This window comes from Aethalodelphis obliquidens, unplaced genomic scaffold (assembly GCF_003676395.1).
Source record: "Aethalodelphis obliquidens isolate GAN/ISIS:26980383/991018 unplaced genomic scaffold, ASM367639v1 scaffold90, whole genome shotgun sequence".
Lineage (NCBI taxonomy): Eukaryota > Metazoa > Chordata > Mammalia > Artiodactyla > Delphinidae > Aethalodelphis > Aethalodelphis obliquidens.
Window position 1 is genome coordinate 5,296,111 of NW_020838034.1, and position 141,626 is coordinate 5,437,736.

General features: G+C 45.5%; 5 protein-coding genes and 1 non-coding gene across 11 annotated transcripts in view; 3 read left to right on the top strand and 3 right to left on the bottom strand.

Moving 5' to 3' along the window:
- Positions 1-13,341: 13,341 nt before the first annotated feature.
- On the bottom strand, positions 13,342-18,897 carry PEX19 (peroxisomal biogenesis factor 19). 2 transcript variants are annotated; one of them, XM_027095126.1, is made up of 8 exons: positions 18,781-18,897; positions 17,276-17,385; positions 16,678-16,843; positions 16,155-16,240; positions 15,780-15,941; positions 14,878-15,054; positions 14,667-14,711; positions 13,342-14,498 (listed from the first exon to the last, which is right to left on the bottom strand). In XM_027095126.1, the coding sequence occupies exons 1-8, from the start codon at positions 18,848-18,850 to the stop codon at positions 14,415-14,417; spliced, it is 900 nt and encodes a 299-aa protein (XP_026950927.1). In that variant the 5' UTR covers positions 18,851-18,897; the 3' UTR covers positions 13,342-14,414. The 2 variants fall into 2 exon arrangements, with proteins under 2 accessions (XP_026950927.1, XP_026950928.1); XM_027095127.1 differs by lacking the exon at positions 18,781-18,897 and adding an exon at positions 18,052-18,747.
- Positions 18,898-22,012: 3,115 nt separating this feature from the next.
- On the bottom strand, positions 22,013-72,632 carry COPA (coat protein complex I subunit alpha). 2 transcript variants are annotated; one of them, XM_027095319.1, is made up of 33 exons: positions 72,500-72,632; positions 69,318-69,431; positions 69,056-69,129; positions 65,247-65,327; positions 63,372-63,448; positions 62,534-62,643; positions 57,222-57,331; positions 55,773-55,872; positions 55,037-55,172; positions 54,272-54,354; positions 42,254-42,404; positions 41,251-41,317; positions 40,229-40,304; positions 38,254-38,336; positions 37,294-37,433; positions 36,644-36,729; positions 36,390-36,528; positions 30,577-30,739; positions 30,328-30,474; positions 29,369-29,558; positions 29,151-29,246; positions 27,909-27,997; positions 27,592-27,715; positions 26,633-26,722; positions 26,343-26,452; positions 25,862-25,939; positions 25,630-25,698; positions 24,932-25,068; positions 24,484-24,670; positions 24,275-24,385; positions 23,795-23,956; positions 22,939-23,133; positions 22,013-22,675 (listed from the first exon to the last, which is right to left on the bottom strand). In XM_027095319.1, the coding sequence occupies exons 1-33, from the start codon at positions 72,537-72,539 to the stop codon at positions 22,616-22,618; spliced, it is 3,675 nt and encodes a 1,224-aa protein (XP_026951120.1). In that variant the 5' UTR covers positions 72,540-72,632; the 3' UTR covers positions 22,013-22,615. The 2 variants fall into 2 exon arrangements, with proteins under 2 accessions (XP_026951120.1, XP_026951119.1); XM_027095318.1 differs by having other exon boundaries at positions 36,390-36,555.
- A 22-nt stretch (positions 72,633-72,654) lies between these two features.
- NCSTN (nicastrin) lies at positions 72,655-87,685 on the top strand. Of its 3 annotated transcripts, none has more exons than XM_027095320.1 (17): positions 72,655-72,849; positions 74,087-74,191; positions 78,161-78,284; positions 78,716-78,837; positions 79,262-79,407; positions 80,159-80,309; positions 80,604-80,713; positions 80,973-81,125; positions 81,798-81,902; positions 82,086-82,163; positions 83,031-83,203; positions 84,676-84,778; positions 84,893-84,988; positions 85,295-85,382; positions 85,648-85,802; positions 86,042-86,254; positions 86,883-87,685. In XM_027095320.1, exons 1-17 carry the CDS (start codon positions 72,765-72,767, stop codon positions 87,003-87,005), a joined length of 2,130 nt encoding a protein of 709 aa, XP_026951121.1. In that variant the 5' UTR covers positions 72,655-72,764; the 3' UTR covers positions 87,006-87,685. The 3 variants fall into 3 exon arrangements, with proteins under 3 accessions (XP_026951121.1, XP_026951122.1, XP_026951123.1); XM_027095321.1 differs by lacking the exon at positions 86,883-87,685 and adding an exon at positions 86,365-86,697; XM_027095322.1 differs by lacking the exons at positions 72,655-72,849; positions 78,161-78,284 and having other exon boundaries at positions 74,084-74,191; positions 86,883-87,316.
- Positions 87,686-95,214: 7,529 nt separating this feature from the next.
- NHLH1 (nescient helix-loop-helix 1) lies at positions 95,215-99,126 on the top strand. Its single transcript, XM_027094980.1, has 2 exons — positions 95,215-95,496; positions 98,552-99,126. Exon 2 carries the CDS (start codon positions 98,725-98,727, stop codon positions 99,124-99,126), a length of 402 nt encoding a protein of 133 aa, XP_026950781.1. The 5' UTR covers positions 95,215-95,496; positions 98,552-98,724.
- A 22,826-nt stretch (positions 99,127-121,952) lies between these two features.
- Positions 121,953-141,626, top strand: part of VANGL2 (VANGL planar cell polarity protein 2) — a 27,810-nt gene continuing 8,136 nt past the window's right edge. Inside the window, exons 1-6 of one of the 2 annotated variants that reach the window (XM_027095142.1) lie at positions 121,953-122,234; positions 134,046-134,068; positions 137,351-137,611; positions 137,751-137,871; positions 139,785-140,392; positions 141,184-141,320. In XM_027095142.1, coding sequence (XP_026950943.1) covers positions 137,541-137,611; positions 137,751-137,871; positions 139,785-140,392; positions 141,184-141,320 — 937 coding nt within the window. In that variant the 5' untranslated portion in view covers positions 121,953-122,234; positions 134,046-134,068; positions 137,351-137,540. The remainder of the gene's footprint in view (positions 122,235-134,045; positions 134,069-137,350; positions 137,612-137,750; positions 137,872-139,784; positions 140,393-141,183; positions 141,321-141,626) is intronic. The other variant, XM_027095141.1, reaches the window with a different exon arrangement.
- LOC113614131 (U6 spliceosomal RNA) lies at positions 126,021-126,129 on the bottom strand. The gene has a single exon (XR_003430461.1). It is a non-coding gene; the product is annotated as a U6 spliceosomal RNA (small nuclear RNA).

A 141,626-nucleotide genomic window follows, 5' to 3' on the forward strand; every position in this document is an offset into this window, starting at 1 on the left:
CTCGCTGTTGTGGCCTCTCCCGTTGCGGAGCACAGTCTCCGGACGCGCAGGCTCAGCGGCCATGGCTCACGGGCCCAGCGGCATGTGGGATCTTCCCGGACCGGGGCCCGAACCCGAGTTCCCTGCATCGGCAGGGAGATTCTCAACCACTGCGCCACCAGAGAAGCCCATTTTCCCATTTTTTAATAAGGGATTCAGAAGCCTGAGGTGTAGCTAAGCTGTTCAGGAGGTTCTTTCCTCTGAAGGGGGGTAGTGTGTTGAAGTTGCCCAAGAATTGGACGGGGTATGTACACTCTGCCTCGTTCTGACACCTGAAGGAAGAGTGCAGAAGGCCCCTGAAAAGGTTACTCCCAGCTGCCAGGCCAGGGGGTTTCTAACCAGTAGGCCAGGGTGAAAGGCTCCTTGTCACCTCTTCTACCGCTACCATCCTATTATAAGTCATTATATATTACCTAGACTATTGCAATAGACACCTAGCTGGTTTGTGTACTTCCATTATTGCCCTGCTAGTTAAATAAAGGCAGCCAGAGTGACCTTTTAAAATGTAAGCCAGGTCATATTATTGCCCGCTCAAAACCTCCAAAAGCTTCCCATCACACAGTAAAAATCAAAATGATCAAAAGGGCCTCCAAGGAAGGCCCTACATGATGTGGCACCTATTTCTCTGATTTCATTTTCTCCCATACTACCTAGCTCTGCTCTAGCCCTTTTGGCCTTCTTGTCACTCCAACCAAAGCATGGACAGCCCCAGGGCTTTTGCACTTGTTCCCTCTTCTTAAAATGTTCATCTACCATATCTTTACTAGACTTGTTCTGTCCACTTAATCAGATATCTACCCAAATGCTACTTCCTCAGAGACACAGCTCTTAACTATTCCAACTAAAATTGTACACTACCATCTTCCTCTGTTCTCTCACTCTGCATTTTTTCATACCATTTTTTACCTATAACACTTAACCTATAATATATTTGTAATCTGACAATACTATTAGAATATAAGCTCTATAAGGGCAGGGGCTATGTCTTTTTTCATCTTTTTAACCCCAGCACCTAGGAGGGCTAGGACACAAACTATCTATTGCCCTACCATTCTATTCATTCTTTCATTTACTCCATCAACAACTATTGGATTCCTGCTACGTGTAAGGCCCTCTTCTAGGTACTCAGGCTGCAGCAGTGAACAAAACAAACCAAGACTCCTGCATTCATGGAACTTATTTATTTGCACAAGGGTTGAGAGTGTAGGGGGAGGAGAGGGGCACACAGACAATATTAAATTACGAAGAGTACTGTAAAGGAAAATAAAGCAGGGTAAAAGTGGGTAACCTGAGTAGGTGTGCTCTTTTACATACGGGGTTCAGGGAAGGCCCCTCTGCTGAGGTGACATTTAAATAGAGATTTGAAGTGAGAGAATAAGTCATACACACTAGGGAAAGAATCTTCCAGGTAGAGGAAAACAGTAAGGTAAAAAGACTTGAAGCTTGAGTGTATGGTGTATTCAAAGAACAGCAAGAAAGCTAATGTGGCAAAAGAGCAGGTAGGAAATTAGTTTGGAGAAACACAATGGGAGCCAGATCACTTACGGAGTTATAGGCCGAGAAGGGGACTTTGGATTTTATCCTAAGAGTACTAGAAAGCCATGGAGGGTTTTGAGTAAGAGTGACATGATCTGATTTATAAATGAAGAGATTCATTCTGGTTGATTCTTTGAGAACTACCGGCAGGGAGGCAAAATAGAAGCTGAAAGACCAGTTAGGAAGCTATTGCAGAAGACCTGCAAGACTACTGCTGCAGTTGAAGTGGTAGGAAGTGGTTGGATTCAGGATGTACTTTGAAGGTGGCAGAGGTGATTTGCTAATAGATTGAATATGGGGTACAAGAGAAAGAGTCGAGATATCTCAGGTTTTTTGACTTAAGCAACAGGACAAATAGTAATGCCATTTACTGACATAGAGCTCAGGGTGGGGGTGGGGGTTCAGAAAGAGAGTTTTTTTGGGAAAATGTCCAGTTCTATCTTAAACTGGTTAAACTGGAGATGCCTATTAGATTTCCAAATGGAGCTACTGAGTAAACAATTGAAATGTGAATCTGAAGCTCATAGGAAAAGAGACAATTGGTGGTATAAATTGGGGAGCTATTAAGGTATAAATGGCATAGATAAGCACTAGATGGGGAACATTCACTTAGTTAATGTGGAAGAAAAGAGAAGCAGTCTATAGACTAAGCCCTCTAATCCTGAGGCACTCCAACTAGTAGGGGTCAGACAGAAAACCCAGCAAAATTTATTTAAAAGGAGCAGCAAGGAAATAGAATTTAAAAACCAAGAGAACAAGGGATCTTAGAAAACAAAATTTTTAAATGTTTCAAGAAGGGCACTATAAACTGTCATTCCTGTTTGAGAATTTGAGGCTAAGATGACTGAAAATCGACCACTGGATTTGGAAACATGGAGATTATTTAAGACCTTGACAAGAGGGACTAAAGTGGAGCTATGGAGATAAAAGACTCCCCCTCTGTGGTGTGCTTTCTGCGCTCACTGCTTTGATAGGCACCATTGCTATTACCATTAAATCAATTGCTATTACCAACTCTTCTTTTTCTTATTTTGGGCGTTCCTATTGCGTTTGAGGTTGTGATAATCATTACCCCTTCTAGATATTCAATCCCACTGATTTCTGTGACACTACATTCCATACTTCTATTTATATCTCTCTGACCATTTATTTCATGAGATTCTCTTCCTCTTCATTCTACATTTTTTTCGAAAGTGATCTTATCCATTCTTACAGTCCAAACTACTATCCACATAATGATGACTCCTACGCCTTTATTTCCAAATCAGGATTCTCCTTCAAGCTTTAGACTGGCATACCTGATAGCCAATGGCACTTTTTAAAAAACAGCTTTGGGGGACTTCCCTGGTGGCGCAGTGGTTAAGAATCCGCCTGCCGGGCTTCCCTGGTGGCGCAGTGGTTGAGAGTCCACCTGCCGATCCAGGGAACACGGGTTCGTGCCCCGGTCCGGGAAGATCCCACATGCCGTGGAGCGGCTGGGCCCGTGAGCCATGGCCGCTGAGCCTGCGCGTCCGGAGCCTGTGCTCCGCAACGGGAGAGGCCACAACAGTGAGAGGCCCGCATACCGCAAAAAAAAAAAAAAAAAAAAAAAGAATCCGCCTGCCAATGCAGGGGACGCGGGTTTGATCCCTGGCCCAGGAAGATCCCACATGCTGCGGAGCAACTAAGCCCATGCGCCACAACTACCGAGCCTGCGCTCTAGAGCCCGCGAGCCACAACTACTGAGCCTGCGTGCCACAACTACTGAAGCCCGCACGCCTAGAGCCTGTACTCTGCAACAAGAGAAGCCACCGCAATATGCAATGAGAAACGTGCACCGCAAGGAAGAGTAGCCCCCACTCACCACAACTAGAGAAAGCCAGTGCGCAGCAACGAAGACCCAACGCAGCCGAAAATAAATAAAATAATAAATAAAAAACAGCTTTGTTGAGATGAAATTCACATACCATACAATTCATCCATTTAAAGTGTACAATTGAATGGCTTTTGGTACATTCACAGATATGTGCAACCATCACCACAGTCAATTTTCAATCATTTTCATCTCCTCAAAAAGAAACCCAGTCCCCTTTAGGTATCACCCCCCCCATTTTCCCATCCCCCACCAGCCCTAAGAAACTAGTAATCTACTTTGTCTCTATGGATCTCCTTATTCTGGACTTTCATATGAATGGAATCATATAGTATGTGGCCTTTTGTGATGGGCTTATTTCACTTAGCATGCTTTCGAAGTTCATCCATTTTGCAGCATGTATCAGTACTTCATTCTTTTTCAGAGCCAAATATTATTCCATTGTATGTGTTCATCCGTTTATCTGTTGATGGACCTTAGGGTTGTTTCTGCCTTTCGGCTATTATGAAAAATGCTGCTGTAAACGTTTATGTATAAGTTTCTGTGTGGACATAAGTTTCATTTCATTTCTCCTGGGTATATACTTAGGAATGAAATTGCTGGGTCATATGGTTAACTCTATGTTTAATCACTTGAGGAACTGACAGACTGCTTTTCAAAGCAGTTTTACCATTTTACATTCACACCAGCAGTGTATAAAGGTTCCAGTTTCTCCCCGTCTTTGCCAATGTTTTTTAAGTTTTTGACTCTAGACATCCTAATGGGTGTGAAGCGGTATCTCACTGTGGTTTTGATTTGCACTTTCCTGATGACTATCAATGTCAAGCATCTTTTCATGTGTTTATTGGACGTTTTTGTCTTCTTTGGAGAAATGTCTATTCAAATCCTTTACTCATTTTTAAATTGGGTTATTTGTCTTTTTATTATGGAGTTAAAGGAGTATATATTCTAGATACAAATCCTTTATCAGTTACATGATTTGCAAATATTTTGTCCCATTCTGTGGGTTGTCTTTGCAATTTTTTGATGGTGTCCTTTGAAGCACAAACTTTTTAATTTCGATGGGGTCCAATTTATTTATTTTTTTCTTTTGTTGCTCATGCTTTTGGTGTCCTATCTAATAATTCTTAGCCAAATCCAGAATTATGAAGGCTTTATCCCTATGTGTTATTCTAAGATCTTTATGGTTTTAGTTATTACTTTTAGGTGTTTAAATTATTTTGAGTTAATTTTTGCCTATGGTGTGAAGTAAGGATTGAACTCATTCTTTTCCATGTGGTTACCTAGCTGTCCAGCACAATTGTTGAAAAGAATATTCTTTCCTCATTGGATGGTTTTGGCACCTTTGTGAAAACTCAGTTGACCATAGATGTATGGGTTTATTTCTGGACTCTGAATTATACTCCACTGGTATCTATGTCTATTCTAGCTATGTGCCATCACCACATTGTTTTGATTACCATTGCTTTTTTCAGGATTATTTTCTTATCCTGAGTCCACTGTGATTCCATATGAATTTTAGGATTAGCTAGTCAATTTCCACAAAGAATTCAGCTGGGGTTCTGATAAGGGTTGCATTGAGTATGGAGATAGGGAGTACAGACAGTCCCCAACTGACAATGGTTTGACTTACAATTTTTTTACTTTATGGTGGTGTGTAAGTGTTAAACATTCAGTAAAAACTGTATTTTGACTTTTGATCTTTTCCTGGGTTAGCAGTATGATCCTCTCTCATGACGCAGGGCAGCAGCAGTGGGCCACAGCTCCCAGTCAGCCATGCGATCACGAGGGTAAACAACCAATACACTTGCAACCATTCTTTTTCACTTTCAGTACAGTATTCAATAAATTACATGAGATATTCAGCACCTTATTATAAAACAGGCTTTGTGTTAGCTGGTTTTGCCCAACTGCAGGCTAATGTAAGTATTCTTAGCATGTTTAAAGTAGACTAGGCTAAGCTATAATGTTTGGTAGGTTAAGCGTATTAAATGTATTGGCTTAAGATATTTTCAATTTATGATGGGTTTATCAGGACGTAATCCCATCATAAGTCGAGGAAGACTTGTATGGACATTTTAACAATGGCAAGTCTTGTGCTCCATGAACATGGGGTGTTTTTCCATTTATTTACATCTTCCTTCTTCCAACAATGTTTTGTAGTTTTAACAGTATAGTTTTGCACTTCTTTTGTTAAATGTATTCGTATTCTCCCCCTCTCCCAAGTATTCCATTTTTTTAAAAAAATTAATAAATTAGTTTATTTTGGCTGCGCCGGGTCTTAGTTGCAGCACGTGGGATCTTCCTTGTGGCATGCGGGATTATTAGTTGTGGCACGTGAACTCTTTGTTACAGCATGCGAACGTTTTGTTGCAGCACGCGTGTGGGATCTATTTCCCTGACCAGGGATTGAACCAGGGCCCCCTGCATCGGGAGCGTGGAGTCTTACTCACTGGACCACCAGGGAAGTCCCCTCCCCCAAGTATTCTTTTTGATGCTTTTGTGAATGGACGTTTTCTTACTCTCACTTTTGGATTGTTCACTGCAAATGCATAGGAATATAATTGATTTCTGTATATTGAACTTAAGTCCTGCAACCTCGCTGAACTCATTAGTTCTAATAGCTTTTTAGTGGCTTCCTTAGGATTTCCTATATCATGACATCTGCAAATACAGTTTCATTTTTTTTTCCCTTTCCAATCGCAATGTCTTTTATTTCTTTTTCTTGCCTAATTGTCCTGGCCAAAACCTCTGGCATAATGTTCACTAGAAGAGCTGATATCCTTGTATTGTTCCTGATCTTTAAGTATGATGTTAGCTGTAGATCTTTTGTAGTTGCACTTTATCAGGTTGAGGATATTCCCTTCTGTTCCAGCCAATGGCACCTTAACATTCCTAAATTGAACTCACCTTTGCTCTTTGCTCTACCTTCTGTCAAACTCAAATCTCTTAGTTGCCGCCACTGTTCTCCTTAGGCTGGATTCCCTAGAAGCAGAGTCCAAGAAAGGAATTCTGTGCAAGTGGTCTATTGAGGGAGTGCTCTCAAGTAAAAGCTGGAATAGAGTGAGTGAAGCAAGATAGGAGAGGGGGCAAGTTAGGCAAAGATATGGGTTCAGCAGATAAGTTTAGCCTCCACTGGAAACTCTTTGCACATAAATGGCACATTTGTCCCACCTTGAGGAAAGCAAGAAGGAATTCTGTACCCCAGTATCATTTGCTGATAACACAATTACTGATTACATATCATCACTGATAATGCAATCCCTATCAGAATCCCATCTGACTTCTTTGCAGAAACTGACATCATTCCATTGGCTGTGGTGTTATCCCTGGGAAGGCACAACCTTCCAGGAGTTTCCAGAAGTTGGTCCTGTTGGCAGAGGGTGATTCTCAAGAAAATGCAGCAGTGAGCTATTAGCAGCTGACACTCACTTCCTGGTAAAGGGGATCTGGACAGGGTACCAACAATGTCTACTACAGTTCACCTCTAGCACCGCTCAGATCCATTTGCTTTGTACATTAAGTTCACTCTCTCTACGCAGTTTCTCCAGCAATCAAGTTAGTCACAATTTCTGCAAACACAAGACGAGTTGCTGCAGTTGGTCCAGAAACTGCAAATGATATTCACCATCTTCCTTCTATGCCACCCATTCCAGATTCATCTCCCTCTTGACTACAACTTCTGTTAGTCTAGATGGCTTACCTAATGGGGTGATCCAGACCTTCATCCCTGAGGGTTCTGAGCCCCTGGAGATCATGCCCTATCAGGCCATAATTGTTTACTTATTCGCAGTTAAAACTGAGTATAGTAGGACCAAAAGGCAACCCAGGGATCACATGTGCATCAAACACATTCCTCCTTGCATTCATAATGTAGCAGCAATCCTACCTCCTCATAACAGAGTTAATTATCCCAGACAGTATGGCAACTTCTTCCTTTGCCTGATAGTTTGCTGACATTAGGAGCCCAGAGTGACCAGATGACAGCCATACCTTTAAGTTTATTGAGATTCTTATGCGGTGCCTGGTAGAAGCATCCCCACTCTGAGAAACAGGACCTCCAGACCCACAGAATTTAAAGTTGCAGGGACTCCTAGGAAGTACAAATTCCTCAAGTGGATCACTGGAAGTGATGTTGAATAGGGTCACTCCTATTTCCACCCCTGGGTTGCAGAGCCCATGAATTCTACCTCTTGGGGATAAAGCACCCTATTATGGTCATGTAGGTTTATACTGTATTGTGAAGGACAGCACTCCATCCCTGCTGGCACCACAAATGCACCTTCAAAAGGCCATCTCACTACTGTACCAGGTCAGAGGCTTCTGGGTGATAAGGTATTTGGTAGGAACAGTGGATCCCACTGTCATGTGCCTGTTGCTGTACCTGCTTTGCCATTAAGTGGGTACCTTGTTCCAAGGCATTATTATGTAGGACCCAGTGCTGGTAAATCAAACATCTCTGAGTCCTTGGATGGTAGTACTGGCTCAGGCACTTATAAGCAAAGCAAAATATATATCAGTCCTGATCAGAATACACTGTTGTCTTTTCCAGAATGGAAAAGGTTTGATGTAACCAACTTGCCACCAAGTGGCAGGCTGTTCTCCTTGAGTAGTGGTACTTAACAAGGGGATCAGCATTGTTCTTTGATGCTGACAAGATGGACATTTAGAAATAGCAGAGCTAAGTCAGCCTCGGCTAAGAGAAGAGTCCATGTTAATAGGCCAAAAAACAGCCTCCACCTCTGCCACCGTGGTGATTCTATTTATAAACACACTGTGCAAGAACTGGGATAGCTGAAATTTTCCTAACTAAATTATCCTATCCATAGTTATAATTTAGCACCCTTCTGGTGAATACTTTCATAAGTCTCCCTCTCATAAATCCACCCAAATGCTCTTCACCAGACCCCATTTTCCTATCTTGCTCCTTCTGGGCCTCTGACCAACCAGCCCACTGACTGTGAGTTCATGTATATACTTGCCTCCAGCCACTACTCTCTCCAAAGCAGATGGTCAAGTAAATTGCCTAAAGCCCTACTCATTGAGAGAATTTCCCCTCATCACTGTCTTTCAGGACCACTCAGGAAGAGGCGGTTGAGAAGCAGTAGTCCATACTTGGCTTGCCCTAACATGATCAAGACAAAGCATCCACAAACCGGACCTGGATTTTTTCCTCCTCTGTCAAATGGTTGAAGGAATTCTTATGTTGCCATAGGCATGAGCTAAGAGAAAGGTATTAGTGCAACAGATGCAGGTAATATGGAGGCCCGGGGCCCTTTGTTCAATTTAACTTACTTGTGCCAAATTTGCTTGGGCTTCTTCCAAACTGTACAATTTCCATTTTAATATGTATTGCTATTGTATCCACCCAATCTTATGATTTGAAACATCTGACAATAACAGGCTGTTTATATGGGCAACTGGTCACATAGTCACTTGATATTTCGTGGTTAGGCACTGAATCTCTATCAGGACCTAACAGTATGCCAGGAGATGCTTTGCAATGGTAAAACTTTCTCTACTGCAGGAAGCATCACCTTACTCCAGAAACCAAGAGGTCTGTGCTGGAACTCTCCTACTGTGGATTGCCAGAGAATCCACACACATATTTTCCTACCACAGATACCTCTAGTACCATGGAATTTTCTGGGTCTTATGGCCCAAGCAGCAGGACTGCTTGCATCATAGGCTGGACCTGCTGTAGAGGCCTTTCTTGCATTCCCAAGTTCAAAAATATGCTGCCTCCAAAACTGGAATATGCCTACCAAGGTATTTTGCTACTTTCTTATGGTAAAAGACACAAGATACAATAACTTACCTTTACTAGAGAGGATGTCCCAGAATGCTCCAGATCACTGGACACCTAAAAACCTAACCAACATGGCAGGGCCCTGCATCTTTTGAAGAATTTCTCTCTCACCCTCTGGAGTGTATGTGTCTCACCAAGGAATCCAGAATACTTGACACTGCTTGTTCCTCAGATCTGATTAGCATATCCTTAATACCTGAGTAGCATAAGCTTAATAAAGCAAACAAATGTGATATTCTACAGAATATCCAGGTCCTTTTGGACTATACTGTGAAAGAGAGAAAAATTAACATAGCTCTAGATCAAAACCATGAACATAGGGACTTCCCTGGTGGCCCAGTGGTTAAGACTCCGAGCTCCCAATGCAGGGGGCCCGGGTTTGATCCCTGGTCGGGGAACTAGATCCCGCATGCATGCCGCAACTAAGGAGCTGGCAAGCCACAACTAAGGAGCCCGCCTGCCACAACTAAGACCTAGCACAACCAAATAAATAAATAAAATATTTTTAAAAAAAGAACTGTGAACATATACTGTTGCCCATCACTTGCGATTCCAACTGCTTCTGATTCTTCCTTATTAGTATTGAAAGAATATATTCACTAGATCAGGAAACTTTCTGTAAAAAAGGCCAGATGGTACATATTAATAGCCACATAATATATCAGAGGCTGCGTCACTCTCCAGTAAAGAAAATACATCTGGCCTCTTGCCTTCTGAGATGGCCCACACTCTTGTCTGTGAAGTGTGTTTCTCTAAATATATCCACTTTTTACCTATCACTTTCTCTCACTGAATTCTTTCTGTGATGAGACATCAAGAACTTGAGCTTCCTTAAGTCCTGACACCAGGAAAGAGAGCTGATGTTTTCTCAGACTGAGTGTGGACTCAACATGTCTTTGCAGGTGAAGTGTCTCGTTAACTACACAGGCCAGAGATGAAGCTTGTCTGATGTAAAATTGGTTGTGTTCAACAGAAAAATATCAAGACCTACTTGTAAGGGCCAGAACAGCTCCTGCTTGCCAGTGGCTGCTTTTCTATTCTATTTCTCAGAATAAATGTATAAAATCATATTATGAAGTTACAATGCAAAAAAAAAAAGTAAGAAAAAAAGAAAATACATCCATCACAGTACTACAATCAGGACTACTAACTGCTTAAGTTTACAGCAGTCCATTGTAGTCCATTACATCCCACCCAATGTTTGCAAGGACCAGAATGGTGAAACTAAATGAGGATATGATGGGGACCAACATCCCTGCACCCTTTTAAGTTTTTAAGAGTGTAACGAATTGCTGCCATTTCCCCCAGAATGCAATATTACTTTTTATTTACTATTTTGGCAGAGGTGCGGGTGCAGTTTCAGGGACTTCTACTTGGGCTCTCTGCCAACTACCAAATATGTCCATTCTGATTATCTAGGGAAACTGGAAAAATGACCATAAAGTGGATTTTGGGACCCACTGTGAGACAGACCTAGGCAAGCACTCCATTTATTATCTGACCCTATATTTTCCTACTGTAATTGGGGTGAGGTGGGGCGGGGGGAATGCAGGAATGGGAGGTACTGTGATGGTGCTCTGGGTCCCTGGTATCAGTGTAACGCAGACCCCGTATCCCTGGTTTTCCAACTCAAAAATTTTGGGTAGTCTTCTTTCCCTAGTGTATGATTAACTAAGTAAATTGTGCATTCAATTGATAGATTGAGTCCGACAACTGTCTCAGGCCTATAAACTAGGCAAGGAATTGTGACTTTTCATTGAAGTTACTGACCTCAGCCTTCTGTTCAACCATTCTTGGTCACTCTTAATTATATGTAAATCAATACCCTACTTGACTGTCCATCTATATGGTCCCTAAGACCACCCACGTTCCATTAGCCACCTCCACCTTGACCGTGCTGCCCTTATGGAAATTCACCCACCCTGCTTCTGAGAGTTAAGTGTTGCCATTTGGCCTCTGCTATCAGGGCCAAATGCTAGGATCCTATTAGCCCCACCACTACTAAGGAAACCAGTTCTTAAACATCCTCTTCCATCAGCCTCCACCCACAGAGACAACCACTTCTTAACTTCTCAAACATGCTGGTGACCCCTTCATTAGTGCCTTTCTTTTATACAAAATTTTCCGGAGGCCTTCCTGAGAAACATAGTCAGCAGGTGGGTTTTCCAGTGAACTATACATTCATTCTTGCATGCACACTTCCTCTAAGCCTTTTGATCATTTTTCATATGGTCTGTCATCTCTACTTCATTTACTGTGGGCCATCGTTTCTCCCAAGCTCCCAAAAAGCCATCTCAACAGCACATTATAAGCACCTCATGGGGCCCCTGCCAGGATGTTCCAGAATCATAGGAACATGATTATCACAGTACTAACTTGATTCTTAATTAAACCATCCAAACAATTACAAATTTGTTTTCTAATGTACAGAATTTTGGAACAAAGGGGCACTTCCTTTAAAGTTTGAGAGCAGCATAAACACTTTACAGCTTAAACCTAAGCTTTGTGATGGTTATTTTAAGCAGCAAAGGAAGGCTAGAAAAATACTAGAAACGTCCTTATAGCGACACATTCTTGCTGAAGAAAAGGTTCAGTAGAAGCAACCCTCACATGGAACAAGTATAGAAATGTATCCCTTTGGCTGATGCAACTGTGGAGAGACTGAGGAGGGCCCTAGAGCAGTGCTACTCAGGTGGTTGGAAATTTGTACTGGTCTGTGAACAGTTTTTCACCAGTCTGCGACAAGAATGAGTTAGAAATTAAATGTGTTCAGAAACCTTTTAGCATTTTGTTTTTTATTTTTATTTATTTATTTATTTGGCCGCGTCATGGGGCATGCGGGATCTTAGTTCCCCAACCAGGGATCGAACCCATCCATGACCCCTGCAGTGGAAGCTCGGAGTCCTAACCACTGGATTGCCAGGGAAGTCCCTAGCATTTTGACTGCTATAATATCCAAATGCATCATCAGTGGCCTTATCCTGTGGAAGAGGTCTGTCAGTTTGGTGTTGTCAAACTTGTGTGGTGGGTAGCCCACAGTGTGAACTGCACATATGGAACACATATTGGTGGACAAAGGACAGGATACTTATAAAACAAAAAACCTGGTCCTTTACCACAGTTTGAGAAGGACCGCTCCATCTTTCCACAAGTCCTAGAATAATTCAAATAGTATTTTTGGAACAGAGAGTAACCTGAGGTCAATTTGTTCATGTTCAATCAAAATCAAAATGAAAATGAATGGCCTGGGAACAAAACTAAGGTGGCATCTGTTTAGGTTCCTGGCGTAAGCCCTGGCCAGGCCAGCAGAAGTGAGAATGTGTAAAGGGAAACTGGCACATAGCTCAAGGTGCAAGGCCCTTTCGTTCTTCCCTCCTTTTTCTCTTTCCTCATCCAGTTTTTGCTAGTTATAAGGAGAGAATTTTGGCCATTCACGTCCTGTGACCATCATCACAACTCTGCCTGCACTTTCCCATCTCTTGCAGAGGAGAGGAGTCTCAGATTCAGACCCGGGCTCTTCTGTACTTTAAGGTACAGTAGCTGGACCTTCCCAAACAACCTCAGGCCTTAAGAACATTTCCTTCCTCGCCAATACCACAGAATGTGTGGGATATTAAGGGGTGAAAAGTCTTAATCCAAGGGAAAGTGACATGTCAGGAGCTCAAAGTGCCACAAATGGTAAGTACAAATTTGCTCTGGAAGTTATTTTCTCAGTGCTGAACCAGGACAGCCAGCTGGTCTGATCAGAGTATCCACCAATATGTGGCAGCCAAGGTCTACAGATTCACTGGTTCCCACAGAGAAAAGCAAGGTCAGCTCGAAGAAAAATAATTTAGTAAACATGTTAACAATATATTACTAACATTAATAATAATACTGTGAAATGTTAAAATACAATACCAATCGAAGGGCTTCCCAAATTGAAATATTCAGAGAAAATGAGGAAAGATGGCCATTCAGTCTCCTTTGCCAACTGAGGTGCAGACTGAGCTGGGGAAGGGAAGTGGTGGTAGAACCCAGTAATGCAATGTTATGCTAACATTCCTCACACGGCAGCTTAGAGAAGCTGAGGAAGATTAGGAAAAGACTTGGATGAAAAACAGGCTCAATCCCTCACTCAGAATATTTATTAGTCAGGAAAAAGGACCCAGGCTGCATCCCACCCCCCCTTTCCCAAGCTACCTCCCTGAATCAATGAACAGGATTCAAAGGAATCAGATGTCTCAAATAAGCCAAAATGTGTCTGGGGAAGAACAGTAATTCATTTCCTAGACCTGACACTATAATCATATACATTTGCCAGGGAGATGCGGGGGCCAGTGAGGGTGGTGGATGGACTAGATGAGGGGAAACAGGATGGGCCCTTCTTTGTCACAGTTTGGGCTCAGAGAAGGGTTGGAATAAAGAGGTATTTAAAATAGAGAGATGAGAGGAGAGGCAGGGGGTAAAGGAAGGTCAAGGGCTGAGTTCACCCAGATCACATAGCATTATAGAAAGAACAGGGCAGCTACTTGAGTTCTCAGGCTGGAACAGGCAATTGAGGACTCTGTACCTGGAGAGAGGAGAATCCCAGGGCTCCTCTTTCAACCTACTGTGAAAGAGTAGCATTTTTATGCAAAAGCCCCCCCACTTACTTTCCCTTCAGAGAATTCAGGACAGTCTGAAGGCAAGAGGGTGTGGTGACAGACCTAAACCCCCAGCCTAGGCTAAGTTTCTCCCCATTCATTCCCACAGGTGCTGCCCAAGAGAACTATAGAAATATAGAGTCCTAGGACTCTGTCCCTGCTCCCCAGGTCCAAGACAGGGAGTAGACACAAGGCACGAAGACCCTGGGTACAAAAGTAACTCAATGTGGCCCTGTATAACATTATTTTGGGAGAGGAAAGAAGGTGCATGCCCCAAAAGGGACACCTTCCTTCACCTGGTAGGTAGCTGGGCCTTTGCTAGCAGCAGAAACCACAATGGAAAGGGTTCACAGAAATGATCTGCAGAACAGGCCTTATTCCTAGAAAGACAGAGAAAAAGCCTCCGCTGGTATGGCACAATCTTGGGTGGGATGACAGATGGCAGTGGGCAGACCACTCCTGTGGACGACACTCCTGCCTCAGCTCCCAGTGGTTCTGCTGACTCCAGACGTTCCCCCACGGCTGGGAATCAGGGAAGAAAGCATGTTGTGTTTCACATGATCAGACACTGTTCGCCATTGGCACCTGGTGGGCCCGAGAGATTGAGGGCATCCAGGTCAAAGTTGAGGCCAGGAGGCTGGAGAAGAGATGAAGGGACTCAGATAACTCCTCCTATTTCAGAAAGTTAGAGCTTTTGAAGGTCCATCCCCAGCAGCCACAATTATCACCTTAGGTGAAATCATTAAAGGTTACAAAATACTGGAAACCGGGGCTAAGATTAAAGTATATGAGAAGGTATACTCACCATCTCCCCAGCAAGCTCTTTTGGAGGATGGCCCAAATCCTGTAGCTGGAAAATAAGGAAAGAGGAACAAGAGATAAGACCATGCTATGTGGCCTCTCCTGTGCTCCCTCCTCCACCTTGGCTGGGCAGGGAGGCCTCCTTCCAGGACACCTCCTCCACTGAACACGCAAGCAGATAGCAGCAGCGGGCAGACGGCAAGAGGAGGCCTTACCTGCTGCATGAGATCCAGCACCACCTCAAAACGAGCCTTTTGAGTGGCCTCACTATCTGTGGGGGTTTCTGCCTCAAACTGCTCACATATTTTGCCCATGACACTGTGTTGTTCCTGATATTTTTCAAACTGCTCTGGAGGTAGAGATTCTCGGTGAGTCTGCAACCATTCTGGATACTAAGCAAAGAGAGAATGGGTGGGGAGGAAGTAAGTGAACAATGAATAAGTAAGGGCAATAAAATATGAGGAAGAGTAAAACATGAAGGGGACAGGAACATAGGAGAAGGAAAAGCTAAATCAGCGAGATCAGCATGAGAAGTAGCACTCACTTCAATCAGATCACCTGGCTGTGCTAGCATTTACGGTCACCAGAGGACAGTAAACATTTCTGTGAAGAGCCAGATAGTAAATATTTGAGGCTTTAAGGGCCACATATGATCTCTGTCACATATCCCTTCTTTTTTGTTTAACAACCTTTAAAAATCTCTTCAGTGACACTATAAGCTCTGTGATGGCAGAGACCATCATTTAAACTACTCTTAAAAATTGTTAACAGCATAAAGCCAGTAAATCCTCAGTGAAACCTTATTGGAGAAATTAATGAAGTTGGAAATGCAAGAAAGGTTTATCAGACAACAACAGAGACTTAGACCAATTTACAGAAAACTAGAGCTGAAGGATTTCCCCTTCTACCTTAAACATCCTCAGTATGGTAGCTTTATTCTCTTGGAGATGCAACTCCTCCCTAACTCTCCCCCTCCAAATAAATAAAGGAGAAAAAAATAGATGAACCTGTACACTTGAGTTACTCTATCTCTGCAGGCTCTAAATAGACAAAGCAGCTCACAGGAGCTGATACAATGGGGAACAAAGAGGAAAAGCATAAATAGAAGTTCACAAACCTTTTCTGTGATCTCCTTCAGTGACGGGTACAGCACATCCTTGGACAGGAGGTTCTGCATGATACTCTGCATGATGGGGAGGATGGTCCCTTCCCCATCTCCTTCGTCCATGCCCAGCCCTTCCATGGCCTTGGTCAGCTCCTCTTCTGACATGCCAGAGTTCTAGAAAGGACAGAAGGGAGGTGAGCAAGTATACTACCTTCTTGGGATGCTCACCAACCTTTCAGGTGGGAAAGAACTATTTAAACTTGCCTGTAGCAAAGTAGTCAGGCAGGGACAGACTTGAGATGATACCCAAGAGTCTGCCTTTTGAGACTCTGCTGGTGAAGTGTCTAGTAGTGGGCCCCCTGTGGTTCCCTATCTCTTCCCCCTCACCTGAAGGTCAGTGGCATTCTTGGCTAGTCCACTTAATGTCTCCTTTAGGCAAGAAGTGAATTCTTGTTGGGAAGTCGCATCACTGCCTAGGAGAGATGAAAAGAGCCAAGGTCATTTAGGATTTTAACTGTTTGCTTGCCTAGACTGACCTGGTTACCAGCTTGGATATGGAGCATTTATTAGGGAATCACTAGCACTCCACATCTTTGAATACTCTATGGTTATCTTCATAGTTATTTTCATAAAACTACATGAACTGTGTGTCAGTTTGTTCTCCACAATGACACCCACATTAACACTGTGACCTTTAAAATGGTCACTTTTTAATAATCTTTTCTGTTACTTTCCAACTTATCTCATGCTTTTCATTAAACAGGGTCTCATGCCTCCTCCCATCTCCTCCCCCATCCCATGGCAGTGGTATCATAATTGCTGTCAACTTTACAAAGTTTGGTGTCCTCAAGCAACAATGACCTAGGAGGTTTGCTCAGACATTTTCAGTTGTCTGGGGTCCCCTCCTCACCTACTCTCCCAGCAGCCTCTGAGAGCTTTTGGAACTGCTCTACCAGGTGGGGCTCTTCCTCAGCCAACTCCTTCATTGCTTTCTCGAACTCTGCAGTGGCTTGGGAAGCCAGCTCGCTGTCAAACAGTTCCTGGAAAAACTTCTCTTGGGAGGCGAAGAGGGCATCCTGCAGGGGAGAACGTGGCCTAAGTGCATCTCTTACTTGGCACTCCACTGCACATGGCCTCTGACAAAAGTCACAGGCAGTGGCTCTGGGAAATGCAGTGCTTCCCTCCTACCCACCTCCACTGGACATTCTGACTACCTCTCTTACTAAGAGCAGCAAAAAGGTATCTGGCCACTGAGGGAACGGTATGGAGTGTCACTCCCAATCCAACCATTTAAATCTGCTCTTTTCTTAAAGAACTTCCTTGAGATCCCTCTACTCAATCTGAAGTCCCTGTTTCACAAGGACTGAGGCCTGCAAGAGCACTCAGCAATGTGAGGCCAAGGCACCTCCCCCACCTCCCCTCTGGCCTACAGGGGCCTGCCCAACCTCTGCTCAGAGCTGCATGCCCACTGCCCGCCCCCCCATCCCTTAAGTGGGTGGAACGTATACTTTGGCAGTGTCTCCCGGCGATCTCTTCTGGGACCCCGAAGCATCAGGGGCTGTGGCGGTAGGAGGGGGTGCTGGAGAGGGTTTGGCCTTATCAAAATCATCAAGAGCACCTTCAGAAACAAGAAACACGGCGTGTATTCGGGGATGGATGAGGATGCAAGGCTGGGGAGTTTCTGGGCAAAGCATTAAGAGGACAGTCTTTCAAACTGTCAACTTTCCTAAATTTTCTCCTTTTTTTGAGTCTCCCTTTCCTGACCCACCCCTCAATAAGCCTCCCACTTCCCACCCCATTACCTAATTTATTGTCATCAAAGGGGAAGAAATCTCTTAAGGTGGAACAAGCATCTCTCTCAGAGCTGGGAGGAGAGAGTTAAAACTTCTGCAGAGACATCTCCATCTATACAGTGCCTTCCTAGAAATCCCATACAGATATCCAAGGGGAGCAGAGAACACAGATGTCCTTAACCCCCTGAATTCATTCTGGAGCCCTAAAGGGAATAATCTTTGGCAAGAAAGCTGAAGCCACAAGATGTTTCACCTAGCTCCCCATGGGTCCTGGTACTAGTATGAACTGAGGGACTCCATATTACACTCCATGGGAGGGCACTGAACTCCCTTATCTTCCAGTTTCACTCTCCCTCCCCAAAGCTCTTAGAGCTCCCTCTGGCCTCCTCTCTGCAGACTCACACAGTCAGTTAGCACTTCTCACAATTTCTGTTCATCTTTCCGCCTGCCCACTCTGTCTGTGACTGAGCAAGAAACAAAAAAATATTCACCTCTTCCCTGAAAAGCCTCTGTCCTCACCACCATTCTGCTTGCCAGACTCTAAGTGTAAGGGGAGGGCAGCGGCCCCACTCTGGGCAAGAAACAGGGCTAAGGAGGAAAAGTACAGCCACCCTCTTTTAAGAGGGTGAATTGTCTTCCCCAGAGGCCGTCTCACCCTGTTTTTCAAAATAATGGGAAGGAGTGTGTTTGAGCTCTGACATGATGAAAGAACTGGAAAGGGGCCTGGTGAGAGAAAGGTGAAAGGACTGGGAGAAGGAAAGGCGTGTCTTCTGTGTTAAGGAGAACAGGACAGTGCACAGAAGGACGCACTTCGGGCTCGCTAAGAGTTAATGGAAGCGATCCGTGGATGTCCGGTTCGCGGCCCACCGAGGACCGAAGGCTGCTGCCGGCGGGGAGAAAGTCAGACTTTAAGAACTTACTAATCTAAAAAGTAAGGGGAGTTTGGAGTGGAATCGTGAAACATCGTCCTCTGGGTTAGTTTCCCCTCCAGCAAGGAAATCAACGGTCTGGGCCGCTCAGGGACCCAAAGCGAGCTCCTCAGCTCCCGCCGCGAAGGAGAGGGTGACCCAGAGATTATCTCGGGGGTCGCAGACTCTCCGCCGCCGACCAACCTTTGGAGAACCTCTCCTGCTCCGCCCCAAATACCTCAGGTTCACCTAACCCCCTGAAGGGATCCTTACACCCGCCCCCTTCGGGCCTTTCCCATTACGGGTTCTTACTTTCCAGAAGCTCTTCCAATTCCCGGTCGGCTTCAGCCCCAACACCACCATCCTCCTCGGCCGCGGCCATCTTGCCACCTCCGCCGCGCCGTAGGAGGCAGGACTCTGCGCCCCACCCCCCGCGCCCTCCCCCTCTGCCTCGTGCAGCCAATGGCATTGTTGGCCCGTGCCGGGCCGCCATTTTTAAAGGGACAGGAAGCTTCGATTCTTTTTTTTTTTTTCTTCCACTCTTTCTCTAGGGACGTAGAACCAACAGAGGGGAATTTACTGTTACCTTCTGCCAGGTTTCTTACTGGCTTGGCCTCCTTTCTTTCAACTGCCCGCATTACCTGGCTTATTATTCTTCCTGAACTGTGGGTAGGCCAACTTGGGACAAACTGCCTACGAACAACCAGAAGCTGTGCATGTGTAATCAATAACGATAGTTAACGGCATACCCAACATGCTAGTTTCCTCTCACTTCCCTCAGTATTTTACTCAAACGTCATCTTCTCTGAAATGCCTTATTTGGCCTCACTAAGTACAATTGCAACCCCTCCCACACACACATATACACTTCCTATCCACTTTTCCTCTTTATTTTTCTCAACACTTACCACTATCTGACATACTATATATTTTATTTATTTATCGTTATCTCCTCTCAAGCCCCTTGGAATTTAAGCACCATGATAGCAAGGATTTTCATCTGTCGTGTTCACTGCTGCATCCCCAGCTCCTAGGCTAGGGACTAAAACTTGGGCACTCATTGGCTGCTCTTTGCTTTCCCAGGCCCTGATGAGGCATGTTTCTCTGCAGAATCTAGTGGATATCTCTGATTTCCCTGCACCTCACTAAAACTGTCACAGTGCCAATAACTTAGAACTCAATGTTGGTTAATTAAATCAGGCAGAAAAAGCGACTCTTGGACCTTGGACTAAGCAAGGAGGCAATTGGAATGTAGTGGTAATAGACCTGCCTTCCCTGACCTATCTCCTTTTCTCTTCGCAGAACTCAGTCGAGTGTAGTTGGAGGACACTCAGATAGACAACTCCAGACATCCCTTCCCTCCTCTGGAATTGTGCTATTCAGATCTGTGAGAATGCATCAACTGCCTGACAAACCTATCTCAGCCCTTGGAAGGCATCTGCTGTTGTTTAATATCCTATGCTGGGCACAGTGGAGGGCAGAGAGAGAAATCAGGACCAGCCCTTGCTGTAAGGTAGTTGACTGGGGATTAGGCTGGAGGTAGGATTAGACATACACACAGTAAGTATGGCACAAGGTTAAGTGTCTTATAAGAAGTAAGGATAAAGTACCATAAAGTTTAAAAGGGAGAAATCACACTAAATGAAAAAAGTTATGTCATGACTTTCATCCTTAGCTTCCAAAACACACACTTGAGTACTTGTGTCAAGCACCAGTTTAGGTACTTACTCTTTCCTTGACATACAGGGCACAGACTTTTAAAATACCTGTGCAAAACCTACTGTGTTCTTCCAGGCACAAGTACTGTGATTTGGGAGAAAACACTCTGGAGTCAGAAGACCTAAATTCCAGTCCCAACTCTTAAATTGCTTTGTTCAAAACCCTTCACCACTCTAGGACTCATATTACAAATATGTAACATTACATTTGGGACTCTAAGGTCCTTCCCTGATTAATCTCTTTCTCCCAAACATCTGTAACATCTATTCCAGGTTAACTTTCTCATTCAACTCCAAACTGCTTACATGTGTAATCTCTAATATGACTATATCAAGCACACATTACAGGTATTTATATTGGCTTTACATTAATATGGTAATATCAGTATGTTAATAAGGAAAACATCAGATGGTAAATAAAAGAATTAAGATGGAGTTGAAAATAAGCACGATTCTTCCTTTGCACTATTTCTTAAACTTGCTTTACTATTGATAAGCCTAACACCTCATCTCAGTATTTACTCACCTCCCACCTTTCACGTATAGTGAACACTGTTGCAAAACAGTATTTTACAACATTTTCTTTATATCACTCTCTCAAGTAAGGACTTAATGGCTGTCCACTGTTTATTAACCAACTTCAAATTCTTTCCTGGTATTTAATTATTTCACATGTATCCATTTTGTTTCCCCAATTACATAAGCTTCATGAGGACTGTCCACTTTTTTCATATCCCTCAGTTCAGAATGTTTATGTTGGTATGCAAAATTAATTTTATAATTTATTTTAAATTTACAGAAAATTTTTGCCATTTTGCCAAATTTTTCATCAACTTGCCTATGGTTACAGAAAGAATGTTTATAACTTGAGAAAGTGTTATGAAAATAGCGTGCAAATTTTTGAGAGGGCAGGCTTAATTTGGGGATTCTGTTTAAGAAAGTATCTTTTAAAGCTAAAAAGATACAAAGCCCTGCCCTCTTTGACAGCAGGAATTACACTTATAGTTTATCCTCAGATTCACTTTCCACATCCGTCCAATGTATGTTCAAGTTGCTCATTGCAGCACTGTATATAATATCCAAAGAATGGAAATAACTCACATATCCATGAATAACAAGGCAACTTAAAATCATTAGTATGCTTCCATTTAGGTATAACAGGGGGATAGGGAAGAACATATTCATAACTGCTTGTTTATACATCAAAAAATCTCTGGCAGGATATAAGGAAGTTAACAATGGCAGTTACCTGTTTTGGGGAAGGCGATAGGAACTAGGTGGCTGACGAAAAAGGTGGGAGGAAGATGTTACAGAATAGCTTTTTACATTTACTGATTTCTGAACTATATGAATGTATTGTTTATTGAAAACATGAATTTAAAATGAAAAAAAGTATATATTTTAATCAAAGGCACAGTACATCACTCTATGGAATTAATCTTAGTACATGACAAGCAAAATTCTGTATTGCCATTGTAATTGCTGTACTATATACAATGTATTACTAATTAATCACATATATATCACATAAAACATCTAGAACAGTACCAAGTACATGGCAGGTGCTCAATGTATACACTCTATAATTAGCAATAGATGGAAGGTTGCAGTCAATAATGGAATAGGGGAACTACTTGCTTTCTACCATTCTCACAGCAATTCACTACATCCTATGAAAAATATGTACTTTAAAAAACATATAGGTATTTATTACCTTTGTAATTAAAAATAATTATTGAAGGAAAGGTATCTGCTTTGATGGGGCAGCTACATGGAGTAAGTAGGAATATGACAGTATCCAGGAAACAAATGGCAAGCCACAAAACTCTTGTAGAAATTTATTTATTTAGTGTGAGAAACAAAATACAAGAACAATCTTTGTAAAGAACAAGTCAACAAAAAGTGATGTCCATTTCTGGAAAATCAAATAGTTTCTTCTCAGATTTTAAGTTTCTGGCCACACAGAGGATATCTGCCTCGGAGTTTAAATGCCCAAGGAAAACGGGGATGGCTGACAGCTTGTTATGACTGAGTAAAAGATGCTATCTTATTTATTACATCTCATTCCTTTCTAACAAAAAGTACACAAAGGTGGTGGGGAGGGAAGGAATAAATATAGCAGGAATTTATTTCACAAATGTTCATCACAAATGTTCTTTGAAAGATCTAAGCTGGGAAGGCAAGGCCAATCGTGACCACAACTGTAGTTACCTTGAGATGAGAGGTCCTCAGAGGCAAAAAAAAAAAAGGTCAGGTTTAGACATTTTGATTAGCCATAGAAGAAGAGAAAAGGACATTAGGTTTTAGGGTAGAGAGAGCTAAACATCAATAATATGAAGGGTAGTTGAGGAAGAAGGAGTTAGAAGGATATAAAGACTAACTGTCTGCGGGAAAACACGGTGCTTAACCCTACACACATGAAGCAGGCCTTAGCGAAACTGCAGAGGGCTGATCCTTAAACCAATCACATCTTTGCCAATCTCTGTCACCTATGGAAGAAGAAATAGAAGAAAGTTAGGGATTTGTGAAGGTGAGAAGCCTAGAAAGCCTACTCCCTCCACACCTCAATGAGCACAGTAGAGTGGTTTGTTATTGTTACTGACTGGAAGGAGCAGTGGGAAGTTCTACCCTCCTCCAGTGTCACTGCCTCAAGGTGTGAGGGGGAAATACAGGAGACAAAAAGGACCAACATGCTAGTTGGTCCTTCCCTCAAGACAGAATTCTAGATGTATTTCTCAAGGACAGTACTTACTGTAGTGACCCTGCAGATCTGACCCTTGAACTCAGGCGAATAGCAGGCCCCACTGAGTGGACACTTCTCCACTGGCTTTCCACGGTAGATGGGCCGATAAGATGCAGCACAGATGTCAAAAGGGTTGTGCATGTCATAATTGAGCTGGTAGGCATCTGTGGGGTTCTTCTCACAGGCAGACAGGATTTTGCGGGTCTAAAAGAGTGAAGGAATATTTTATTTACAAGGACTGAAAGCTGCACACCACAACTCAAATGATCTCATCACCATAGTTTAGTAGTTTCTTTGATGTAGATGCAATTGTACTGAATGAATACAGAACACGTCCTCTGTATAGGTCATATGTGAAGGGGTAACAGTTGCCATTCCTGTTGTATCAGGCTTTCTCCTTCTCTATCCCAAAGTGGCTCCATGGATCTAGACCCATACTCCTCCACTAAGTCTGAGAATTCTCAGGGTTAGCCCTGAAAGGGTTAAAACTGGCTTTCACTGCACAAATAGAAAACTTTTGGAAAACACAAGTCATGGGACATGTATATGGAGGCTAGTGGTGGTGGTGAGGGGAAATCTAGAACTTAAGGACAGGACTGGGTTGATTTTCAGGTACAGAGGACCTGTTCCATATTGCAGGTCACACTCTCACAGTGGTGCCATGTCTGAGTAAGGTATTAGTTCAGTTTCCAGGAACAAAAGGAGGTCCCCATGCCAGTAAGTAGAGGATGGTATTTTGTTGGCTCTTTTTGTTGAATGCTGTTATACAGCACTTTGTTTCAGAGACAAGGACCTTGGTCTTCGACTCCCTCCACGTAAGAGCAGATCTAGTTCCCCTACGCTCACTAAAGGAGTTCCCATATACCTGTTGAGCCACCTCTGGCTTGGGCCCGAGTTCCAACAGGCGCCGAGCAAAGGTGGCAGCAGTCTTAAAGTTCTTGAGCTTGAAAAAGAGGTTGAGGGCTGTACGCAGCACCAGGATCATGTGCACTGGCTGCAGGTTTGAGTGGGTGAAATAGGCTGCCATCTGGTGGACAGAAGGAGGAACACATGCCATGCTGATGCTAAAGCTGGGATAGGTCATTTATAAGGGGTCACATATGCATTAGAAACACAGCAAAACAACCAAATAAAAACAGGACTGGCTATAAAGCAGAGAAATCTTCTGCCTCCTAGTTATGGAGGACTGATGAGATGAGGAAGACAGGTGGAGAAATATATCCTTTCCTCACAGAAATGGGCCCAAATTTCTCTTACTCCCCATATTGAGACCTAAAGAATTCAGACCTAATAGTGGGTAAAAGGGAAGACGCCTCTGTACTGCTTAGAGGCCCAGAGGTCTTACCTCACAGATGCGCTTCTGCTGTTCTAGAGACTCTTTGGGCAGCTTCTTCCTTTCTATCTCCATGGACAAACCCACAATGTACTCACGGCAAATGGTGATGAGCTGCTGAGCCTGGAGAGGGGGCAAAAGAAGGTCATGGTACAGAGGCAAGAAGGTGGGGGTGCCCAGCACTATGACAAGTATGACTATGACACTATGACTGCTCTTACCTCTGCAGTCTCCTGTTTATTGTCCACAACAAGAAGTGGCACACTGAGTAAAATGGAACGGAATTTTTCCACAGCCTCCTCAAACTTGCCCACTGTGGTGAGCTGGTAGCACAGTTGCAACCGTTGGATGAGGTCATTAAGCTTCAGACCCACAGCTGGTACACCATTCTTCAGCCCTGCATCCTTCCTGAAAGGGAAAGAAGACAGGATGATCAGGGGCCCACTAGGACTTAACCTCTTCTTCCGGCAACATGATCACAACACCCTACTGAGAAAGAAACTAGGGAAATGGATGCAGCAGGTGTAAACCAAACCTGACAGAGTGCCAAGCCAAAGATCTTTTCCTACTAGGAAACCTCAGCTCTGGGACAATTCTGTCTCTGAGGTTACCATCTGAAATATCTACCCTAAGTTGGAACAGAGAGAAGCCAGCAGCAAGGGACCTTACCAATTGCGATTAGGGTAGCCATACATGGAGGGCAGGCAGGGCAGAGCCTGATAGGTGGTACGGCCTCGGGCATAGGTCTGCAGGAACAGTTGCTTGTAGGGGCCAAACTGGGTTACCCCTACTTGGTCATGAAGGAGCTGGAATACAAGAGGAAAGAAACATAAGATTTGGGCTCTGCTACTTAAAAACTAGTTGACAGTGGGCAAGGTACTTAACTTCTCTGTACTTGTTTCCTCATCAGTAAATTATATTTAATTATAGGATCTACCTCATTTAATAATACCCATAAAGCATTTATGATAATGCCTGGCACACAGTCAACACTGAATGTTAGTGGCTGTTGCAGTTGTGGTTGTTTTTGTTATTGCTACGATAGCAGATGGCTTAGTGTTCAAAAACTACACCTGTTCATTAAGGGGTGCTCACTTCACTGATGTGAGCCAGAAAGCACGCTATAAATGGGTGGAAGATGGCTGGAAGAATCCACCTTACGAGATTACTAAGCCAGACTGAAAGCACGTAAGAGGAAGGCCTTATGAGGCAAGTTTCCTTAGGCAAGACCAAAGACTTCCACGTTAAATATACACCTCTGCCCTTGTGGGTATAATAATTTCCATTTGGTTAAGATGAATCAATCATCCCCCTGGGACCGTAGGCAAGGCACACTCAACAAAAGCCAAGGTAGCTTTAAGACTTACCCGCATGGCTGTTTCAAAAGAGCCTGCCAGGATGTGATCAACTGGAAGCTGAGAGTTATTGCACCAGATCTAACAAGAAACAGAAAACCCAAGATAAGTGAAATTTTGGTCTTTCTCTTCCCAACAGTCCTACTCTATATCTGTAATAGAAGAGTGTCGATATTCTTTACACATTAATCAAGTATAGCCAGCTCAGAAACACTTATCCCTACAGGACCGTTTCCCTGCTTACCTGAGTTGGGCTGGTTCCCTTAGTGGGGGGCACAAAGAACCCATCCTCAGCCCCACCAGCTACACCAGGGGGTATATCCTAGGGGAAAAATAAAGAGTGAGTCATTTTTTAAGCCATTCAAGCAATTTGCCTTGATAAATCTAAACACAACTCTACCTTATTCCCAGCCTCTGTTGGGGAAGAGGGGTGGTGGTTGTGGAAGATGACTCTCAAAATAGGAGAAGCTTTCCCAGTAACAAAACGATACACCAAAAGCGCCAATCAGGCAAAAAAGCTTGCTGCCTTTTCATAAGATGACACTGGCACTACCCTAGTTAATCTTATTATTCTTTCTTTCAAATGGGAGTTAAGCATCAGACTAGGAGGATCCAGACCCCCTCCCGTTCAGGGACCTCAGGACAGGTGTTGGGGGGGTGATAAGGCCACCGGCCTCCACAGGGAGAAATGGAGAGAACCTTACAAGGGTGAAAATTCCACATACCAGCTCAGGAGGAAGCTCCAGATCTTCTTCCACGTCCCAGCCACCTCCTTCTTCCTGTCCCTTGCCAAGAGCATCATCCCCCAAACCTTCTGTAGCCTCCACAAACCCATCTGTAAGGAAAATCCAGGCTCAACATAGATTCTCAAAGTGACACAATTTTAGCCAAAGGAAAGAAAAACACTGGGATCCTTGTTGGTCCTATGGTCCAGCACCCTGCAGAACTGCCCCACAACCCAGTCCCACTCCAGGGAGCCCATCTGCCCAGAACACTCCTAGAAGAACATGCATACCTTCGTCCAGCTGCAGCTCCGCATCCTCTCCCCAGCCCTCAGTACCAACGGTGTCAATGTCAATGTCAGCAGCCAGTGCTCCTCCCTTCCCTACAGAGGGAAGGAACAGAAAGGAGGAGCTGGTTACAGCCAGCTAAGTCTAAGATATGGCCTCCTCTGCAGGCAAACTGTTGCATCCTTACAGAAGCAGGTGCCAATGTTGTGTCCACTTACTGTTTTTGTTTATTTTTGTGATATCTATATTATGCTAACCTGGTTAGCATAGGTTTCACAGAGAGAGGGAATAGAAGAGAGATGAAAACAACTGGCCTTCCTGCTACCAAAAACTGCCTCAAACAATTTCTTACTAACCAGCCTTTGGTGCCAACTCTTGGCATTTCTTGCTGAGATCTTTGCTAAGTTACCACCACTACAGTGTGTACAGGGCATGAGGACAAAGGCTAGATGAGAGGATATGGAAGAAAGAGCAGGACTGGGCACGAAATGCCCAAGGGTCTAGCTAGGCTCTCAGCTGGGAGAAACAAACTAGTAGACATAGCCGAGAAAACAGGAGTGTAAGGGTGGGAGTGGTAGTGGGTATACCCACGTGACAGAATTGAGGTAGCTGAGTTATACCTGAAGATTGTATGTCATGAATGATAAAACACAGAACGGAGAGTATGACTACATATATGGTAAAATCTAAGAAAATACACCAAAATGTTAACAGTGGTTGTTAGAGCCATGGACTAAGAAACATCTCTCTTTTTCCCTCCTATCTTCCAAATTTTAATGATGCCATAATGCTTTTATTTAGTTTTTAAAAGACTTTAACTTTAATTGGCATCTCAGTGTTGCATGAGGCATCACACAGAAAAAAGGAGAGAGGAAAAGGATAGAATAGTTAATGGTACTCTCTAGGACAGCTTTTCAGAAAACAAGCACACAACAAAAATGCTATGGAAGAAGTGGGCACTTACCCTTGCTGGCAATGGAGCCTTCAAAGAACCCTTTAGATACAGTCAATAAGGGCCAATTGGTATCCAATGGCATGATAGGTGCAGGTGGCTGAAGCAGCTTGGCATTAGGGTCAATGTCTGGGATCTGAAAGATAGAAGGTTAAAAGCAAACAGCTCTCAGGAACCATCTAGGGAAGGTTATGGAGCCTCCTTTGATCTCATTTGTTTCTCTGCCTCTCCTGGTAACCAGGTGGGGAGTAACATTTGTAGGTTTAAATAGTCCCAAGATCTCAGAGTTAATCCTGTAATCAGAGATACTTATGTAAATAAAGACTCACTGCCTCCTTCTCTGGGTCAAATGTCTCCTTCAGGCTCTCAGCTTCTTCATCTAAACCATGGGTAGCAGCTGTGAGATAGGCCAGTGACTCTGTTAAGAAAACAGACTTTGTGGTATAGGTACATTTCCAAGTGAATACTGGTGTCCTGATGTCTGCCTCCTGGTCAAGTCCCTGCATAAGTCCTTCCCTTCAGTGTGGGCTGGATCTATTGACTCGCTTCTAATGAACAGTATGTGGGAGAAATGATGGGATGTCACTTCTGAGATTAGGATACAAAGACTATGGCTTCCATCTTGGGTGCCCTCATTTGCTCTAAGGGAAACCAACTGCCATACTGTGAACTGCCCTATGGAAAAGACTACAGAGCAGAAAACTGAGGTCTCCCAGCCAATAGCCAGTGAGGACCTGAGGACTGCCCACAGCCACAGAGCGAATGTGGGAGTGGATCCTCCCCTACTTGAGCCTTGAAATGTCTGCAGCCTTGGCCAACACCTTGACTGCAGCCTCATGAGAGACACTGAGCCAGAGGCACCCAGCTAAGTCATGCTGCAAACTGAGATAATCAACATTTGTTGTTTTAAACTACTAAGTTTTGGGTAATTTGTTATATAGCAATAAATAACTAAAACAGTTGCTTATCCTTAAGATCTATCATCAGTGTTAACAAGAACCTTGGACTCATGCCAGTCTGCTCTCTCTCACATCCCCCCAACCAGTCCCCTTCGACAAATCACGTTGGTTCTACCTTTAAAATATATGCCGAATCTGACCATTGCTCACCCATTCACAGCTAGCACCTTGGTCCACACCACATCTTTCACCTGTCTTATTCCCTAAGGTATCTCAAGTGCTAGTATAATGCTTGGTATACAGTGGGTTCTCAAAAAATACCCCTTAAATATAAAATGAATAAATAAATGGGCGAAACCTCCAGATTTGAAGTAAAACGATAAAACTCTAATGGCATTCAACCAACCACATTTACTACGGTATCTGCTCCAGGACCTTTTAAAACCCATTTCCCCCAAGATATTAACTATTTTCCTAAGAGTGCCTAGCCAAACTATATTTTTTGGCTGTCCCTCCATTTGGCTTTGAAGAAAGTCTCTGAGCATGGTAGGAGCATGCAGTCTTGAAAAAATGTGCAATGAAGGGAAATCCCTCACTACTACATATGAATAACTCACCATAAAGAGAAAATACTTCCTAAGGCCCCAAAGGAAGTGAGTCCTGGATACTTACTTTGCCCACAGTTCTTCAGGATCCGTACCCGCTCTGACACGTCTCCCAGGTAGAGGGCATTCTGATAATGGCCACTCATGTCCTTTCGGATCTCAGCTGCACCAAGTCAATAAGAGACACCAAGTTAGGTCTTCTCTCTCAAGTTCTCTCTTGCCTCTATTTGCCTTCTTCCTTCCCCCAAGGACCCCTTTTCCCATCCTTAGTTTCTGGGGTCTCACCAATTTTCATCATCTTGCGAAGTTTCTCTAGATTGCCAGTGATAAGGTACAAGAAGGAAAGTTTGTCAAAGTTTTTGGTGCGCTGATAACACATTTCCACAATCTGGTGGTTCCCCTGTAGTAAGGCCACTTCTCCCAGTTTTTCCCAGCAATTCTTGTCATCCAGTGCTTTGGCTGCTTCCAGAGCAATCTAAAGAATCCCCAGAGTTAGAGTTAACAGGTTGGAGGTTATTGTGACTCAAAACCAGGGACTACAGTCAAAACGTCTGTCTCTAAGTAAATCTCCCAAGGAACTCTTTACACTTTCAATCCTCCTAGCTTTGTTTTCAATCTAATAGTACTGAAAATTCAATCAACAAATAAGATCCCTTAGGATCCATGGATAGAAGAATCACATCACATTATCCTCCTCCTCAGAAATTTACTTTTACAGCAAAATCATCTTCTAGCAGTTGCTGATTCCATAAGGCCAATTCTTGCTTAGCTATCATATTTCCCATTTGCCAGGTTTGAAGATCCACAGGGGCTCCTCAGAAGAAATAAGAAGGAAGTTCAGAAGTAAGAAAGTCAATTTTCCTTAGGCTTCTCCCCATTTAAAAATAATGCCTATAGACTCTAGGCCTCAACATTTAATAAGTACTCCTTCATCTACGCCGCCAGTTAGCAAGTCAAATGTCAAGGAAATAATGAAATTTTCCAAATTCTATGCTATCTTGGTTCTGTTCTAAAAGTTACTGAATTCAGACTAACTCAGAGCGACAACAACAATAGAAGTGCTGGGGCAGAAGCAAAGATGGCCAAACAGCAACAGGAAGATAGCTCAATCTAACAACTAGAAAAATTCTGAATTCCATTCTATTGGCTGAAGAAGCAAGCCCAGAATAATGTCTTCCCAACGCCACCCTAACCCTCTCACCTCCTCTACAACAATATGGGGCTTATAACCATACTTCTCTCACCTCAATGTTTCCACACTCCAGTGCAAGACTAAAGCGAGTCTTCTCATCTTTGACGAAGTGCAGTGCCACTTCAGGATATCCCTTCTTCTGGAGATACGCAATGATAGACTGGCCTACAAGTTTGGCGTTCCTTACCATGTGTAGTACCTAGACATTTGGGGAGGGTTAGGGCAGGAAATAGAGATCACTTATAGGAGAAAAGGAGTGCTGCCCTTCTCAATACTCCTAATATGCTTCCTCATTTCACACCTCATCATATTTTCTGTTGATCAGGGCCAGCTTGAACTTGAACTCAGTTGGATCAATGGTGAGCACCCGAGGACGACACTCTCTGTCTAGGCAATATACATTGTTGCCCTTCACCCGTGTGACATAGATAGGTAAATCCAGAGTTCGGATGATCCCATAGTCCCTAAGAATAAGAGTTAGAGAGCACAGCTTTAAGTCAGTGTAAGAGTAAATCCAGCCTGTAAAGAAATAAAACAAGCCTAGGACCCAGCCTTTTATCTTCTCATTACCCTTTTGTCAAGTGCCATTTAAACAATAGTATAGATAGGAAGTGATTCAAAAAAGAGCAGAACCAAATTAATTTATTTTATTCTCTTGTATGAAGTGGGAAAAGATGGGGCAGATGGTATGATTTCTCTTTATAAGCTAGTACTCTAGGATCTAACAGACACAGGTATCAGAACCAGACCTAAAAGTTAAATCTTAAGTTCTGATATATAATCACTAGGCCACTATGAACAGTTAAATCCTTCCTTATAAGTTATAAGTGAAAGTGGAAGAGAGGTAGATGTGAAGACTTCTGATGTACAAAGAAATGATGCAAAGCACATAATATATATATATTTTTTTGCGGTACATGGGCCTCTCACTGCTGTGTTCCCTCCCACTGCAGAGCACAGGCTCCAGATGTGCAGGCCCAGTGGCCATGGCTCACGGGCCCAGCCACTCCGCGGCACATGGGATCCCCCCGGACCAGGGCACGAACCCGCGGACTCCCATCCACTGTGCCACCAGGGAAGCCCAGCACATAATATTTTAAACTGAATAAAAATTAAAAGTTTACAGATTAAAACTTGTGGCTATAGCTAACACAATACTTGATGGACAATTTATAGTGTTAAGTGCATATACTATATTAGACGAAAGACTGAAAATTAATGAGGTCTACATGCTTAATATTAGGAGAAAGACTAAAAATTAGTAAGCATCCAACTCAAAAACTGTATGGTTCTTTTTTTTTTTTTTTTTTTGTGGTACGTGGGCCTCTCACTGTTGTGGCCTCTCCTGTTGTGGAGCACAGGCTCTGGACGCGCAGGCTCGGCGGCCATGGCTCACAGGCCCAGCCGCTCTGCGGCACATGGGATCTTCCCGGACCAGTGCACAAACCCGTGTCCCCTGCATTGGCAGGCAGACTCTCAACCACTGCGCCACCAGGGAAGCCCTTATGGTTCTTTCTAAAGTTAAAACAAAGAGTGTACTTAGAAGCAAAAAATAAAGTCAATAGTACAAATTAAGAAATAGAAAACAAAAGTACAATAGAGAAGTTCAATAAAGGCAAAAGCTGGGTAAAACTGATAAACCTCTCATGAAGCTAATTAAGAAAAAAAGGATGGGAACTTCCCTGGTGGTAGAGTGGTTAAGAATCCGCCTGCCAATGCAGGGGACACGGGTTTGAGCCCTGGTCCAGGAAGATCCCACATGCTGCGGAGCAACTAAGCCCGTGTACCACGACTACTGAGCCTGCGCTCTAGAGCCCGCGAGCCACAACTACTGAGCCCACACACTGCGACTACTGAAGCCCGTGTGCCTAGAGCCCGTGTTCTGCAACAAGAGAAGCTACTGCAATGAGAAGCCCATGCACTGCAACAAAGAGTAGTCCCCACTTGCTGCAACTAGAGAAAGCCTGCGTGCAGCAACGAAGACCCAACACAGCGAAAAATAAATAAACAAAATAAATAAGTTTCTTTAAAAAAAAAAGAAAAAGAGGATGAAATGGCAATAATAGGGATGCAAAAAGGGATATCACTATAGATCTTGCAGAATGAGGATATGCATAAATGTTTTTAAATGATCAAATTCCCAGAAGAGTAAAATTTACCAAAATTGACTAAAAAGAAACAGAAAACTCCTACAGTCCTGTAATTATTACATAAAATTAACTGAATCATATTTTTAAATCCTCCTATAAGTACCAGGCCTGAATGACTACACTGGCAAATTCTACCTACCATTCAAGGAAGAATTAATTCCAATCTTATACAAACTCAATGAGAGAACAGATGAATAAAGTATATTATTTTGCTTATTTTATGAAATTAGCACTACCTCAATACCAAAGCCTGACAAGGACAGAAAGGAAAAGGGAAATCACAGGGCAATCTCACACACATATATATACAAAGATGCAAAATCCTAAACAAAATATTAGCAGACTGAAACAAGCAATATTTGAAGAGGGTAAAACACCATGACCAAGTCAGATTTGTATAAGGAATACAATGTTGGTCTAACATTTAAAAAAAAATCAATTTAATTCACTACATTAATCAACAAAAGGAGAAAAACTGCATGACTACCTCAATATATGCAGAAAAGGGGTTTAAAAAAATTCAATATTCGTTTGAGATATAGCGAAGAAATTCCTCAGTAGATAAAAAGTATCTATAAAAAAATCTACAGCAAGCTTACATAATGCCAATACACTGAAAAGTGACACTGTAAATTGGGAACAAGACAAGAAAGTTTGCTATCACCGTGTTTATTCAGCACTGTGCTGGAGATCTTGGTCAGTGCTGTAAGACAAGAAAAATACATAAAAGAATAAGCGCTAAAAAAAAAAAAAGAATAAGTGCTGGAAAGAAGAAACAAAAGTGTCATTACCTACAGATGCTATGAGTATTTGAAAAGAAAATATAAATAAATTAATAGAATTAATAAGAGTCTAGCAAGGTCTCTGAGATAAAATTAATTTAAAACTTAGTTATGGCGCTTCCCTGGTGGCGCAGTGGTTGAGAGTCCGCCTGCCAATGCAGGAGACACGGATTCATGCCCCGGTTCGGGAGGATCCCACATGCCGCGGAGCGGCTAGGCCCGTGGGCCATGGCCGCTGAGCCTGCGTGTCCAGAGCCTGTGCTCCGCAACGGGAGAGGCCACAGCAGTGTACCGCAAAAAACAAAACAAAACAAAACAAAACAAAAAACCCCCAAAACAACTTAGTTGTATTTCTAAATATCAGGAAAAATTATAAAATTGAAGTTTTAAATGGATACTATACATTTATAAATAGCATTAAAAACTATCAAGTGCCTAAGAATAAATCTAACCAAAGAAAATGCAAAATCTCTATGGATAAAATTATAAAGCTTTATTTAAAGATGTTTCAGAAGCCCTAAATAAATGAAGAACTACTATATCATGTTCACAAATTAGGAAACTTAATATTGTAAAGATAACAATTACACCCAAAATCCCCAAATCACATACAGATTCACAATCCCAACTGAAATCACAATAGGGTTTTTTGCTTTCTGTTTTTTTGGGGGTTTTTTGCCATGCCGTGAGGCTTGCAAGATCTTAGCTCCCGGGGCTTCGCTCGTGGCGCAGTGGTTAAGAATCCCCCTGCCAATGAAGGGGACACAGGTTCGAGCCCTGGTCTGGGAAGATCCCACGTGCCATGGAGCAACTAAGCCCGTGCGCCACAACTACTGAGCCTGTGTGCCACAACTAGTGAAGCCCGTGCGCCTAAAGCCCATGTTCCTCAACAAGAGAAGCCACTGCAATGAGAAGCCCATGCACTGCAACGAAGAGTAGTGCCCCCCTCACTGCAATTAGAGAAAGCCTGCATGCAGCAACGAAGACCCAACGCAGCCAAAAATAAATTAATTAATTAAAAACAAAAGAGAGAGAGAAAAATCAACTTTTTAAAAAAAAAAAAATGATCTTAGTTCCTCGACCAGGGCCCAGGAACTCTCGTTTGTCTTTTTTTGTTTTTGGCATGGAATTTCACAAGCTAATCTAAAATTTATACTTTTTCAAGACAAAAAATTACTTGAAAATATGCCTTTTCAAGGCAAAACTAATTTGAAAATAGCCTAATAACTTAAAAAAAAGTAAAACAAAGTGGGTAAGATTTGTGGAACTGCTTTACCAGTTGTAAAGACTTACAAGACTATAATACTTAAGACAGTGTAGAATTCAATCAGAGACAGACCACAAAAAACAGATTCTTGGGACTTCACTGGTGGCACAGTAGTTAAGAATCCGCCTGCCAATGCAGGGGACACGGGTTCAATCCCTGGTCCAGGAAGATCCCACATGCTGCAGAGCAACTAAGCCCATGTGCCACAACTACTGAGCCTGCACTCTAGAGCCCACGTGCCACAACAACTGAAGCCCGCGTGCCTAGAGCCTGTGCTCCGCAACAAGAGAAGCCACTGCAATGAGAAGCCCGCGCACTGCAACGAAGAGTAGCCCCCGCTCGCCGCAACTAGAGAAAGCCCACGTGCAGCAACAAAGACCCAATGCAGCCAAAAATAAAAAAACAAAAAACAGATCCTTACATTTTTTTAAACGTGATTCATATATCACAAAGATGGCTCTGCGGAACTATGGGGAAAGGCTGGTTTTTTCGATACATGATGTTGGTACAAAACTGAGTGTCCTTATGGAAAAAGTAAAGCTGAGCTCACGACACCTCACACCATACAAAAAAATCAACTTCAGGTAGATTATAGACCTAGATATAAAAGGTAAAACTATAAAGTTTTCATAAGAAAATATAAAAGAATGCCTTTATTATCTTGGAGTCAACAAAGATTTCTTAAATAGGACACAAAACCTGATATCCATAAAGAATAAGATTCATAAACTCAACTACATTAAACTAAGAACTTCTGTTCATTAACAGATATCAAAAGAGAATCAAAAGACATACTATAGAATGGGAGGAGATATTAATATTTGCAACACATAGCCCTGATAAAGGACTGATATTCAAATATATAAAGAACTCCTATAACAAAAGAACAAGGATAACTCATTTAAATAAAGGATAAAAGACTTGAACAGAATTCATAGAAGAGGAAATCCTGATGGATGGCTAAATAAAAAGTTGTCCAATCTCCTGGGGAATCAGAGAATAGCAAAGTAAAATTACAAGATACATTGCACATCCACCAGACAAAAATGAGTCTGACAAAGGCCAAGTGCTGGCCAGTGTGACAAGCAAAGAAACTTTTATACAACACTGGTTGGCATGCAAATTGGTAAAACCACTCTCACATTACCTAGCAAATGTGAAGATAAGCACGCTCTATGACCTAGCAATTCTGCCCTAGAGAGAAATGTATGTGCATATGAACCAGAATTCATGGAAGAATGTTTAAAAGAACATCATTTATAATAGACAAAACCTAGAAATCACCCAACTATCCCTCTAGAATAGAACTGATAAACTGTAGCATATTTATATAATAGAATACTATACAACAGCAGAAACAAATAATCTAGAGCTACAACATGGATGAATCTTACAAACAATATATTGAGCAAAATAAGCAAAATATGAAATAATACATTCAGCATGATTTAATTTACATGAAGTTCAAAACCAGGCAAAATTAAACCATTATTTTAAGACACACACTGGGTGGTAAAGTTGCAAAGAAAAGCAAGAAAGAAATTATCATAAAAGTCAGAATGTTATCTTTGAGGAAGAGAGAGGGATGTGATCAATAGGGACCACATGGCAAAGGGCTTCTGGGGTGCCAGAAATGTTCTATTTCTTGACTTGGGTAGCAGTTACACAGATGTTCATTATGTAACTATTTGCTATTTCATATATTTATAACCTATGTAATTTTCTATATTTGTGTCATATTTCACAATTTTAAAAGAGTTGAAAAAAGAATGTTTTGATGCTCCTAGCACATATATGCCAGACAAAGCTTTTCCATGAAGACAGTTCAAGGAGGACTTCAGTATGTCTCCTGAGACACGACAGTGATTTTAAGAAGCCACTTTCTCCCATTCTGTATCTCAGATAATCAACTTACCCAGTGGTGACAGCATATTTGATGTGGTTGCTTGTGGTATAGATAAATACCCCACTCTCATCCCAGGCCCCACTCTTGACACGAATGTTCTCATGAATGTTACATAGAGCCTCCAGTTTGCGGTTACAGATCACAATGGCTGTAAGAGGCAAAGGACATGAGTGCTCTGCTGGACAGGGTGAGTGAAGTAGACTGGCAGGGATGGGGAGGGAGGGACTGGTCTCTAAATCAGGGTGGACATAATGAAGACTTACCATGTTTGGCCAGTAGTGCTACATGGGACATGTCTGCTGACCAGATAACATATTTCACCTTGGAAATCTTCACAGATGCCAGAGTCCTGGGATAGAGAGAGAAGGGCAAATATGAGTGGACCTGATTCCCTTATTCCAGGTTATGACCTAAACTCCTTTTCATCTCCAAATTAATGTAAACCGAAATTTCTTAAAATAATACCAAATAAACATTTTCTGTATTACAGTTCAGTGACTTAAACATTTGGCTCACATTGTATACTTCCCTCTTCCTCAACTCCCTGCCCCTCATTCCCATGTATTATTAGGGACTTGTGTATGTCTGTTTTCACCAATGGACTGTAAGCTCCTTTAAGTACAGGAACTATGTTATTCATTTCTGTGTCCCTATTATTCTAAGTCGCAAGAGCATTCTTTGTTCAGATAAATGCTCTGAAAACAAATAAGACCCTTGTTGTAATGCTAGTGTGTATGTACAGGATGGAGAGTGATCACAGAGGAAAAAAAGTGGTTAGAAAGAGTCTTGGAGTTACAGCACAAGAAGTGGCTAAGCCCAGGTCAAACTCACTTGGGGGAAGAAAAGCTCCCACTAAAGATTTCCACTCTCCCCCACAATATGCCTGTCTGCTTAGGGGCATCTGACATGTTACCGCTTCTGCTGTACGTCAAAGAGCGTGATGGATTCTGCGTCTCGAAGCAGGAGGTTGCCTGTGCCAGCGTAAAAAATCTCATCACAGTTGGGCACCTGTACCTTTTTGGTGATCTCATTCTTCAGATTCTTGATCAGAAGCTGAAATGAGTACATAAGGTGGGGTTAAGAGAAATACATGTAAGATGATGCCAGCTGACAATGTCCCTCAGCAATTATTCCTTAGCTTCAATAAACAAAGTATTTTTTTTTCTGTCTGTCCAGTTCAATCACCACTCTACGTAGACCACTCCAACTAAGATCCTCTCCAAGGGTCTTGATAGCTTTTTTTTTTTTTAATTAAAATATCCTGAGAAGTCCAACTAAAATCTAAATTCCTCAACCAACCAGGGACAGAATACAGCACTTCTGAGGCTTAAATTTTTGTTAAATATTTTCTTGAGACAGCTTTGCTTAACTTTTTTAGGATCCATTACATTTTAAGTACCATCAGAGGTAGTAGGATAAGAGGATCTACTTCTTATCTAGCTCACCTATTTCATTTTTTTGGTGTTGAGGGGGTGGGGACTTGCCACGTGGCTTGCAGGATCTTAGGTCCCAGACCAGGGATCGAACCCGGGCCCCAGCAGTGAAAGTGCCAAGTCCTAACCACTGGACCGTCAGGGACTTCCCAGCTCACCTATTTCAAATTTGATGTTTTTTGCCTCCTGTGTCATCAAGAGTGACTTTAGCTTGGTTCTTAAGCCCAGAGCCACAGTGATAATCCACCCAATCAAATCAATTTTAAGGCCTTTTTTTTCCCAAGGGGTTTGGGGTAGAGTTAAGGAGAAAGCAGCCAATACACGAGGACCACAGCTGCCCAGGGCAGAGTAAGGGAAAAAAAAATGCTCTTTATTCTGCAATACACAGGCCACTGCCACCACACTCTCCAAATTAATTTCCCTTTTTAGTCTTAACTCACCGAATGCATCCGATCTAGGACAGCAAACCGATTGCGAGCAACCCAAACAGCTGTCAGGCCTGAGGACCGTTTCCCTTCAGGAGCTGAGAAGAGCAAAACCAAAGGGCAGGAACATGTAGTAAGCTACTGCCAGGTGACAGAGTCAGGTGCCACGAAGCTGCCAGTCTTGCTGGCTGCCATGTTGGCTTTGCCAGTTCAGCTGCTTCCTAACTTATTCAGCCATAACCTGAGGCTATTGTCAGTGACTTTTCCCCACCAGTTCCCTCCAAACTCCAACCTCCACCCTTGCCAAGCCTCTTTTCTCTAGGCCAAGTGACTGCATTTCAGCCAACACCATATACTGGCAGAAGGACCACCCCCATCTTGGGAGACAGCACATTCCATCAAGCTAACGAGCAGGGCCTCGCTGGCCAAGCTGCGGCACAAAGCAAGCAGCCTGTGAGTGTCTTGGACCTCCTATCTCAACAAGCTGGAGTAGAGACAGAGCCCCCTCTCCAGGACGCAGCTGCTCTGCTGCTTTTAACATGCAAATGCAGACCTCCTAGTAGAGCAGGATGGGGCAGAGTGCTCCTAACTAAATCCAGGCAGCTCTAAGCTGGGCAGTATTTAGCACCAAGCTGATGCTCCATAAATGTCAATCATTCACTCAACAAAGTTACAACATGTTTCTCAGTTCCCAAACATTTCACTGGCTGATTAGAATTCCGAATGGGTACTCCACACTCTGGGAAACTTCAAAGGAGATACACAGAAGGATGCGTGGAAATACTATTTTATCTATTAGTATCAGCAAAAAACTGGACAATACGTGCTGGCCAGCCTTGCCAGGCCACCCCTTGACAACCAGGGGTGTCAGGCAATTTACAAAATTAATTATTATCATAACCAACACTCCCATTTTCCAAGGGCCGAAGAACCACACTATTCAAGCCTTTCCTCTTTCTCTTCCGCTGTGCTGTACCTTTATTCCTTTAATAATTATTATCTCCCTCAAAAAAATGGAGAAGATAAAATAAAAGTGGTTATAAGACAAAACAAAAATATTTTAGACTCTATTAATTGTAAACAGATGGGGAAAAGAAGGGGATGGGTAAGCAGGACCAAACAAAAAAAATTGGTCAGAAATGGCTTGACTGATTAATTTATAGGGGAGACTTTGATTTATGGATATCAAAGACATACAGGTTTTCTCTCTTTCCACCATGACCACACTTATAGGAGAGTGATGATATTAGCAGCAATAATGACACAGTGGCACCCACAATAGGACAGAGCTAGCAAAATATTTCTCAGAATCTGTTGATTCGCTCTAAAATATCATGAAAGTATGGTACTAAAAGTGGGGACCTGAGGAACAAACCTCTGACCTACAAACCAACTGGAGGGAGTACACTAAAAGGAGCATAAGTGAGACTCAAATCTATTCTGAGAATGTTTTGTCAGCAAGTTCTAGCAGAAAGGACTAAAAAGGGATGGTGGTGATGGAAGAGGTAGGCAGGGGTCTCAGCTGGATCCGGGATCCCTGGTGCGGTGAGAGGCTGTTAACAGCCTCATCTTTCTGACATGCAAAAGGAAGCAAATCGGATCTGGATATGGATGGGAGAGCATAAATCCCTAGTCCCAGGATGAGACACTGCAAGATTGGAACCATGTTTTTAAATAAATGAAACTACCAGGGTGAAAGTCACATCAGCTGACAATAAACTAGGATAACATGCTGTGCTGAAAGAGAAAATGGAGAGTTTCTAATAACCAAATTATAAAATATATATATCTAGCTGGAGTAATAAAATGGAGAAGGAACATGAATATTTCACACCACAGTTGCCTCTGATGCAACTGTCAGCAGCACCTGCCAACAGACATGAGTGATGTGGCCATGGCCTGGGGACAGAATGTGAAAAACTTGAAGAGGAGTGATGATACGGGTGAGGAAAGCTAGGAGCAGAGTCGGGTATACAAAGAGAATGCCTACCATCAGGATTCTGGGAGTCGGCATCCTTGGGGATGGTGTACAAGTCATAGGTACTATTCTCTAAATTACTGGCTCTCTGTAGAGGAAAGGGAGGAATTGTTAGTAAGAGAGCACCCAAGATACCAGTTTACTCTGACATAGAAAACAGCACCATTATACAGACAGCAACCTGAAACTATACTTTTCACACCTTTCACTCAGAAGGCATTTGAACGTTTCTACAGCTAAAAATTATAGGGCTCGTTGCCAAAGAATTCAGCATTCATGTCACCTTATTTTTCTTTTATCTTCCAAAGATGTAGATATCTTTTGAATGAAAGCAAGGACTGCTCTCTATTCCACAAATTAACAGACTAAGACCCCAATATTCCAGTGCCCCACCTGAGTTTATTCATCAACTTAAAAGTCTGTTTGAAGGTAAAAAAAAAGACATCAAAGAAAAAACATTAAAGAAAAGTGCCAGGAGGAAAATATGGGGCTGTTAGATATTGAAGAAGAACTGGGATCAGACACTAGACGTCATATTGGGAAAGACAGGTTTTCATTCTTCTGACTTGGCAATGAAGGCACTAAAATTAGAATGCCATTTCTTTCTTTTTTTTTTTTAATTGTATGGCAAGAAATGTGGAGGGCTACTTGATGACCCCCAAAGGTAACACCACTGAAAGGAACTCTTCTCAAAATCAGCTCTACTATTTTCACCCAAATGGAGGGAATCAAGATAAGCATCTCCTTTGAATAGGATATAGTCCCAAACATTCTTTCAAATTACTTTCAGTGATTTGGGTGATTCATCCCAACGCTCCATTAAGTTTAGAAGTTGTTAGCCATATGAAAGATATAAGTACACAAACCCTTAACTTGTTTATGACAGCTGAAGCCTACCTGGTTTGAGTCTCTGTTTACTGTTTCAGCTCTCTCAAAATGACCATTAAATGGTTTCAAAGAAGCCATTAGAGATCCTCTAAGGGCATGAGAAAGAGACCTATGGGAAATGAGGAGATCCTAGGAGGTTTACTTACTGTACACAGTAGGACTGCATTTTCTGCTGGATTGTACGACATGTTGAACACTGGAAACTTGGAACCACTAGAGATATACATATACAAAAAACAGAGAAATTAGTAAAAAGATATAATGACAATAGGAAAAAAGGAATTACTCCTACACCTCCTACTTACCTCATCTTTACAGATATACTTATCATTTTTATAATCAGAAATAAAAATAAATGAATGTTGCATCTATTTCTTCCTTCCTTTAAGGCTTAGGGACTCCCCTATTTCAGCTTTGAGCATAGAGTTTTAAAAAAGCACACCTAGTACAAGTCTACTTATTCAACAGAAGGTATGGCTAGCACTCACTGTAGTGAGTGGGATTGATTCTTCTTGGGTACAAATTCCTACACATAATTGCAGTGGATACCACAGAGTAACATGATGTGATTTGTCTCTGGCTAGTTTCTCCTGTCCCTTGGAGTGATAACACAAACCGATTTTTTTATTGTCGTAACGCTGGAGGGTGGTTATCAAACCCTTATGCCAAAGCCTGCCACCATGAATGTTTCAGCATGCTGATACATCTGGCTTTCCAAGAGGATAGTTCCTTTTGCCAGGCACCCTAGATATTATCATATCTTCAGAGTTAAGAGTTTCCAGAGACATATATTCTGGTTTAGAGTTGCATGCATTTTGCTGAAAAGCAAAGGGAGAGGTATAGAAAAAAAATGCTAAATAAAGGCAAAGAGGCCTGTCACCAAGTTGGGCTACTCTCAACCAGGAAACTTTCCCTGGTTTTCAAGACACCTGGCAAGCTTGGCAATATGATTTCCTTTCCACAGGGTCTCTAGCATTGTCAACAGGGAAGCCCCCATTGGCCTCATGGCCACCACCACGCTCCTGGGGATTCTATCTGTGACAGGAGATGAGATCCAAAACGTTGTTAAAAGAACAGACTCCAGTTTGTGAGTATTGTTTCATGGTAACAGATGAGACACTTTGGAGGGAAGAAACAAGTCTGATTTACCTCCGCAACTGCATCACAGCTACATCTTTGGAGCTGTTGAAATCCAACTGACGTAAGAATCGGTCCTTGACGTAATGAAGCATATTGCCATGAACAGCATAGGCTGGCCGTTCCCGTTCCAGTTTAAATACAATCATGCCACCATCATGGCCTGGGCCACAGGGAAAAGGGAGGAAGAATTAGCTGTAGGCAAGAAAGAAAACTGGAAACAGGAGATACACAAAGATGACTACTGTATATGTATGCTAAAAACAAAGTTAAGACACCTAAATGCATTCTTTATTTGCCTAAATTCTCACAATTCTTGGAATCTTTATTCAAGTAAACACCTGTAAATCATTTACCAATACTCACTCTATCATACTGCCACATTAGACAAACCCTCCTCTATGTTGTCCTAACTGCTTTGTACAAACCTCCGTCACAGCACGTACCATTCTGCACTGTAATTGTTTAGGTATATCATCCCCAGTATACACTGAGCTCCCTGAAAAGAGAAATTACAATAATTTCCATCCTTCCCCAGTCACTATCAAATAACAAACATAGAAAGTAAGTGCTGAACAAATGGATGCTAGTTTAAAAAGCCTTTCTGGTTCTGTTTTTTAAAAATGTTTTGCTTTTCCCTACTAACATTATCCATCACTCAGAAAAACCTTCAGTCTTTGTCCTCCTAGTATACACTCCACACATAAATCAGATCATGTCACTTCCCTACCCAACACCTTCCAATGGCTTTCCATTCTTTCAGAATAAAGTCTTAAATTCTAATGGCCTACAAGGCAATGCCCAATCTGGCTTGGTCTTACCTCCTATTACTTAGCCCCTTACTGTGCTCCAGCTGGCCACTCTGATGTTCCTCAAACATGTTAAACATTTCTCATATCACGGTCTTTGCATTTGCTGTTCCCACTGTCAATGTATTTATCATTCTCCTTCACTTTCCTGAACACCCAATATAAAGCAGCAGTCCCTACACTCTTCCCTCTCTATCCCACTTACTTTTGCTTAACTTTCTTTTAAAGCAGTTTTCACCATACATTGTTTTATATATTTATTGTTTTATGGGTCTACCTCCCTTCACTACAAATAAAAGTTCCATGGCCTCAGGTGTAGTGCTTTCCAGGGACTGCCCCACGCCCACTCCAGCTCCAGGCACTCCACCAAGAGACCACACTCCCCAGGGACTATGCCTGCCCAGATGCACTCCAGCCCCAGCAAGCCTGCCAAAGCTGCCAGGTGCAAACAATCTACACAGGAATGCTTTCACCCGTTAAGGCCACTCCTTAAAAGACCAGGAGAGGTAGCTGTTTTGCTTAAATTCATAGAAACAAAAAGTCAAACAAAAGGGAGACAGAGGAATATGTTCCAAAAGAAACAACAAAATAAAGCCCCAGAAAAAAACCCTAATGAAACAGAGATAAGTAATTTATCTGATAAAGAGTTCAAAGAAACAGTCATAAGGATGCTAACCAAACTTGGTTGAAGAATGGAAGAATTCAGTGACAACTTCAACAAAGACTTAGAAAATATAAGAAAGAACCAATCAAAAGTGAAGAATACAAAAACAGAAAAAATATGCTAGAGGGAATCAACAGCAGATTAGATTATATGGAAGAACAGATGAGCAATCTGTAAGACAGAACAGTGGAAATCACCCAATTGTAACAGCAAAAAGAAAGAATTTTTTTTTAAATGAGGAGAGTTAAGGGACTTCTGGGACAACATCAAGCATACTAACTTTCACATTATAGGATTCCCAAAGGAGAAGAGAGAAAGGGACAGAAACCGTATTTGAATAAATAATGGCTGAAAAGTTTCCTAACCTGAGGAAGGAAGTAGATATCCAGGTCCAAGAAGCACAGAGATTCCCAAATAAGATGAACCCAAAGAGATCCTCACCGTGACATATTATAATTAAAATGGCAAGAGTTAAAGATAAGGAGAGAATCTTAACCCATTATTGGCCGGGGGATTTTTGCAGAAACTGGTGCCTGTGGCCAGCGATTTGTTACGTAAGTGAATACTGAAACATCCACGTTTGAGTATAATTATCAACAACTGTTTTTGCACTTAATGTATTTTTTTGAAACTTTGTACATGTCTTACTAAAGCATTCTAATATTTCATTAGAGTGTGATAGGCAGTACAGCAGGCACCTCTGTGCAGGGGAACAGAACATCTATTACAAATATATCCTGTTTCACTGTGCTTTCCCCTGGAAGAGCAGACTCTACATTTTCTGGCGGCATTGTTTTTTTAAATTTTATTTATTTTTGGCTGCATTGGGTCTTCATTGCTGCACACGGGCTTTCTCTAGTTGCGGCAAGTGGGGGCTACTCTTTGTTGCAGTGTGCAGGCTTCTCATTGAGGTGGCTTCTCGTTGCAGAGTACAGGCTCTAGGTGCTTGGGCTTCAGTAGTTATGGCACGCAGGTTCAGTAGTTGTGACTTGAGGGCTCTAGAGTGCAGGCTCAGTAGTTGTGGTGCATGGGCTTAGCTGCTCTGCGGCATGTGGGATCTTCCCGGACCAGGGCTTGAATCTGTATCCCCTGCACTGGCAGGCAGATTCTTAACCACTGTGCCACCAGGGAAGCCCCGCAGCATTTTTTTTTAGTCATGTGGGTATTATTTCCTCTAGAATATGTTCTTTTATTTTACCTGATAGTTGACAAGGTGGATCTTTGTGGAGGGCTCTTTTAGAAACACCACAAGAAGGACCAGGTGCGGGACTACCACTATATTCACCAGAATGGTCAATTACCCATTCTCTAGCTACTGCTAACAAAAATTGCTTGTAAGTCATTTTATTCTGTGCATTAAGGCTACAATAAATTTTAAATGCATTGAATAAACTGCAATACTGAAATAGCAACCCACTTTCTTAAACCATTTTCAAGTTTTCCAGAGGATATTGCAGTTTGCCAGGTATTGACTGGATCAATCAACTCCTTTCATAGATTTATTATACTCTAATATACAAGTGGGCTTAGTCATCTGATGGTCAGTCCTCCTGTCTTCTTTTCCTGTAGATGCTATGGAGGCATAATGAATAGTTGTCACCATGCAGACTAGCCTTTTGTCTTTCCATATAAGAAAAATCACTTTTCCCGTCCATAAGAATGTCATTTTTTCCCTCTGTAGATTTTTACGTTTCTCTTAATTGGTTTGGTAGACCATGATTCTCTCTTATAGTCCCACAAACTCTGATTTTATTTTTCAACAATATTTCAGATGTGGACACACTGTTGTAACAATTGTCTTGGTAAATACGGTGCCACGAACCAAGATAAGGCTGTTATAAGATTGTTTCTTGTAGTTTCTATCCTTCACCCATGTAAATCTCAAGGTTGCATATATACCCAGTTTCACTTTTGTTAACCATCCTGACCAAACTTATTTTGTAAGTTTTCTGGGATTATAGGTTTTGAATCTGAGTCGTGCTCTCCACTTTATCACTGCCTCATCAAGCGATAGCTCTTGTTTGGGTATACAGATCGATGGAAATTTTTGTAGAAAATAATCCAAAAGAGGTTTAACTTTTGAACCTCTGTCTGCAGGAAGTGGAGTTTCTGAGTTATTGTTAAAGTGAAGAAACATCATTATTTTTTCGAACCTTCTTCTCGTCATAATCTTTGGCAAGATAGGTGTTTCAAGTAAGGGATCAGTCGGCCAATATTCTTTCCAGTATGACTTTCTTATTTGTCCCATCAAAATTATTAATCCATGGAAGCAACCTAAACGCCCATTGACAGACGAGTGGATAAAGAAGATGTGGTACATATACACAATGGAATATTACTCAGCCATAAAAAGGAATGAAATTGGGTCATTTGTAGAGACGTGGATGGACCTAGAGACTGTCATACAGAGTGAAATAGGTCAGAAGGAGAAAAATATCATACATGAACGCATATATGTGGAATCTAGAAAAATAGTACAGATGAACCGGTTTGCAAGGCAGAAATAGAGACACAGATGTAGAGAACAAACGTATGGACACCAATGGGGGAAAGTGGCTGGATGGAGCGGTGGTGGGATGAATTGGGAGATTGGGATTGACATATATACACTAATATGTATAAAATATATAACTAATAAGAACCAGCTGTATAAAGAAATAAAATAAAATAAAATTCAAAAAATAAATAAAGGAAGCTTCATACCTCTTAAAAAATTATTAATCCAAGAAACTTCTTCATGTCACTATTGGTTACATCAGTCCATTTTAAAGCCTTATCATACTTTTTATATGCTTTTTCATTCTGTTGGTGATATCAGTTTGTTTGAGAAGCAACCAACTCAAAAAAGTTGTTACCAAAAATTAATTCTGTTATTTCACTAACACTTTGCAAATTATTACATTCAATAGTTACACCTGACACACCTGTAAAGTCTTCTAATTTTTATGAAATGTTGTCTGCAATCCACTCTTCTGCAGAAGCAAGGGAGCATTCTCCAGCACCATGAGTTTCATTTTCACTTTCCATATCAGAATCAATCACTAAGTTTTTTTGTCTTTTTGTTGGTCTAACATTCACACTGTCTGAATCAGAACTATATTCTGAAGAACCATCATCTTCTGAGACACTAGTATATATGTCACTTGGACAATCAGAGAAAGTATCTGCGTAAAATTCACCGAAAAATTCTTCTTCACTCAAAATCTTGCGATGCATCATTTTTGAAAATTTTATGGTAACAAACTTGTGTTTATAATATACACAAGGTTGGAACAAAAACCTAATGGAGCAAAATGCAAATGGTATCGACAAGTTGTATAATGAACGCTTGATCAATTTTAAGCTCTAACAACTTTGCATGGGGATGTTAATTGTATCACTCTCTAAAAACGTATTGATACGTCTCCAGTCAATAACATTCAGGTAACGGAAGATGTATTAATACATCTCTGGTCAATAATGTGTTAAAGGCAGCAAGAGAAAAACAACTAATCACATACAAGGAAAACCCCATAAGACTCTCAGCTGATTTTTCAGCAGAAACTTTACAGGTCAGAAAGGAATGGCAGGATACATTAAAATGCTGAGAGGAAAAGACTTACCACTTAGCATCTATCCAGCAAGGTTATCATTCAGAATTGAAGGAGAAAGAGTCTCTCTGACAAGCATAAACTAAAAGAGTTCACTACTAAACCAGCCTTACATGAAATGTCAAGGTCTCCTTTAAGCAGAAAAGAAAAGGCAACAACTAGAAATAAGAAAATATATGAGGGACTTCCCTGGTAGTGCAGTGGTTAAGAATCCGCCTGCCAATGCAGGGGACATGGGTTCAAGCCCTGGTCCAGGAAGATCCCACATGCTGCAGAGCAACTAAGCCCGTGTGCCACAACTACTGAGCCCACGCTCTAGAGCCAGCGAGCCACAATCACTGAGCCCATGTGCCACAACTACTGAAGCCCGCACACCTAGAGCCCATGCTTCACAACGAGAAGCCACCGAAATGAGCAGCCCGTGTACCGCAACGAAGAGTAGCCCCCACTCACCGCAACTAGAGAAAGCCCATGTGCAGCAATGAAGACTCAACACAGCAAAAAATAAATTTAAAAAAAATTTTAAAAGATAAAAAAAAAAAAGAAAATACATCAAAGGAAAAATCTCACTGATAAAAGCAAATACATAGTAAAGGCAGTGGATCAGCCACTTAAAAAGCTAGTATGAAAGTTAAAAGACCAGAGAACAGTTGACCCTTAAACAACATGGATCTTAACTGCACTGGTCCACTTACAGTTCTCTTTCACTAAATATGTACAATAATACTACACAGTCCACTGCTGGTTGAATCTGCAGATATGGAACCACAGGTACAGAGAGTCAACTGTAAACTTATATGCACATTTTAGACTGTACAGAGGGTCAGTGTCCCTAACTTCCATGTTGTTAAAGGGTCAAGTGCAGTATAATCAACTATAATTACAAAAAATAGTTAAGGTATACACAAAATAGAGATATAAACTATGAAATAAAATACATAAAATGGGGTACATGTAAAAATGTAGTGCTTTTACAATGCCTTTGAACTTAAGTGACTATCAGCTTAAAATAGACAAATATATATACACAGTTCAATATTTATGAAATTCATGGGAACCACAAACAAAAACTTACAATGGATAGACAACAAATAAAGAGAAACAAATCCAAATGTAACACTAAAGGAATCCATCAAACCACAAGGGAAGAAACCAAGAGAACAAGACAAGAACAGAGAAGAACTACAAAAACAACCAGAAAAAAATTAACAAAATGTCAAAAAGCACATACCTATCAAAAATTACTTTAAAGGTAAATGGACTAAATGCACCAACCAAAAGACTTACAGTGGCTGAATGGATAAAAAAAATAAGACCTATCTATATGCTGCCTACAAGAGACTCAAGTCAGATCTAAAGATACACATAGACTGAAAGTGAAGGGATGGAAAAAGATATTTCATGCAAATGTGAAAGAAAAGAAAGCTAGGACATTACTCATATCAGACAAAATAAACTTTAAAACAAAGATCATATCAAAAGGCAAAGAAGGGCATTACATAATGATAAAGGGGTCAATCCAACAAGAGAATATAACATTTGCAAACATTTATACACCCAACATAGGAGTACCTAAATATATAAAGCAAATATTAATAGAAATAAAGGGAAAAATTGACAATAACACAATAATACTAGGGGACATTACACCCTACTTACATCAATGGACAGATCATATCAACAAGGAAACACTGGCCTTAAATGACACATTAGACCAGATAGAATTAATAGAGAGAGAACAGTCCATCCAAAAGCAGCAAAATACATTATTTTCAAGTGCATATTGAACATACTCCAGGACAGATCTCATGCTAGGCTACAAAACATGGCTTGATAAATTTAAGACTGAAATAATTTCAAGTGCTTTTTTCACCAAAACAGTATGAAACTAGAAATCAACTACAAGAAAACTAGAAAAAACACAAACATGTGGAGACTAAACAACATGCTACTAAACAACAAATGAGTCAACAAAGAAATCAAAGAGGAAATCAAAAATACCTGAAGACAAATGAAAATGGAAACACATCTATGGGACATAGCAAAAGCAGTTCTAAGAGGAAGTTCATAGTGATACAGCCCTACCCCAAGAAACAAGAAAAATCTCAAGCAATCTAAAAGTAGATTTAAAAAAAAAACAGGGCTTCCCTGGTGGTGCAGTGGTTGAGAGTCCGCCTGCCGATGCAGGGGACACGGGTTCGTGCCCTGGTCCGGGAAGATCCCACATGCCGTGGAGCAGCTGGGCCCGTGAGCCATGGCCGCTGAGCCTGCGCGTCCGGAGCCTGTGCTCCACAACGGGAGAGGCCACAACAGTGAGAGGCCCGTGTACCGCATTAAAAAAAAAAAAAAGAAAAAATGAAGAACAAGCAAAGCTCAGTGAGTATAAGGAAGAAATGATAAAGATTAGAGCAGAAATAAATGAAATAGAGACTAAAAAAACAATAGAAAGTACAATGAAACTAAGAGTTGGTTCTTTGAAAGATAAAATCTACAAACTTTTAGCCAGACTCATTAAAAAAAAAAAGAGAGCTCTAATAAAATCAGAAATGAAAGAGGAGAAATAACAACTGACAGCACAGATATACAAAGGACTGATTGTAAGAGAATACTACAAACAATGATATGCCAACAAATTAGACAACCTAAATGGATAAATTCCTAGAAACATACAATCTTCCAAGACTGAGTCATGTAGAAACAGAAAACCTGAATAGATCAATTACTAACAAAACTGAATCAGTAATCAACAAACTCCCAAAGAACAAAACTCCAGGTCCAGATGGCTTCAAAGGTAAATTCTATCAACATTTAAAGAAGAGTTAATATCTATCCTTTTTGAATTATTCCAAAAATTGAAGAGGAAAAAACACTTCCAAACTCATTTAATGAGGACAGCACTACCTTGATACCAAAACCAGGCAAAGATCGTAAGAAACCAAAAATTATAGGCCAATATCCCTGATAAGCATAGATGCAAAAATCCTTAACAAAATATTAGCAAACCAAGTACAATGATACATTAAAAGGATAATACACCATGGTCAAGCACAATTCATTCCAGGGATGCAAGGATGGTTTAACATCCATAAATCAATGTGATACACCACATTAACAAAATGAAGGGTAAAAATCATATGATCATGTCGATAGATGTAGAAAAAGCATTTGACAAAATTTAACATCCATTTATGATAAAAACTCTCAGCAAAGTGGGTATAGAGGGAAAATACCTCAACATAATAAAGGCCCTGCGTGACAAACACACAGCTAACATCATACTCAATGGTGAAAAGCTGAAAGTTTTTCCACTAGGATCAGGAAAAAGAAAATGATACCCACTTTCGTCACTTCTATTCAACATAGTATTGGAAGTCCTAGCCACAGTAATTAGGCAAGAAAATGAAAAGGTATCTAAATTGCAAAGGAAGAAATAAAACTGTCACTATTTGCAGATGACAATACTATATAGAAAGCCCAAAAGATTCCACAAAAAAACTATTAGAACTAATAAATTAATTCAGTAAAATTGGAGGAAACAAAATTAATATACAGAAATCTGTTGGAATATCAGAAAGAGAAATGAAGAAAAAAATCCCATTTACAATTGCATCAAAAAAGAATAAAAAACCTAGGAATAAATTTAACCAAGGAGGTAAAAGACCTGTATTCTGAAAACTATAAGACACTGATGAAAGAAGTTGAAGATGACACAAATAAATGGAAAGATATACCATGCTCATGGATTGGAAGAATCAATATTGTTAAAATGTCCATATTACCCAAAGCAACCTACAGATTCAGTGCAATCCCTATCAAAATACCAATGGTATTTTTCATAGAACGAGACAAATACTCCTAAGATTTGTATGGAACCACAAAAGTTGTCAAATCACCATGGCATTCTTTAGAAAGAAGAACAAAACTGGAGGTATCATGCTCCCAGACTGGAAACTATATTAGAAATCTATAGTAATCAAAACAGTACGATACTGGCACGAAAACAGACACATAGATCAATAGAACAGGAGAGAGAGCCCAGAAATAAATTCATACTCACATGGTCAATTAATCTATGACAAAAGAGGCAAAAATATACAATAGGGAAAAGGCAGTCTCTTCAATAAATGGTGCTGGGAAAACTGGATAGCTACATATAAAAGAATCAAACTGAACCACTTTCTTAAACCATGTACAAAAATAAATGCAAAATGGATTAAAGACTTAAATGTAAGACCTAAAACCATAAAACTCCTAGAAGAAAGTGTAGGCAGTAACCTCTTTGACATCAGTCTTAGCAATATTTTTTTGGATATGTCTCCTCAGGCAAAGGAAACGAAAATAAACACATGGGACTACATCAAACTAAAAAGCTTTTGTACAGCAAAGGAAACCACCAACAAAACAAAAAGGCAACCTATTGAATGAGAGAAGATATTTGCAAACAATATATCTGATAAGGGGTTGATATCCAAAATGTGAAGAACTCATACAACTGGGACTTCTCTGGCAGTCCAGTGGTTAAGACTCCACACTTCCACTGCAGGGGGCCCAGGTTCGATCCCTGGTCAGAGAACTAAGATCCCACATGCAGTGTGGTGTGGCCAAAAAAAAAAAAAACAATCATAAAGAACTCATATAACTCAATATCAAAAATCAAATAAGCCAATTTAAAAATAAGCAGAATACCTGAATAGATATTTTTTCAAAGAAGACATATAGATAGCCAACAGGCACATGAAAAGGTTCTCATCACTAATCATCAGAGTAATGCAAATCAAAACCATGAGATACCACCTCACATCTAACAGAATGGCTATTATCAAAAAGACAAGAAACAGGGCTTCCCTGGTGGCGCAGTGGTTGAGAGTCCGCCTGCCGATGCAGGGGACACGGGTTCGTGCCCTGGTCCGGGAAGATCCCACATGCCGCGGAGCGGCTGGGCCCCTGAGCCATGGCTGCTGAGCCTGCGCTCTGCAACGGGAGAGGCCACAACAGTGAGAGGCCCACGTACCACAAAAAAAAAAGACAAGAAACAAGTGTTGACATGGCTTTGGAGAAAAGGGAACCCTTGTGCACCGTTAGTGGGAATTTAAATTGTTGTAGCCACTATGGAGAACAATATGGAGGTTCTTCAAAAAAATTAAAAATAGAACTACCATATATGATCCAGCAATTCCACTCCTGGGTATTTATCAAAAGAAAACAAAAACACTAATTCAAAAAGACATATGGGGCTTCCCTGGTGGTGCCGTGGTTGAGAGTCCGCCTGCCGATGCAGGGGACACGGGTTCGTGCCCCGGTCTGGGAAGATCCCACATGCCACGGTGCAGCTAGGCCCGTGAGCCATGGCCGCTGAGCCTGCGCGTCGGGAGCCTGTGCTCTACAACGGGAGAGGCCACAACAGTGAGAGGCCCGCATACCACAAAAAAAAAAAAAAAAAAAGATATATGTACCCCAATGTTCTTTGAAGCACTACTTACAACAGCCAAGATATGGAAGTAACCTAAGTGTCCATCAATAGATGAATGGATAGAGAAGATGTGGTATACATATACAATGAAATATTACTCAGCCATAAAAAAGAATGAAATCTTGCATTTGCAACAGCATGGATGGACATGGAGGGTATTATGCTAAGCAAAATAAGTCAGAGAAAAATAATTACTGTATGATTTCACTTATATGTGGAATTTGAAAAACAAATATACAGGGCTTCCCTGGTGGCGCAGTGGTTGAGAGTCCGCCTGCTGATGCAGGGGACATGGGTTCATGCCCCGGTCCGGGAAGATCCCACATGCCGCAGAGCGGCTGGGCCCATGAGCCATGGCCGCTGAGCCTGCGCGTCCGGAGCCTGTGCTCTGCAATGGGAGAGGCCACAACGGTGAGAGGCCCGCGTACCACCAAAAAAACACAAAAACAAATGTACAAACAAAACAAAATAGAAACAGACTTTTTTTTTTTTTGGTGGTACGCAGGCCTCTCACCGTTGCGGCCTGGTCTTATTGTAGTGATCATTATGTATAAAAATATCAAATCAGGCTTTCCTGGTGGCACAGTGTTAAGAATCTGCCTGCCAATGCAGGGGACACGGGTTCGAGCCCTGGTCCGGGAAGATCCCACATATCGTGGAGCAACTAAGCCCGTGAGCCCCAACTACTGAGCCCGTACTCTAGAGTCCGTTAGCCACAACTATTGAAGTCCATGCGCCTACAGCCTGTGCTCCGCGACAAGAGATGCCACTGCAATGAGAAGCCCACACACCACGATGAAGAGCAGCCCCCACTTGTCGCAACTAGAGAAAGCCTGTGTGCAGCAACGAAGACCCAACACAGCCAAAGACAAAAAAATAAAATTAAGAAAAAAAAAATCAAATCACTATGTTGTGAAACTAATAAAATATTTTAAGTTAATTATAACTCAAAATTAAGTTCTATAAAGTAAGAGACATTGTTTTATGCACTGCTAGAATACCAGCACCCAGACTAGGGCTGATACTCAGTATGTATTTGCTAAACGAATGAATAAAACTCAGCTTCTAGCTCCTCAGTCTAGGAACCTCAAGTGTCCAGTATTAGCCTCTAAGTCTCCTAGGAATTAATCAAAGAGAATGGGCTTTAGGTGAATTCCCTGGAGGTCCAGTGGTTAGGACTCAGTGCTCTCACCGCCAAGGGCCCAGGTTCAATCCCTGGCTGGGGAACTAAGATCCCACAAGCCATGCGGCATGGCCAAAAGAAAAAAAAAAAGGGAGAGAATGGGCTTTATTATTAAATGAATTTTGGTGGATAAAGAACACTATACCAAGAAGGTAAGGGAGTTAAAAAGGAGAAAAGTTTCAACTAGGTGGCTCTGAGACTTCTATTTTTCCTTGTCATCCTACTATGTACTTGCTGGAGACAAAGCTAATGGAGAATCACTCTCAAGTCTTATAAACTTTGAACCAAAGGAAAAAAGAAGAAATGGCCTTTACCTGCTGCAAAGAGGTTAAGGTTAGGGTGGGCAGCTAGGACCCAGAAACGATCATGGTCCCTGCGGAAGGTCTGAACCCCAGTCCTAGGAAAGTAAAAGGTACACAAAGAAAAATATTAATTTCCAAGGAAACTTCAGCCTATCACATACAAGAGTATTAAGTGGTAGGCCAGCACACTTGATTAAAAAGCTAAATCAAGGACAGTGAACTGCATATTCTAAATAAAGACAGTCATGATAAATTCTACCAAGGAACAGAAAGAGGACTTCAGGGACTTCCCTGGTGGTCCGGTGGTTAAGATTCCAAACTTCCAGTGCAGGGGATTTGGGTTTGATTCCTGGTCTGGGAATTAAGATCCCACATGCCACGTGCAGCATGACCAAAGAAAAAAAAAAAACAAAAAAAAAAACAAAAGAGGACTTCAAACTGACTCTACTATTTTGGTATTACAACTCGCCCCACTCATCATAATTTTCTACTGTACTGTTTTCATTTAATATTTCTTATTTCTGTAGCTACAGAAGAACCTGCTTAAATTTAGAGGAGAAAAAGAACATACACAGAAATTTCTATTTCATGGAAGATTTGTAAATGTTGGCTAACACTAGGTCCCTTCACGTTTTCATAATATGTTATTTGATTTTTCTACATGCTGAGGATGATGAGAAACAAAAAGTATTCTAATCTAATTTTTAAAAAGAGAGAGTAAGAGAGAGAAAGGAGCTTTCCCCTGGGTTTGGTCACACACCATTGTAACCCCCTTACCGCTTAGACATGTCCCAGACTCTGATACTCTTGTCTTCAGAATTGCTGAGGATCAACTCTTGGCGAGGGTGGAAGACAGCACAAGATACATTGTTGTAATGGCCCCGGCAGGTATCAACTTCCCATGCCTTTGATTCTGAAGGACAAAGAAGAATTAGGTCACTACAACTCCCTACTACTTTAAGTTTGGGATTTCAAATTATGACATCCTCTAACCAAATGCTAGGTATTACTACAAAATGTTAAGTTACCAACTCCTTTCTAATAGGGCAATTTTCTTCATTTAAGACTCTGAATCTTTACATATTTCTTTGTTATTTCATTCTCACCCTCTTATCAATTATAACACCTCTTCTCTGTCATTCTTTATCTCCTTACCCTGCTCTGTCACTAGCTGCCACTATAGAATAAATGGACTCTTCATGGGGCAGGAATGTTATCTGGTTCAGTCATCACTGTTATCTTCAGAACCCTGAACAATGGTTAGTACAAAGTAGGTACTCAATAAATATTTGTTGAATAAATGAATTCTTATTTTTAATTATGTTCACACTCCTCAAAATCAGGATGCCATCAAAGGAAAAAAAGGGAATAAGGCAATTGTCATGCTCCCAGGATTAGCTTAACAACCTAAGGTAGGAAAATGGGTCACTAAGTCTGGAAAACCTGGCTACTTCACCTTGCTGGCCAGCAGCCAATATTTTAGGTATGGTGATACTGTCACTGGTTCACTCACCGTTCATGCGCCAGATCTTCACTTGACGGTCATCTGCCCCAGATACAATGAGGGGCATAGTGGGGTGGAAGGCAGCCCAGTTAACTCCACGATCATGACCCTGTACAAAAAAGGTGGTTCTTCTAAACTAAAAAAGTCGTTCTTCTTTATATCTGTTACTCAAAGCAAACCAATGGACCATGCTAGTGGTTATAAACGATGTCTCTGATTTTTACTCTTCATGTGAAAAGACTCAAGGGACTGCTGCTCTAAGATCTGACCATGAGAATTACTATATCAATCTATCTAATATTATTCCCAAATTCTCATGGGAATTCCCAAATCCTTCTACTCCCAAATTCAGCTTCATTTGCATTTGGGATATGCTACCTTGTTTTGTTACTTGTCTACTTATATTTTATTTCTCCAACTAGTTATTAGCATCTCAAGAATAAAGCCAATTTTATAACTTAATGAAGAAATTCTCAAAGTGTGCTCAAGAAACTCTTAGATGAGCTCCAAGAACCTTTCAGGAAATCTGCAAGGTCTAAAACGATTTTCGTAATAACACCAAAACATTATTTGCCCCTTTCACTCTTATTCTCTCATGACTGCAGAGTTTTCCAGAGGTTACATGACATGTGATGATGTCACTGCTTTGGTGGCTAAAAGACTTTATCCTTATATAGTCCATGTTTTAAGAGTTCTTGGTTTTAATTTCAAATATGATAAAAATTGAGATATGCACATAAACAAAAACTCTCCGGGGTCCTAAATAACTTTTAAGTGTATAAAAAGGTCCTCAGACCAAAAAGTTTAAGAACTGCTGATTTTAAGATATCTTTTACCCTATTTGTAAGTTTATACTCTGTATCATAACAGAATCACAGATAAGGTAGTTTCGAATTAGCAGTATTTTTGAGAGGTACCATTCTGCGGTGAAAAGCAGCTTGGTTTGGAGTCAGATAGATCCAAGTTCAAAGCCTAGTTCTTCAACTTAGTAGACTTGTGTAGACTTTGGTAAACCACTTAATTTCCGTAAATCTCAATTTTTTCATCTGCAAAATGAGGTTAATAATATCTCTACCAGTAGATCGCTGTAAGGATTATTTTTTAAAATCTAGTTTGTTTCCCTTATGCTTTTCTATTTTCCCACCATGCATGCAAGTTATTTACACATGGTTGGTTCTCAATAACTTTGATGAACTATCCTCCCCTTCCCCTTCAAGAGGCTTGACAATGGGCTCTGCTTTGGGATGGTGATGGAGCTTATGCCAGCTTTCATGTTTACAAGGTAACATGACTCTCCCTCAGGTAGCACATAAGCTTCATTTCTCTGTTGGCTCACCCACTATTCTATTTTCAGTGCCTCAAATAGTGCCTGGCACTCAGTAAACCCTGCATAAGTCTTTGTTGAAGGAATGAATAAATGAACGGCACATTGTCACTGTTTCCCTGAGAGATAAGTACCTCCAGTACATGCTTCACCACTGCATCCGTAGTTCCAAACAGATCAACCCCAGTTATTCCTCTCACATCCGACTCCACTGCACCAGGAGACAAGTTTTTTTTCCTTAGACCTTTGAAGGGGTAAGGAGTGGGATGAAAAATGTAAACATAATGTTACCAAAAAGAGCACAGTGACAGAAATGCAGAAAGGTACAGTGATAGACTAACATTAAGGAAAAAGAAGGGAAAAAGAAATTTAGAGAGACTAAAGAAAGATGCAAGAGCTTCTATCTATCTCTTTCTGAAACCGTTCGAGGGACTTCCCTGGAGGTCCAGTGGTTAAGACTCCACGTTCCCACTGCAGGGGGCACGGGTTCAATCCCTGATTGGGGAACTAAGATCCTACGTGCCGTGCGGTGCAGCCAAAACAAACAAACAAAAAACAAACAAAAAAAACCTGTTCAAAATAGTGAAGTACATTCACTATCTTCTCTTCTCCTCCCTTAACAGACCCATTACTAGGACTTCTTCCCAGAGGAGGACAATCCAAACTTCTGACATAGCTAATTTCTTCAACAAACCTCATCTCAAGAGCTGTCTACTTAAGATAACACCCATTTCCATTCTTCAATATTCTTGAAATTTGGTCTCAAATGGTAAACAGTCAATTTCTACTTTCAACTTCATGAAATCTATAGCAACTTTTCTTCTATCATCTCAAAAAATTTTAAAAGAAAAGTCATTTGGGGAGGACGCAGCTCAGTGTTTCTCAAACTAGAAGCTTCTAGGCAACTCATGAGGAAGTTCCAAAGGAGTTAAGGAAACTAAAACTATCAAATATAAAACAGCTTATTTGGTGGATGATATTGTAAAACTACAAATTGTGCAAAAAGTGTACTCATATCTTCTTCTTGACTCTTGAGCATGGGACAAAAATTATTAAAACTGTCATATCCCTTTAAACACTTGCTCAAAAGACTGGTTATAGATCTGAATATATGTATCTTGCTATTAAAACTTTTGGAGACTAAAGGGAGAAATCAGCCCATAATTCAAAAACAACAGAAAAGGACTTCCCTGGTGGCGTAGTAGTTAAGAATCCGTCTGCCTATATGTATACATATAACAGATTCACTTTGTTATACAGTAGAAACTAACACAACATTGTAAAGTAATTATACTCCATAAAGATGTTAAAAGAAAATTAAAAGTAAAAAAAAGAATCAGCCTGCCAATGCAGGGGACACAGGTTTGATCCCTGGTCCAGGAGGATCCCACATGCTGCGGAGCAACTAAGCCCATGTGCCACAACTACTGAGCCCGTGTGCCACAACTACTGAAGCCCGTGTGCCTAGAGCCCGTGCCCTGCAATGAGAAGCCACTGCAATGAGAAGCCCGTGCACTGCAACGAAGAGTAGCTCCCACTTGCTGCAACTAGAGAAAGCCCACACACAGCAACAAAGACCCAACGCAGCCAAAAATAAATAGATAGATAGAAGGATAGGAAGAAACCAGACGAAACAAAACAAAAAAGACACCAAGATAAGGAGAGTCTTATTTGTATAGGGCCCACATTTATGGCTCAACCACAACCTGTCTTTAAAATTTGATATTTTGTGCTATAGTCAGAACCAAAATTACGGTAACACTACTACCTTACAGGTGAAAAGCACTTTGTGTTTTCAAAGCTGATCTGGGTAACGACGCTTCGAGGTAGGCAAGCAGGGATAATTATACCAGCTTACAGAGAGAAAATAGGATTGGGACTAAAATCCTATCTTTTGGAGTATTTGGGGGTGGGGGGAGAGGAAGATGAAACTACCTGGCACTTATAAAGTAAAAAGGACAAATATCTGTAATGGGGGGAAATAAAAGCTATCACTTAAAATAAAACCTACATAGTTTTAAGCCTAAATTTTGGCACCTGTAAGAAAATACAAAAACTTAAGTTCAATGATTGTATTTATCTCCATTGTTTTAAAATTACAATGTATCTCTTCTAGTACAATGGCACCTAAACATCAGCATTAGAGAAGCAAGTGCCTAAAAGGACATGACAGTTTTAATTATCTTGTACTCTGTCCATGATAAGCATTTAGCCAACAGGTAGAAAGAAATAAAACCAATGCTTTAAAAAAAATTCATTCTCCTAAGGTTTCAAAAATACATCATCATAGGGATGTCTCCTTTCACTTATTTCATTTATCCCTTTAATGGGATCTGTCAACTTTTTAATGAGTCTGGTGCAGGAAACAGATTCAAAGGAAGATACAAAGACAGACAGCTGCGAGGAACTTCACCTCCAATAAGCTTCAACAAACACATTAAAAGGAAAGCTGTATGACAGAATGGAAGCCTTTGTTGCACTTGCTTGTAATGATCCAGGAAAAGGGGAAGAGCAAAAACAGAGAGATGAATAGTGACAGGCAGTGAAGATACTTAGAGAAGAAATATTTGAGCCTTCGACAAGCTACTCACTAGGACTGAACGACAGATGGAAAATTTCTACAGCAGCTACTCAGATCCAGAGGGAGGGGAGGACACACTCAGAATGGACCAGTTTGACGCACACTTCCCAGTGGGAACCAGGGGAAGTAGTAAAAAGAGAGGGATGAGGACAGGATTTGGCAGCAAATTAATACTTTTTTAGTAGTCATTTCAAAGATTAAGGCTGAATTATATGGGCTTGACATGCAAAAGTATAAGCACATTAAAATAATTTCACTGTCAGTTTACCTGGAAGCTCAAGCTAAAAAAGTAACCTATCTTTTAAATCTAGGTTGTAAATATATTCCCTTTTAAGCAAATATTTTTTGCCAGGCTAATACAAAAGATCAAGTTAAGCTAAGCCCTGTGGGTTAATCCTAATGGGAGGGGTATCAAGAAGACAGGTTTTCCTTTAAGACCTCTGTTTTCTTATTATTTACTTAGTTCAGAGAGTGTCCCCCTTCAAAGAGAGTCACTCAGAAAGATTAGAATTTTCACCAGTCCTCTAAATTTGAGGGGTTTTGTTCTCTGACTCAGAACTAACTTTTTCCCTCCTGGAAACACTGGAAATATTAACTCTGGTTCCTAACAGAGCTGACTGCTAATTTCTCTTCCTGTGTTCAGATTTATTTGAACCCAGGCAAAATAACTCTGCTAAAAAGAGTATGCTGACTTCCAGAAAAGGAAAGAATGCGTAAGTCTAACCAAAAGCTCCTTCCACTTGGTAAAATACCAAAGCATCTCCTTCCACTCTGGTTAAAGGGTTACTGGAAATCAAGAGAGTCGTGAATACAGAAAAACACTTAGAATGGTAAAGAGAGAATTAACATTAGTAACATTAGCATAAAATTTCAGTATCACATATGCTAGGTATAGCAATTGTAATGTTATTATATAGTAATCCATGCACTTCACACATTCAAGAGCAAGCATAAACCCAATGGGGTCAGACCCTCTCCCTCTCTTCTCTGATTTTTAGGGCCTTTGATTCTGATGCAAATATGTTTTCCTACAAAAGCGAAGAAAAGGATTTCTTGCCTTGGGCATTTCATGATGACCAAAGAGAATCCATTCACCTAAGTGCCCCAAATTGCTTTAGCTAGGCCACAGGGAACCTGCTCTGCCAGAATCAGGTGGCATAAACAGTACTCTTAAGAGTGGAGCAGTATAAGGCCCCTCCAACCCGATGCACTATGAAAGAATTAAGCCCCAGTGGCCAAACCACCAGTCTATGCATGTAACAAATGAACTTCTCTATGATCTAGAATGGCATTACCTGTATACCATTCTTAGAAGAACTGAGAAAACAGTCACTCAAAGTGTTTGAGTAGCACATAATTCTTCCACAGATCCCCAGTTGGGAAAGGCTATTCTAAGTAATTGCCCCTGATCAGCTGGAACAGCATGACCTGGGATCCAACCCCATCAGGCTCCCATATCCTGAGACAGAGAGGGTGCTTTGAATGCGTGCACAGTGAAAAACCATGGAAAGCCATAGCTAGGTTACTGCGGGAGTGAAGAGTAAGCTCCCTGGTACTAGCAGTGAGGAGAGGACACAGGCTCACAGTGCCTGTACCTAACACCTTCTGCTGGCATGGCTGGTCACATCTGGGTGTACTTCAAAAAGCCTAGCCAGTCTGACGAAAAACTGCAATGGCAAAAGCCCTAGCAGAAGAGAGGACAACTGCCCTATCTCCAAGACAGTCTTGTTTATACCACTCCCTCCTAATTCTGAACCTTTGAAACTGCAAACACAGCATGATGCAGAGGTTCTACTTCCAACTGTCCTCATCTTCCCCTTGGCTTGTCTCTATACTACATGAATCTTAAACACCTGCTATTATAACATTTCAAATGCTACACCCAGGAATCCAAATTGTCTATCTTGCTTGTTAAAACAGCAAGTATTATACTGCCCCAGCCCATCATGCCACAAGGGAGTTGGGAAAAGTTATCAACTTTCTTTATTACCACAAAGAACCAGGCAAGGACCTATGAGGAGTCCTTCCTTTTACAGAATGAAAACAGTGTTCTGTGGTCTAGTCATGGACCTTTTAGAGAATCCAATCTCTAAGAATTTCTAAGGCAACAAACAACTAGAAACAATTCAGGAAGTGATAAGTAAATTTAACTGGGCAGAGAACCATAGCGTTTAGAATTTCATTTCCCTATTCCATTTCTCAACAAAGCACTTCCATTTTTCCAGCATGTCAATCTCATAGGTACAGTCCTTCCTCTGCATTTAAATTCTCAGTTCTCCTCTATAAAGCACTAAAAATTTAAATCCTTATCCCAAAATCAAGACACTGTATACAAACTGTGAAAGGAGGGATTATGACAACACTCCAAAATCTACAAGTTATTTTTCATCCTAGAAGTCTGCCAGTTAAAAGGTTTTCTGGACGTGAAAATCCCTCGTCCAACCCTCATGCTCCTTACACTAGAAGATATATAATAGAAGGATTTTCCTATTTCTAAATGAAGCCACAGGATCCAAGAGCCCTGCTTCCCTGCACTAATCTACTCCCAAAATTTATTTTTGTCAAAGATTTTTTTTATTTTAGTGGAAAGCTCGATTCTTAATCAAATACTCCCTAAAACTGAACTAAAAGGTGAAATTTTCTTCAACGTAAAATGAATTTTCTAGAGCAGCCACTTTTCTTAGAATACCTCTAACACGAAGAACCGTCAAAGCAGATTTAATACCCTCAAAATCAAAGACACTATTACATGAGAACAGAATATTCTAAGTTTTCCTGTTCTAAGCCAACTACCCTCACTATTTTAAGCAATTGCAGTTTTGCGCCAGACACCACTAGGTTGTCCCCTGAACTTGGGCAGCTCACCAGAAATATCCCAAACGCGCACAGTCTGGTCCAGGCTGGCTGATACAACCAGGTCTTCTGAGGGGTGGAACTGAGCACACATTACATAATGATTGTGCCCCGTTAACACACTGCAAGAGGAAAAAAGAAAGACAATACCAAATTAGAGGCAGGAATCTACAGATTCCTACATGCTAAATACCATGTTCCATATTGAGCAGATGCAGGTCCAATTATACTTTTTTGGAGGCAAAGGCAAGTCATCCTAACAATTCTGAACTAATAATAATAAGCAAGGTCAGCTGTTCCAAGAGTGGCTCTCTTCTTGCCTGTAGTGTTTTAGTATCTACATATTACTAACTTCAGGAGAACTGAGACTGTACAGCTTTCCTCTCAGATTAAAGATGCATTAAAATACTAAAATAAATGATATCTTAGTAATTCATACTGGAAGCTATGTTAGATTTTAGTGGGGTATCCCTCTTAAAGGCCATAACTTTAAATGGTCCTTACATACTTATGGAAAGCTCTACACCCAAATACAAAGCAGGACAGAAGTCTAGATCTTGACTCAGGTTTCACGGGAACAGAACTGAAAACCAGCCAAAAATTTTGTTCTAAAAGCCTAGCTATATGACCTCCTTTGCCTGGTAAGAAATGACCAGTAAATCCAGGTTCATATATTACTAATGAGATTGCTTCTGTATTTATCATTTTATACACAAGAGTGTCTAACAAATATAATCAGTAATTAATCAGCGGACATAACCCATTAGTGAAGGGAGATGATTATTCTGAAGAGAAGCTGATTATGAAAATACTAGGAAATGAAAGTTTTTTGAGCTGTCTCCTGCTTTACCAGACACAGGTCCTAGATTGCCAGTTCCACACTCGGATGGTCTGATCATCTGAAGCACTCAGAATCCAAGGATATTCCTGAAAAATATTCCAGACAAAGGGTTTGAACATGAAACAAATGTGTTCTTCCAGGCTGCTGTAACCCATTTCTCTCTTTGGAGGAAATATTCCGTTGCCTAACGTCTCAGCTAGTTTCTAAGCGATTTTGACTTATCAGGCTAGTTATCTATTCCTCCTTACCATTCTACCAGCTTTTCCCAGCTTCGGCACTTTCAGCTATAAGGTTTAAGAGTGGAAGCCAGACATAATAGGTTCTCAGAGGCAAATAGTATAAAACATATTTACATTTACTTTTACATATGTGCATATGTATATATGATTTATATTTATAAATAATCTTGTAAATTAAGATCTTGTGAAAGGATTTCTTCTCTTTAACCCTAAGATTATAATATTGTTTGTTTTTTAATAAATTTATTTATTTATTATTATTTAAAAAAATTTTTGGCTGTGTTGGGTCTTCCTTGTGGTGCGCGGGCTTCTCATTATGGTGGCTTCTCTTGTTGCGGGGCATGGACTCCAGGCACGCAGGCTTCAGTAGCTGTGGCTCTCGGGCTCTAGAGCACAGGCTCAGTAGTTGTGGCACATGGGCTTTAGTTGCTCCACGGCATGTGGGATCTTCCCGGACCAGGGCTCAAACCCGTATCCCCTGTATTGGCAGGCAGATTCTTAACCACTGCACCACCAGGGAAGCCCCTGGAATACTGTTTTAAAGTCTGACTTCTCCCTGTCAGACCATCCAGTCTCAAAAAATTCCCAAGTCTCAGTAAACAAAGCAGAAAGTAACGTGTAAAAACAATTCAGCCCTTTTAGAGTCTTCAAGCTTTTTAAGAAAAGGAAGTATTTCTTAGTCACAGTTGTATCTCCAGTGTTCAGCAACGAACTTAATAAGCACAAGGTACACATATACTTATTAAACTGAAAAAATAAAAGGAAATAAGCTTTTCATAACTTTCCAGCTGAATGGCAACTTGTTCTAGGCAAGAGCCTTCAGCAAGCCCTGAATGGCAATGACGATTAGTTCCTTCTGAGTAAATTATCTTATTGAATGGCCCTCATTCTCAAATGTTTCAGCTATAATTTTAGCATTCATCGTCTCCTATTCTATCCTAAAATTTTTTTAATTTTAAAAAAGGAAATAAAGTATTATTAGCCAGGAATTTATTGCTTATTTCATTATATTCTTTCTTACTTAATTCAAGAGACTTAGTTTACTCAGAGTCAAGGAATAGTAGAATTCTAATAGCATATAATTATAGAGAAATCCAGTCAGGTTGGGACTAGATTAAAAGGTTGGGAGTCTCTAATCTGTAACTCAGTATCTGTCTACTGTGATACCTAACAGATCAAGAAAGGTAGTAAGCTTGGCTAAAGGAATAGCCTCTACCAGACCCTAAAATCCTAGGATAAAAGCACAGGATTGTTAATGTTTCAAAACATTTGTTAACTCATCAAAATGGCATCTTACCTTGACCTTCCTCTAGACACACTATTTAATAATACCCTACATGTGATTAGCCTGCAAACTTTTGTGTGCTAGCTCAGCAAACCTAAAATCAAATCTCTGCTTTTCCCTACAGAGAATCAATGCCTTCCTCATAAAGCCCACTGAATCCAATTAAATTCAATTCAAATACAACCCTGAGTGCTTCCTCTTGAAGAAGGAAACAAAGCAGAAAGGTCAACACCTCACAGATCCTAGAAGAACAAATAACATAATTCTGTTATCAAAGCATGGATGCTTGAGGAGCAAGTAGAAGATTCCTACAGGGAAACTGAAGAATGCTCTAAAACAAGAGCCACAATGGCTACTTACATGATGAAAAAACGTAGTGCGGATGTAGTCTAAGTGCCCAAGCAATGTGAAGAGACAGCGCCGAAGCTTGTAATTCCAAACCTGCGAAGAGAAAAATTCAACTAAGGATTAGGACATAAGGTCTTGCACCTCTATAAGGCCCAGGTTTCTCAATAAACAAGTTTGGATTTATATTTTGTCATTTTTAAATAGGTAAGAATCTTGATAGGGAATCTTGTTTAAGGTTTGAGGGGAAAAGACCATGAATGAAAATATAAGTCAGCTAAACAAAATGTGGGGAGGGAAAAAGGGCAAGGCTAGGGAAACCTAAAGATAAAATTATGGAAAGGTTTTTCTTTTTTTCTGGTAAGAAACCATCTGTATTTGATAACGTAAGACAAGATGCTTATCTAAGGCTCAACTTGAAATTCTTCTTTCTACTGCATTATTGTGTTCTTCGCTTGAATACAGATCCCTTACTTAGTGCTTACCTATCACCTTAGCTCAGGATAAGACAAAGTAGGATGGATATGACTGCAAAGGAAACAATGATATAATATATAGCATCATCTTTTGTTAGACTCCTAACTTGATGGCAAATGATGCCCATATATTCATGGTCTGTACTCATCTATCATGCAAACATATTTTAACTCATCACTATGGAAAATACTGCATTGCTCAGTTAGGCTGAGCTAAGCAGAAAAACATCATATTCAGATAAGAAATTAAGCCAACTACCAAAGTATCAGGCATCAATGGACACAATTGAGGAAGACGCTGAAACCAGGACCATAAGTGTACAACAGCTCACACTTCCCATCCAGAAAAACTCCCAAAAATGTAAAAATAAGAGGTCCGATGCCTTTTTTTCCTTCTATAACATTTAACGCTTGTTTATAATCTATCTAGGCCAGCTTGTTACTATTCTTTCCTATTTTTACTTAAAAACTGTTAAATTTTCTTTCATAAATCACAAAAGGTAATCCCATTTCCTGTAACAAATTTGAATAACCCTTAAGTCTGATTGTCCAAAAAAGAATGTAAGCTCCCTAAAGGTGGGGTCCTTGTCCATCATGCTCAACACTATACCCCTAGCACCTAACATAGCAGCTAACACTTAGTACATGCTCAAAAGGTATGTGCAGCAGAAATGAGAAAAGGTAAATAACATGAAAAGTGAAAATATTCCAGTACCTTCACCTTCATCTGTTGAGTCATCTATAAATAAATATACATGTACACAGTGGAGTTTGAGTTTCACACAAAAATTAGATCATACCATAAATACTACTCTGTAACTAGCTTTTTTTTTTTTTCTTTGCGGTATGTGGGCCTCTCACTGTTGTGGCCTCTCCCGTTGTGGAGCACAGGCTCCGGACGCGCAGGCTCAGCGGCCATGGCTCACGGGCCCAGCCGCTCCGCGGCATGTGGGATCTTCCTGGACCGGGGCATGAACCCGTGTCCCCTGCATCGGCAGGCAGACTCTCAACCACTGCGCCACCAGGGAAGCCCTGTAACTAGCTTTTTTTCCTCTTATAGAGTTCAGTATTTTAAACTTTCATATTTCTAGCTTCAAACTGTCTTGACTCCTTTATAGTCCTCTATCAAATTCCAGCACTGTGAATTCTGAAAGACCTATAGGGTTTTTAGACCTTGGCCATTTGTAATTCCTGTCTTTCTCTTTGTAAATCAGGATTACACTAATATTACATTTATCTGAGTATAGCAAACAATATTATGGTCCATAAACATAACTTTTCGAGACAATCCCACTTTCATTAGAGAAACATAAATTTAAACCACAGCATAATAGCAGTACACACCCAACAGCTAGCTAATTTCTTCATTTAATAACAGCTCTAAGATATAACTCAAATCCCATCTAATTCATCCATTTAAAGTATAGAATTCAGTGTTTTTTTTAATACATTCACAGTTGTTCAACCATCAGCACAATAAATTTTAGAACATTTCATCACCCCCAAAAGAAAACTATACCCATTAGTAGTCCTCATTTTCTCCCAACCCCCCACCAAACTCCAGACAACCATTAATCAACTTTCTGTCTCTACTGATTTGCTCTACTGATCTGGATATTTTGTACAAATGAAAGATAACTCCTTTTCAAAAATTTAATGATTTGGGGAAAAACAATTTTTTCTTCAATGTCACTCAGTCTTTCTCTTAAACAGATCATAAGGAACCCAAGTTAACCATTATTAATACTTAATGGTCATCACTCTACTAGAAATATTACAAGGAAGTGATACCCTTAGGAGCTTTTGAGGCCTACCAGGTGATTTGAGCTTCCACTAACTGCCCCCGGGATCAGTGCCTAAAACCTAGAAACCAGAAAGAACTGTCCTTCCTATAATTCTAATGCCTCTTTTCTCTAGAGGCAGCTGTCACTTTTCATGCCTGTCACCTAAGTTCTTCTGTATAATTTATAACTCCCTGAGGTAGCTTATGAAGACTATTTTTTTCATGAAGTAAATTTTTCTGGTTCAGTTAGATGCAACCATCTCCTCTCCCATTTATTTGTTTGTTTATTCATTTATTTCTTTATGGCTGCGTTGGGTCTTCACTGCTGCGTGCGGGCTTCCTCTAGTTGTGGTGAGTGGGGGCTACTCTTCGTTGCAGTGCATGGGCTTCTCATTGCAGTGGCTTCTCTTGTTGTGGAGCACAGGCTCTAGGCACGCGGGCTCAGTAATTGTGGCTCGTGGGCTCTAGAGCGCAGGCTCAGTAGTTGTGGCACACGAGTTTAGCTGCTCCGCGGCATGTGGGATCTTCCCAGACCAGGGCTCGAACCTGTGTCCCCTGCATTGGCAGGCGGATTCTTAACCACTGCACCACCAGGGAAGTCCTATTTATTTATTTATTTGGTTGTGTCATGTCTTAGTTGCGGCACGTGGGCTCCTTAGTTGCGACCAGCAGGCTTCTTAGTTACAGCTCACGGGCTCCTTAGTTGCAGCTCACAGGCTCCTTAGTTGTGGCTAACCAGCTCCTTAGTTGTAGCACACGGGCTCCTTAGTTGTGGCATGCATGTGGGATCTACTTCCCTGACCAGAGATGGAACCCAGGCCCCCTGCATCGGGAACGTGGAGTTTTAACCACTGTGCCACCAGGGAAGTCCCCCATCTCCTCTCCATTTTTAATGTTACTGCCTAAGCTCATGCTCTGTTCATTTCCCACATGGACTTTTGTAAGAGTCTACTAACTGGTATCTGCCTCTTTTCTCTATACTGCCACTCAAGTAACCTTTTCAAAAAAATGTGAATCTGATGTCACTCCTCTACTTAAACGCCTTTAATGACTCATTGTTTTTTGTATGATAACATCTAAACTTCTGAGCACTACAAAGAGATACTCCATAATCTGGCCCTTCTCATCTTCTGCTCCTTCTCTCACCTTTTGTCCAGATTTTATCCACACAAAACTAATTATAGTTTCTCAAATGTATCCAGCTATGTCATATCTTTTTGTCTTTGTACCGACATTGTCCTTCCCTATTTCACTTTGGTTATCTCTCTATTGTATTACTCACTAAACTGTACACGCTATTATTTGGCTATATATTTAACTCCTCCATTAGAACAAAAGCTCTTCAGAGCAGAAACCATTTCTTATTTATTTTTGAATTCCAAAAATATAAAACAGTGCCTGCTACACAGTAAGCATTCAATAAATGTCTGCTGGATAAGTGCTCTGGATAATGTCAAAAGCCTGAGCTCTGTATGAATGAGATGTCTGGGTTTTTAGTCCCTTCCATAATTCCCAAACTTCACATTGCCTGTCTTTTACTCCCAGTCATGACAGACCCTCTATACCTTAATCTTATAGTCATCTCCTCCAGAGACAAACAGTGGCTGCTGCTTATGGAAGTCAATGCCTCGTACTGGACCTGGGGAAGAAGGCAGGCAATACACATTAAAGAGAGTTATGCTTCCTAGTCTCTAAGGTGATTCTTATTCAGAATTTTCCAGTTCTATCCCTCCCATGCTCTATAATCCTAAAGAAAGTTGAAACTACTCCAGAAGACAATAAGTATTTATATCTCTTTTAGCTTCCTCCTAGAAACTGTTATCTTACCATCATGTTCATCAAACTTGTCAATGAGGGTACACATCCGATAGTCCCATAACTGAATGACCCCATTGTGTAAACTGGTCAGGATCCAGGGTCTTTTGGGGTGAAAACTGAGTCCTGGGGGAAAAAAACAGACAATGATCCAATGAGCTAAATAAGCCCCACGATGTCACCTCCTGCCAACTCTGATAAGAAAACAGGACAGCTAGGTTGACCCTGGGTTCATACATTCATTGACTGGATGCCACACATTGTGAATTTTATGGTATTAACATGCTGGATTTTTTGTTATATTTCTTTAGATACCGTTGGGCTTTGGTTTAGGATGCAGTTACTTGGAATTAGTTGGTCCTTCTGAGGCTTGCTTTTTAAGTTTTGTTAGGATGGGTCCATAGCAGCCTTTAGCTTAGGTCTAATTTGGCACCACTATTAAAGCAATACCCATTTGAAATCTCTATATCATGCCCTGTAGTATCAGGAGGTCTGTATTGGCCAGTATGTGAGCTCAATATGGGATTGTTCTGCCTTCTCCTCTCTAGTGGTTCTTTCCCAGGCTTTGGGTCATTTCTTCACATGCATGTGCAGATTAGTACTCAAAGTCCTGACAGGATCCCCTGCAGAACTCTACGGTTCTCTGTGCAGCTCCCTCTTCTCTAGTATTTTGCCCAGCAACTTCTAGCTGTCTTGACTTCCCTGAACTCTAAACTCTGTCTCCTCAGTGAGACCACGGGGCTCTTCCCCCCTCCCTGTACTGCAGCCTGGAAACTCTCTCCAGGTAGTAAGCTAAAACAATCATAGGACTCATCTTGTTTATTTCCCTTCTCTCAAGAATCACTCTCGCACTGCCTGTTGTCCAATGTCTGAAAACCTTTGTTTCACACATTTTGTTCAGTTATGCAGGTATTTAAGGTGGGAAGATAAACCTGGTCTCTCTTACTCCATCATGACTGGAAATGGAAGTCCACAGAAGTAACAACTGCTAACAGTTTGGACTGTAGTCTTTCAGGTTTTTAATGCAATCCATATCATTTTATGAAAATGGAGATACCATTATAATGTTCTGCAAACTTCTTTCCTCACTTAACTATATACAATGGATCTCACTACATTTAAGTACATATAAATGTAGACTCATTCTTTTTAATAACTGCAAGGTATAAATGCACCACATTTTAAAATTATTCTACTCATGGGCATTTAAGTTTTTTCTCCTAACTTTTAATCTACCAGAAAATAGGACCTAATGAAGATGCTTCCACACATAATCTAGCCTATTTGCATTATTACTGATTTAGGCTAAAGACTGGAAATGAGATTGTTCAGGAATAGGGTATGTGTATTTAACATTTTGGTAGATACTATCTGATTGCAAAAAGACTGTATCGGGGCTTCCCTGGCGGCGCAGTGGTTGGGAGTCCGCCTGCCGATGCGGGGGACGCGGGTTCGGGCCCTGGCCTGGGAGGGTCCCGCATGCCGTGGAGCGGCTGGGCCCGTGGGCCGCGGCTACTGAGCCTGCGTATCTGGAGCCTGTGCTCCGCGGCAGGGGGGGCCGCGATAGTGAGAGGCCCGCGCACCGCGATGAAGAGTGGCCCCCGCTCGCCGCAACTGGAGAGAGCCCTCGCGCAGAGACGGGGACCCAACACAGCCAAAAATAAATAAATAAATTTATTTAAAAAAAAAAAAAAAGACTATCAACATACAGTCTCACCAAGTTTCTGAAGGTACCCATTTTGCACACATTGGTCAACATGGGATGTTATCACCTATTTGTTGTTTTGCTTGCTTTACTAATCTAAGACCACTTCTTTCATTATTAGTGAGATAAAGAGTATTTTCATTTATTTATTGAACATTTTAATTTCTTCTTCTAAACTTTCCATTAGGTTGTTCATTCCCCCCCCCCCCGTTATATACAGGAACACTCATTAATGGATATTTACTCTCAAATATTTTGATATCCTCCCCCCCACCCCGACTTTCCTTCCCTACTGCCCGATAAGAAATTAGGAGCAGAAGAGAAACTCGAGGATTATAAAGACCCATTTCAACCATCCAGGAATTCTTAATGGTACTCTTCTTCATAACCAAGATTCCCAAGAGACTTAGAATTTGCTCAGAATCTATTCTTACATTAATAATGGCATCCAGTTTCTGAGCTATTGAGTCTACGCCAGTCACCTTTCATATAGTTTCTCATTTCAATTCTCTCTATAAAAGAATGTTAATTATTCACATATTACAGATGAGGAAATAGATTTAGAAATGTTAAGTTGCCCAAGGTCGTGCAGTTCGTTACCGAATGTTTCAGGATTCCAAAGCAAGCCCACCTGACTCCAAACAGCAAATTTCTAACCACTTTACTATGCTACATTTAAAAATTTTTTTATTTTATATTACTAAATATTCAAGATACAAATCTTTTCCCCAAGTCTCTGCCTTTCTCATTCTAACATTCTAAGAGACTACTATTGCAATTTCAGTTGTTTGTCCTCCACCTCCATCCACTGATGCACAAGTTTTAGAGTTGTCATATTCAGGAAATAAAAATAAAGATGCCCAGTTAAATTTGAATTTCAGATAAAAAAGTGAACAATACTAAAAAGTTATTCGCTTTTTATCTGAAATTCAAATCCAATTAGGCATCCTCTATTTTATCCGGCAACCTGTGCAAACTGAGACTTAACAATGTCCTGTTTCCAGGTAGGCAATAGAGCCCAATGGAGGCACTGGATGTTGATACGGTGCAGCCCAAGGCCTCCTTAAGAGAGGTAGCCAGTGCTCGTCTCTGAAAAACCTAGAGTTGGACACGAATAGCAGAGGTCGAGACTCGATCCCCAGGGCCACTCTCTACAACACAATCATCAAAAAACCAACAGGTCACAGGGCCTTGGGAGCAGAATAAAAGTCGCGGCACAGGCCCCAGGAGAGGAGGGGAAGAGAAGCGAAGCTAAGGAACCTCCTGCGGTTCGTTAACCACTACAGGAAAATCAAATCCCGAGGGCACGCCAAAGAAGACAGGACTGCAGGTGAACCGCCCGCCAGGCCTAACCTCCCTCGGTCCCATCTTCCTCTGGTTCGCACGGTGGGCCCAATTCAGCCCGTTAAGTCTACCTTCTCTCTCTTCCCCGGTGACAGCGCCCGCCCCTGACATCCAGCCTCCGTTCTCCCCTTTTAATCTCCATTACCTTTGACCCGCGCACTCTTGGTCTCGAATTTGGTTAGCATCCTTCAGATCTCCGGCTTCGACCTGTTAATCCGAGCCCTGACACTCCCTGCTGTCCTTTGGTTGCCTCCACGTCAGCGTCCCCCAGCCGCGACTCCCGGAAGTTCCCCAGACACGAACTTCCGGCCCCAGGAGCTCCGGGCCACAGAGGCGGCGCCATTGTTGGCCTAGAGAGGCCACTGCCGGACAAGGAGGGAACCAAGGCTTCCGCTCAACCGAGACGCAAGATGGCCACAGATGGCGGCGGCTATGTGGCCGACCTGGGAAGTCGGAGTCTCCTTCGCCTTGTGTCTTTCTGCGTCCTACTGGCAGGTGAGACCTACCCCGCCCGTGAGCTCCAGTTTGTAAGAAGAATCCTCCGGATCTGGCCGGCCCGAGCGCTGCCGTCTCCCTTCTGGTCCCCGCCGCCCCTCCGTCCCCCCACCCTGTAAATCCTCTTTCTCTTTCGTTCCCACGACAGAAGTTCCCCCTTTGCCTGGACCTGAAGGTCCCTTCTCCCCCGCGGCACGTCGTGTAGACCAATTTCCTCCTCCAGGCCTCTTCCTGGACTTCCAGCCTCACTTTCTCTTACTTTGTCCGGGTATCTCGTTTCCCCCACGGCCCCAGCCACCCCACGCACAATCAGAAAGGACAGGTGTTAGTTAGCGTTCAGCTTTCTTCCCAGTGCGTTTAGACTTTTAAGATAAACGCGCTTGGTTCTGTGGGTGCATTGCGGCGCTTAGGAAGGTAAATGCCTTATTTCTTTCTCTGTTATGCCACTGTAAACCCGCGTCCCTGTCCTTCACCTCAGTTTGTCCCATCAATAAAGTGAAACTAAGGTAAGATATTAGTTCTCTTAACTGTCTATGCCGTGAAATAATGACTCAAGAAACTTTAGCCATTTATAATGTGCACAGGTGTTGCTTACACCCATTTATTTTCTGGTATATGGCTTTCTAGTTGGTCAAGCCCTAAAATACAAACATGCCTGTTTATAACCACGACGATATCTTCCCCCAAATTGAGATTGTTTGTTTTAAAAATCCCCAAAGGAGAAACTAGCTGCCTCACACTGTGGGCACACAGAAATGACTTACTGATGTTAGATTAACTGACAGTGTGTTTGGCATAAGTTTTCTCTCCCAGTTCCATTCAGACCCCTGGAAAAACGTCTCAAGAAGATTTTTTTGCTGTTGTGATCTATATTCTTAGACTGGCACCCATTTATTAACTAATTAGTCATGTACATACAGAAGAGAAAAGCAGAAGTGTGGTTGTCCATGCAACCAGAAGCAGGTACACCTGAGGTTAAATACCTTTCCTTTGACAAATCAAGTTTTTTGTCTTTTAGCTTCAATGTCAGTTGCTTTATGATTTGTAGTAACTCTTTGTGGTACATAGCTGGGTGCATTTATTTGTTCCAATAATGTGCCCAGGAGGTGAGAAGAATAGACATTAGTCCCATTTTAGAAAGTATGATATACTCAAGCCATACAACAAATTTGTGACATGATGAAGGCTAGTACCATTGTCTCTCAATTTCTTCTTATACTTTTTATCTTCTGATCAGGTTTGTGTGAAGGAAACTCAGTGGAGAAGAAGATCTACATCCCCTTAAATAAAACAGCTCCCTGTGTCCGTCTGCTCAACGCTACTCATCAGATTGGCTGCCAGTGTGAGTTGAGGTTGGGATTTGTGTTCGTGGCCATTGATATTTCAGTCTGTGCCCTAGGTATAATAATCCAAGTCCTGCTTGGGAGTCGTAGCACACAAATTAGGCGGTGTGGTTAGTAGGTGATAGAGAACCATTTGTCAAACCAGGTGAGATAGTTAATAAGAGCAAACATTTAGGAAATGCTGCATACAAGGTTCTTACATGTACATCTCATTTAACCATCACAGCAACCCCATAAGTAGGTCCTGTTATTACCCCCATTTTACAAATGATGAAACTGAGTCTTAGTGAAGTTGAATAACTTTTCCAAGATCATTCTGCTATTAAGTGATGAAGCTTGGCTTTGAGCCCCAGTGGTCTAAGTTCTAAACCAGGACTCTTAACCACCCAGTTGGTTAGATAGAAAGTTATAGTCTTTTGTAAGGAGTAAAAGCCTCTTATTCTGTGAAGTCCACTCATCACCTGCACTCTGAATGCTCTTTTTGGAACCAAAATGGGCTTCCTTAAGGCAGTGAACTCTTTGAAGAAGAAGGCATCGAGAAACCAAATAGTTACAAAAGGAAATAGTAAAGGATTTAGATTTGTCTTTATGTTTTGTAAATGTGTTCCAAGACAGGCTACCCTGTCAATGTGGTACGGTTATAAAACTATGAGAGGGAAAAAAGTTGTAATCTGAAGCCTGAATCTCTAGTTCCTTTGCTGCTTAACCTGTTATCTTCAGATTTTGTTCTGTGGATAGTAGCTTTGTCAGAATGTAGTTTTGCAGGGATGCAGGAAACTTAGAGTCAGATCTTGACTTCTTCGTCATCAAATTGGTTACCTCCGAATTTATTTACTCCTGTAAAAATGGTTAGAATATAAGTGCACAAAACTGAAAGTCAGACTGCCTTTAATAGGTGTTTATTGATGATGCTGAGTGTGGTCTCAGCAGGACTGTGTGATTGTCTGAAACCTTCCAGTTTGGTTGGAGAAAAGTAGACAGTGGGAAGTGAAGGACTTGCTCAAGGTGGCAATTACTAGTTTTCTAGCCATCCTTCCCCTAGCTATACTCTACATTAATTGTCCATATCCTTACTACAGGAAATACTGGGAGTAGGTTAACTGGTTCCAAACAGTCCCAAATTAATTTTTTTTTTTTTTTTTTTTTTTTTTTTTTGTGGTACGCGGGCCTCTCACTGTTGTGGCCTCTCCCGTTGCGGAGCACAGGCTCCGGACGTGCGGGCTCAGCGGCGATGGTTCACAGGCCCAGCCACTTCGCGGCATGTGGGATCTTCCCGGACCGGGGCACGAGCCCGTGTCCACTGCATCAGCAGGTGGACTCTCAACCACTGCACCACCAGGGAAGCCCCCAAATTAAATTTTTGTTGGACCTTGTTTTGTTTTGTTTTTTAATATTTATTTATTTTATTTATGTATTTTATTTATTTTTTTGGCCACGTCAGGTCTTTGTTGTGGCGCACAGGCTTCTCTCTAGTTGTGGCCTGCGGGTTTTCTCTTCTCTAGTTGTGGCGTGCAGCCTCCAAGGCATGTGGGCTCCAGAGCACGTGGGCTCGGTAGTTTGAGGCACGTGGGCTCTCTTGTTGAGGTGTGTGAGCTCAGTAGTTGTGGCGCATGGGCTTAGTTGCCCCGCGGCATGTGGGATCTTAGTTCCCTGAGCAGGTATCGACCCCGCGTCCCCTGCATTGGAAGGCGGATTCTTCACCACTGGACCACCAGGGAGGTCCCTGGACTTTGTTCTTAAACTAGATTTGTGAGTAGAAGGGAGCCAGGTCCAGTGTGGGCTGAGATCAGACTGCTGGTCTTGCTGGAACCCCAGTCTAGTGCAAAAGGCTAGGCCCACATCCTCCTGAAGCTGAGCTCTAAGATATCCCCTTTGGGAATGAGTCATTCTGCTGCATGTTCTTAGAGCAGCCCTGTGGGAAGCAAAGCAGTAGCCTCTAGAGATAAAGCCTGGTGCCAACACAGTGGGGCTGGACTCTGGACACTTCCTCATTAAGATCTTGGTTCCTTTTCAACATACTTATTTCTCAGTCTTACTTCATATCTGTCCATCCTGAGCAAGCTACACCCGCTTAAATTTGGAGAGAAAGACCTAGATTTGATTTTCTGATTCTGATGCTCTATTTCTGTTGGACCCTTTTAAAAGTGTTCATAAGGGGCTACCTGTAGCTTTCTTTCCTTTCCTTCCTTTCTTTCCTTTTTTACTCTTTTCCTACAGTATGAGATGAATAGGGGTGGAAAATCTCCTCCTCATTGAAGGACCAGAGAAAGTAAATAAGTTATTTAAGACTACACAGTCACCAGTGGGAACCCAGTGTCCAATCCAGGTTTTTTCAGGCCTGTGTTATAGCTTGTCTTCTTCCTGTCCTCCTTGGAGCTGAAGTTACATATTTTTTATCTGCCAGATGAGCTTTTCCTTTTCTTGTGTTTTAAATGCTGTGGCACGCACTGTTGTCTGCTGTTTTACTTAGAACTGCCATTTGGTAGCTAAATCTTTACCAGAGTTATTCCAGATTCTGATTTTCCTCTATGTTTTATCACTATCAACATGAACTTCTGAAGTATTTGCTATATATGACTTAGTTGAATGTTGGGGACCTGCTTCTATATCTAGGTTTTACCAGATCCCATGGGAGAAAAATTCTTCGTAGCTGGCAGTCTGAAAAGTATCTGTGGTTTTTGTCTCTTGCAAGTTACAAGTATTCCAGTGTCTTGGTTTAGAGCCATAATTCTCATGCCTACTAAAGGACCATGTGATGTGTTTTGAAATTACACATGCTTGGGTCTCACCTTTAGAGATTTAAATTGAGTAGATCTGAGGTAAAGCACAAGCATCTCTATTTTTTAAAACTCCAAAGTGATTCTGATATGTGGCCAGGGTTGAGAAGTACTGCTCTAAAACAATTTATGAGTAACACATCCAGTTTTGAGTGGGGAGAAAACTTGTGGGGAGACCCTAGGATGTCTACATGGATCACTAGGGACTTGAGGGTATTGCTACATAGAACTCAAGTCATTCTGGACTGGATTGTCCAGCCTCTAGAGCGGTGCCTTCCAGTCTTTGTCATGAAACATATAGAAAATGTTATTTGGGACTTCCCTGGCGGTGCAGTGGTTAAGACTCTGAGCTCCCAATGTAGGGGGCCCAGTTTCGATTCCTGGTCAGGGAACTAGATCCCACGTGCATGCCGCAACTAACGAGCCTGCCTGCCACAACTGAGACCAGGTGCAACCAAATAAATAAACAAATGTTTAAAATAAAAGCAAATGATATTTGTAGAGCATCCTGGGGTAATGGATGGGTCTGCTCCTGGCCTGGGGTGACCAGTGTAGGGTTTTTGGAAACCCTCGGTCCCCAGCAATGAGAGGACTCGATATCAGCACACCTCATCTATTCAAGGCCCATCGTTTGGGAAACTATTCTACAGAACTCCTTGAACTTCTTGATTAACCTTTCCCAAAACTGGCCAAAAGCAAGTAAAGTCATTTCCAAATAGGGCAAAGGAATGGAGATCCAAGGAGGCTATGAGGTCAAGGAAATCTACACATATGTTTTCACAAAGGAAGATTCAGTGCTAGAACTCTAAGCTTGAGATCTAGATCCTGCCATTTCATGGAGAAAATGCATGTGTAAAGACTTTGGTGTCTGCTGTTACAGAATCTTGTATATGTGGCTAAATGAGGTTGAGGGAAGAGGGCAAGGAAATGAAGATCGTCGAGCCTTTCTGACATTTAACAAACAAGGCCTCTAATGAGTAGACTTCGGGCCTCTTTTGTCCTCCATTCCCTCCTAGTAGCCTTCAAATGGAGCCAGGGCAATTCAGCCTTTCAGTTACAGTCCAGAGTTGGCTGCATTACGCAATGTCTTGTGACATTTTGTGGGGGGCATAAATGATCTGCAGAGTCAGTGAAGCAAAGTCAGAATGGTCAGCTGTGGGTGCTTTAATTTGTCCCATTCTGTTCTGGCAGCTTCCGTTAGTGGGGACACAGGGGTTATCCACGTAGTACAGAAGGAAGAAGACCTACAGTGGGTGTTGACCGATGGCCCTAACCCCCCTTATGTGGTCCTGCTGGAGGGCACGCTCTTTACCAGGTAAGAACTCTGTGTTCCTGCTGAGGAAATGCATCCAGAGAGCGGAAGTGTCAGTCAACAGTCCTCACACTTGTGAGTGAAAACTTCCCTTGGCTGCCCTGGTCCGATCAGGGCAGGGGGTGGAGTGATCCTCTGAAGAAAAGATGGGCCATTAAAAGGAATCGTCTCGGTGACCTTGTAAGTAGAGCTCTAGTTGAATACGGACCCCAGGGAGGAAGAAGGGGTGCACAGAGACAGCGTAGATGAGATTAAGCCCTGAGTTCAGATCAGGTCATGGTTCTCACTCAGAAGCTAAGAGACCGAAAAGACAAGAAATGAGTCGACAGTGTTGATTCCCCTAACTCCCCATTTGTTTCCATCCTAGGGGGCAGGATGTCGGGCTGCCTGATAAGCTTCCTGCCTTTGTTCATGGCATTGTCACCCTATTCCAGGAATCTGATGGAGAAGCTGAAGGGGAGAACCAGCCGAATTGCTGGTCTTGCAGTGTCTTTAGCCAAGCCCAGTCCTGCCTCAGGCTTCTCTCCTAGTGTGCAGTGTCCCAATGATGGGTTTGGTAAGAGCCCCAAGGGATCAGGGGAGCCTGCTGTCACCCAAAGCTCATTGTTGCTTCATTCTCACATCTTGGAGGGCTTGGGAAGAGGTGTGCGTCTGTCTGTGTATAGTGTGAGCAACTGACTCAAACAGAAGATTCGTTTCTTTGTCTTTACCACTCATCCCTTCTCTCTCTTGCTCACCTTTCTTCTGCTTACCTTCCATCCTCCCTTTTTGTCACATGCTCAGATCCCTGACTGCCCAGCTTAGGGCTCCCTGATACCAGTGTCTGTTTTACTGTACGTGGTGATAGGTTGATACTTGCTTTGAGTCACCGCCTCCTTCAGAACTCTTAGTCCCAATCCTATGATATCCTAGCCCACCTTCCTTACCTGGTCCCTGAGTCCTTGGTGTCCCAACATCCTATCCCCTGTCCTCCCTTTCAGGTGTTTACTCCAACTCCTATGGGCCAGAGTTTGCTCACTGCAGAGAGATAGCATGGAACCCCCTGGGCGATGGCTTGGCTTATGAAGACTTCAGTTTCCCCATCTTCCTTCTTGAAGATGAAAATGAAACCAATGTCATTAAGCAGGTAATGACTCTGCCAGCTCCTAGCAATTCCACTTAGAAAGAGAATTATTTTTTAGGCTCTTCTCCTGTTTAGAGAGAGTCTTATTCTGCTAGTACACCCTCTGAAAAACAGTTGCTCCAGGAAGAGCCAAGAGGTTTATTTTTCTCACATTCCCCTGTCTTCTCTCCTGCCTGAAATTATAGCATTAAATATAACATTTAGACTGGAAGAAAACATAAAATATACTTAATATGAGATAAGGTATAGAGTCCTGGTTAAGAACCCTTAGTGTGGTAAGAAAGAGCATTGGACTAGAAATTGAGAGATTCAATTCAGTAATTTCTGAAATTCTTTTTAGCTCTAATGTTCTCTAATTCTAATCTAATGTTCTCTAATTTTGATACATAGAGCAGTTAAGAGATTTGTCCAAAGTTACATGGTGAGTTGATGTGCAAACATCTTGAATTTCATTTTTCATCTCTCAATTTGGTGCTCTTTAGAGCAAATCACGTTAGGAACAGTGGCTGAAGCTCCGAATTGGGGCAGGCTGTTGGTATAGGGTAATTTCATCTGCCCCAACTAAGTCATTGACTCTGTGCCCCTTGGCACCTCTTGGTGAGTTTTTCTCTTTGACCTTATAGCTCCTGTGGTTGTACCAGGACAACTTAGCTCAGGGACAGATGTGGGAATGGAGCTGGGCCCTCCTCCTTCTGGGAGTTATGGGATGGACTCCACAGCTAGCTGCCTCATCAGGGTTCATCTCCCCTTGTAGTGCTACCGCGATCACAACCTGAGTCAGAACGGCTCAGCACCGGCCTTCCCACTGTGTGCCATGCAGCTCTTTTCACACATGCACGCCGTCATCAGTACCGTCACCTGCATGCGACGCAGCTTCATCCAGAGCTCCTTCAGCATCAACCCAGGTAGGACAGGTCCGAGGCGAGCTGGGTGCCCTGGGGTGGGGAGGAGGGGTCAGGCCAGGGAATGTGGGTGAGACCACTATTGAGATAGAGTGGGCACAGGTAGGGAGCACTGGGTGGGAGAAGTGGAAACAGTTCTACACAATCGAGGCAGCTTGTCCCAGAAGTGGACGGTGGCAGAGAAACCAACGTGGAAGAGTGGAGACAGAAAATGACTTACAGAGAGGTCTTCTGGGCCTTCTCTGTAGCTACCTTCTCCCTTACCTGTTGATCTCTCACTGTCTGTGTCCTGCTCAGAAATCGTCTGTGACCCCCTGTCCGACTACAACGTATGGAGCATGCTTAAGCCTGTAAATACCTCTGAGACGTTGGAGCCCGATGACAAGGTTGTGGTGGCTGCCACCCGGGTGAGTGTTGGCCCCTGATCAGGATGAGTGGGGCTGGCACAGAAAGGGCAGGCAGGCCTGTTTTGGGCATATGAGGTGTCTGAGTTGCTACAGTGGGGAGCCTCAGACAGAGAGGGATCTGGGCTGTGGGACTCTGGGGTTCTAGCCATCGCCGCAGGACATGAATATTTTCTTGGCCAGAACAGGAGAGGGGGATTGGGGCCTGCCCCGAATTTCCATTTTCAAAGTGTACCTCCCCTGCCTTGTCTGCCGTGCCCAGCTGGACAGTCGTTCCTTTTTCTGGAATGTGGCCCCAGGGGCTGAAAGTGCTGTTGCCTCCTTCGTCACTCAGCTGGCTGCAGCTGAAGCTCTGCAGAAGGCGCCCGATGTGACCACCCTGCCCCGCAATGTCATGTTTGTCTTCTTCCAAGGGGTGAGGGCTCTTTGGCTGGGGTGGGATGGCTGGGAAGGAGCGGGTGGTAAAGATGGGAGTGGCCATTGTTTGGGGAAGATCTCAGCACTTGACTTAATTGTCATTCACCAGAGAGCTTCTAGATGTGTCTATGTGTGTCTCCCTTTCAGATTCCCCCACTGTAGGAAGCCTTTGCACCCTGACCTGGAATTGGTATACTGCCAACTCCCTCACTCCCCCACGGATACGGTCTATTTGAAACATTCTTTTACATTCTCTGGACCCTTTCCCTGCCACCTCCACCCAGGAGCCCTGAGGCTCCTGCCTCTCCCCACTGCCACCACAGACTGGCCCTAGGGTAAGGGAACAGCAGCCGTGGCTCAGTCGGCCGAGGTGGGGGAGAAGCAAAAAGCAGACGGTTAGCAGCTGATGTTTGCCTTGGGCCTCCACTTAGGCTGCTCTCCCCACATCTGGGCTCGAGAAGTCCTGTGACACATACATGTGAGGCATAGCCACAGCTGGGAGCTGGGCTAGGGAGGAGGGCAGAGTCACATGACTAAGCTGGACAGCAGTTGAGATGACACAGACAGTAACCTTTGTAACTACAGCTTTGATGATCTGGCCCCAAGGCACTGAGACTGCCCTAACACTTTGGAATCTCTGTTCCCTTTCCCACCCATCTCCATCCCTCAGGAAACTTTTGACTACATTGGCAGCTCAAGAATGGTCTACGATATGAAAAATGGCAAGTTTCCTGTGCAGTTAGAGAACATTGACTCATTCGTGGAGCTGGGACAGGTGTGCAGCATGTATCCTCCACCCTTTCCTTCCTACCTCCTAAAGCTTCACCTCTGCTGTTCTCTTGTACCCACTGCAGGTGCCACCACCTCTTCCCTTGACTTCTGATCCCACTCTTTTCTCCCCGATATGGGCCAGAATGGGAGACTAATTATAAATGTTGCTTCTTCATCTTCCCCTCAGGTGGCCTTAAGAAATTCCCTAGAGCTTTGGATGCACACAGACCCCATGTCTCAGAAAAATGAAACTGTACAGAACCAGGTAATCTGAGCATCTCTTCCCCTCACTTCCCCTTTCAACAGCTCAGAATATGGGCACCCTCTCGCCCTGGCCCTATCCGCACCAGCCTCCGGGGCCTGTAAAACAGGACCTTAGGTTGGGTGTTGGCCAAAGGGTGAACACCCGGCTGTTACAGCTCCCCGGGAAAAACCATGAGTTCAGCTCCTGTCACTGGTTCCCTGGGATGGATGGTCCTCTGATCATTCGGTGCCTAGTGAACTATCACTGCCCATTAAGGACAGGATGTGAGTGGCTCCTTTCTCTCCTGCTGCCCCAGGGACCCAGCTGTCCTGCCTGCCCTTCCTCATCCTGGCTGTGTAAGACTCCCTACCCAAACTGTCTTCCACTTTCCTCACTCCTTGTTCAAGACCCTCTCTCCCTCAAAATAGGTCTGTTTTTTTCCCTGAGGTCCTCTTCCTGCCATGCCAGCTTCAGTGTCATCCCTGCTCTGGCTTCTTACAGCCCTTACAGAGTGGACTACTGGTGTGGCATTCAGCATTGTTTTGTATTAGTTTTTGCTCCTCCAGTTCTACACAGCAAATAATAAGTAAAACATCAGCTGAGGATAAGACAGTGTCCTGAGGACAGTGGGGTTTACCTGTAAATATGAAAAAAAAGAACCCACAGGCCTCTTACTTCTCTGTGCCGTAAGTTAAACAGGATGGTGGGAGCTGCAGGAAAATTCAGAGAGCCTTGATCCCAAAAGGCTTGAAGGATTTAGATCTAGGAGAATTTAAGGCTGCTCAACAGATTGGGGACTTGAAGTAGAGAGTGTTTCAGGTCTAAGAGAGACCCTTCCTGCTTCCTCTCCCCAGTGCATCCCATCAGCTAATGCCCCTCATCCCCCAGGTGGAGGAGCTCCTGACCACCCTGGAGAAGAGCAGTGCTGGCGTCCCTACTGTAGTCCTCAGGAGGCTGAATCGGTCCCAGCCTCTCCCACCATCTTCTCTGCAGCGATTTCTTCGAGTTCAAAACATCTCTGGCGTTGTTCTTGCTGACCACTCTGCTGTCTTCCAAAACCAGTAAGAGTCACCTAGCCTGCATCCTCTTTGTTCCCAAAGAGAATCTGTTCTGCAGCCAGAGGTCCATAGAGAGAAATGTCTCTGTGTCAAGAGAGATCACTGCTCGCCCCTGTCCCCACACGACCCTCACCAAAATCTCAGGTCAACCTGTGTTCTTTGCTCAGTGTCTTTTTCACATCTAACCTGGTCCCCGCGTTTGACTTGACATTTCATCTTAGGAAACAGTCCTCACCCTGAGCCCTTTCCTAGCACAATCCTCCTCATTTGTGGTTCCACCTCTCCAAAGCTCTCCAGGGGCCTGAGTTCCCCAGGGCTGCCAGCAGAGGGCATCATCTCAAACGCGCGGCGGAATGATGTTGGAGGTTCTTTGGCTGGAGCACAGAGAGCTGTCCCTGCTCTCTATGACCCGCCCAAGGGTGCCTATGGCCCGCCCAAGGGTGCCGCAGACAGTACTCATACTCTGTGAAATGTAACATGTTCTTGCCATGTGGTAAGTGCGCGTGGTTCAGTGTCAGTGTAAAAATGTCCCTACAGCTGAGGGGGCTCCAGCAATAAAGGATGAGGCCCTGGTAATCACCTCTCTCCTGGTCCTAGGCACCTCTAAACTGCCCCTAACTTGAGGCCTAGGGTAACAGGGGACTTGACTCAGGCTGGATTGCTAAGCCCCCAGCCTTCCTTCCCTTCTCAAAACAGGCCAAGTGAGTTTCTGAGTAAAAATGCATAAGCTCTGGTTCTCCAGCCCCCACCCAGTAGCACCTTCTCATTTATTTAGGGCGGTGACGGTTCTGATACATAGGGTCAGCTCTCTTCTCCAAACCTGTCTTCTGTATCACTTTGTGGTGAGGGGTGATTCATCATTTGAACATATGTTGGACTTGGCCGTGAGGCTGACTTGATTCTGTGGGGGGCAGGCATTCAGTGATGGTAGAGGCTGGGAGCGCTCTCCTCTTAGCTTCTCTTCTAAGATCTGTCTTGGGGCTTCCCAAGGAGCATCAGGGTGGCTTGACCCAGTGTAGTGTTACATATTTGTGGACAGACCTGCTCGTCCCCCTCTACTCCCAGCCACCTTCAGTATGAATGTACATTGAAACAATCATATGATTGCTCTGATAACGTATGGCAGGGTTCTCTGAGAGTCGTCTTAGCCACCCTCCTGTATCTCCGACCCAAATGACACGGAAGTGTCTCTTACGTTTAAAGATCTCCCAGGAAGGAACGGTTCCTGCATTGTGATCTTATTTACCTTTTCTATCTTGTCGGTCAGGCGAGTCTTTGTATTTAAGCACTCCCACGCTCACTCCTACTTCGCCATTCTCTACGCCTTTTCAATGTGGAATCCTGATTTTCTCTCTTCCCTCCTCCCTGTATGAGGAAAACTGAGATCCCAAGTTCCTGCAGAAGGGACAGTTGAGGGAGGAAAGGGCAGGGCCCTGGCTGAGTGCAGCCAAGGCTCATGCTGGCTTTCCTGGCAGCTATTACCAGAGCATTTACGACACTGCTGAGAACATTAATGTGACCTACCCTGAAGGACAGAGCCCTGAAGAGGACCTGAACTTTGTGACAGATACTGCCAAGGTAGCACCCACCCGGGCTGGGTGGGAGCGTGGGGAACACAGTGCAGACGGCTAGCATGTTCGTGTTGGAGGTCAGAGAACCTGGGCCATTCAGCCACCTCCTCACCTACTACAGGCTCTGGCAGGTGTGGCCACGGTGCTGGGACGTGCACTGTACCAGCTCGCAGGAGGAACCAACTTCAGCGACACCATTCAGGCTGATCCCCAAACGGTAAGAGCAAGTGGGCCCTGGCTCCTTTCTGTCTGTTTACACAGCAGGCTACCCCATCCTTTATCCTGGTCCCTTGCCTAGTTTCCCAAACCTTGGCATTCAGTGGCCCTGGATGTGCAGGTGAGGATCACTGATGCCCCAGAGAGCTCTCGGGTGAGCCTCATCTGCATCCTGTGACCAGCCACCGTCTCCCCAACCCCAGTGTCTGGCCAGTCTGGTTCCTACCCCATGACTGGATCTCCACTAATAATTCTTTCCTTGGGCTCCAAGTCACAGGGGTCTCTCTTCTCCCTGTCCCAATCCTAGGTTACCCGCCTGCTCTATGGGTTCCTGGTTAGAGCCAACAACTCGTGGTTCCAGTCTATCCTCAGACCGGACCTAAGGTCCTACTTGGGTAAGCACCTGGTGTGCGATGGGACCCTTAACGAAGGGAAGGGATAGAGAAAAAGTCATCATTTTGATTTAATCTTTCCTTTCTCCTTTTTCCTATTTTCTTTACCCCCTGTTTTCCTTTTTTTCCTCCTGATATCTGTTGGATCGTTTTCTCTTAACTTTCTCCTCTCTGGCTCCTGCCTGTCCCTGGGCTCTTCCTATCCCTGCCCATCTGCACCCCACCTTCCACCCACCAAATCCTCCCTTCCCTTGTGGTATCTGGTCAGGTGACGGGCCTCTTCAGCATTACATCGCCGTCTCCAGCCCCACCAACACCACTTACGTTGTACAGTATGCCTTGGCAAATTTGACTGGCAAGGTGATCGACCTTACCCGAGAGCAGTGCCAGGATCCGAGTAAAGTCCCCACTGAAAACAAGGATGTGAGTGGTAGTGGACATTGGAGGCGCCCCAAGGGTCCCCTTCCCTTGAGAAAGTTGGTGGATCTCCTAGGCCCAATTGGACCCAAGAGATTGGGAAGGAGAGGTGGAGGGTTGCAGCCCTTTGAACTTGAGTATTGAAGAGGCAGTAACCTGGGTAAAAACGGACCATCTAGAGGGTAAAGGGAGTGAGAGGGAGAGGATCCTGTCAGCCCGTTTGCTGTGGCCTGTCTTCTGTGCAGCTGTACGAGTACGCTTGGGTTCAGGGCCCTTTGAATTCCAATGAGACAGACCGGCGTCCCCGGTGTGTGCGTTCCACGGCACGACTCGCCAGGGCCTTGTCCCCTGCCTTCGAATTGAAGCAGTGGGGCTCTACTGAATACTCTACATGGACTGAGAGCCGCTGGAAAGACATCCGCGCCCGGATATTTCTGATAGCCAGCAAAGAGCTGGAGGTGAGACACGGGTTGGGGAGGGTGGGGCGTGGGGGAGGTGGCAGAGGTCTATTTGACCTCTTTTTATTGCCTCTTGTCTCTTACCCCCTTCCATCTCCCATTTGCCCCAGATTTGCCACAAAAACCTGCTGCAAATCTGTCCCTGGTCAGCCAGCATGCGCCATTAGGAAGCTTGTCTTCACTGATAGTTTACGTATGTGTTCATTCTGGACATATGTTCCCATGGAGACCCAAAGAGATATGCCTTCCCCTGTGGACCCTATGTAGCCCTTCCGCAGCTCCACTCCCATCCGGTATGTCCACGAGCCATCGCTAGGACGAGTCAATCTAATAACTTACTGAGCACCTGTCACAAGTGAGTCAGTCACGTAATTGGCCACAAGAGAATCAAAGTCGTGGGCCCTACCTTCTGGATGCTTAAAATCTAAGTAAAAAAGGCAGAAGCAAGGACAGAGGTACTTTACTCCTCTTTTCAAATGGGGAGACGTTGCCTATGATTGCTCAGTACTTGGTGCTTGGAGCCAGCTCTGGAGTTCCAGTGCCCTGGCTCCCAGCCCCGAGCAGTTACCCACAACTACACTGAGTTCTGAGAGCACCTTTCTCCTTCCCTGCCCACCCCCTCCTGCAGTTTATCACCCTGATGGTGGGCTTCGGCGTCCTCGTCTTCTCTCTTGTCGTCACCTACTGCATCAATGCCAAAGCCGATGTCCTTTTCATTGCTCCCCGGGAACCAGGATCTGTGTCTTACTGAAGAGGACCCCAGCTTTTCCTGCCAGCTCTGCAGTTCACTTCCTAGATCATCTATCCCACTGGGACATAAACCACTAGTTTGTCACTGGAACCTCTCTGGGCCTGGCTCGGACTGACATTAACATAAAGTGGAACTGCCCAAAAGAGACAGTGAGAGAGAAACGAGTTACCTGCCGCCCCCATCTTCCCCTTCCCATCTCCCCTTCCCTGTGTCTTCTTCCTCACCCCTGCCAAATCCTGGGATGACAAATAGAAGCTTCTTGCTCCTGTTTTGACTCCTGGCTACCTACCCTAACTTTCCCTTCTTCAGGATCCCTCTTGTTTTTCCGTCCCACCTTATACCTCCTTCTGCTCCCCGCCCCTCGCCCCCTTCCTGACCAGGAAGGACATGAAGGGGTGAATGCCAGGAACAAAGTGCAAGGAAGCCCTGAGGAGGACAGGAGCCATCTGTGGGCTGAGCCTCCTGTCTCCCTCCTGCTGTCCCGTCTCAAGGCCCTTAGATGGCACGTCAGGGTGGGTGTGCTGCTGGGTGGGTATCCCACCTCCAGCCCACAGTGCTCAGTTGTAATTTTTATTAAGCTGTAATATCTATTTTTGTTTTCTTTTTTCTTTTTGTGTGTGTACGTGTACATGTATACAAATATATAAATAACGAGTCTCATTAAAACAGACTCTCCCACATGTCCTGTACCATTACCTGTTATTCTTCCTGAGCCCCCTTGTTCAGTGATCCCAGATTGAAGTCGTGGAATCGTAACCTCACATGCTCTCTTCTGAGTCCCCAGAGAGCCCAAGTAGTAAGGCTCTGTCAACAACAGTGGAAGTTCTGGCAGAAGGGTTCCTTGTGGAGCCCTGGAATCCCAGTTTCCCTCTACAAGAGCGACATTAGCACGGTTTCTTCCCACTTTGTATTCGACAGACATTTCTCTCCTTATCTGAGGCCCGGGCTGGGGTCCAGAGATGAAGGGAATACAGCAGCCTTGACCCTTGAGTAGCTCACATTTGGGCTAAAGGGAGAAACATACACTCACAACTAGGTGTAGTAAGTGGAGAAATTGCAGCCTCTCCAGAGTGCTTTGGTAGCACATGGAGGGGTTCAGGGCAGTGGGGGTGGCATTTAGAAAGGCTGCAGAGAGGAGGAGGCACTTGGGTGGTGATTTAGAGCTCACCAGGTGTGGAAGCATCGAGCCAAGAAAAGGCATGGCTCACGCTTGAGAATGGTAGGTTGTTCAGTGTTCCCGAGCCGTGAGGATCCGCAGGCAGGCTGGGGCCAGGTCACAAAGGCCCTTGGGTGGCACGCTAAGCGGTTTGTGCTGTCAGTGGGCGTTTGGTAGACCAAAACGGGTAGTTTTGGACCCTTCTAGAAAGGGAATCTCTGCTCTTTGGAGATACTCTCATTCCCTGGGTCTTCACAGAGGCAGAATTCTGGAGGATAGCAGAACTGCTAGATGATGGGCAGGGGCTGAGTCAACTGAGGGGGGACGCGAACCGGTGGGAGTGGCGCCTGAAGCCAGCCTTCTCCGCTAGCTGCTGGCCAAGGGCCTGTCTGCAACGTGCCTGAAGACAGCAGAGGTGGAAAAGACCTGGCCATTTTCAGAGTCCCAAGCACTCCTCTTAGTTTCCTGATTAGACTACCTTTTCAAATCCTGCTGAGAGGAGGTGATTTTTCTCGAGGTTTCTCTCCAAGTTCCCTCAGGGGGCATGTTTGGGATTCTGGGGTGTGGAACTATACCCCGCTGCTTCCCCTCCACCACACCCCTCCCAGTTTGAGCTGGAGAAGCTGTGCACTGTGCTGGCGGGGGTTGAGCACAGCTGCCACCATCGCCTGAGCCCACTCCATGCCTCCCTCGGCCAACAGGTCTCCCAGTGGACAGAGCGCTAAGCTCCCTCATCCTGCTGGCAGCTTCTGGAAGCGAGGAAGTGGCTGAGAACCAGTGAGAGGGCTGAACAGGGAAGCAGAGAGTTAGGCAAAATCAGTGGATGGGGTGGGCAAGAGAAGGGTACAGGATGTAGGGTTTTCTGTCCTCCGCTCTCCTCCTGGGGAGGAATCTTCAGCACCAGCTTGTCTTCCGCCTTCCATGCTACCCCTACCTCCCCCTCCCCCCCAAAAAAGAAATTACAAAACCAAAAAACATGTCTCCTGAGGAGACCAGGCTCCATGGAAGGGGCAATAGACCCCCAGATAACCCATTGGGGCCCTCTTTCTGAGACCACAGTCTAACTCCTCCCCAGCCACCTCCTGTGTCCTGGAGACCGCATGCGATTGGCTAGCAGCATCTTAGGGCCACAGACTTAACTTGTTAGCCTCCCTCTTCCTGCTTGCTCCAGGCCCTGCTTACCTCTGTGCCACCTGAAATTTGTCATTTTCCAGCTCCTCCTTTGCCCACAGGGCTTCCCTCCCTCCCTAATCCTACTCACTGCTAGTTCTCACGGGCACCTTCTCTTCCACCCAACCCCCGTGGACTGTTGAATAACAGACCACCCTGCTCCAGGACCCAGTCTGTCCTGTCTCTACCTCTTGTGACACCTGGTCCCTCGAGACTAGCACCGAAGGCTTTTCTATTAGCTGGTTTCTCTTTCCCAGCTTCTCTGAGTAAAGGGTTTACTCTTTTCTGTCTCCCACATCCCAGAGGCACATCCTGGGAGGAGATAATTTTCACCCAGAGTCTGGTGTTCTGTACCAAGATTCCACCTTTTTCAAGATGACTTTGTTTCTTCCAGGGACCATATGATAAGCCCTGAGAAATTGTGTGTATGGCCTAACTCATTTGATAGATGGGGGAAACAGTAGCCCAGAGGAGTGACGTGGCTTGCTCAAGGTTACACAGCATATTAGAGCAGAGACTGGAACATTTCTTATATCTGCACTGGTAGCTACAGTGGTAATAAACATTTATGGAGCCTGACTACAGGCAGGGCACTCTGTCCCAGCATCGTAAAAGGTTATGAGATATAGCACCTTCCCTTAGAGACTTAGGATCCAGAGTCTAGATGGCTGGATGGGCCATGACATGAGATAAATAACCAGACCAGGCAGCATATGTTCCATGCAAAATCAGTGCTATAAAAAGGTTCTACCCGAGTTCAAAGGATGGAGGGTTTGCTTTGGGTGGGGCCAGTAAGGAGAAGCTTCATGTTGTTGTGGGAAGAGCTCAGGACCAGATTTTCTGGAGTGCCTCTAATGCTCTGTGTGACTTTGGAAAGGGCACTCCCCTCTCTGGGCCGCAGTGTTCTCATTTGCACAAAGTGGAGTCAGAGGAGGCTGCTGTCTGAGGCCCCGCCCTGCTCTGACAGTCAGCCTCTCTTCCCTTCTCCCTTTCATCCTAAACCCCTCAGGGCAGCGGATGGCTTGAAGGGTTGGCCAATTCATGAGCTTTTGAAGGTAGTTAGAAAGTTCTCCCACTGGAGAGGGAGGCCTGGGGGGCACTGATTGCCCTCTAACCCGGGGACAGTAGACTACGGGTAGTGGCATAATGTGATAGAAAAGCCATCCTGAAACTCAGCATCCCATCCTCAAAAAATCTTGGTGGGAGTTGTTGGGTTGGTGGGAGTTTGGGAAGCAAAGAGCCTTGGAAGGTCAGGGTCCATGTGGGCCTCAGGTCAGCTTTTGATTCCTTTCTGAGTCCCACACTCAGAAGGTAGAGGGGTTGGCACACTCCTGTTGTTGAGAAGGGCAGCTGGAGCCCCTGTTCCCAACCAGAATAACATGGGACAGGAGCGGAGGGGGCATCTCAGGAGGCTTGAGGAGATGATGCAACTGTGAGTAAATCTTACCAACCTCTGGCTCCGGCTGGCTGGCTGCTCAGGGGCTGGGGGCCAGGACCCTAGAGTCCCCTGTCTCTCCCCCCATCAACTGAGGAAGAGTTAGAGAAACTGGAGGGGAAAAAGGAACAACAGAGATGAAAGAGGGTATCTGGAAAAAGAATAAATGAGTGAAGGGCAAGTGGAAGTAGGCAATCCTTGATGGGCTGAAGGAGGGAAGGAGGCTGGGAGTGCTCTGAGGGAGCTGAGCCTGAGGGGAGAGAGGCCAGGCGGGTGTGCTGCGGGAGTGGGGGGAGTGGGCCCAGAGCTGGTGGTGACAGATGGGTGGACACAAAGAGGAGGGCTTCGGGGAAGACAGATGGATGGGGGAGGGAGGAGGAGAGGTGGGGGGGCAGTGGTCGGAGGAGGCCTAATGAGATTGGGATGGGCTTGGAGCTGGGGAGAGGTGAGCAGAGAGGAGAGAAGAAAGGAGAGGCTGCCTTAGGAGACAAAGGCGACAAGGCCTAGGGGGCCGGGGGTGAGAGAGGGCTCAGGGCCTGGCGCTGAAAAGGGGCTTCCAGCAGGGCTGGAGGCAGAGAAGGGGACAGATTGTGGAGACCCGCTGTCACCTAGAGGCACAGAGAGGTGGAGACAGGGAAAGACAGACTGAGGGAGAACACGTGGAAGCAGACAAGGAGGGAACTTCAAAGAGGGAAGAAGACCCAAGACGAGCCACCGCTTCCCAGGATCATAACAGATCCTGCCCAGGAGCTCCTGTGACCCAGAACACACATGATAACACCCCTGCCCCGGGCCACTCCCAGGACGGGTCACACAGTGTGGCACAGTGAGGGTTAATGCCGTCTGCTCTCTCTGCCAGCCGCTTGCCTGGTTGGGTCCCCAGGGCTCCCCACATATGTCACCCCCTCTCCTGCCAAACCCACGGCTTCCCAGCTCCTCCAGGCCCTGCCCCCACTCTCAAGGACCAGGCCCCCTGCCCCCATGTCTTCCCTACATCCCAACCTCACTCCCCCACCATCTAACTCACAGGCAGGCAGTGTGGCGATGAAAAAAGATGGGGAGTAACAATCTGAAAAATTGAACACCTATCAAATGCAAAATAACAATAAACCACAGAGCCCCACTCATCCTCCCACCCCCTCCGCATCTTCCTGCCCTGCTTACAGCAAAGACCCCAACACAACTCCCAGGGTTCTCCTCCCCCCGCGGGGCCTGGAGCTGCCGGCAACCTGAGTTGACCTCAGAGCTCTCCCCAGCCTCCCTCAATCACCATGCCTCATATACACGCATGGACGATTTCTTGCCACCTTTGAATCACTGCACAAATGTAAGGGTTTGGGGTACCTAGCACTTTCCCACGCACGGTGGGACAAAAGCCCTACAAGGAAGGCAATATTTTTCCCATTTCACAGATGACAAAATAGGTTCAGTCAAGGTTAATGATATGTCCAGGGGATCCCCTGGTGGTCCAGTGGTTGGGACTTCATGCTTTTGCTGCCGAGGGCCTGGGTTTGATCCCTGGTTGGGGAACTAAGATCCCACAAGGCTGCGCAGCCGAAAGAAAACGGTTAATGATGTGTCCAAGGTCACCAGGACTCGGACCCAGGTCTACTGGCCCCAAGTTCAGTAGAATTAGTAGTTCTTCCCACCACGCCATGCTTTTAGCTCCTCCTCTTTATCATACACTATGTCCTTTTTAGCTACACCCCCTAGGTGCAAAAACTGAATCCCTGAGTGAACACTGGGGCTGGGGGCCCCAGAGTCCAGGACCCTGGAATGACAGATGCAGAGGAGGCAGACAGGGGTGGTCCCAGAGCACTCTCCCACCCCCATGTACCATCAACCCTCAGCTTGCACTGGGCACAGCCTGGGCTGAGCGCTTCAAGGATGGAGGTTGCAGGGTTGAAGTATCTGAGCCCAACTGCCTAAAAGGAGGGAGGCCGGGAGCAAGGATTTGGTTTCTCTCTCCCATCTCCACCCCACCAAGGTTCCCTTCTGCTTCTACGGTCTCTCCAGGTTCTGTTTCTGTTTTTCTCAATGTCTCACCCTTGGGGAACCAGGCCTCCCCATTTCAGTAACAGTCCCTCATCTCTATAGCTGTTTGTCGTGTCTCCCCTCCTTGTCTCCCTGTCTCCAGTATTTTTTTGTTTCCTCACAACTGTCTGCACTCTGCTTCCCACATGTCTGTGTATCTCCACCCTGTGTTGGGGCTTCCCTCAGGACCCTCTCCCAGTATCAGTACCTGTCCATCCCTGAATATCCATGTTTTCTCCACGTCCATAATTCACCCAGGTCTGTGTCTCCCTAACCATCTCCTCTTTTCATGTCTCTCCCCATGTCTCTATCCCCCTGTATCTTGCATCCCCGAATCTTCCACAAAGCCTTGGCAACCTGGCAATTCTGCTCCCATCTTCTCTCCTCTATCTCTCTGTCTCCCCTACGTCTCCATCTCACCGTAACGAGTCTTCCCATTTCTCTGTATCTTCCCCATGTCTGTAACCTCATGACTCTTTTTTCTCATCTTGTTCCTCTCTGTGTGTGTCTCGACATCTCCCCACGTCTCCCCCTTCATTTCCTCTGCTTCTTCTCCATCTTCCATTTGTTCCGTATCTCTCCTCTCCTCCATGGCCCTCTCTCCTGAGTCTCTCTGTCTCCCAATTTTCTTGGATGAGGTGGAGGGCAAGAGGGTGGGGGAGGTAGGATTGTTGTTGCTGGGGGCTCATTAGGTAGAGATTGGTTTTTAATCAGCACCATGGCAATGATGATGCAAGAACTGAGATGCCACCTGATCCCCTGCCCCCCAGCCCCCCTCCTCAAGCCTCCTTTCCCCTCCAGCTCAGCCAATCTGCTGGCGCCTGGGCACCTGTCTGGGCCTGCCCAGGTGGGAGTTGGCACCTCCCAGACCTGGGGGTGGGGGAGCTTGGGGAAGAATTACAGGACTCCCCTTAGGGAATGCCTTACCCTGGAGAAAGCCCAGAAAAGGTTGATCGGCAACAGGGAAATGGCAAATGCTTCCAAAAGCCTGCAGGTGGACTGTGCTCCTACTAAGGTCCAGACCCATTACGTGCATTATCTCGCTTAATCTCCGTGGCAACCTAAGCGGCAGCTATATTTAATCCCATTTTACAGAGAAGGAAGGTTAAGGCTCAAGAGGTTGAGTTACTCATCCAAGGTCACACAGCCGACAAAGCTTTCTTCACTGTAGCAGTGTAGCCGTCTCTGCAGTCCTCCCAGCCATGGTTCCTTCTCGATATTCACAGAGGTTCAACGAAGACATTCAACAGCTGAGTGGGGAAGAGAACTTCAGATACGGAAATGTAGCCCACTGCCTCTGTGCTTCCCTTGCTCCCTGCTCCTGCCAGCCTGTATCTCACACACACCACACACACACACACACACACACACACACACACACACACTCACACACACACACTCACACACTCAGACACGCATGCACAGCACACACAGGCTGGAGGCAGCTGAGCTATTGATGTGAACTTAATCAATGCTCATTTGCATATGATTTTGCAGCTAGTTTTCTTATTGCTCATTTGATGCCCCAGCATGCTTGAAGCCTGCCTGGGTGCCCTGCCCTCCTCCCCCAGTGTCCATCCAACCCTGGTTCCTCCTCTCCCCGCACTCCTGTATCCTGCTCCTTTTAGCCTTTACCTCTTTCCTCCTGAGAGCCCCCAATTCCCAGTGGGTCAGGTTGCGCCAGCCAGCCTAGAAAAACTCCTTGTAGGGTCTGTGTCAGGAATCTGACCCCACTCTTCCCCTGGTGATTGGGTAGGTGGGAGGCTGGAGGCTGGGATAAGAGGGTGTGGGGTGATTGAGTCCCAGGGTGACAAGGGCAGGGGCCTGAGCAGTAGCCACAGGCAGCCTGGCAAAGGGGCTGGTGGGAACCAGCTTTACGAAGAATGAGAGCTTGGTGAGGGCAAGGACTCTAGGGACCTCTTCTGCGTTTTCATGCTGTCCACTTGCCCTTTTCTCGATCTCCCTGTTAGTACCTTGGAGAGCCTTTTTCCCAGGGAAAAGGAGATGTGGGAAGGGGCTGTCAAAGCCCAGCTGGGACTCAGAATGGGACCATGGCACTTAAACCTGGCTTGCTGGGGGCCTCTGTCCCTGCCGCCTCTGGTGTGGGAGACTGAGGGGTTTCATCTGTGATCCTGCCCTGGCTCTCGCCCCAGCCCCACCCCTTCCCCAGCTCTCCATTTCTTGCTTATGAAATATGCATGGAGAACAGATGTCCCTGCTCCCCCACTCCTCGCCCCCCCCCAGGGCCAGCCCCACCCCCAGCTCCCAGGGGGGTTCCCAGATCCCTCTGCCAATGGCTGCCTGGCCTTACTGTTTAATATTGATAAGGGGGGGGGCTGGGCCAGCCAATGGAGAGCTGGGGGTGTGTGTGTGTATCTCCATATATATACATAGGGCTGGGCCAGCTCAGGTGTGTATGTGTCTGTGAGCGTGTGGTGTGTGTGTGCGTGTGAGTGCGGGTGTCCCCAGTACCTAGCCAAGCTCAACCCCTCCACCTGGGCCCTATATCCCCAACATGTGTACCCCTCTCCTATGCCCCGGAGCCTGTACAGCCACGCCACGCTGCCCCGGAGAGGTCTAGAAAGCTGGTCAATAACTTTGCAGACGGATGAGCTCTGAGCAGCCAGAGGAGACTGGGGCTGTCAACGCTGCCCCCCTGTCCTGCCAGCTTGGATCCCCTCACAGGCTCCTCCTAGGTAAAGGGGGAACCAAAGGCTGGGGAGGGGTGGGCGTGTCCCTCCCACTCTCTGGCTCAAGTCCCCTCCCAGAGTCTCCCTCTAGTTTTCTCTCACGTTGTGTCTCTCTCTGTCCCTGCACCTCCCTCTTCCCCGCTTCTCCCCTTTGACTCTTTGTGCCTATCTATTCTCAGTCGGGTTGGGGATGGCAGAAGTGGGGCAGGAAGTCCTATCCTGGATGCTTGGAATTCTGATCCTCGGAACCTGCAACTTTGAAACCAGAAGTGGATTTTGGGGTGAGGACTGACTTGATGGGTGAATAGAAGCTGCTGCCAGGACTGGAGCTGGGGAAGACAGTGGGTCCAGGTGGAAATGGGACTGGGGTCAGATTGGGAGCAGAAGAGGGGAAGGGAGGGCCAAGTGATCAGGGATGAAGGAACATGGGGACCAGGCAGGGCTGTGATAGACATGCCGAGAGCCCCATAGCTGAATTCCTGGGTCATGGGGGTGGGGAGTTGGTGCACTAAACACATACTGGGAGGTGCTGACTTCGGGGCCTCCCACGCTATTGCCATCCATCCCCTCGTGTTCCTTTGGACCCTGGAATATGCGGTGTGTTCTAAATTTCAGCACTCACCCCCGTCTGTTTTGTGTTATGGCTGTGTGCGTACATGCTGTCAGATGTTGATGATCTCACACCCCCAACCTCAGAGCTTACTGTTAGTGGACTACTCATTTGAGCCTGTTTTCTGCATGGTGGGGCGGGGCAAGCCTGGGGAGTCCTGACCCCTGTGAAGGTGTCCATCAGGCGGGAGAACCCGGACTGGTGAGGAAGGGGATATGGTGATTGCGAAGGAACCTCTGTGCTTCTGTTTCTGCCACTTTATTCCGGCTGAGCTCACAGTGAGTGGCCCACTGTTCCCACTTGACATTCTCCCACAGCAAAGCCCTTTCCCCAGCCTTCCCCCAGACCATGTTCCTGCTGCCTCTTCCTGATTTCCTCTGGTCCCAGGGACAAGCAAGCTTCGCCAAGCCCCAAATGGTGGCCTCCAAAAGCTACCCCTATCCGTCTCTGCCCGCCACATCTGAACTGGCCTTGGGCTGGGGGAGGATGTGGAGTGGAAAGCTGATTATGTTCCCTTTCCCCAATCTTCCTTGCAGAGTTGCCAAAACGGCCAGGGAATGGCAAGGGTTGAGGGTGTTGAGGACAGAGCTGGAGGAAGAGACTGTCCTGAGCAGGGGGATTGTGGCCAGAGGAGATACCTCCCCCTGATTCTAGTGGTCGGGGTGGTAGGATCTGGTGTCTGCAATGGTCCTGTTGTGGGGTTTGGGGGCTGGGAGGGACTGAACTGGGCAGCTGTGCCGAGCTCCATATGCCCCAGTCCACTCTACAAAGGGCAATCTGTGTGTTTATCATCCTCTCCCCTCCACACACACATACAGAAGCAGCCAGGGTGGAGACAGGCCCTGGGAGGGAGGGGATGGTAGGGCCAAGGCTTGCAATGCTCCCCTCACAACTGGGAAAGGTTTAGAGCCACAGCCAATCTCTCTTGCAGCTGTGGCTCCAGTCTCGCTCAGTTCCCCCCCACCCCTTTTTAATTATTAAAAAAAAATCATTGTGATAAAAACATATAACATAAAATTTACTCTTTTAAGTGTACAGTTCAGTAGTGTTAAGTATATTCACATTGTTGTGAAACAGAGCTCCAGAACTTTTTTATCCTGTAAATCTGAAACTCTATACCCTTTGAGCAACACCTCCCCTTCCCCACCCTCCCCTCAGCCTCTGGTAAGCACCATTCTACATACTGCTTCTATGAAGATGAATACTTACATATATCATATTAGTGGAATCATACAATATTTATGCTTTTGTGACTGACTTATTTCACTTAGCATAATGTCCTCAAGGTTCATCTATGTTGTAGCATTGTGACAGGATTTTCTTCCTTTTTAAGGCTGAATAATATTCCATTGTATGTATATGCCACATTTTCTTTATCTGTGTATCTATTGATGGACATTTGGGTTGTTTCCATATCTTGGCTATTGTGAATAATGCTGCAAAGAACATGGGGGTGCAGATATATCTTCAAGATCCCAATTTCAATTTCCTTAGACATAAACACAGAAGTGGGATTGCTAGATCATATGGTAATTCTACTTTTAATTTTTAAAGGAAACTGCATACTGTTTCCATAGCAGTTGCACCATTTTACAATCTCACCAACAGGGCAAAGGGTTCCAATTTCTCTCCACCCTTGCCAACACCTGTTATTTTCTGGGTTTTTGGTTTTTTTTTTTTTGATAGTAACCATCCGAATGGGTATGAGGTCATATATATCTCATTGTGATTTCGATTTGCATTTCTCTGATGATTAGTGATGTTGAGGATCTTTTCATATGTTTGCTGGTCATTTATATATCATCTTTGGAGAAATGTCTTCAAGCTCTTTGTCCAGTTTTTAATCTAGTTATTTAGTTTTTTGAAGTTGAGCTGTGGGAGTCCTTTATAATATTCTGGATATTAACCTCTTACATCTATATGAATTGCAAATAACTTCTCCCATTGCCTTTTCACTCTGTTAATTGTGTCCTTTGATGCACAAAAGTTTGTAGGTTTGATGTAGTCCCATTTGTCTATGCTTGCCTTTGTTGCCTGTGCTTCTGGTGTGACATCTAAGAAATCATTGCCAAGTCCAATGTCATGAAGTTTTCCCCCTGTGTTTTCTTTAGGAGCTGCAGTTTTAAGTCTTACACTTAGGTCTTTAATCCTCTTGCTCAGTTTTATCCTGACCCTGTCCTTCTCATTGCTTCTTCTCCTTTCGAGTTGCCGACTTTCTGGATCTCTTCCCTTCTCTCCATCTTTCCTCTTACTCCTTGACACCATGGCCTCCTGCCTGTCTCTCCTGCCTCACTGCCTCCACCCCTCCCCATGTTTCTGCTGTTCTTTCCCCAAGCTTACAGTACCTCCCCCTCTCCCAGCCCATCTTAAACCTTCCTCACCCCTCCCCATCTCTGAGCTGTCCCCTCCTTCCTCCCTCTGCCCTTACCAATTTCCCCTTCTCTCTTCCAGGCTCCCGACCAGAACGCTGACCATGGAACCCTGAAGTGGCTCTCACTTCCTTGAGCTCAGTGGCAGACCCCACCACCCCAGGCCCTTCCTGCCCCTCCCGCAACCAGCTTTCAGGCTCCCAGAGGGAGGGGTGGGGAGGGGATCCTGATCTCACAGGGCGAGGGGCATCCATCATGATGCTCAACTCAGACACCATGGAGCTGGACCTGCCTCCCACCCACTCTGAGACCGAGTCAGGCTTCAGCGACTGTGGGGGCGGGGCGGGCCCTGACGGGGCGGGGCCGGGGGGGCCGGGAGGGGGCCAGGCTCGCGTCCTGGAGCCAGGAGAGCCGGGCCGGAAAGACCTGCAGCACCTGAGCCGTGAGGAGCGGCGGCGCCGGCGGCGCGCCACAGCCAAGTACCGCACGGCCCACGCCACGCGGGAGCGAATTCGCGTGGAAGCCTTCAACCTGGCCTTCGCCGAGCTGCGCAAGCTGCTGCCCACGCTGCCCCCCGACAAGAAGCTTTCCAAGATTGAGATCCTGCGCCTGGCCATCTGCTACATCTCCTACCTGAACCACGTGCTGGACGTCTGAACACTGCCTGCCTCCCGCCCTGGATTCACTCCTCTCCCCGGGGCTTCGCTGGGGTCCCTCCTCGCCGCTCACTGCTTAGAACGGCCTCTCCTCCCTGAGTCCCTGTACCTTGGCATAGCATGTACCCACAGGCCCTGGGCCCAGGCAGAGTGCCCACCGGTTGGTCGATTGGTCGAAGGAGACTTCCTTTTACTCATCTAGGCAGCCGGAGGGCTCTTCTCGTGGGTACCTTCTACAGTTTGTGGTTGGGACCCAGCCGGTTAGAAATGTTTTTGCTTGGGTGGTGGGTATACAGTCTTGGAATCTCCCCTTGGCTCGCTCATGGGCTGCTGCCTCTTCTACTCCTACATCCAAATTTTCAGAGACACATCCCCTTCCCCAGACCCCGACTCTGTCTCCCATCCTGTTTGCACCGTTTTGCAGCTTCTCCTGCCCATGGTAGAGGGGGGGCATGGGAACAGGAAAGGGGAAGGCTGGGGTTAGAGGGTGTGGGCTTTTCCTTAGACATCTCAGTCTAGTCCTTGGGAGGCAGGGGCATGGTGAGGTAACTCCTGTGAGGGGAATCTCAGTAGCTGGGGATTATGGACAAACTCTTCCTGTTTTCTATCTTGTTCCTGAGGCTTAGCATATACAGACCTCGGATCTTACTTGGTAGTGAGTGCCTTGCCCTCTCTGAGCTATTTGGCCCCCTCCCTATCTCCTCCCACCCCAACCATCCCAACTTTCTTCTTCTTTGTGTGCAGCTAGAGAAAGGGAACCTAGATCTTGGGGTAGGGGGTGATGTCCCCCAAATCAGCCCAGAGTATCTGCAAAAGGCCCAGGCAGTGAGTGGGCCAAATCTCATGTCTGCTTCCTCCATCCCAGTCCACCACAAAGATGTGCAAAACCCACACTGATTTCTCCCTCGGATGCAGGGGGAATGCCCTGTTTTTGCCCTCTGAGAAAGCTCAGCTCTCCCGACCCTAGGACCTGTTTATTATATTTTTTCTGCTTCCTTAAGCTGCCTTTAGCAAGGGAAGATAACCCCCTACCCCATCCCACCTCGTGGCTCTCTGCGCTACCCCCATGTTGCTGAGCGCCCCCTGCTCAGTAGCCCAGGGTCCGTGGCAGAATGAAGGACCTGAGGACCTGTGTAGAAGAGATGAGCTCACTGCACTTCCCATGCTTCCACCTCCCTCGCACCAAACTCCTAGCTCTACAAGGATATTATTTATTTACGTATTTATTTATTTATTCATCTATTTATTTACGTATTTATTTATAAATATTACTATTTATTGCCGAGTCGTGCACTTTGGGGTTGAGTGAGGGAGCTCCTGGCTGTCCTAGCCAGGTCTCTCTTGCTTCCTCCCTAGTTATTCCCTTCCCTTTCTTGCTCCTTCTGTAACTCCAGGTGTGTGTGGGGATCCCTTTTGCTCACCACACCCATATCCCTTCCTGGGATCCATCTGTCCTGACACCCTAGTCCTCTGGGATGGCGCCCCTCCCCCACTTTCAGGGCTCCTGGATCCTTCCTCAGCTCCCTCCATCCCCAGACAATCCCACCCCAGTCCTGCCTGCTCCTTTTCTCTCTCCAGCCCTCTCCCATGACCCTCACTTCTTCCTAAGACCCCCAACAGTGGGCCCTAAAGGTCTGTGTCCTGTGTCCTGTGTGTGATTTCCTCCTGTTGCAGTTCTGATTTCATACAAAAAGAAGAATTAAAGTGACCTCGTTCTAGCACCAGGTACAGCTGTGATCATTCAATTGGGTTGGGAAGCTGGACTGCAGGCTATGATAGAGTGGGCATTGAGGGTCCCAAGCTTTGAAGCCTTTCCTGATGGGATCATGAGAGCTCACTATGGTGAGCAAATGAAAAAAGAGAGAAGGGGTCACAGAGTAAAGAGGTGCAGGGGAGGGTGTAACAGGTCCCAGGCCTCTCCACCTAACGTACCATGTACTTCCATCTTGGCACCCACTGAGTGAAACTTTCTGACCCCTCTGATGTTGTGCTTCTGCTCCTGGTCTCTATGGATCAGGGAAGGAGCTGAGTGTCCCAGTGGAACCCAAGTTAAACATGTGTCTGTGGGTCCACGTTGCTGGGTTATGAAACATTTCATGCCATGGCTATGAAACATGGCCTTCCCCATTATTGTCTCTGAGCGGGATCAAAATTCCTTGCAATCACGGTTCTTGGCCCATTTTGTGTTCCCCAACTTTCAGATACTCGAGAGAACACAGTGGAGGACGTGGTACTAAGAGAAGAATAGGGAAAGGGATAAAAAGTAGTGCTGAAGGAATATCAAAGGAATCCTGGAAGGGACTCTAAAATCAGTTTATAGATGAGGAAACTAGAGCCCAGAGAGGAGAAGGACCTTGCCCGAGGTCACACATTTAGTTAAGGGCAGAGAGAAGGTTCAAACCCAGGTTCTTTTTGTCCTATACTGCCAATGCCCCTCTGCTTCTCTGAAATGAGCCAGCCTGACAGGTGACACTCTATGGAGTCCCTATTTTAACAGCAACTTTGATAAACTAGAGAGTATTCAGAGTTGTGCGGCCAAGAAGACAAAAGGTCTGGAAACAACTTCACAGAAGGAATAGTTGAAACACTGAGGATATGTGTCTTTACAAGAATAGATTTAGGGACAATATGATACCCATCTTCAAATATTGAAAGAAAAAACAAAAACAGACATTCTATGTGGTCTCAGGAGGCAGAACAAAGACCAGTAGGTGGAAGTGATAGGAAACAGATTTTTAACTCCAAAAAGCGTTGCAACATCTGGAGCTGTCCAGCAGTGGAAGCGCCTGCCTCGAGGAGGAGGAGTCCAAATAGACTGAAGAAAACACTGTAGGCAGAGCTGCCAGGGAGCCATTCCTGCCGGATGAAATCCCGGCTAGGTGAACTTGAAGATCCTATCCAAACTTTAGAAGGCTGAAGGCCTTCTGAGAAGGCTGAATGCCAACACTGGGAGGAAGATGCTGAGATGTCCTTCAGTCTCTGAAGGGTGCTGTTTTCATCTCTGATGGGCAAAGAATGACATCAGCAGCAAGAGGGGTTTGAGTTAGACTTAGGGAAGAACTCCCATACGGGAAGAGGTTGACATCTTCCCTTCCCCATCTGATTTAGATGACATGTACTCTGCCCAGAACCTGGCAAGAGGGAGGGCTGAACAGAGACCACAGAGAATCTGAGGACTACAAGGGGCCAGGGTGGGAAGGGGGAGCACAGAAATTGCTGAATCCAACACTTTTGTTTGAAAGGCAGGTGAAATGCTGTCCACAAAGGTGATGGGGCTCACCCATGATGGCGGACTGGGGTTACCTGGCCCCAAGTGCTTTGCGCCTTCCACTGCACAGCAGCCTCAGTCCGCTGAGCGCCCTGCCTCCCTCTCATCACTTTGCCCCGCTGGAAAGCAGAAGGGGTTACTGGGCCCCTCCCCTCAGGGATCCCTTAGGGCCTGGGGATGGTGAGAGGGGGCGGCTGCAGCTGTTCTACTGCTAGCTCCGAATTTCTTCAGATAATCAATTGGCCTCGGCTGCCGTTCTGCTCCACAGGATGGGAGAAGGAGGTGGGGAGTGGAGGGGGAAGGGAGCAGGGGACCAGGCCCTGGGAGAGGAGACTGTCAGGGAGATAGAAGTCCCTGGATGAGGGTAAAAGAGAGCGCTCCGGGTCTAGCACTCAGGGAGGAGGGAGGAACGGAAGGTTAGAAGAGGATGCATCTGGGGGCCCTCATTTCACAACCACCAAACCCCAGCAAGTGGGCCAGTGGGGTGGGGGACGGGCGGTTGGGGGGCACCTGGCGAGTGGGGCTCTGGCACCTCACCCCTCCCTCTTCTAGCCCCTCCCCATCATGCCCCTTCGAGCCTTCCATGCCCTCTTCCATCCCCAGTTACCGCTGGCCTTGACCCTCCCATGCTGTCTGTCATAATTGCTTCCCTCTGACCTTCTTCTCAGAAAACCCCACCCCCAGTGACAGAGCAGACAGCAGGGCCCCAGGGGTTTGAGGGAATGGGGGGGACTTCTTAGCCACTCCTCCCTCTCCTCCCCTTACACACACACACACACACACACACACACACACACACACACACACTGTGTAGGCTGCCAGGCATATGGCCCCTTTGTGCCCACACAATGGAGGCCCTGCCTGTGCCCCTTTCCAGTCTGGGCACAGGGCTCCTCTCCCTCATTTCACCCACCTTCCTTCCTTCCCAATGCAGTGCCCGACTTCTTTGCCTTCTCTTCTTCCTCTTTCTGGAAGGCCCCTTAGGCCACCCCCTTCCTTCATCTTTCTGACTCTTTCTTGCTTTCTTATGTCCTTTCCTAAGCTCTTGAAATCCAGCTGGGTAAGGATTGGGGACAGAGGAAAGAAGCTAACAGGAAGGTTAGTCCTCAAATGCTAGTTCGCCAGAGAGAAGAAGGAAGAGAGCAGAGAGGGAGTTGGGGAGAAGGGAGGCAGTGTGGTGGCCGCAGCAGAAGCAGCAACATTGTGCTAGAGGAGAGAGAAAGCTCATACCTGGAAGCCGGAGGACATGTGTCCCAGCTCCATACTTACCTTTTGCGCTTTGTGCCATAATGAGCAAAGCACATGCCTCCCTGGGCCTCAACTTCCTCATCTGCAAAAAGGGGAAGATAATAAGACCTGCCTCAAAGGCGTGTTATGAAGGTTAAACGAGATCATTGTGGCAGTGCTTAGCATGATTAGTTCTCGCTTAGGGTACCTCAGGGGCAGCAAGTACAAGGGCCAACCTGTACTGTTGCACAGTCTGTGCACTGTACAATGTGCCAGGCCAGAGCAGTGAAGGGGCCTGATATCCAGCCCTTGTTCCACCACACCAGTTGTGCCACTGGTGCCAGTGAGGATGCATGCATCCTTCAAGAGGTGGCCTTAGAATGAAGCCCCTCATGTGGGCTCCCGAGCATCAGTCAGGAGTCCAACCAAAAACTTAGGAGTCCTGGTCACCTTGGAAACCAAGATAGAGTGGGAGGGGACAAGAGGCTGTGGGTCCCTTAGCTCAGGCTTCTCTGGGGAGTTGGGTAGAGCCAAACCCTGAAATCTGCTAAACTGAGGATGGAGACATAGCAGCTGAGGAAAAGCGCGGTGGCTGCTGAAGAAACAGAAAAAGAGGGAGACCTGGGTGGGGGAATGTGATCAGAACGCTGTGCTGGGCGGACCTATTGCTCCTCCTCTTCCCCCGTTCCCTCCCTGAAGCGAGTTTCTCTAAGCCAGGTCTGATTATTGCTTATGGAGCACTGCCCCCTGCTGTCCGTGATTAGAGATGTTCTCACTCTTCCCCCTCTCTGGCTGGGAGCTGCTAAGAAATGGGAAATGAGAAGATGGTGCTAGACTGGGGACAAAGGGTGAAGGAGATGTGGTGGGACCTGCAATCCAAAGTTCTCTTCTTGTCAGAGGTTTCCAGAAGGTGGATGAGGGTTGATTGCTGTCTAGGGATAAATAGTGTTTCATTTACATATATTAATGGTTTATAATTTTCGGATTGATTTTTTCTTGTGTCCATTCCATTCAGGGTGTGTGTGTGTGCGTGTGTGTGTGTTCTACTCTGAGGGTGCTTGCCTGCTTCTGTGGTCTCTGTACGCGCATACATCAGTGTGCTTGTTTTTGTGCCCTTTTTCATGTTGGAATCTGAGTGACAACTTTCAGGTATGGCACAGAGACCTGAAGCTGTTTAACTTCCTCTCCTTCCCTCTAGGTTTTTTGTTTTGTTTTGTTTTTTACTTTTTATTGGAGTATAGTTGATTTTTACAATGTTGTGTTTGTTTCAGGTATACAGCAAAGTGAATCAGTTATACATATACATATATCTACTCTTTCTTAAGATTCTCTTCCCATATAGACCATGACATCCTTCCTTCTAGGTTTTACCTCTGCCTTCCAGCTCCATCAGCCACATGGTTATTTACAAGTGACAGACTTTTGCTGGCTTCTGCCCTGCTTTGATCATTCCAAGAGCAGAGCCTTGTTCCGCTTTAACCTGGGACTCTTGGGTTTAACCTGCTTCCCGAGTGAAGTGAGAGGAGAGGGAGAGCCCTGAGATCAGCTCCCCTTTGCCATCCACCTCTCTGCTGTCCTTACTGGCATTTAAACTCCAGACTTCTCCTTTTACAACCTTGTAGCTGTCTCCTTCACCAGTCGTTCCCATTTTATTCAGTGCACCATACATTTATTAACTAGCCAACGTGTGCCTGACACTGTTCTACGTTCTGAAATACAGGCCCAGGCTCTCCTCAGTATCTACTGGGGAGAAAGACATGGAAACACATCCGTTTCCTGAGGGTGAAAAGCATATGCAAGGATCAGAAGTCAGTATGAACTCAGAGGGAGTGCTGGGGAAGGAGGGAGCAGGTAAACCCTGAGCTGGGCTTCAGAGACTGAAAGGGATTTGCCAGGTCTGTAAAGGTGCTTGCAGAAAATTCTGCGGTGTGATGTCAGGAACCCCCTTTGCAAATTTCCTCCTTCACTGGACAGGGCGTTCACCTCCCCAGATGCAGGAGTGTTGACTCACAGCCGAGGAGTCTCTCTCCAGGAATTGCCTTTGGAGGAGGAACGCTGCTTGCTTAAGGCTGCACTCCCTCCCTAGGCAGTGTACATGCAAGGGCTGCTTGGTGCATGGAGCTACACAGCCCCATTCCAGGGACAACCATGAAGGGCTGTCCCAGCTTGAGATCCCCCATGGGATTGCCAGAGGCCTCTACTGCAATCCCATTGCATTTCAGTTTAGCTTTCTGCTTAATACAGCCTCTCTCACACCTCACAGGTATTGTCTCCTGAAAGCATCCTCCGGCATACACCTCAGAGTGTAAGAATCTCTTTCCCAGGGAACTCCACCTGAGACAGCGATATTCCAGGTAGAAACGCACTGTAGGTACGAAGGCATGGAGGCCTGAGGAGGCTTTGTGAGCAAGTGCACACCATAACCAGTTTGGTATTGTTAGGACATAAAATACAAGGGGCTGGTGGGACAGGAGAGTGATGGAGGACGGCGGGAGAGGTAAGCAGGGGCCAGGCAGGAGAGGCCTTATGTGTTATCCTAGGGAGCTTGTCCTTCACCACATAATGATGGGAAACCAATAAATATTGTTGAGTAGGGTGGATAAATGCCGTCAGGTTTACATTCTAGAAATGTCACTTTAAGGACGGTTCTGAAGACAGATGAGCAAGGGTAAGATCTGTGCAGGGAACAGTTTTAGAAGGCTATTGCAAGGTCAGCTGAGAGAAAAAGAGTCTGTTTAAGCAGTGGCAGAGGGAATGGAGAGGAGAGGACAGATTTAGGAAAAGCTGTTTAAATGTGGATTCAACAGAACTTGGCGATTTATTAAATGTGGGAGGCTAGAAGAGAACTCCCAGGTTTCTGTCTGGGAAGCCTGGATGAACAGTGGCGCTGCCTTCCAAAATAGACCAGATAGGAGGAGAAACTGTGAGGGATTGTGGTGGGGATGGTGGCAGCAGTGGTGACATACTAAGGACACATTGAACAAGAGCTGTTGAGGAGTCTTCCCATGGAGTGTCCAGAAGGAAGCTGGCTCTCTGGGTTTGTGACTAAAGAGTTGGACCTCTTTGCTAGGACGTGTCGCAGAAATCTCCAGCTCCACATCCCCAAACTGGCCTCTTTATTCTCTCCTCCCCTCATCCCGACTTCTCCCTTGTTGCTCCTCAGATGACGAAATGGCACCATCAGCATTCGATTGCCCTGGCTCCCACCTCCAATCCGTCATCAACATCCATCCATTTTGCCTTCTAAACGAGACTTGGAACCGTTTCTTTATTTCCACCAGTACCACCCCTGCTTTCCTTTGCCTGGACTAGCGCAGTTGCCGAGCTGTCTCCCTGCCTCTTGGCCCCCTCTCCTTAAATCCACCCTCCAGACTGCCATCAGAGTGACCTACCCCCAGTGCAAATCTAATCACGACAGTGCTAGACCCAAATCCTTTTAATGGCTCCCCATTATTTCTTGAATAAAATCCAAATTCTTCAACATGGCGCGAAATTCCCTTCATGGTGCAGCTCCTGCAAGTCTTTCCACCCCGACGGCTATTCCGTCCTTCACACTTTGTCCTCTAACATTATAACGAGCTCTCTGGTACGTTCCACATTGTTCCTAACTTCTGTTCCTTTGCTTCTACTTCACCTATGTAGGTCCTACTCATCCTTCAAGACAACAGAGATGTCCCGTCTTCCAGGAAACCCTCCTATAGCCTTCCTGCTCCCCCTTAGCTTTCTATGCACATCTCTATGATTGCCTTCCCCACATTGAATGGTACTGAAATCATTTACCTACTATCACATGGGTTTTGGTGTGCCTTGGGTGGGTTACTTGAAATCTCCAAACATCTGTTTCCTTATTAGAGATAACATATTAAGCCCTTAGCCCCATGCCAGTGCATAACAAAGCTCAATAAATGGTGGTTATATTAAGACAAATTATGGCTTTTATTATCTTCCACTTCCGTTTTCTGTATTGTCCCAACATCTACCTGTTACCATTCACCTTGAGAATACGTATTCATCTATTCCAGTCCATTTGACATTTCAGACGGGGTTCTCATATGTTATTTTCCTCTGGAAGCTGTGTCTTATCTTTTCACTCCACCGGAAGCCATAGGATTACTCATTTTTAAAAAGCGTTTAAAAAATTACTGGACTTCCCTGGTGGCGCAGTGGTTAAGAATCCACCTGCCAATGCAGGGGACATGGGTTCTGTCCCTGGTCTGGGAAGATCCTACTTGCCGCAGAGCAACTAAGCCCGTGCACCACAACTACTGAGCCTGCGCTCTAGAGCCTGCGAGCCACAAGTACTGAAGTCTGAGTGCCTAGAGCCTGTGCTCCGCAACAAGAGAAGCCACCACAATGAGAAGCCCGTGCACCTCAACAAAGAGTAGCTCCCACTCGCTGCAACTAGAGAAAGCCTGCGTGCAGCAACGAAGACCCAACGCGGCCAAAAATAAATTAAAAAAAATTAAAAAGGCAAGTTAAAAAAAATTACCTAAGTAATATATGCCTATTGTAACAAATTCAAATAATACTAACATACGTACATAGAGTTAAAAGTAGATGTACCAACTGTGTAGGTATGAATTACATAACCTTCCCCCAAAGAAATCTGTATTAACCATTTGGTCTGAACCATCTTTCCAAACTTTACATTACAAATGTATATAAATACATAGGTGCATGCATTTAAAATTATATTGTACATTTATTATTAGACTTTAACTTAATATGTACTGTTACTTTTTTTTAAACAACACACTATAAAAATCTTATCTGTACATTTACTATTAGACTTTAACTTAATATGTACTGTTACTTTTTTTTAAACAACACACTATAAAAATCTTCTTTATCTGTACATACAGACTAACTTCACTTTTTAAACCTCTGCATAGGACATATGTATGATAATTCATATAACATCCTCCTGCTGATGGACATTTAGGTTAATTCCAATCTTTTGTTATTAATAATGCTGCAGTGTATATCATTCTATGCATACATCTGTGCACTTATGTATATATTTGCTCACTCAAATGTGAGCATTTTCGGAGGGTAGATTCTTAGAAATGGAACCGCTGGATTCAAGAGAATGAACATTTAAAATTTTGATAGATTCTTCCAAAGTGCCCTCCAAAAAGTCTTTATCGACCTCCACTATTTCCAACCATACATGAGAGTCTACATTTCTTCACACCCTTCATAGCAATGGATATTATCATTCTTTTTTATTTTTTCCAACTTTACGGGCAAAAGAAATATCAAATTTTTCTTTAATTTGAATTTTCCCTATTTGAGGTTGATGATAATAATTTCATATGTTTATTAGATAATTTCATATGCTTATAATTTCATATGCTTATAATAATTTCATATGCTTATTTGTATTTATTCTGTGAATTGCCTGTTCATATCATTGGCCTATTGAAAAAAACTTTATTTATTTTTTATTTTTTTTAATTTTTGGGTGAAGTAGAAAAGAACAGCTTTATTGCTTTGTCAGGCAAAGGGGGACACAGCAGGCTTGTGCCCTGAAAAACTGTGTGCCCCAACCTGGGGGGATTTGGTGAGGAGTTTTATGGCAATAGTTCAAGAGTGGGGTTGCTGATAAGGATCAGGGTGCACGCAGGACCTGCACTCCTTTAATCTAGTCTCAGGTGGTCTCCTCATGAGCTTCTCTGGTTCTCGAGTGAAAAAAACTGTTTATTTAAAAAAAATTTATGCAATATTTTTTCTTTTAAAAAATACAATTGAGTTTAAGGAAAACAAATATGTTTTTGTTCTTCTTTTGTTCAACTGCTATAATCAAGTTAATTCCTCAGTTTGTTGCACGGTAAATAATTCGTCCATGCCTCCCTTTTTGTTGCTTCCTCTTCCCATCCTTGACCCTATTTTCCTTGCCACTCCTCCCATAGGAATCTACTCAATTATTTAGTGCATGTGTTTGAATCTCCCTTTCATCCCTTTATTGACTCATATGTATCAGTGATCTGTACATTACATTATTTTACATGTTTTTATATTTCAGGACAATATTGTGATGTACATCTCAGTCTGTTTCTTTTCCTTTTCTTTTTTCTTCCTACTGAGCATTGTGTTTTAAAATTCTATTCTGCTTTTCTTATGGATGGAATTTAAAACACAATATATGGTGAACTAGTTCTTTTTTTTTTTTTTTTTGACTAGTTCTTTTTTTAACTGCATATACCATATGTGCATTCTATCAATACCATGTATTTATTATATAAGATTTTTCTCCCCCAGTTTTTTTCTGCAATGGATATCCTTGAATAAGTCAATTCATTTATCCTTTGCAGGGTCATTTTTTTTTTAACATTTATTATTATTATTTTTTATAAATTTATTTATTTATTTTTGGCTGCGTTTGGTCTTTGTTTCTGAGCACTGACTTTCTCCAGTTGCGGCGAGAGGGGGACCCTTTTTGTTGCGGTGCACGGGCTTCTCACTGCAGTGGCCCCCCACCCCGTTGTGGAGCAGGGGCTCCAGGGGTGCGGGCTACAGTAGTTGTGGCATGCGGGCTCAGTAGTTGTGGCTCACAGGCTCTAGAGCGCAGGCTCAGCAGTTGTGGCGCACAGGCCTAGTTGCTCCGCAGCATGTGGGATCCTCCCGGACCGGGGCTCGAACCCAGGTCACCTGCATTGGCAGGCAGATTCTCAACCATCGCACCACCAGGGAAGTCCCTGCAGGGTCATTTTTGTCATACACACCTAGGAATGGAACTGGATTAGAGACTATACACATATTCAATTTTATGAGATACTTCTAAATTGTGCTACAAAACATATCAACTCATCTTTGCACACGGCAGCTTGTGATGATCTCTATTTCCTACCACCTCACTAGCACCTGATTTATCCAACTTATAAATTTTGCTGTTCAGGTAGATGTAAAGTCATAAGTATTCTTTTATTGTTTTGTTTGATTGTTGGGAATTTTCTAATTGATTGCAGTATCTCTAGGATTATAGGATTGTAAAATCTATAGGATTATGGATACTAACTCTTTTGCCATGCAGAACATTTTTATTTAGTCAAATTTATAGTTTTTTTCTTCTCTGGATTCTGTATTCTGGGCCTTGGCCTTCCCTGCTCCAAGATCAGAAGATAAAAAAAGAAACTCCACTGTTTTCTTCTGGTAGTTATATTATTATTATTGTTTTGGTGTTGTTGCTGTTTATCTTTGGCCCTTTGATCTATCTACATTTCATTAGATATAAGAAATGAGGTAGGAATCCAACTTTGCTTTCTCCCAATGGTTACCTAATTATACCAATACCATTTATTGAACAATCCATCTTTTTTTAAATTAAAAGAGCAATTTTATTTTTTCCTTTGCAATATTTTTATATATTACTTTTTTTTTTTTTTTAGTTTTGAGAGTTCTTTATATAATCTGGATACAAGTTCTTTATCAAATACGTGATTTGAAAATACTTCCCCCCAGTCTGTGACTTGTCTTTTCACCTCTTAGGAGTGTCTTTTGAAAGCACAAGTTCTTAATTTTGGTAAAGTCCAATTTATCATTTTATGTCTTTTATGGACCATGCTTTTAATGTCACATCTAAGAGATTTTTTTCTAACCAAAGGTCACAAAGACTTTCTCTTATGTTTTCTTCTGGAAGTTTTATGTTTTACATTTAGTTTTGTGATCAATTTTGAATTAATTTTTGTGTATGATGCAAGGTGTGGATTGACATTCTTTCCCTGGGCATGTAGATATCCAACTGTCCTATATTAAAAAGACTATCTCTTCTCTACTGTACTGCCTTTGCACATTTGTCAACAATCAGTTGACCATATGTATGTGGATCTATTTATGAACTCCCTATTCTGTTCCATTGATCTACTTATCTTTTTTTTATGCATATGTTACATTGTCTTGATTACTGTAGCTTTAATAAATCTTGAATTTATATAATATACATCTTTCAATTTTATTCTCCTTTTTCAAAGTTGTTTTGGCTGTTCTAGGTATTTTACATTTCCATCTAATGTTTAGAATCAGATTGTCAATTTCTATAAAAAAGAAAAGATTGCTGTGATTTTGTTTGGGATTGCATTGAATCTTTAGATCACTTTTGGTAGAATTGAAATCTTATCAATATTGAGTCTTCCAATCCATGAACAATGTATACCTTCCCATTTATTTAGGTCATCTTTAATTCATCTGAGCAATGTTTTGTAGTTTTCAGTGCACATATTTTTTTTTTCTGGCCGCTCCACCCAGCATGTGGGATCTTAGTTCCCCGCACCAGGGATCAAACCCACGCCCCCTGCATTGGAAGCACAGAGTCCTAACCACTGGACTGCCAGGGAAGTCCCTCAGTGCACATAGTTTGTCACACTTACCTTAAATATTTTATATTTCTGATGCTATAAATGGTATTTTTAAATTTAATGTTTTGAGTGTTCATTGCTAATGTTATGGGTTAAATTGTGTCCCCCCCCCCCCACTGCAAGAGATATGTTAAAATTCTAACCTCCAGTACCTATGAATGTCAACTGATTTGGAAATAGGGTCTTAGCAGATGTAATTAGAGTTAAGATGAGGTCATACTTAAGTAGGGTGGGGCCTTAATCCAATATGATTGATGTCTTTATAAGAAGAGGGAAATTTGGACACAGACATGCAGAGAGGGAAGATGATGTAAAAATCCACAGGGAACAGATGGCTGTGTGACAGCAGAGGTAGAGACTGAAGGGATGCATTTACAAGCCAAGGAACCCATGGCTTGCCAGAAAACAACAGAAGCTAAAAAAGGCAAGGAAGGATTCTCTCCTAGATCCTTCAGAGGGAACATGGCCCTGTCAACACCTTGATATCAGATCCCTAGCCTCCAGAACCGTGAGAGAATACATTTCTGCTGTTTTAAACCATCCCAGTTTGTGATACTTTGTTATGGGCAGCTCTAGGAAACTAATACAGCTAGAAATATATATGTAGAAATATAAATACATGTAGAAATATAAATATATGTAGAAATATAATTGATTTTTGCGTATTGATCTCGTATCTTGAAAACTTGCTAAACTCAGTTATTAGTTCTAGTAACTAAAAAAAAATATTCCATTGAATTTTCTATAAAGATGATTATGTCGTTTCTAAATAAAGACAATTTTACTTCTTCTTTTCTAATCTGCATACCATTTTTTTTCCTTATTGCACTTGCTTGAACCTCCAGAATAATGTTGAGTAAAAGTGGTAAGAACATACATCCTTGCCTTTTTCCTCATCTTAGGAGAATCAATCTTTGAATATGATGTTATCCATAGTTTTTTGTAGATGCCCTTTATCAGGCTGAAGAAGTTCCCTTCTGTTCCAAATTTATTGAAAGTTTTTTTTTTAATCAGAATTTGATATTGAATTTTTGTCAAATGTTTTTTGATCGATATTGAGATGACCATGTGTTTTCCTTCTTTTTGTTTTTTCTTTTTTTAATCTTTTAAAATGTTTTCAATGTTTCATATGTTAAGTCCATCTTGCATTTTTGGTCATGATGTATTATCCTTTTTATACAGTGTTGGATTTGATTTGCTAAAATTTTGTTAAGGATTTTTTGCAACTATTCATACTGGATATTGATATGTAGTTTTCTTGTAATTTCTTTGTCTTATTCCGGTGTCAGAGCAACACTGGCTTTATATAATGACTTGGGAAGTGTTCCCTGTGCTTCAATTTTCTGGAAGAGTTTGTATAAAACTGGTGTTGTTTCTTTTTAAAATATTTAGTAGAAATAACCAGTAAAGCCATTTACACCTTGTGTTTTCTTTGTGGGAATCTTTTATACTTCAATTCAATTTCTTTAATAGCTATAGGGTGATTCAGATTATCTATTTCTTCTTGAGTGAGTTTGACATTTTGGTACTTTCATGGGATTTTTACATTCATCTAAATTGTCAAATTTATTGGCATAAAGCTGTTCATAATATTTTTCTATTATCCTTTTAATATCTTTAGAATCTGTAGTGATGTCACCTCTCTCATTACTGATATTAGTCATTTGTATTTTTTTTCTTGTTTTTCTGATCAGTCTGGCCAGATTTACCTATTTTACCTATCTTCTCAGAGAACTAGCTGTTGATTTCATTGATTTTTCTCTATTAATTTTCTGTTTTCTATTTCATTGATTTCTACTTGATCTTTATTATTTCCTTTCTTTTACTTACTTGGGGTTTAATTTGCACTCTTCCCCTAATTTTGTAAAGTGGAAGCTTATATCTTTCACTCGAGGCTTTTTTCTTTTCTACTAATAGGCTGGTAGAGCTGTAAATTTCCCTTTCAATACTGCTTTAGATACATCCCACAGATTTGATTACGTTGTGTTCCTATCTTCATTCAGTTCAAAAATTTTAATTTCCCCTTTGATTTCTTCTTTTATCCATAAATTACTTAGAATTGTATTATTTACGTTCTAAATATTTGGGGATATTCTGTATATCTTTCTATTATTGATATATAATTTAATACCACTGTGGCCAGGGAATATATTTTGTATGATCTGATTCTTTTTAAATTTATCAAGACTATTTTTATGGCCCAATATGTTCTATCTTAGAAAATGTTCCATGTGTACTTGAAAAGAATGTGTATTAAGTTGCTGTTGAGTGGAATGTTCTATAAATGTCAATTAGGTCAAGTGAGTTGATAGTGATGGTCAAGTTCTTTATATCTTTACAGATTTTCTGTCTACTTGTCCTATCAGTTGAGAGATGGGTATTGACATTTATTTTTTTTTATTTTATTCATTTATTTATTTATTTATTTTTGCTGTGTTGAGTCTTCGTTTCTGTGAGAGGGCCTTCTCTACTTGCGGCAAGTGGGGGCCACTCTTCATCACGGTGCGCAGGCCTCTCACTGTCGCGGCCTCTCTTGTTGCGGAGCACAGGCTCCAGACACACAGGCTCAGTAGTTGTGGCTCACGGGCCTAGTTGCTCTGCGGCATGTGGGGTCTTCCCAGACCAGGGCTCGAACCCGTGTCCCCTGCATCAGCAGGCAGATTCTCAACCACTGCACCACCAGGGAAGCCCGGGTATTGACATTTTTGATTATAATTGTGGATTTGATAGAGCTCAGTTTTTGCTTCATGTACTTTGAATCTCTGTTATTAGGTACATAAATGTTTAGAATTGTTGTGTCTTCCTGATGAATTGACCTCTTTATTATTATGAAATGACCTTCTTTATTCCTAGTAATACCTTTGCCTTGGAATCTACTTTATCTAGTATTAATATAGCCATTCCAACTTTATTTTGATTAGTGTTAGCATGGCATATATTTTCCCATCCTTTTCGCATATTTAAATGGGTTTCTTGTAGGCAGTGTATAGTGAGATAGTACTTTTATAATTCAATCTGATCAATGCTGCTTTTTAATTGGTGTGTTTATACCATTTACATTTAATGTGATTATTGATATAGCTGGGTTTACATTTTTCATCTTGCTATTTGTCATTTATTTTTACTGTCTATCCTTGGTTTATTTTTCTCTCTTTTAATGTCTTTTTCTCAATAGCACAAATAACTGAAATTCAAAATATAAAATATGGTAAGAGAGGTTCAGAGAAAAAATTGGGATTTTAGAGAAGGGAGAGATTAAATTGGTCAAATTGGTGGTGTCAGGAATAACTTAACAGAGAAACTGTCACCTGAATTGGACCTTGAAATAATTTGGGTAAGGGTGATGGTGAATGTAAGGTACACCATTTAGAGGGAATGGGATAGACAAAGGGGATGGAGGCAGGAAAGTATATATTTGATTCAGAGAAAAATAGATCATCCAGATGGTCTGAGGAAGAGTGGCAGGAGATGTGGAAGGTACTTGTGCTGTTGCCAGTTTCCTATGGACATCCTCACCCTGATGGCCTGCAGACATCTAAGACACCTGTCAAATCAAACACATTATCTGCCCTTCAAACCTACTCTCCCTCAGTAGCTCCTAATTTGATGTGTGACATCACTATCCTCCTTAATATCTATATCAGAAGCCTGAGTCTTTTTTTTTTTTTTAAGAGTCATCTTAAATGCTTCCTTGTTCCTCAACTCTATCCATCCGACCTGCAGGGCACCTCTGAAATTTGAACTTTCTTTTCTATCCCCCTACTCTTAGAGCCTGCTTGCTCTGTCTTTCTCCTCAACTACTGCATTAGCCTTCTCACTGGTCTCTCCATTTCTAGATCCTTCTTGCTTCCAATCATCCCTCACTCAACAACTAACTCCCTAAATCCCCTGAAAATGGATGGGAAATTCTATGTGCATTTTTCTGGAGAGAGCCTATAGTTTTCATCAAAGTCTCAGAGAGCACCGGTCCACAAAAAGCTAAGCTCCATCTGCCCTGTATCTTTATTTCATGTGAAACAATTAATGCTCAGTTAATATGATATAGTTGACAGACTACTGAACAAGAAATCGGGAGACTTAGGTTCCAATTTTGGTGTTGCCAACTAATCAGCTGTATGATTTGGGGGCAGTGGCTTTACCTGCTCCACCCTTGTTTCCTTATCTGTAAAATACAGAAAGATTCCTTTGACATCAAATATTCCAGTTTATCTCCTCTCAGTCTCTTCTCTGTTAGGTTTCAGTAGACAAACATTTACTGTTGTGTCCCACTCACTGAGCCAAGTTCTGAGGGTAGAAAGATACCTAAAGCACTGTGTTTCTTCCACTTCAGAAGCTCACAGAACCAGCTGGGCAGACAGATATGTAAATAAGAAATTACCATACAATGCCATAAAATGCAGAACTCTGGGAGCACAAAGGAGGCTCTCTGGGGAAAGGGGCGTCTAACTCTGCTTGGGAAAGTTGGGGAGGAATCAGAGAGGAGACCGCAGTGGAGTCTTGAAGGATGTACAAAATTTTCTAGGCAGAGAGGACAGGGATGGGATTTCAGGCAAAGAAAACACCTCAGAAAGGAAGAGGCAGTAACAAAGCCCTAAGCTGGCAGAACAACCAGTAGATGGGTCTAGTTAGAACGTATGCGCATTGCATGTTTGGGCTTTGAATGCCCAGGGAGCAACAGGAGATAAGGCTGGAGGGGGAGACTCAAAGTCCTTACACAGAGTGCCAAGAAGTTTCGATTTCATCTTGTAGACAGTGGGGAGTCATTGTTTTAGGCAATGGAGGGACAGTCTGATTTCTCTTTCAGAAAAATCACACTGGCAACAGATAGAAAGATAGATTAGAAGGGCATGATACAAGTTTGGAAGTGAGAAAGGTCTGAATAAGCCAAGGGATTTGGGATGGGGGAGGGAAGATAATATGTTCCCTTTAAACCTATTATATTTAAAGTACCCAAAAGAATAGGCAATAAAATGTCCAATAGGAAGCTGGAAATTTGAGTCTGATGTTCAGAAGAGAGATCTGGATTTAGGAGCATTAATAAGTAAGCACTGACTGAAGGCAAGGGAGAGAATGACATTACTTTGGGGGAGGATGTAGGGTGAGAAGTAAAGGGGCCAAATGCTGAATTCTGGGAAATATCGATATTCAAAGTCAGGAAGAGGAAAGATATTGAGAGGATGGCTGGGTTGCAAGGAGCTGAGGAATGAAGGATAGTGGTGAGGAACCTACTCTTTTGAGAAGACTGGATGATAAGAAAAGAAGAGAGGGCTGAAGCAAGAGGAGGGTGCAGAGTGGAGGGAGCTATTTTATTTTGCTACAAGAGTTTGAAGTTAGATACAGTAGAGACTGGGGATAACGAATGGAGCTGGGAAAGGATAGGATCTAATGAAACCTGGGGGGATTAGTCCTAGGCAAGGGAGGTGGGGGCATTCCTTGTGTCAAGAAAGGAGGAAGCCTATCAAAGAAGAGTTTGATGTAGTGGTTCTCACATTAGAATCACTGAAGTAACTTAAAAAATAAATGCTGATAGCTGGGCCACAACTCGGACGTTTCTGGTTTAATTAGTCTGGCATGGGTCCTGGGTGTTGGTATGTTTTCAGAGCTTCCCAGGTGATTAAAATCTGCAGTCAAGGTTGAGAACCACTGGTTTAATTGTAGGTGACTTTTTAGATTGGTGATAATAGGATGGGATCTGAGGAAGTTCACGCTTGATAAAGATCGGATGAATAGGGAGTAGTAAAGTTTGGGGATAGGTTAGGAATAGAGAAAGTGAAGGAAGTTAGAAGGGAAGGGGACTAATCCTAACTTAGTGACTTTTATGTGCCATTCATATAGAAATGAGTGAGGCTTGGTCCTTGTTCTCAAAGAGATCAGCAGCTTATCTGAGAGAGACACCTCAAAACAAAACTATTACATCCTATAGTTCTTTTCTTTAAATTTTTTTTAAGTTTTTAATTTTATTTTTATTTATTTGTTTTTTTTTTTAATTTTTGGTTGTGTTGGGTCTTCATTTCTGTACGAGGGCTTTCTCTAGTTGTGGCAAGCGGGGGCCACTCTTCGTCGCGGTGCGCGGGCCTCTCACTATCGCGGCCTCTCTTGTTGCGGAGCACAGGCTCCAGACGCGCAGGCTCAGTAGTTGTGGCTCACGGGCCTAGTTGCTCCGCGGCATGTGGGATCTTCCCAGACCAGGGCTCGAACCCGTGTCCCCTGCATTAGCAGGCAGATTCTCAACCACTGCGCCACCAGGGAAGCCCTAAGTTTTTTATTTTTAAAAAATTATTTATTTATCTATTTATTTATTTATTTATGGCTGCATTGGGTCTTTGTTGCTGCACGCGAGCTTTCTTTAGTTGTGTTGAGCAGGGGCTGCTCTTTGTTGCAGTGCACGGGCTTTTCATTGCGGTGGCCTCTCTTGTTGCAGAGCATGGGCTCTAGGCACGCGGGCTTCAGTAGTTGTGGCAGTCAGGCTCAGTAGTTGTGGCTCACAGGCCCTAGAGCACAGGCTCAGTAGTTGTGGCACAAGGGCTTAGTTGCTCCGCGGCATGTGGGATCTTCCCGGACCAGGGCTTGAATCCATATCCCCTGCATTGGCAGGTGGGTTCTTAACCACTGCGCCACCAGGGAAGCCCCATCCTACAGTTCTTAACCAGCTAAGGGTTTTTTGTTTGTTTGTTTTTTCTATTTTGTTTCCTTTTTCACTAAAAGTGAAAAAAAATCCAGTTATTTCACAGTACAAACTGGGTCTGGGAATACTTTTGTAAGCATTGAGACAGCCTTTCTAGGAAAGCGGGTGCTGGGGAGAGAGCTCAAGTTATCCTGAGAGGTTGAACTCTCCCCAGTTTTATCAACAGGGTTACAAGAAGATGGTGGTTCTTGTCCCACATGGGGGGTTCATTACTGGGGTCCCTGTACTTGGGAGGTGGGTGAAATTTCTAATCACTCACATTGGAAACCTTTCATGGCCATCCCGTAGGCTGTGAAGTTTCTATGTCTGAGCAAGATACTAAGGATTCCTCTTTCTCAGCAGTGGAGCTGGAAAAGGGCCCTACTTTTCACCAGACTTGAAGACCTAACCTTTGCCACTCTGGTATGGGACTTACTTCAAGGAACAGCTTCTTGTGCACGGGAAGCAGGCAATTCTTCAGAGCTGGGACCTTCCCCTGGAGAGTGTCCACTGCCATGTCTTGAGCCCTTTGCATCTCCCCGGGAGACTCAACCTCCCAGGGCTCCTGAGAGGCCTGTGGTCGGCCTGTTCCATCACTGCTGCCCCGGGCCCATGAGCTGGTGAGGATTTGAAAGAGATTTTACTGAGGACCCTGGCTTTTGGCTGGGAGCCCCCCTCCTTGATCAGGATTCCCCAAAGCACTAGGAATCCCCAAGTCATATAACAGAGAGGGGAAGTTTGATTGGGAATTGACTGGGGCACTATGGGTATGCAGAGGGGGTTCCTTCTGTTACCTTATTAGTTCCATATTATATGCAGGAATCGAGGCTTGAAGAAATTAAGAAATTTGCCCATGTGCTCCAAGCCAAGGGCTGTGCATTTGAAGTTCAACCTGTTCCACTCTGCTGTCCTTCAGGCTCCTGTCCTCCCTCTGTCACTGTAGGTTGGCGTCTTTGGGAAAATCCTGGTTGGATGTCACCTCAGCATTCTCCTCCCTCCTAAAGAATTAGGCTAGTTCCCTTGGGCCCCAGGGCACATGGGCCTCTTCTTTGTGTATCCATTTCTTCATTCTGTGAATTAAGGATGTGTGAAGTCCAGATGGGTTTCCATCCTAGGGGTGAGGGTGGAGGACAGTTCAGAGAATAGCTGCATGGGACACACCACACCAATTAGATTTAATGTTGGACCTCTCCTCTGAAATCCAGTGTTTTTGTTATAGAGATATAACAGAAAGCCCCCAATCTCACCCTCAGAGAGAGAAAAGAGGGTCGGCGCTCACTGCAGTTTGATGCCTGATTTCTGCTAATCCTGACGCTTCATTTGTTGACATCCTGACTTAGGTTTCAAGCTTTAGGTGGGGAGAGGTTACAGAGCTATCTGTAATTCTGGCATCAGAAGCAGTGTTTCCTATTCTTTGGGCCCTTTTGAGGTCTGTGAAACAGGCTACCACCATGTGAACACAGTTCACAGTAAACCTGCTGGATAGTCAGCTGGGGCTGTGGCAGCTAGGACATTCCCCACACTGTGTCAAATTACACACTTGCTGCCCAGCACCGGGGGTGTGCTCTGGGCGGGGCTGGGAGCACCCTAAGGCCTCTCTACCACCCTTTACCCTTCCCCAGCTCTCCTGCCAACGTCCCCCACACAAGCAGGACCTCCATTGCAGCCCAGCGCCCGGCACATGATAGGCACCAAGCAAATGAACACCTGAATGCATGCAGAGACTTGGGTACCTGAAATGATGATTCTGCATATTTCATGCAGCCTTGGTGCTGAGTCACTTGCTGACCCATGATGTGGGAAGAGAGTACTGTATGAGGAAAGGCAAGGGTTTGGGTGAAGAAGGGAAGTCTGTCTTAAGGCTCTATTAAGACCTAAAGAATGACATATTGGAATGGTCACAGTGCAGGTGAAGATGACTCTGTTCTCATCTTTGGTCAGGTTAGAATGGATGCCCAAAAAGTCTGAGACTATGTCTCAGAAAAAATATTTTCATCAGAGAGGAGAAAAATCCCCAACAAGTCAGGAACAGAGAGGCTGGGAGTCTCCTACCCTGAGACTTTTTAATCACAGGGTTGGGTGAGAAGGTATCAGGACTGGAAGCCCTAAGACGCTGAGATGTTGAGACAGCCTTGCCCTGCCAGAGGTGAAGTGTGCAAAGGTGCTTTTGAAGTATTATTATTCTAGGTAAGTGCGCATTGCACACAATACTAATGACATTATAATAATACTTTTGCTTTCACTCACTCCAAGGAGTACATGTACTTTTCACAAGCCTAGACTTTTATAGTGGGGGGTCAATCTTGGTGGGTTCAAAGCTATTGCCCCACTTCATGAAACTCAACTGGTTTCTTGGCATACTCTAAAGCAGAAATGCCCGATTATGTCGGATACTTGTGATACCCTACAATCCCTGTGTAGCGCCATCAACTCCAGTGTACGTGAAACCCTGGGGCCAAGAGCTCAGCCTGCTTGGGGTTAGGGACCCGATAGGCCAACGCATTTTTACACTTGGAGGTTTCCTGGGAGAAGGGCCTCTCTCCCCTGCCATCCAAACTTCCCGGCGCCCTCGTCGTCTCCCTTCCCCCACTCCCCCAGGGCAGGGTTTCCTTTGTAATTAATCCCAACGCTCAAACCAGAGGGGAGGAAAAAAGTGTTAATGAAGAGAGCGTCCCAGACTGACTGAGCGGTCGCCGCTCGCAGCTAGAACACCAAGTAATTAAATTATTTTTGGAAGCCGGGGGATATGGTGGCGACTGTGTCAGGGAAATCCCCGTATGCATGGGAAGAAGGGAGCATTTCTCGCCACTAATTAAAATCAGGGATGACTTTCTCTTCTCGCAGCCCTAGAGGGAGGAAAAACTCAATCTCTCCACGTCCCAGATTGCACTGGATTTCGTGTAGCCGGGTCTGGGCCCTAAAGAATTGAACACGGCCACCCCTCGGGGTCGGGGGGCTCTGTCTCCGACAGGCGGGTGGAGAAAAACAGCCCCAGGAGTGGCTGCGGGGTGGGCCCAGGACAGGAATCGAGGCTTCCCCCAGACCACCTTTCGGGGCCGGGGTCACAGTCCCGCCGGCAATTCCCGGGATCCAGGAGGGCCGCCAGGAATCTGGAGGCGAAGGGCTGGGGGGGGGGGCGCCGACTCTTGGAAGAGCGGGGCCGCAGACAATGGACGCGGCGGCGGGAGGGGCGGTGCCTGCGGGAACAGCCGGGAGGCGGCACCCGGGAGCGCGCGCTCCCCCGCCCCCTGCACCCCCTCGGCTCTCGTCCCCTCCCCCTCCGCCCCCTCCCCCTCCTCCGCCGGTTCCCGATCTGATTCCTGATCCCTGATTCCTTGATCCTTGGTCCCGCCATGGGAGCCTAAGCGACCCGCATTCCCCCCGGCCCCCTGCCCCTGGGGCCCTGAGGGGGAAGAGACTGCGATCTGGGACGGAGAGGGGGCGACCAGACTCAGGAGCCCCCCTCTACACCCCCCCATCGTCCGCGCTGCCCGTCCGGGAGCGCGGAGTTCGTAGCGACCCGGAACGCTGCGGATACAAAGGCGCCGGACCGAGTGGGGTGCCGGCGGAGCCCACCCGGCAGTTCGCAGCGGCTGGTGAGTGCCGGGCCGAAGGGGCGCGGGCAAAGTTTGCAAAAAAAAAAAAAAAAAAAAAGGAAACAGAAAAGGGGACAATCATGCAAGGGGCCAGGGGGTGCCCAGTCCCCCAGCGAGTGGGGTGGCGTATGGGGGAAGGGGGGCGCGGGGTAACCCCCTTCCGGTCCGTTCCCCCACTGCACAGCAGAGTGCCCCCCAACTTTGGGGAGAGGAAGGGGCGCGTGGGGAGGGGGCGGAGCCCGGGCCTGGAGAGCCGGGGACTTTCCTGGGCCCGGGGCCCGGCGCCCGGCGGGGGCCTTAATGTTACCGGGGGAGCCGGTTGAAGTCAAAGGCTGGGAGTATGTGTTGGAGGTGGGGGGAGAGGCAGTGCAAGGATCGAAATCTGGAGGTGTTGGAAGGCGAGGGTGTTTAGGGGTGCATACACACCTCAGAAGTGTGGGGAGGGCCGGGGGCAGGTATGCACTGAGGGTGTGATGTGGAGTCTGGGGAGACCCGCCCGAGGAGAGTATAGGGGGTGTTCATGCAGGTCGAGGATGGGGATGGAGGCCAGAGACCCGGGCACTGTGTTATCTATCGGGGCCCAGAGGACAGGCGCCGGCATCCCTTTCTCCACTCATATTTACCCATTTCAGGGGCTGTGGGCTCTGCATTGGTGAGTTTTAAAGGCTTAGTGGAGCATCAGTGTGCATGATTCTTTGTTTTTGTGTGTGTGTGCACCTTGACGTGCTGCGTGTTCCTGCAGGTGGGTTTGGAGATGAAGGTGTTTTTCTGTGCCTGAGTGTGTGTGCACCCAGGGAGGAGACGACCATGTATCTGTGGTGTGTTTGGATATGTATTTATGGGTATACTGTGGGGAAGGGGTGTGTATCTATGTGTGTGAACTGGGTGGGGGTTTATGGGAAAGAGATAGACAGGTACTGAGGAAGGTGGGTGTGGGGCAGAATGGGGCATACCTGGATAGGTGTGTGTGCATCTGTGTACTGGAAAGGGATGCGAGTGAATGTGTTCTCTTGTGTGTAAAACCTGTGCTGATAGATAAGTACCAGCGTGTGCCTGCCACACCACACACAGGTGGTGTGTGTATTTCTGAGTGTGTATTGGGGGTACTGCCACTTGCCTCTGCAGGCAGATTTTCCTGGCAGAGAGCCCCAAAGGAGGGCTGCCTGGAGGATCCTGAGGCTTCTTGGATGGCCCTGCCCTGGTTTTGAGGGTAGTGCCTTAAGTATCTGAGACCTATGGGTGGGAGTGAGTGGGCCATTTTATGAGGTGCCTGTTTTGGACAAGGGTGTGTGTTGTGGGGAATAGGGAACAGGGGTTCAGGTTGTAGTCCTAGAGGAATCTGGGGGATTGGAGGAGTCAGGGAGAAGAAAAAGAGAGACATCCTCTTATTCCACCTTATAGGTAGGGTTCTAGTGCTTGGAGAGGCTACGTTCTTGGCTTCCCAGCCCAAGTTCAGCCCCCTCAGGCCACAGTTTTCTTGTAAAGCCATCTTGGAGTTTGCTGTTTCAGAGTCCACAAACTGCCCTGCCTCTAGGATCCTATAGTTCCCGAGGAGTCTGGGATTTTGGTATGGGATGGAGGCCGGAGGAAGGAGAGCCGGTGCGTAACATCTTGGGTTCCCTTCCCAAGGGAAGGGAAGGGGTTGAGAAGGTAGCATGGGAGCTCTGGGGAGGGCGGTGGAGGGTGTTTCTTCAGGAGTGTCTGTGGGTGTGTCTGTGTGGTGTATCACACTTTCTTTCTGCTGGTGAGAAGCATGATTGGGATGGAGCTGTGGTCTGGGACCAGGTCTCAGGGTGAGGAATAGGGGCTGAGCTTGCCAGGAGGACAGTTGTCCCTGTGGTGGGGAAGGGGCAGGCACTCATCCAGGGCTGTACTCACCGTCATGATGGTGTGGTGGGAAGTGGATGTATCTGTCCCCAGAGAAGCAGCATCTACGTTCTCTGTCTCTTTCCCTCTCTCTCTCTCTTTCATTCTTTCTCTTTTGGGATGAAGGGAAGGGGCTGGCCATCTTTGGGATGCATGCCTTGTTTGCCCATCTCACTCTCAGTCATTTTCCTTTTGCTGCCAGAGGTTAGATCGAGGCACCCAGTTTTAGGAGCTGAGGCTGTGAATGCACAGGCCCATTAGGGTCTCTGGGTAATTCCCTAATGGGAGTTCCTAATGGGCATGTGCAATTGGAATGTTCCCTCTTTAGCCCTCAGGGCTCCCCACCTTTCTTAAGCCCCCAGATTAAGAGCAGAAAATGTTGGGACTAGGGGTGGGGCAGAGAAGGAAAAGACTGGATTAAAAAAATGCATGATTGCCCCAAACCTGACACCTATCTGATGGGTAAGTTTCCCAGGGCGAGCGAGGTTCTTGCATCTAGGATGGTGTGCTCTGGGGTACCTTCCAGGGTACCTTGTTTGCTCCTGGCCTCTCACTGCATGCCTGATGTATTATACTGGTGTGTGTTGGGGGGCTCTTCCAAGGAGGAGAGGGACTTGTGGTCAGACATTAGGAAAGGCCGCCTCTGAAAGTACTTCATACTGGAACTAGTGGCCGCGTTGCCCCCTCCTCCCCCATTGTCTTGCTTCTGCCCTCTCTCCCCCTAATTCTTCTGGGGCCGGCCTCTCTGGTGTGCCCCCTCTGCTTCTCTGCTCCTTCGAGATCTGAGGAAGGGCCCCCTTCCCTGTCCCTAGAGCAGGACAGACTTTTATCTGCTTACTTGGTTTCCAAGAGGTCCTTTCAGTTAGAGGGGGATCAACTTGACTAACAGAAGCTTTGTGGGGAACAGTGAAGAGATCTGGGATGCCCATCATCCCCTGAGCTTGAGGGTCTTCAGTTTTCCTTGGTATTCCTCCCTGAGCAGCTCCCCACACTGTGAGGCCAAAGGGAAGCGTCCAGCAGAGTTGGCTGGAATTAGTACTTAATAGTGTTGTGACATTGGGCAGGTTCTTAAAACCTATTCCTCAGCCTCTTAGATGTCTTAAGACACTATCCTCAAGACTGCCCTGGTGGTCCAGCGGTTAAGACTCTGTGTTCCTAGTGCAGGGGGCCCGGGTTCGATCCCTGGTCAGGGAGCTAGAACCCACATGCCACAACTAAAAGATCCCGCCTGCCGCAACTAAGACCTGGCGCAGCCAAATAAATAAATAAATACTTACCAAAAAAAAAAAAAAAAAAAAGGCACTGTCCTCCCTCCCCAGATTGGGTCTTCCTCCAGGAACCTCTAGTGGCCTCCTTCCCTGGGTTTTAGCCTGCTCTTAAATTATAGTTTGGCCATTTCCTAGTTCTGAGACCTCAGATAGAGTAGATAACTTTTGAAGCCTCACCTGTAAAATGGAGTTAATAATAGGCCCTACCTCTTAGGTTTATGAGGATTAAATGAAGTAATATAGAGAGAGTACTTCACACGGTGCCTGGCACTTGGGAAGCCCTCAGTAAACGTTAGCTGGAATGGTTTGGGTTCTGATTGATGATTATTAAAGGAGTGAGTTCTGGGTTGGGGAGGAGAGCTAGGCCTTGGTTCTGCACTTCTTCCGGCAGACCATATTGGGCACTGCCTACTAGTTGCCAGGTGCTGTGTGAAGCACAAGGGATGGAGGGGTGAATAAGACTGGCTTTCATAGGGAAAATGTGCATAAACATCCCAATTCACTGTAACCCAGTGAGTAGTGTATGGAGGTGTGTTCAGGAGGCCACCGGAAGAGCAAGAGTGCTTGGTCCTGGCATGGGTGTCAGGGAGGGTTCCTGGAGGAGATGTGACCTTAGTTGGATTTTTTTTTTTTTGCGGTACGCGGGCCTCTCAAAAATATGGAACACTTCACGAATTTGTGTGTCATCCTTGCACAGGGGCCATGCTAATCTTCTCTGTATCGTTCCAATTTTTTAGTATATGTGCTGCCGAAGCGAGCACAGTTGGATGTTTTTTAACTGAGATGAAATTCACATCACATAAAATTAGACATTTTAGGGACTTCCCTGGTGGTTCAGTGGTTAAGACTCTGCAAGGGGTGCAGGTTCGATCCCTGGTCGGGGAACTAAGATCCCACATGCCGCGTGGTGTGGGAAAAAAAAGAGCCATTTTATTATTTATTTATTTATCTATTTGGCCACGCCGTGCGGCTTGTGGGATCTTAGTTCCCCGACTAGGGATCGAACCCGCACCCTCGGCAGTGAAAGTGCGGAATCCTAACCAGTGGACCGCCAGGGAATTCCCTAAAATTAGTCATTTTAAAGTGAACAGTGGCACTTTGTACACCCACAGTGTTGTGCAGCTACCACCTCTATCTAAAAACACTTTCATTGTCCCCAAAAGGAAACCTGTACCCACTAAGGATACAAGTTAATGTATCCTCCCCATTCCTTACCTCCCAGCCCCTGGCAACCACCAATCTGCATTCTGTCCCTATGGATTTACCTGTTCTGATGTTTTATATAAATGGAATTATACAATGTGTGACCTTTTGTCTTGCTTCCTTCACTTAACATAATTTTTTCAAGGTTCGTACACGTTGTAGCATCACACCTCCACTCCTTTTCGTGGCTGAATCATATTCTACTGTGTGGACCAACCTTAGCTGGATTTAAAGGATGAGTTAGGCAGGCAGGGAGGGGCCTGGGGAGGGCGCTGCAGTTAGAGGCTGAGCATGAGCTAGAAGGAACCCGGGGTGCTGGTGAGCCACATGCTGCTGGTGTTATTGGATCTTGAAGTATTAACTGGGGTTTTGGCCTCAGTTTCCCTGCCTATAAAATGAAGTCCTTTGTGGTTGGCTGGGGATGGAGGCATTAGGGAGAGGAGAGGCTGGGATATTTTATTGCCTCTTCTCAGAGTCTGGGTCGCAGATGGGACTTTTTAAAACTTGCTCTTTCTTCCTCTTTCCTGGGCAGCTCCCTCCAGTATGCATCTGCCCTCATCCCTGTGGGTACCCGTCTTCCTGTTTTACTGGGCATTGACTTCCCCTCTCTCTGAATTGACCTGAAATTTCTCTCACGCTCTCCAGGTGGGTAACCCTGTTCATGGGGAGATTTTGGTAGCAGAGGTGAAGGAAAAGGCCTGGGAGTAAATCCTACTCACACTCGTTCCCCAGCAGGCTTCCCTGTTTTTTTTTTTTTTTTTTTTTTTTGCGGTACGCGGGCCTCTCACTGTTGTGGCCTCTCCCGTTGCGGAGCACAGGCTCCGGTCGCGCAGGCCCAGCGGCCATGGCTCACCGGCCCAGCCGCTCCGCGGCACGTGGGATCCTCCCGGACCGGGGCACGAACCCGCGTCCCCTGCATCGGCAGGCGGACTCCCAACCACTGCGCCACCAGGGAAGCCCTTGGGCAACCTTCTGTCACCTCTTGTCTTGTGATGTGGAGAGAAATGAGGTGGGTCAGGAAGACTCTCTCCATCCCTTTCTCCACACTGCTTGGTTCAGAGTAGGAGGCAGAGGCCTTGTGTGGTGGCGCCCTTTGGAAATTAGGTGTTGCTGTGCTTGTCTGATGCCCCTGGCAAGGCTGGTAATTACAGACATGACAGCTGGGAACGGGTTTGGGAGAAGTGGGCTTAGAATCAGCAGAGCTGAGGATTTCCTGGTAATCAGGGTGGGGCAGTGAGAGGGGAGAGTGGGAAGTTGGGGGCTGGAGTGGGGCGGGAGGCTTGGGGCCCCCTTCTCCTGCCACTCCACACACAGCTGAGCTTAGCGCCTGCAGGAGAGAAGGAGGTGATTAGAGCCCAGGCCCTGCCTCACTGTAAATGTGGAAGGAGGGAGGGGAAGAGAGAGGCTGGAGGATCCAGGAGCCCCTGAGGAAAGAGGCAGAGAGTGTGATGAGGGGTTTTGGCTGCTCTCTCAGACCTGGGTGTGGTCTAAGTTAGAGAGGGACCGTCATTTGGGGGCTGGGCCAGCACTGTAGCCAAAGTGTTGTTTCCATCTTATTCTGGGTGGGGTCTTACTTCTCACAATGAGGTTATGGGAACAGGGAGTGAAGGGGATTGGCTGTGCACCCTCTATAGTAGAAAGAGGTGGAAACTAACATTTTATTGAGCATCTGTTACATACTTGACTCCGTGATATTCTGTATACGTTATTTCATTGAACGCTCGACCTTCTGAAGTTGGCACAATTATCCCCATTTTACAGATAAGAAAACTGAGGTTTAGAGAGGGCAAGCAACTCATCTAAGATTACATAGCTCCTCAGAGGCTATGCTAGGTCTATCTGATGTCGTTTCTCTTCCGTTTCCCAAAGTGCTCTTTCCACCTTTCCCTCCTCTCATTTCATTTAGTTCAGGTTTTGTTCATTATTGCCTTTCATCTCGAACTTGAATAATTCCCCTACCTCCTGAAAAGCAGACATGAGTCCAGATGTCAGCCTGAGGAGTAGAGAACTCTACCCTTGAGGGAGGGTGTCAGTCTGCTGGAGGAATGGGGTCTCCTAGGAGGAGCACCTTGTTGTCACAGCCTGGGGCAGGCCTGCCACCTGGGCAGAACATCCCCGGGGGGCTGGCCTGTTCCTGTCTGCTGGGTCACTTCACATGTGGGGGCTCCGGCCACCATAACCCATGGAGTCTTGTTTTGATTGGAAGGGCCTGGCCCTCGTTGTCTGTAGAATTTTCCAGCAACCCCCTAACAATATCCCTCAGACCCCAGAGAGTTTCACCAGAGAGTTCGTGGCTCCCCCAGTCTGGCTAGAAGAGAGAGTGTGTCTGTGTGTGAGGGTCTGGGGAGGGGGCTCTGGCTTTTTCGGGTGAGTGGAGGTACACAGGAACAGGTGCTGAGCCCGAGGTGTGAATGCAGTAACTTGGAAAGCAACCGAGTGTGAACAGAAACACTTATTTTTGTCCCCTGCTTTACTCCAAGATTGGGGTGGCAGATTTAAGGGTTGGGGGATGTTGAGTCTCCTCAGAAAGAGTGAAAACCTCAGGTGGTGGGTTTGTCAAGACAGTGGGGGTTGGTTGGTGCTTGGGCCTTTCAGCTGGCTCGGTTTTCCTAGATAAGAACCGGCAGATTTACCAGGTCAGAGGCCCTGGAGTGAAGCAGGAGGAGAAGGTTTTCAGAACGGGGAGACCCAGGGAGAGCCAGGCCTGCCATCCGCACCCCTAGTCACACGGCGTCTTGCACCCTTAGGCCCTCCCTACTGCTTTCCCCACACAAACCGACCTTTGTTGCCAGGGTCCCCATGTCACAGCTGTCCCCGTCCACGTGCAGACCTGAGGTTGGCTGACTCCTCATCCCGAGGGGATGCTTTCTACTTGCCCCCCCTCCCCCCGAGGCGGGCGCTGGGTGAGCAGGCTTTGAAGGTCTCTTGGGGTCAGGGACAGGTGGGGCCCACCTAGGACAGTAGGCTAAGAAGAGGCGGAGGCATTTTGTTTTCCGTGAGGGTGGGCATGTGGAGCGCACAGGAGTTGGCCTCTGGGTCAACGTGGCTTGCCCGCCTCCCGTTGTCCACCTTCTCCTGTCCCTGGGGACAACTCAAGGTGCCTATTTTCCTTCTCGGCTCTTCCGCAGCTTACGTGGTGGGCACGTAGGGGCTGGTCCTTTGCCCTAGCTGAGGGAGGAAGAAGCTCAGAGCCTGGTGGGTGGGAATTATGGGGCCTGCTCATTGGTGAAAATTTAACAGAGCATCCAGGCATCTAGAAGCCCCGGTTACCTTCTCCCCAGCTTAGCATCCTGTCTCCCCTCTGGCTTCCACCTGGGACAGATGCCAAAGGGATTACTGGCCCCTTCTACCGAGCACTCCTTCCTCCCACCCAGTGTTCCTTTCCAGACCGACTGGGAATGGGTCTGGGGGAGGCAGGGAATGCAGCGCTATGGTGTGTGTGCAACATGCGTGTACTTGTGTGCAGTGCGTTGGGGGCAGGGACTTTCTGAGAGCCGGGGTGGGGGTGGGCGTGCTGGAGAGAAAGCAGAGCAGGTCTTTACAGAACCTGCCTGTCCAGGGTGGGTGGAGCTGGGCGGGGCAGGCAGGAGCCATTCCAGGTTTCAGAGGGGGAATACGAGGTGTACACGTGCCTGTGTCTGTGCTTAAGTGTGTCTGTGGATTTGGAGGGTCCTCGGTCTCCCCCTCTGCTTTAGATCGAGAGAAATTAAGGAAGTAGGTGGAGAAGGGCTTGGTTGTGGCTTCCCTAGCTCCTTTGCAGTTAGAATGCAAGCTCAGGTATCCTGGCCGGGAGCCCAATCCATGGGCCCTCCCCGGCTGTGCTCCTTGCACTGGGGTCTGGTGGTGAACAGCTGCTCTGGAAGCATAGACTGTCTGCATGACCCAAGCACGGCTCTTCCCCTGCTACTCAGCCCAGTGAGGAGAGGGATCCTGCCCCCTGCCCCAGGGCTCTAAGGAGGGGGAGCTCATGTCTGGGGCCGTCCTGGGAGAGTGCCCACTAACAGGGCAGGGGCGGGGCTTTGTGCCAGCTTTTGGACATCTGCTTCCGGCTCTTTCCTAGCCCTCAGCCCACTGAGATCCAGCTGTTCTCTCTGGCCTCCTGGACAGCGCTGTCACTTAAGGACACAGGGGCCTTTTTCAGGGTACAGGAATGGGGGGGGGCAAAATCCCATTTTTGGTCTAGGGCCTGGGGCTGGTCCTGGCCCACTTTGTGCCTTAGTTCTTTTCGTGGTAGGGAGAACCCAGCATGGGCCTCCTGGGATGCAGGATTCGTCCGTGGCGCAAGGCTGGATGGGAATGAGGAAGGAACACTGAGATCCTCAGTCAGGAGCGGTCGGTGGGTGGAGGCAGAAACCAGCCCTTACAGGGGAAGGGGCTCTTCAGTCTCAACTGTCTCAACAAGCTTAGGCCTGTCTAGTCTCTGTCCCTTTGTCACTGAGGAAGAGGGGGTAGGGCAGGAGCCAGTGAATTCTCTCCTGTCCTGGCCATCTTATAGTCTTGGCTATTCCAGGAACCAGAGTCCAGGAGGAGTGTCGTGGAGGAACCTGGTCTCACTCCAAGAGGAGCATGCCTCAGAGTCAACAGTGTTAGTGAGGTCTTTCTAACGGTGGAGGCCAGAAAGGGCTGCCTCGGATGTAGTACCATGAGCTAGCACCCTTCTTTCTTTGGGCCCTACCTTTTTATCTGTAAAACTTGGGGGTGCACCTGGAAGGCCTCTTCTAGCTTAGTGCTGGGACCTACCGAGAGTTGGGTGGGTCAATCCACTGTCTCCTCCTGTGGTGGTGGGGGGGGCGTGGAGAACGATGTGGGCACAGTCAGAGGTTCCGGAACCTCCCTCTCCTCCCTGGGAGCTTGTTAGGTGCTGCATTTTCCTCCCACATCGGACACCTCCTGCCTCTACCAGTGTCTGACAGGGCGGCCTGGATTGAGCACATCCGTGAAACTCAGGGAGTGATGTGGTAAAGAGGAGAAACCAAGTGGGACAGTTAGTTGTGACTTGGAATCTGCTCTCCCTCACACTAGCTGATGTCTTGGCAAGGTGCTTGGTCTCTCTGGGCAGACATCTAGCTCCTTGGATACTGGGCTGGGAGATGGGACTTCCGGTGCCCCCCAGGAGGGTGGGCATCCAGCACTTTGGGTGGAACTCACATTGATATCCTTGGACAGAGGCAGTGGTAGGTGAAGCTTAGGGAGCCATGGGGCTGGGGGCCCACATGTCCACACCTCCCATGATTTGTAGTGGGGAAGAGGGTGCAGGGCACATGCAGTAAGACTTGGGCTCTTGTGTAGGAATCAGAGACCTTTTCAAAAAAATTGAAGTATAGTTGACTTACACTGTTGTGTTAGTTTCAGATGTACAGCACAGTGTTTAAGTATTTTTGAAGATTATAGGAATCAGAGACCTTTAATGGGCAAGGGTCCACAGACTTCTCTGCAGGAAGGGTCTAAAGAGGTGATCATGCCCATTTCCTTGCATCCAGGCAGGACCACCCTTCCCCATCCTGGCCTGAGGAGAGGAAGGCCATTTGTTTAAAAACTGGCCCTATCGGAGCACTGCTCCTGTAGGATGAAAACTTTTGGCTTCCTGTCCTCTTTCTTATCCTCTTCCCCCCTCCAGCTGGAAGTGCATTCTGAAATCCCACACGAGCGCCTTCCGCTGCGCCTCGGGTCTGGAACTCCCAGCCCTGTCCTCCGTAAGGACGAGGAACTGCAGGCGCCCTTTCTGAGTGCATGTTTGTGTTCTGTCCCCTCCCCACCTTCTTCTCTACCTGGTTGCCCTGCTTCCACAGTTCCTTCCCCCAGCCCGATCTGGGTCCTGTCTCTGCCTCCTTTCCCCACCCCAGGCCTGAAAGGAGCTGGGACCGGGTGGTGGGATAGCCCCGGGCTAGAGCAGCAGGGGGAGGTGGTGACCACGGCCGGCGTCATTGGTCCTCAGCACGCGCCTCGCGTGGGGCTGCCTGCGTCTGTGTCCGAGGCCTTGTCTGCCTAGGCTGCTCCTCTGAGTGGGGCAGTGGGGAAGGGGCTAGTCTTGGTCTGACTTTTGGCCAACACAAACCCCTCCGATGCCTCCCACCCCACCCAGGGCCTTACTCCCTTTGCCTGTTGCTGGGTTTTGAGTGTATTTTTTCCAGAGGCCTCTGATTGTTTCCTGAAGAAACCCGATCCCAGAGCTCATACAAAAGCTGGGGCCGCCAGAGGAGAAACCCCATTCTCTCCCCCTCTGTCCCTACCCCCCCCACCTCCATAACCTCTCTCGCTTGGGATGCTGGGTATGGGTTCCAGGACCTGGCTGCCATCACCTAGGCAACAGGGGGCTTTGGTTGCCATGGTGATCAATGTGGGAGAAGCTGGGCAGCAGGGACAAAAGCCCCCACATTTCCCCCCCCAGCCCTCCTCCCAGTCCTCTTGGGATGATACTGAGACACATTCCATTAATTTTATTTCTGAAAGGCCTTTGGAGGGGAGAAGGGTCTCCTTTTTGTGACGGCCGCTCTCTTCCCTCCCACTCTCCTCTCTGGCCAACCCCAGATAATCCATGGTTGGTTTGAGCAGGGGACCGGGTGAGTGTGTTTGTGTGTCTGGGGTGGGGTGGGGGCAAGGTGAAAAGCAATGGAACACATTCCCTTTTACAGTCTCCCACCCCCCAAACCAGGGCACTCCCTGCCCTGCAGCAAGTCTGGACTTCCCTCCCAGTCCTGTCATGCCTCCCACATTTCCACTTGTTGATCTCATCCAGCGATCCCCTCCCCCACTCTCTTCCCTGGGAACGCTGCCCACCCGGGAGACCCTCCAAACCCCTGATTCCTGAGACCGATTAAACAAGGGGAACTTCTGCCCTTCTCTTTGCTCACCTCCCATCCTTCCCCACAGCCTCTCCAGTGCTTGGATTAGTTCCCTGGGGTATTTGAGGGGACAGCAGGCAAGGGCCTCAGAAATTGGGTTCATTTTTGGCCCCTCTCTTTGGTAGGGGAGGAAGGAGCATGTTTTGGTGCTTTCTGGGCACCTTGAGTTGGGTTGGTAGGGGTGGGAGAAGCAGGCCAGGGGAGCTGGGTTTATGTTGGGTCTTTAATGAGTAGCTGGGAGGAAGGTAGGGAGCTTTTGGCCAGGGCAGCTTAGAACAAAGGGCTGGGAGGGGACTGGCACCCGTGTCTGGTTTGAAATTTATCTGTAGGGGAAGTACAATGGCATCAGCTTCCCTCCTGGGTGTGTTTGAAGTGGTGGTTCTGGTCTGGTGTGTGTGTGTGTGTGTGTGTGTGTGTGTGTGTGTGTGTGTGTGCGCGCGGGCGCGCGCATGTGTGTGTGTGTGTGTGACTTTAGTTGTACAAGCAGCAGGATTTATTTATACCACCTCTTTCCCAGGTCTCAGAGGAAGTATCTGGGGATTAGAGTAGGAATGATCCTGAAGCCAGAGTGTATTAATTGCTTAACTTATTACTTGCTGAGCAGTTTATTAAAGTACTTCTTTTACCCCCAGGATACGTACAGCAACCGCACGAGGTGTGTATCGTTTTCCCTATTTTACCAATGAGCCTACCAGGCTGCCAAGCACAGAGAAGTTAAGCAACTTGCACATGGTCACACAGCTCATCAGTGGGACAGTTAGGCTTGGAATTCAGACACTTGGCTGCAAATCCCAGGCTCTTTTTGCTGTTGGCTCTGGCAGACATGAGAATTCAGGCTGGGGAGATGGAGAGTCTGGGTTCTGGTGTCTCTGTCTGGACTGGAGTCCATGGCAGTCCTTTTCGTCTTTATTTCTCCACCTGTCTCACTCTGTAACCCAGTTCTCTTTGAACCTCCTGGTGAAATTCAGTTTTTAGGAGGATGACTAGAAAGAATAAGCTGAACCACAGCAAGAGAGCTGCAGGTGATGTGTCTGGACTGTATCAGGGACTAGACCAGTAGAATGGGTTCTTGGGGGAGACGGGGTAGTGGAGCCCAACATGTAATTAACAGACAGGGAGATGAACAGGGCCTTGTTTGTAGCAAAGGTTTTTAGAAAGGTTTAGGGTGCGTTAAGATCCTGTGTCTCTGTTTTCCTAAGTATGTTTCTGTCACACACTTGCCTTGACATGGGGCTACTGACAGACATCACTAGGCCGTGGAGTGCCTCCACGTAACTCTGTTAGGAGGATAAATGAATGGATTTAGCATTGATTTCACCTCCCTACAGTCGTTGCAGTTTCCCTGAGTCAGGTGGGTATTAGTTACTTGCCATCTGCCCATGGGAAGGTGGTAGATACAAATATGTATCAATCCTAGTTCTTATTCTCAAGTTACTGATGGTTCAGTTCAGTTGGAGAAAAGTTAACAACTACGTAAAGCAAATGAACGTACCTGACCTCTGGCAGCACCTAGCTGATTTTATTCCTACCTTGAAACGCTCTAATTCTTGGCTGCATGACAGCTACTCTTCTGGCTTCCAGGCTCCTCTGGCCTTGCCTTCTCAGCCCCTTTGCCTGATCCCTTTCCTCGGACACGTTTACATATTGGAGTTCTCAGGGACCCCCTATTTAACCCTCTCCCTGGGTAATCTCATCCATTCCCTTAACCTTGCACGCCATCCATACCTCCAGCTCAGACTCTTTTCTGAGTCCAGCTCCTCTGACACCAGCTGCCTGTTCCACAGCCTGTCTCACAGCCATGAACTCAGCACACTGGAAACTGAACTCACCAACTTCCTCCCCAGTCTTCCCACCTAATAATGGCATGACCACCTACTCTCTTGCTCAGGCCAGAGATCTTGACGTTCCCCTCCCCCTCACGCAGTCCAGTTAAGTCCTGTTCGTCCTACCACCAACATATGTCGCAAAAGTGACTATTTCCCATCTCCTCTGCTGCTCTGCCCCATCCAAGCCTCACCACTGTAGTCGTTTTTTTGTTTTTCAATTTTAATTTTAATTTTATTTATTTATTTTTGGCTGCGTTGGGTCTTCGTTGCTGCACGCGGGCTTTCTCTCGTTGCGGCGAGCGAGGGCCAGTCTGCATCGTGGTGTGCAGGCTTCTCACTGCGGTGGCCTCTCTTGTTGTGGAGCGTGGGCTCCAGGCATGCGGGCCTCAGCAGTTGTGGCACACGGGCTCAGCAGCAGTGGCTTGCGGGCTCTAGAGCACAGGCTTGGTAGTTGTGGCTCGCGGGCTCTAGAGCGCAGGCTCAGGAGCTGTGGCGCACGGGCCTAGTTGCTCCGCGGCGTGTGGGATCTTATCTGACCAGGGATCGAACCTGTGTCCCCTGCATTGGCAGGCAGACTCCTATCCACTGCGCCACGAGGTTAAGCCCAGTAGTTGCTTCTTTACTCATCTCTCTACTTCTGCTTTCTCCTCTCTCCAGTCCATACCTGCATAGCTAAAACCCTTTGCAGGCTTCCCATGAGCTCTTCCCCTGACCCATGGAGTTTGCAGTAACCTGGCCCCCGGCCACCTCTTCAGCCTCACCTTCCACTGCCCTCTCCCTTCCGCAGCTCCGGCTCCACTGGTCCACCCAACTCTTTGCTGCCTTTGGCCTTCCACGGGGGATTCTGAGCTCTGCAGGCTTTGCCCTCCGCTCTGCCTGCTTAACTCCTGTGCTCTTTCAGGCTTGGCTGTTGCTTTCTGGAACCACTCAGTTTAAACGAGCCCCGCTCCCTAGACTTGCCTGTCCTACTGTCCTCATCATTCTCCTTTCATCACTGATGTAGTTAGTCGTTTATACTCACCTGTTTACTTGTTTAGCGTGCACCTGCCCCGCTAGATTGTGAACTCAGGGTCTTTTCACCACTGTACCCAGGGCCTAGCAGGGTACATGGTTCCTAGAAGGAGCCTAAGCAAGAGCTGGTGACTCAGTGAGTGAAGGTAGGAAATGACTGCTCAGTGCGCGGGGATGATGATGGTGGGGTCGGGGTTGGAGGGGAAGATGTAACATTGGGTGCTGGGGGAGGTGGGGGCTTTCGTGAGGGGGTAGGGGCTGCGCTCTGAGGAATGAGCAGGATTTGGTTGAGAGTGAGAGAGGAGGCGAGGAGAGGTCCTTCTCCCTGCAGAATTAGAAGGTGAAAGTATAGAAGAAAGATGCTGCCCCTCGGTAAGCTCATGACCTTGCCTAGTCCAGGATGTTAGGTTGTCAGAGAATGATTTCTACTCGGCTTTTCCTCCTGCCCCCCACCACGTGATCCGTAGTTTCCATTCCTTACCCCCGCTTTGTGAGCACACACAAGCACACACACGCACACACACACAGCCTCAGGGGGAGCCGCCAACTTGACCTGGCAGTAACTGTGGGTGTGTTTGCCGTAGATGCTGGGGAGCGGATGCCAGGAGAAGCAGCCACAGGCAGTCCCCTGTGGGCACACTCAGAACTTATGAGCGGGAGGAGGTGAGGGGAGAGAAGGAGAGGCTTGGGGCAGCCTCTGGGCAGAGCTAGCTGCCTCCTGCTATGGTCTCCACGGGTCCAACCAGTTGGCCTGGCCAGAACCTGCCTTCTCCAAGTCTTAGTTTTCCTGGCTGAGAATAGGAAAGCATTGCCTGGTTCTCCCCGGCAGGGGGTCCAGTGTTGGGTCATTCTGGGTGGCCTTTGCTGGCCCCCTTCCCCCACCCCTGTGCCCTGGGCACAGTCTGGGGGTGCTCTTTCTAGGAGGCAGGGCAGGAGGAACTGGGCCCACTGGACAGAGCAGGAAGCTGGGTGCAATATTCTCAGGTAGTGGCAAGGCTGCCCTGAGCTTCCGGCAGCCGCCTCTTGGGGATGGCCTTCCTCTCCACTCTGACCCCACGGAAAGCTCCAGCTCCCCCTAATCAGCTGCTTCCTCTCCTCAGGACGGCCGCTTGATTTTCTCTGAGACCAGCCCACCCGTCCAGCAAAATAGAGTCCCTCAGGGTGACGGTTGATTTTCTAAAGGTGCCCCTTGGCCTGAAGAAGTCGGTGCTAAAGGAGGTGGCAGTGGGGCCCCCCAAAAGGCCCCAGCCTGTGGCCCTGGAGCGCTACAAGGCGCGGCGTTCAGACGCCATGGACACCGAGTCCCAGTACTCAGGGTATTCCTACAAGTCGGGCCACTCCCGCAGCTCCCGCAAGCACAGGTGGGTGTGCGTGGGGCGTGACGCAGGTGGGGGGGAGGGGTGGAAGCATGCACAGGGGTGGTGGACTGGGGGTGGCTGCGGAGAAACCCGGGTCCTCCCCTTGACCTCATGTGCCTGTTCCCCTGGCCTCCTGCTGCAGGGACCGTCGGGACCGACACCGCTCTAAGAGCCGAGACGGGAGCCGTGGGGACAAGTCGGTGACGATCCAGGCTCCAGGGGAGCCCCTGCTGGACAATGAGTCCACGAGAGGGGATGAGCGGGTGAGCGTCAGGGGGATGAGGTCTAGGCCAGGTGTTTTCCAGACTGATCCTTGGAGAAGTTAGAGGTCCATGAGAAAGGGGAAGGGCCTGGAAACCTGGTGTCTTCCGACAGAGACCAGATCAGGGAGGGCATCTTGTGTCATACTTCTGCCAAGTGTCCCAAGCCAGGACCTTGTTTCAGTAGAATGCAGTAGAATTTCAGTAGAATTCAGAGATCCCTTTGGAAGCAGCAGCCTCTTTCGTCTTTATGACCCATGTGACTTGGGCTGTGTAATGGGAATCGCCTGGCTCCTCTGGGCTCAGGCCCGCCAGTTAGGGGGTTGGGAATCTGGAGTGGGAGGGGCTGGGGGTGTGGCAGCCTTGAGTTCTCCTTGAGCCTAAAGGCATGGGCACTCCAGCGCTCTCTGGTGTCGGACTCTAGAATAGCACCTCTGGTCTTAGGGTAGGTGGGAGGAGTCGATGGAGAAAGGGGAGGGAGAAGAAGTGAGCCTGGAGAGACGGAGGAGGTTCTGCAAGAGAGTTCTCTGGGACAGGGCTGAGCAGGTTGCTCCTGGTCTAGCCTCTCTGGCCCACTGTGTGCACCTGGCAGGGAGGTCAGGGGGCAGAACCCAGTGCGGGCAGAAGGCAGAGGCAGGATTTGAGTTGACTGTGAGGTTGTCCATGTCTCATTCCTCCTTTTCTTTCTTCTTGGGAGCATCTTAGGGGGCTGGAGACTTCACAGGACATCTCTGTGACTGACACTGGGGATTCCTGGCTCTTGGGAGCAGATCACTACCTGAGGGAAATGTTCTTTCTCTCTCTTTCCCAATCCCATCTCCTCCCAGAGACCTGGCCTCCTGAATTCTTGAAATGACCCTGAGACCTGATCAGCTCCTGTTGTTGACGATTCCCCAGGCCCTTGATGCTTGGAGTGCCTCGGCAGTGTGACTGAGGGTCATATTAGGGTTCCCTGAGCTGAGAGCAGGCAGCGCCTCCACTTTTCATCTTCTGGTCAGACTCTTCTCCTTTCCTCGGAGAGGAGATTCTTCCACCCCCTAGTCGCTGACCCTGCCAGGCAGTCTCCTACACTCCCCGTTCTGTGTCTCTGTCCTGTAGCCTGAATCCCCTGGGTGTCAAAATGTGACTCCATATTCCCAGACTGTCCACGAGTTAAGGGTGTAGGCACGGATGACCACTGGTGGCCTTGGGGCTCCTCTGAGGGATGGCATCCAGCCCCTGCAGAGAAACAGCTTGAGTGGACCACACTCAGAAGGGCACCAGGGGACCTCAGCCTGTCCACCCACTTGCCTCCGGGAACAGGCAGCCCCTGTGTGGTGGGCATTCAGATGGCCCAATAGAGCCAGCCAGGCGGACCAGAGACCCAGAGTGGCCCCGAGTCCGCACTGCGTCTCACATGCCCCTCATTAGCCACTCACCTTCCCCAACCCTTCCTCCCGGTGACCTCTTCTCTTCACCACGCTGCCTTTGTCAGGTCACTCCCTTAACCAGAAACCTTGAGTGGCTCTCCGTACTTGGAGGATAGGTACCTGTTGCTTATCCTGGCCTTGCAGGTGGCCTGCTCGAGCCTGCCCGCTTTGCCTGGAGAGTCTGACCTCGGATCCCAGTCTCTGGCTGAGCGGCTCCCTGGCATCTGTCTTGTACCCTCTGCTCTGAGGGTACATGGGTAGTTTTTTGCTGTCTGGCTGATGGCATGAAGCTCCCACAGGGCCCAGGTCTCAGATGCCCCATCTCTGCAGAGGCCAGGCTTGGGCATGTCATGGAGCTCAGTAAATACTTTGATGGCCGCATGTTTGTTGATTACCTTCTTTTCTCCTCTCCCTGCTTTGCTCTCTGTCTTCTCTCCGCTCACCTTTTCTCCTGTGTCCCTGCCTCCTCCTCCTCTCCCCACATTGCTGCGGCCCCTCCTGATGCAGGACGACAACTGGGGGGAGACGACCACAGTAGTAACGGGCACCTCGGAGCACAGCATCTCCCATGATGACCTCACGCGCATCGCCAAGGACATGGAGGACAGCGTCCCGCTGGACTGCTCCCGGCACCTGGGCGTGGCGGCGGGGGCCACGCTGGCCCTGCTGTCTTTCCTCACGCCGCTGGCTTTCCTGCTGCTGCCCCCACTGCTGTGGCGGGAGGAGCTGGAGCCGTGCGGGACGGCCTGCGAGGGCCTGTTCATCTCCGTGGCCTTCAAGCTGCTCATCCTGCTGTTGGGCAGCTGGGCCCTGTTCTTCCGCCGGCCCAAGGCCTCTCTGCCCCGTGTCTTCGTGCTGCGTGCCCTGCTCATGGTACTCGTCTTCCTGCTTGTCGTCTCCTACTGGCTCTTCTACGGCGTGCGCATCCTGGACGCCCGCGAGCGCAGCTACCAGGGCGTGGTGCAGTTTGCCGTGTCGCTGGTAGATGCCCTGCTCTTCGTGCACTACCTGGCCGTGGTCCTCCTGGAGCTGCGCCAGCTCCAGCCTCAGTTCACGCTCAAGGTCGTGCGCTCCACCGACGGGGCCAGCCGCTTCTACAACGTGGGCCATCTCAGGTATGGGCGCGTCGGGGCAGGCAGACGGGCCTGGGGAGGAGGCTGAGAGGACCGTAGGGTAGGAGGGTGTGATGGTGGGGCTGGAAGGGACGGGTTAGGAGGGCTGTGTGGGACGGAGTTGCGTACTCTGCACATCCTAGGTTTTCAACAGCGTTTGTCAGGCTAAGGGTCCTGGAGCAGGTAAGGCGGGAGTCAGGAGTTGGGAGTGAATAGATGAACAGACGATTAGAGATCGGGGATCTTAGAGAGGGATGGACCGAAGAGGATAAAGGTTTGGGGCATGAACAGGGGCTTTTTGGAATCATGTTTCTAGCTCTTTCTCGGAGGCACAGCCTCTTGAGGGCACTCAGTCAGTGGTCACAGAGATGAGCTGGCCAGAGGAGGGACTCCCCCCCAGAGGAAAAGATAATGAGGAGAGTTCTTCAGCCCCCCTAAACTTGTGGGCAGGATGCCCGCCCTGGCCATCCAGAGCATCAATAGCACCTCCTGGTCCTGCAGGGAATCTTGAGGGGAGAATGATGGAGGGGAGGAAGGGATCCTTGGCTGGGGACCCTGGCCCAATACCCTTTCTCCCCTGGGCTTCAGCACAGCAGGGAAGGACTGGCAGGCCCAGCCCTGGGGAAGGCTTGGGAGCCTGGTAAGTAGACCTCAGGCCCTGAGCCAGGCTCCTTGGAAGCAGCTTGTCCCTGCCCTCTGTCCTCTCCTGCCCTGCCAACCTGCCCTGATGTGTCCCTCCCCCTGCGCCCCTTGTCTGTCCGTTCTCCCTCCCCCTCCTGCCGTGTCCCCCACAGCATCCAGCGCGTGGCAGTGTGGATCCTGGAGAAGTATTACCATGACTTCCCTGTCTACAACCCTGCCCTCCTCAACCTGCCCAAGTCCGTCCTGGCCAAGAAAGTGTCTGGCTTCAAGGTGTATTCCCTCGGAGAGGGTGAGCGGCCCTGCTCCTCGGCCTCCTGGTCTCCTCCCAAGCAGGATTCCCAAGTTCCTGCCTCCTGTTTCTCTTTCCCCCTTCTTCCCTTGCTTTCTCCTTTCCCCAGCCCGTGTCCCAGCCCCTTCTGTTCTGTCATTTCCCTTAACTCCAGGTGGCTGGTCTTAGCTGCTGACTCTACTTGCTGTCCCTTTATGCTATGGTGCGTCCCCTTAATCTGGCTCCTCTGCGTCTGCTCATCAGCCCTGGTCCTAAGCCCTCGCTCTCTGAGCCCCAGAACCTCCTGCACTGGGGAGGAACATGTGC

Bases quoted from the DNA above. Each gene is read 5' to 3' on its own strand.
- NCSTN (XM_027095320.1), top strand. From the start codon at position 72,765: ATGGCCACAGATGGCGGCGGCTATGTGGCCGACCTGGGAAGTCGGAGT. The intron at 85,803-86,041 runs GTGAGTGGTAGT...TCTTCTGTGCAG, and splicing joins TCCCCACTGAAAACAAGGAT to CTGTACGAGTACGCTTGGGT. The intron at 86,255-86,882 runs GTGAGACACGGG...CCCCTCCTGCAG, and splicing joins TAGCCAGCAAAGAGCTGGAG to TTTATCACCCTGATGGTGGG.
- NHLH1 (XM_027094980.1), top strand. From the start codon at position 98,725: ATGATGCTCAACTCAGACACCATGGAGCTGGACCTGCCTCCCACCCAC.
- COPA (XM_027095318.1), bottom strand. From the start codon at position 72,539: ATGCTAACCAAATTCGAGACCAAGAGTGCGCGGGTCAAAG. The intron at 65,328-69,055 runs GTATAGAGGGTC...TTCTCTTCGCAG, and splicing joins GAGATGACTATAAGATTAAG to GTTTGGAATTACAAGCTTCG. The intron at 24,386-24,483 runs GTAAGAGCAGTC...CCCCCTCTCCAG, and splicing joins ATAAACAGGAGACTGCAGAG to GCTCAGCAGCTCATCACCAT.
- PEX19 (XM_027095126.1), bottom strand. From the start codon at position 18,850: ATGGCCGCGGCCGAGGAGGATGGTGGTGTTGGGGCTGAAGCCGACCGG. The intron at 17,386-18,780 runs GTAAGAACCCGT...TTGTTTCTGAAG, and splicing joins ATTGGAAGAGCTTCTGGAAA to GTGCTCTTGATGATTTTGAT. The intron at 16,241-16,677 runs GTGAGGAGGGGA...CATCTCTCCTAG, and splicing joins AGAGGCTGCTGGGAGAGTAG to GCAGTGATGCGACTTCCCAA.